Source organism: Megalops cyprinoides, chromosome 5 (assembly GCF_013368585.1).
Source record: "Megalops cyprinoides isolate fMegCyp1 chromosome 5, fMegCyp1.pri, whole genome shotgun sequence".
Lineage (NCBI taxonomy): Eukaryota > Metazoa > Chordata > Actinopteri > Elopiformes > Megalopidae > Megalops > Megalops cyprinoides.
The window spans coordinates 12,151,318-12,284,482 of NC_050587.1; the positions used below are offsets into that span (position 1 = coordinate 12,151,318).

A 133,165-nucleotide genomic window follows, 5' to 3' on the forward strand; every position below is an offset into this window, starting at 1 on the left:
GTATTCATTCTGAGATCAATAAAATAACAAACTCAGAACAATGTTAAAGCACATTGCAACACTTTTGAAGATGTTTAGAAACTTGAAGAGTAGAGTAATTAAATAGCACTGATATTTTTCCCCTGGACCTCATCTGTGCTATTAATTTTCTCAATATATTTGTAAAAAAATACATGCTGTGTACAGCTGTTTTCCTCCAGGTCAAGGCGTCGCCCAGGCTCTAACTACATTGTATTCAGGTAGAAGATTGATAGGTGCACAGACAAACCATATCATATAGGTCAAGTCATATAGCATTATGTTGTTGTATCACTGTAATGAGGTCAGGGAACATGTGCTGATATAGTACAGAACCTCCTAGTGTTAAGGCAAAGTCTCTCTAACAAGATCCAGTGAGATAAAGTTGGTAGCAGTACAAGTGACTTGTCTCTAATGAGAATGGTTAATTTAGTTGGCATAAGAATCCATGGGGAATGGTGGTCAAGAAACCACCCTAGCATGTGATTAAGTTGTGCAGCCCAATTATAAAGTTCCAAAAAGGTTTAACAAGTTCCCCTTCAGCAAAAGACTTACAAGAGCAAGTACACAAGGGCCTTGCGAGTGGCTCAAACTGTTAAAGCACTTGCTGCTGCAAGGACATGGTTGACCTCTATGGCCCAGGTTAGATCACATCCGTGTCATCAGCCAACGATGACTGGGGCCCATAGCAACAGAACTAATTGGCTAGTTCCACCTGTCTTTGAGACAGTTTCAATGATGGTAGCTATCTGTCTCAAAGACTTGTGGCTCTGGCTAGCACAAGCTAGCAGCCCAAAGGGAGGAGCCAGGAGCCTGATTGCCAACACAGAAAATATTGCATTAATTATTGAGTTCACTATTGCTAAGCTTAGCTAGTTACATTATCTTTTGCCTTATATAGTTAACTAGTCACTCAACTGAACCAATGTCTTTGTAGCGAAGGGCGAGAGCAGTCACCCCACCCGGCCTCAAACCCAGGTCTACGGGGTACCAACCATGCGACTTTGGTAATAGGTGACAACTGTTACAATCAGCTAATCACTGCCCATCACTTCTTTTGGTTAGACTAGCACCCAATCACTGATCTTCTGTTAATAACTAGCTAGGTAGCTAAAAATATAATACTTAGCTGTGTTGATCAGGCTATGGATGTACAGAAATGTATACTGCTTTCCTATCTTAAGCAAAGAACTGTGAGTCCCTTTAAGTAGTCGCCATTAGTTAGCTAACGAGCTAATTAGCTTGTACTATTGGCTTGGTATTAACTTCTCCAGTTAGCTATGTCCAGCTGAGCAGGAGCAGTGTATTTCATTTTATGCAGGCGAATATGATGTGAGCGGACCAAATCAAACCAGGACACAGGGCTTTTACTATATGGGAATTTAAATCCCTCTTTTCAGATAAACATTAATTGAGCATGTTCCTCAGCTCTCCATCCTAGTGGGCCACCAAATAGCAAGCACATTCTGTTATTTTGTTCTGAAAAAAAGTCACATACTGGTACAGTATAATTCTGAAAAACAGTGTTTCAGAAGGTAGTGTAATGATACAGTGTAACTTCAATTTCTCTATCATTTCAGTTTTACCTGTGGTCACTTATAAACCATGGATACATAGTAAGGTAAAGAGGCAGAGGTTATTTAATATGGGCAGGACATTAATTTTAATGACATTAATCCTGACAAACAAATGAGCAGAGTGATCCATTTATGGAATTGACTTGCTTTAGCATGGTGTATAAATGCCATCAAACATATTGCATAACAAAGGGGTAATAAAATACGATAAGTATTAAACATTCTAACAGTGATCTAGCATGTGATCATTTTATAACAGAGATAAGTTCTTCAAATATAGTGGTGGGTTGAGTTTCAAAGATAAGCATTAGATATGGTAGAGTTTATGTTTGCAACTCAATAGGCCACTGTATTCCTTTAATGGGAGAAAGAGTAATAAATATGTCACTTTGATAGTTTAGACAACAATTATTGTGTGTGCCTCATCTTTTTTTCTGGATGTGAACAGTAATTATTAGGTTGGGTTAATGTAAAAGCATCAGTATAGAAACCATTACAGATCCTGCTTTTCAGCCAGATGGGATTTGTGTAGACAGTGTAAATGGAAGGAAACAGAAGCGATGTTAATGACCCTCTCCAACAGGGTGTTGTGTGATGACAGCTTCATTGTATCCTTGGTGCAATTATGCAGGACAGAACTCAAATCAGACCAAAAAACTGATGTATAAATCAAATACAAACTGAGAGGATAATACGGTTGATAATGCGTGGGGTCTGAATGCCGCACAGACAGATTCACTGTAAACATTTTCCTCTTTGTCCCCATAGATATGCAAATAAATCTTAATCATTAGGTATAGCTAAATACTTTTGCATATAATACAAATGCAATTTTTTGGAGCTCAACTGATGTTGAAACCATCAGCTAGAGCAGTGTTTCCCACCTCCTTCTCTGCATAAGTGTGGATCCATGGAAATGTGCATACTAGTCCTTCAGTGCCCTTTCCCCAATACAAAGCTGGTTGTATTATAGTTTGGGTGGCTAACACATACAAAAATGGATTTAGTCTGTATTTAACCAGCAGTGCTACACGCATTCAGAACAGTGAATGTGAATGTATGGTATAACACAGTGAAGGTGTACCTAGCTAGATCAATACTAGTGAGGTTCCTTTCTAAACAGCAACACCCTTTGTTTTTCCTTTGCTGTTGGAGGATTTTTATTCCTAATATTATAAAATAATATATTATTAAAATATTATTTTATTATAAAATAACAAAATAATACTTTGTGAGAAAAACACAAAATTAAAGGCTGCAATGCTTGCTATCAACCAGGAGCTAAAAACAAAATGACTCAACTGTGGTGGAAGGTAAGTCATCATATCAAGAGAGCAGTCTAGTTATGAAAACTCAGCCTAGCTCTACTGAGGGTAGATCTCCAGCTGGGAAGGACCATCTGTATGCAGACAAGCCCTTTAACCTGCATACAGACTAGGCTGAGGACTGTTAACGCTCAACATCCTCTGGGAAGCTGCCAGAGACAACAGCAGAGACAGTACCACCAGGAGGAAAAAGGATTGACAGACTGCTTCCAGCTGAAGCATATTTATATGACACCCAGTCCACTTGGGGCTCTATTGACACTGTAGGGCCAAAGAGACACAACAGAATGAATGACCAAAAGGGCAGGCAGGTGAGGTTTCAAGTACTGGTGGTAGCAGCCTTTCTAGTTGCCACTCAGACAAGGGCTGCTAACTGACAACCACTGAATTGCAGTAATCTGGATCTTGCCTGTATAGTCCAAGTGCCTGGGCTGGGAGACTAGCACCGCCTATAATGATGTCTGTCAAAAGGACCATTTCTGATGTCTTTCTGGTGGGGGATAAATATGCTAAGCCTTCCACCTACAGTATTATATAAGCAACAGTGCCCAGCCAAGACTGCAAGGCTTTAGCCTTGAAGGTACTGCTCACCCAGTTATCTATGGCATGCAGGGGTCACATTTATGAGGACAAGGGTGTGCTATAGATTGTATAAAGGAACCCCAGCAGCTACAGTCATGTAATGCAAAGGGGAGGTGAAGTAACAGATGACAGCACTCAACTATATGGAAGTAGTAGCTCCTCTCAGTTTATCTCAACAATTATTACCTATTAATTTTTTTTTTTTTTTTAATTTTGTTATTATTGCTGGTTGTTAATTGGTAGCCACCTAGGATGGGGTTATAAGGTCTCAGTTCTGAGCCAAGGAGCCAGGCAGCTATGAGGTACACACGTGAGGTTAAGTGGCCTCAAGCAACATTCAGCCTTATGGACAAAGAGGCTCTTGTAAGTTTCTTTTTGTTGCAGTTCAGTTCCAGTGGTGCAGGAAGGCGCTGTAGAGTCTGCATACTGAGCTGAGGAGCTTTACAGCTATGGGGTACACAATGGGGGGTGCAGGCGCCCACAGCACCATTCAGCCGTATGGACAAAGAGGCTCCTGCTGGCTGAGTTCTGACAAGAACAAAATGACAAATGAGCAACACACGCTTTCGCGTACAGACACAGAGCAGGCAGCAGTGAAGCTGGTGAAGGAAAAGCTAGTCAGCTAATGAGCTAGCTCTTGTTACACTTTATTCAATAAACACCGATGAACAAAAGACCACAGAATAACTCCTAGTAAGGATGTCCACAAGTTCGCTAAATATAGCAATAAGCTAGGTAACTAACAAGCCTTAAATCCTTTCATTAAGATCTGTATTTGTTAGGAAGGGTTCTCATTTAATTTTTACCCAATTAGTATATATGAGGCAGCTCAGCAAAAGAGAGATACCAAAAGATATTTTGTCTGTGATATTCTTGTGCACAGTGACAATGTTAAAGTGTTATTGGTTTGGAAAAACAAGCAGACAAATATAGATAGACCTCATGCCACAAGTAGGAGGCAAGAGAGGATGTCACTGGTATTCAGTGGATTTTAAATACCCTCTGTGATGTCCTATTAGACTCTTCAGGGGGATGGTCAATTTCATTTCCCATCCTAGCAATAATCTTCAGATGGGAATCTGATTTCATGGCATGGTGTGCTGACTGAAATGAAGCTGAACATCACCCTGTCATTACAAAATATCACCCATCATACATCCTGTATGATGTATGATCTAACATCTAACTAATGATGGTATGAAATGATTAGGCCTTAACAAAACAACATACAGTAAAGAAACCAAACAAGTCAGTGGATCAAATCTGGATTTAAAAAGCCACACTGAGTGAGTTTGTGATTAAACTTGAAAAAAACTGAAAAGGCAACCCCAGTCTGACTGAGGCAGACACAATGGATGCACAGATTTCAGTGAGTACACTGTGATACTGTGAGTGCATTAGGAGTCAGCTTAATAAAAATACACACGTGCTTTTGTAGAAAACGCTTAATACTAATGATGTTTTAACATTAGAACCTTGCTGTCAGATCATTTGTGGGTTGGCCACTATGTTAATGTTACCTGTTGGAAAACTAAATATTCGTGCTTTAGATTTGTTGTAACCCAATAGTAATATTCTTTTTGGAATAATATTTCAATATACAATAAAAGGCATGTATTAATTAGACTTGCACCCGTAGAAATCATATACATGGATAAGGGATGTAGGGTTCAAGCCCAGAAAATTAAAGGCTAATTTTATGTCAAAGGAGTTTACTGTGAAATGCAGACCAAACTTAATTAGTTTCTCTTTTAATAGCAACAGTCAGTGTTGGGGGAGGGGCACAAAGTGACAGAAGAGAGCCATCAGAGTGGTATCAGTCACATACAGTTTGGGAGAAAGAGCCACAGAACCAGAGAGACACAGCGCATGGTGGAGAGAGGCACACAGAACCACAGAGAACGAGACACAGAACCAGGGAGACACAGCACATGGTGGAGAGAGGCACACAGAACCACAGAGAACGAGACACAGAACCAGGGAGAGAGCCGGGGAGAAAGCGGTAGGGACACAGAAACAAGGAGAGATTTAATTTTTTTTTTAATATTACTTTTAAGATGTTTATTTCAACGACTTTGTCTCCACAAAGAGCTTAGGAAAAAATGTTATTCACAAATTTTAAAATTTGGAGAGATGAGCGATAGAACCAGGGAGAGAGGCACACGAAATCAGAGAAAGAACCAGAAAGAAACACACAGAACCCGACAGAAACATAGAACCAGAGAGAGAAAGACACACATACACACACAGAACCAGGGAGAGAGAGACAGAAACAGGAAGAGAGACACATAAGTGATAAAGAGAAACTACATTTGTAAGGGTAAGTTTTATAAATTTTTTTGTGTAACTGATTGTTACTGAATGTTTGCGTTTGACTGTAGGCGTGCTGAGGAAACGATCAGGGAATGGCCCGCTTTTTGACCGTGCTGGAGATTTGGCGCTTTGGCCCACATCACCACCCTGTGACCCGGGCATGCACCGAAGAGCAACACAACGTGACTAACACAAGAGAGGAGACAACTGCGGACCAGGTGGACCCCGACGTTACAAATAAACCGCTGTCATCAGAGGCGTCCACTGCTCAGCCTTGGCCTGAATCAGCGGGCAATGAGCAGAATGCCATAACTCAGCTGGATAACTACAGCCTGCACAATGACAGCAGAGCAGATACCCTCTGCAGTACGGAAGAAAACATTTTGTCCTTTATGGATACTCAGAGGACAGAGGGCTGCATGACTGGCTCGCGTGACATTGTTTGGAGGTCAGAGGTGCACCAGATTAACCAAAAAGGTGAGGTGGCACAGTCGACAGCAAGTCTAAGCGGGCATGTCATTCCAAGCAGCTTAAATGACAGTTGCACTTCAACGCAAGCAGTCAACTTAATGCAGGCAGATGCAACAAGCAGTTGCTATGGTTCTCATGAGTTGTGGCTGCGTGCAGGCCACATGCCAGCAGGTGATGATGACGGTCCTATTATGGACAAACAGAACAAGCGCTCTGTCGTCACAAGCTTTGACGGTAATCGCAGAAGAAACACGAAGGTGTTAGATTACCCCTTGGTAACAGAGGCTGCCATTGGCCTGGTCATTGATGACTCACGGTTGAGGATGCCACCTGTTGAAGGATGGCCATACACAGACAGCTGGTCAAGTGCATACTCAGACGGAGTTCATATTGTTGCTCATAACCCAGATGAAGCTCCAGTCGTAGTAGTACCGGAATTGGCAGCCATGGCAATCAAAGGCCAAGAACTGGAGTCCCAGAAGAGTGAAGAAAACTCAGTTACAGCAGAAAATATGCGTTTAACCAAAGATGCCCAAGACCATGCCGGATTGGCAGCAGAAGGGGGAGGAGAGAAAGTCCAGACCCAGATAAAAATCCTGGTTGGCGCCTCAGACGATCAGTCGTCTCCCGACAGAGATAAGGAGCCAAGACATACTCCACTCACAGAGAACATTACTCCAGTGACCTCAGAGAACCAGAGACGTATGAGTGTTCATCACACTGTAGCTTCAGCAAATTTCTATGCTTCGGATATAACTGATGCCATGCCATCTGTAAGTGACAGAACTGCGGATATAATTTCTGTGAGGGACAATGTGTTTGCCGGAGAAAAGGACATGGATATTGACTGTCAAATAAAGGTTTCACAGGAGGAAGAGAAGGACAGAAACTCAGAATACCAAGATACATCTAAAGAACAGCAGGAACCTGAGGTGAGATCATAAATGTGTTGTATTACATACTCCACAGGTGTACAGAAAAGTCGGAATCAATCAGTAGATTAAAATAGATTTAGCTCAGTGTTATTGCATTTTCCTGTACATTAGTACAGGCTTTTGCTTGTTTCATACTCTCCTTCACTTGTAAGTCACTTTGGATAAAAGTGTCTGCCCAATGAATAAATGTAAATGTAATGAAAATGTACATAAGTAATATTTTAACACTTTGAAGTATCACAAAGTTGACAATTGTTCAATTGGGCAAATATTAGTAATTTGTGTCTATACAGTATGTATATTCAGTCATTCCCTTTTGATATGAATGACAGAGTAGTTCACTATGTTTTGATGTCACCAGTCAACTAGAGCTCTCAGGGTCTGGCTCAGAGCCCTGGGGGTGGAGCTATCTGCTCCTTTGATTACTCACACCGCCCAACAGACCGAGAGTGACAGCTACTGCTGCAAAGGAAATGTGAGGTTTTGAAAAACCGCAGATAAACAGAAATGCCAACTAAATATAGAATGCCCTGGATGATAATAGTAAGCATCCCCAAAGGGAGGAGGGGGCCAAGCACAGCTGAGCACTGTAATATGACACCCGGCACGCTGCACCCCAGTCCATACCCTGTGAACAGTCACATGAAGCTCAGTGGACAAAAGGCCAGCGAGTTGGGTATGATTGGTTCAATCCAAATGTCAATCAGAGTATGCTTGGGTGGCGTAGCCCAGGGCTTTCGCCTTTAATAGTGCTTATCTCTTCCCGAGCCCAAGTGTTTAGTCGACTCCTGCATCTAAACATGACGGTTTCTGAAGACATCCTAAAGGGTGTCAAAGAAAGGTACGTTCATAAAAAGAAAACTGAAATACAGAAAATGAGAAGAGGTGGAAAGAGATTATAGCTGACCTGTACTGGAATTCCATATGACTGGTCTAAACTGGTTTAGATATTGCACGATGTATGTCACGTGCACACAATGTATGTTCGTCTATTCTGTGAGGAAAATTTCCATCTTGTAAGTGAATTAGTTTAATGTTGAACAACTTATGACACTGGGTTTTTTCCATCGCAGTCAGAGACTAATGCACTTTGGGAGGTGACAGAAGACACCCTCTCTTCGCTTGACTTGGGGATTAAGAAAGGAGCGGAAAGGAGCAATGGGTCCTTGACGTTCTCAGGTTACCCCGGCCAGCCGTCAGCTGTGGAGGGCACACGCTGGGAGGAACTAGGAGACTCCATTGACAGACCCAGCGCAGTTCTTCAGAGAGTAGAGGAGACCGTCTACAGAGATGTGGCATGTGCCCCGCTTCACACAAGCCACCAAATACAAAGTTACTCTGAGGCTGAGGAGAAGGGATCTGGAGTGAGTCACGGGACCGAACACCTCCTTGTCAGTAACCAAGAGGAGAAAAATGAAAGCCCCAGTTTTATCATGCCTTTAGCTCCAATTTGCCAAAGAAGTTCTCACATTTGTGCAGACGTCACTTTGGAAAGGGACCAACAGTGTGGCAGGTTTTTAAACACTGCTCTGAATGGAATTTTTGATAGAACAAGGGAACTTTATTTGGAAAATCGAAAGGAAAAATTGTTTCATGGTGGAAAAGGAGACAAAGCATGCAGTGATTACCGACCAGATAACAGAGATGAAACGTTAACAGCTTGTTCTGGTCAAAGTCTCAATAAAAAGCGTGTAAAGTCTCCATTACCTGAGGATTCACAACATCCTTTGTCCCTTGACAATAAGAGGACCAAAGCCTCTTCCACGGTCAATAATGCAAGGAATGAACTTTCAAAGTTGACCATACTTACAGGTGACAACTTTGTGGTCAATGAGGAAGCTCACACAGCATATATCACACTGGACCTGGATGGTATTTCAAACATTGACACTCTACTTGCTGATGAGAATGGAAACCACAATGATTGTAAATCTTTAGAGGACGTCAAAAGCAAAAATACCTGTGAGGCTGAACAAAAAAAGAACATCAAGATGCCTCACAAAGCCTCAAAGACAGAGGGTAAAAAATCAGCAGGCCTTAAAACCATAGAGAAACCAGCTAGTCGCAAGGAGAAATCCAAACAGGCAGCTGCACAAGTGTCAAAAAAACAAGAGACACCACCTCCTGAATCACTTGACACGTGTGAGTCATCGACAGCAAAGGCAGGAGCCGATGTGTCTGTGACAGTCATTGAGACAATAGTGATAACAGAAAAAGCCACCAGTAAATCTCGTGGCAAGAAGAAGAAAAAACACTCCCAGCATGCACCTGGAAAAGCTGAGACTGAGACCCTGAAGGCAGAAGAGAGTTGTTCCCAACTGAAAACTCTGAAGGAGCAAACCGTTGCCTTTGACACAACACTTGTAACACAGAGTAGAAGTAAGAATGACAAGCCAACATCTCTTGCTTCCATAAAGGACTGTTTTCAAGCAGATAATAGGCAGGAACCATCAACTGTAAATTACTTAGCAGCAGTGTCCAAGGGAAAAGATACCTTAATAGAGGAAAAATGCACCTTTGCAGATAACACCCTGAGTGTCCCAGCTTCAACAGAAAGCACCTCTGTAGAAGCTGGCCTTGTGACCCAGCCAGATGAAAATATTTTAAAAGGTTGCTGTTTGTCAAAGGACAAGAATGGAGACCAAGCTCCAGAATGTAAGCCAAAGACAGAGGAGTATTCTTCCCTAATGAAAAATGATGAACATGCCATTCCAGAAGAGACGAGTCACAGGAAGGCCTACAGCGAAGTGGTCAAGCGGAAGACACGGATAGAAAAAGAAGGTAAAAGGGAATGTAAACACAAATATTAGTTTCCCTCATTTGTTGGTTGTGGTAAAAAAAAGGATGGCATTGTCTTGCACGTGTAACACTCCAGGAAACTCAATATAGCCACATGTGCTTGTGCCTTTTGCGTTTTCTGATTTAGTCCCCAGAGCGCTGCAGGACATCACGGCGGAGAAGCTTTCAGATGAGCCTGGGAGCATCAGCCTCTGCTGCCAGTTCAGCGCTGTCTCCGTGGATACCACTGTGGAATGGATGAAAGAAGGGGTCATTCTGGCACAAGCAAAGAGAAGGTACTTATTTATTTCAGCCACCGCCTCAGAAGACTGCCATTGTCATTTTTTTTGCGGTCATACAACAAAAGCACTTTCCCACCACTTGGCGGAGCTGCCTACTTAGTCTTGCTATGCCTGGATCTTGGCAGGCGTCATGCACGACAGCAGTGTGGTGGTGATTCAGCCATGACTTACAGTGGGGGCAACGTTCGATTTTTATGTAACGCTGTGATTCAGACATGCTATTGATTTTCTGTTACTTACATGACATCACATTTTTATGACTAGGTCTTTGGGAATACGTCCAACCATGACTGGTGTGTAACATGTACTCTATATATTTCTGCACTGTACACAGAGTATGATCTTTACTGCAATAGCGCAGTTGACAGCAGTTAAACTGTGACATCGATTATGATGATTCATTTAACTGTTGCGGTTCCGTTGTGCTTATTGGCATAGTGCTGTGATGGTCAGAGACAGAGATGTTCTCACTTTATGGACTAAGAAAGCTCTTGAACTTTACAGTACAGGTGATGAAAGCCCAGTTACCTTCACAATCCCCAAGGCATCCAGCAAAGACCTTGGAAGGTACCAGTGCTGTCTGAGCTACCCACATGGAACTGTGACGTCAGAGTTTCACCTGACCTCCGATGGTAAGCCTTTGCCAGCCAATTCACTCATTCAGTATAGAGCTTGATGCCCGGTGTGTCTAAATACCCTTTTCCTCTTCTCTTTCTCAGTGCTGAATGAATTCATCCCCAGTCAAAACCACACAGGTGAGCCGCAACACCCCCCTGGGAGGGTGGGATCTGGCTCGTTATTGAATGGGTGGCACACTCTGCTGGTCTGATCGAGACATCATTTGTTCTTTTTAATGTATTACTGCACAACTGATGTAGAAGAAGCTCTGTATTTGACACAACAAAGAAAAGTAGACTGAACAACAAGTAGGCAATTTATTCAGTGTCCAGAATCAATACTAAGACAGGGTGTTGTGTAATGATAGAGGACTGTCTGTGGTTGTGAACCAGATCTTGAGCTTGTTTTTTTTTCCACTGTCCCTCAGTGAGAGAGATTGAGGGGATGGGCGAGGATGTGAAGTGTGCCCCGCTGCTGTTCAGAGATGACTTCCTCAGTGAGCAGTACTTTGGGGAGAACCAGCCAGCCAGTATCATGACTGAGGAGGCCCACTTCGGCGAGGGCATGCACCGCCGGGCCTTTCGGACCAAGCTTGTCGAGGGCATGCAGTCCACTTTCACTCCGGGACACCCCTGCGTGCTCAAGGTGCACAACGCTGTCAGCCACGGAACCAAGAACAACGAGGAGCTCGTCCACAAGAACTACAACCTGGCTGTGGAGGTGAGGGCAGTCTGTGGAGATGGTGGAGCACAATAACTGTGCAGACCTCATCGTGCGTCTTGTGGTGCTGCAGGCACCAAATGCATGACCATTTTTTGAGTTAAATCCCTGAAAGGAACTGCCTTAAAAGTTTGAGCTAAATTTCCTCTGTGTGGTCACCTTACAAATGAGTACCTGCTAAGCGAATACAGATTGGGATTTAACTTCATTTGAGAGTTGCCTTGTGTTGGAGAACACACTTTTTCTAACAAAATGGTGGAATGTCGTTGTAGTAATGGAAAATGAGTGTGTATATTGATTTTCATTCTGCGTTGTGCTTCAGGAGTGCTATGTGCAGAACACTGCCAGGGAGTACATCAAGGCCTACACAATGGTGGCCAAGTCCACAGAGGCTTTTGGAGAGGTTCCAGAGTGAGTATGATATGACACTGCACCATTGGTGCTCAGTGTTAGCAGCGAGCTGATAAGTCCAGTTTTCCTAGGACAGGGCTTTGGATAACCTCTCTGTGTTCCCATGTGCCAGGATCATTCCCATCTTCCTTGTGCATCGTCCCTCCAATAATATCCCGTACGCCACGCTGGAGGAGGAGCTGATGGGCGACTTCGTCAAGTACTCTGTGAAGGACGGGAAGGAGATCAACCTGACGAGGAGAGACTCAGAGGCAGGGCAGAAGTGCTGCACCTTCCAGCACTGGGTCTATCACATGACTGAGGGCAACCTGCTGGTCACCGACATGCAAGGTATGTTGCACTCCACGTCTTCCTGACCACTAAAACCCATGAAATACAAGCAATCATGCATTTAAAGACACCAAACACACTATGTAAAAAGTGATGACAACACTTGTCTGTTGAAATATTTGTACATTCCATCAATGCAGTAATGCTGAGATATCCAGCTCAGTACATCTTTCATCTTCTGCTGGAAAACCGATGGATGAAGATCCAAAAATTCAGTATTGAAATTTATCTCAGTCATTTTTTTCAGTATGGTATACCATATCGGCGTAAAATATACAATGGTTTTGATTATGAATAAAGCCTCCCACCTTCTCAAAAAAGAGACTAAAAAAAGAAATATAATCTTTGAACACAATCTAGAAATAACCCATTTACTCTTAAAGTTAATGTTAAAAGCTGGCAGTTTTCCAATGATAGCCTACCTTTTCCTTTTCCCCTTATGTGGCCTAAGATGCAAAACTGGTGTGATTGCAGTTGTGTAATACTAATTTAGGTAGCATTGGTCAATACCATACCATAGTGCTGTCAGGTGCCTGTAAGTTTGTCAGTGGGAGATGCCACACTTACAAAAGCTATGCGACTTACATTAGCAGCCTGCTTCTCAATGGCCTATATGGATTTGCCAAGTTATTAAAGGCACATTTATCACTGTTAAGAAGCACACCTGGGTTTTTTTTAACTGATTGCAGAAATCTAATAGAAATCACCCACATAGTCCCTGCTGACCTAGTACTTCACCTTTGTGATGCAGTTGTTGGTGTCTGAATAATATTCCTTTCAGTTCCCTTTAGGTGTCATCTAGAATCATTTCAACAGTAATATTTGCTACAGACATGCTGTGTGTGTGTGTGTGTACTTGTGTCTATATATGTATGTATATATGTATGTATGTGCCAGGGTTTCCTCTAGGATTTTTTTCTTGCCGGTTTGGTGTTCAGAAAGAATATATTTTACCAAACAAATCTGAAACTTACCAGTCACATTTCAATAAAAGTCTATGTTACAAACACAAATATAATGTACACCTAGGTTGATGAAAGAATGAAAACGACCTCAAATCAGTTTAACTATTTAATGAACAGTAAAGATTAAGCAAAACGAACAGTGATGATTGTGCAAAACCTCAACATTAGCCGTTAAAATGTAGACTATTACGAAACATCTGTAACCTGTAACATCTGTAGCCTGTTTAAAAAAAGGCTACATTTATTCATTTGGCTTTTTATCCAAAGCAACTTACATAGGTTACAGTTCTTTACAATGTTATCCATTTATACAGCTGGATATTTACTGAGGCAACTGTGGGTTAAGTACCTTGCCCAAGGGTACAGCAGCGTCCCAGCGGGGATCGAACCGGCAACAAGTCCTGCTCCTTAACCACTATGCTACACTGCCAACTATAAATCATGTGTCCAATGTGTCTTTGCAGCTTGCGTCACTCTCTCCTCCTCCAGATGACTTCGCATCTTAATTTGATTCTGCAGAGAGAAGCCCCTCTCTGCTGGCATGCTTGACACGGGCAGAACACAGGCAATTTTAGCCAGTGTAGCCCAGTCGGGGTACAGCTCGCTGAACTCATAAATAAGCAATTGTTATAGCTAAATAAATAAATAGTCTTCGTTATACCTACGTTTTGTATGAGCATTGTTACTGAACATTTTGACCGGCGAGTTTTTAATTTATCTGTTTTTTTATAAATTTTACCAGGGACAAATTGGTAATTACCAGCTAAAGAAAACCCGGGTATGTGTGTATGTATGTATGTACATAGGCATTTGTGTGTCGTGTGGCTGCCATTTTGAGGGGATGTCAGGTTCACATCATTGTTTGAAAAGAAGAGGTACTACAGCACTCAAATCACACCAAGGATGAGATACTTTTTGCCTCTTTCTTTTTACCTGTTCTGAGTTTACTTCTTTTTCTTTGTAGGTGTGGGGATGAAGTTAACTGACGTGGGTATAGCAACTCCTAAAAAAGGGTGAGTTTATGGAAAAAAATCATTGAAAAGCCCTTGACATTTTGAAAAGGATGCTATTCACTGGCCATATAGATGGAATTCATGTACCATTTTCTGGTTCTGACTTTTTTTTCAGTTACAAGGGGTTCAAGGGAAACTGTGCCACCTCGTTTATTGACCAGTTCAAAGCCCTCCACCAGTGTAACAAATTCTGCGAGTTACTGGGCCTCACATCTCTCCAACCTGCCCAGCAGAAGCCCAAAAGGACAGGACCTGCTCCAAAGCCAAAGTCACAGCCCCAGACAAAGAAAAAGACATTCGCCTTCAACCTGAAGAGCAAATCCTGAGGAATGCTTTCCTTCAAACCTTGGGCATTATCAGCATAGAGTGTTCAACACAGACTGTGTCTGGGGGCAATGAAAGGATCTGCTTTTGTACCAGATAGCTGCATCTATATAATCCTGTTTCACTTAAGTATTTGCTGCACTGTACGTGAGATTAGCTTTCAGTTAGGAATAGATATTATCCTGAATTTCAGACGCAGAAAGTGAGGTGGTAGCTAACCATGTCAGTGCAGAGTCGTTGTTGACCTTTTCCTTGCTTTTTGTTGTTTGTGGGTTATCTTAATGGCAAAGAGCAATCTGATGGACCTGCTATCCATGACAATGAAGTACAGCCATTAAAGTGAGCTCTCCAGCCACACACACATGCACCAGATTTGCCAAATAATGGTACATTTTAGAGGTAATTTCTCTCAAGTTGGACAAATTTATATACATAATTGTATTGAGTAAAAATGGGCATTTACTTTTACACTTTGGAAAGTGCCACCTTTTAAAACTCATGCAACTAAGTGTATTTTCTTTCGGTGATCACATACAAGTTAAACATTACAAATTCAGCTGTTAAAATCCTCTCTGAAAATTTTTCATTGACATTGCTGTAATTTTTAGAGTAATGTAAGATAGGAAATAGAAATATTAACAATTAAGTAAAATTTTAAAAGCTTTCTGTTTTTTTTTTTACTTTAAGGGCAGCTAGAGGTTGCTACTATATGTGCCTTAAAGAAAATGACTAAGATGTACATACTCTGTTTTAAGGTTATACTTGGTTTACTATAATTAATCACTAATATTTGTCTGTGGTCTGAAGGTCAAAATGAGTGTGTCAGGTTGCCTCTTAACACTGGAGATTTCAGAGGCTTGTCTCCTGCAGATTTTTGGGAAATATTTTAAAGTCAAAGTGGATTTGGAAAATTGTTTGAAAAATAACATCAGCGGCCCCCAACCCCCACACATCCCAACCCCTTTGCGTGGAGAAAGCAGCCCAGTCCATGGCCGATGTTGAAACGTGGTGACGTTTCCCTCAATAACATAACACCGTGTCATTCTGAAGAGTGGCTTTGTGTTGGGAAACGCAGCTCTCTGGCTGCTGAAGGGACAGCTATGGGAGGGGGTCAACCCCTGGAACGTCTGCCTGGTTGACTTATTAAACCAGCTGTCTGTCTGCCTCGGCAGATATGCTCGGCCTGCAACCTCTGCAGCTTCCAGGAGCATTCAGACACGTTTGAGTTCTCGCCAAACTATTAATACCTTTCTCTCCCCATAAATTTGAACCTCAGCCTGATGTCATTCCCATACATGCACAGAGGGGTTGATAATGGCAAATTTGTCTTCACTGTACTTTTGTTTTCATAGTACTCTAAAACATCAATATTGTATTCTGTCATTTTGGAGAAAGCTTTCACCTGAATGTTCACTTTCTAATGAATACAGTGGTGATCAGCTGACTGCCAGACACATTGTAATACTGTTTTTTTTTGTTTTAGTGTCGGTTTACATTTGTTTTCATTTAACTTCCCTTGAAGGGGTGTAAAGCTGTAGTAAAGTTTAAATGCAGTTTTGCTGAAGACAGTGCATCACTGAGACATTGTCCAAACTGGTTTGTTAAAGCTGTGAACCTTCTTTATTTCTTCTATTTTCTAGATATCTAAAACTGTACTGAAACCAATGTGTTACTTTTAAGTTGATACTGTGAGAATAAAACAAGGGGATTTTTTTGTTTCTTGAGTCGGTGCTTCATCAAATACAGCACAGAGACCATTAGAGAGTGACCTTTTAAGCTGCCGGGTCAGGAAATTTGAGATCGCCCAACGTCCCAGTTTCCCTGTTGACTTGAATGATCACTGCACCTCATGTGATGTGCTATTCAGCTGGCACAATATGAGACTACTGGGTCACGTATTTTCATTTTTGAAATTCACAGGTGCCCTTTCAGTGCACGCCCCCCTCACAGACTCACCTTGTGTGTCCTTCTGGTAAATGGGTCACCGCTACTGCTTATGATGACAGTATACTTTGAGCTCATTGTTGCTATTTAGCGGCCTACCTTTCAGTCTGAGGTTCAGACAGCAGATTAATTAACATGGGCTGTGTAATGTTATGTTATGCCATGATTTTAATTTCAGTTAAATTTCATGTTAAAAACAAAAAGTTGAATTGCATTTATTTTTCTTAGAATGGCCTTAATTTGCAGCACAGGATACAATATTAACATCCCAACCAGGCTTGGCACCAGGAGAAAATACAGAGGGGTGCAACTGCAATCCACAGGTGTGCACAAAAAGTTAGGAGAGAAATGGGGGTACACTGAGGTCCATCCGGGGGTGCACTCTTAATGCACCCTTAACACCTCCATAGTGCCAGGTCTGCTCCCAATGTAACAAAAAAAAAAGATAAGGAGTCAACAAAAATGGTGGCATCTGGCAATGATGGTTTTGAGGCAGTGAGGGATCCATATATAGGGGCTAAAAGAGGGGCACAGGATATGTTTTGATTAGGTTAGTGTGGACAGATTGCAGTAATTAAGGTGAACAGCAGAGGTCCACTCTGCACTGTGACTCTCCATGTCGCGGGGGGTCCTGGGGCTGGATGATGCTTCTCACCATAGCTATTTAGTGTGATAATGGCGTTTGATAACATTGGACACAAACACCATTGTCACACTCCACAGCTCTGGAGGAGAGGGGGCAGGATGACTGCAGTGAGTGGAGAGGAGAGGGAGAGAAAGAAAGAGATTAGATACAGGGTCATTCACCCTCACGCATTCTCCTAGTCCACTGTCTGTGTAAAGTAATGCAAACAGCACCAGCTTTGGCCTAGACTTCTCTACTCGTTTGTGTCACTGCAATATCCGCACATCATGGAGCTGTATCATTTGTTAGGTCATTATTTGCATTTAAAGTGCTGTTAGCACTATTGTCAGCATTGCTTAGGGTAATAATTAGCATTTCCAGCTTGCTTAGGCCTATACTGTACAGTTGCATTTGGGAAAAATACCACTACAGACTGTCCCTAGACCCAAATCAACAGCAACAGCATTGTGGTCATTTCAAATTAAACGCATTATTTTCAGGGATAAGTGAACACAATGACCCCTTTCAATATCTTATCAGTGACAAATGGAAACCCACAGCTTCAGAGCAAACAGCAGCGCCACTTCTCTGATCACATGGCCAAATGCGCCGGTCGCTCTGGATATCACCTGCTCTTTCTCATTGCTGTTCGATCAGCACGTCGGCACCGCACCACGCAGCCCGGTTATCTGCCTGCGGAGAGATTGCAGGCCGGTTGCACCAGCCACGCCGCTGCAGCGTGTCGCTGAACCTTGATTGGTGGCAGACATGAGGAAATCTGCAGCTGTTCTGTTCTACCGGCACGTCTCGTCTGGCGTACCTGAGCGGCCTTGGGAATAATTCCACAGCACGCCCAACGCCTCTCACACCCTCTGACTTGCATATGCTGTGTTTAACGCAGCTGCCAAAACTGTTCGTTGTTCAAGGTGTTCATGCATCAAAACACCTTTGGGCATAGTTATTTTCTCCCCAAAGGGTTTGTGAGGGTATTGATCTATGTGCTTCCTTCAGAACGTGACACAGTTTTTAGTAATAGAGTGCATATTTGGGAAATCTCAATAAGTTAAGATATTTTAGCGAACCAGAAATAAAAGTGTGAGTCATGCAAATTTATACTGTGGGTAATCACAATAACAGTCCGGTTTGAATATGCGCGCACACACACATTAATGATACTGAACATGCCTGTTAATGAATCTATCTTCTTATTGCTTTGCAGTTTTTGAATTTATGTTGCTGAACTTGTATCCAGGACTATTATTAATGCAAAACGCAAGCAAATCCATAAGAATTATCCAAACATAGACTCAGATCACTCTGTCAGGAAGCACAACTAATAATTCTTACAGTCAAGAGTGGAGATCACTGTCATAAAGAGAAGGTTAACTCACCACAGTGGTCTGATGGTCTGAGGTCCACCACAATGCTGCAGTCATAGTGGACACATGACGTTGCCCTCAGCCACACACACACACACACACACGTATGCACTATAGCCACCACAGCTGCACTGAGAAACAAGTCCAGTTTGCGCTCAAGAGTTCATGCAGGGCATTGGATGGTCACCTTCTGGACAGGCTACTTTCTCTTCCCCTCCATTTATGTAGCTCTGGGGGATAAGACAAACACTTAATTCCCTTTGGTGATAAGCTCCCGGAAAGTATCGATCGGCCCTGACAAGGAGGGGCCAGCGATGTGCAGCACTGGAATGGCAGAAATGCACACAGCTTTCTTTTGGACTCAATATCTTTTGTTTTCAGACACTATAAGCAACATGTTTTCATCACAATGTCATTTAATTTGGTGTTGACACCTTGCCTCCCACTTTAAGGCTGTTTGAGTCTAAAAAGTCTGGTGTCCACTCCCAAAAAATGTATGGCCTCTTCACAGTGACCCACCATTCACTATAACATGACATTCGTAATTGGAGGACACAGAACACAGGGAAAACCAGCAGCAGGATCAGCTGTCATATTTGAATTGCAAAAATTTTGTGAATATTTTGCTTACTTTGCTGTGTTCCACATGCAGGATATTACAAAATATCTTCAGTCATTCTTCATGGTCCGAATCGCCATACTGGCTCTGGAAATGTTTCTGAGTGGCACATGACACTCCAGATGACATGTCATGGGAACACCTCTGTTTGGTCAAAACAGTCATTCCCTAAGGACCTCCAACCTGTCTGCATTTTCATATTTTCCGTGACATATTTACACAATAAAAATTTTATTCTGGTAATTTTATTCTTTATTCAAAATCATCTGTACCAGTAGCAATGACTAACGATGCTAACCACCAACATAACATAGCAAGACACATCACCTGTTCTTGCCATTGACATACCTTGGTGGCATTGCTTCCATTCTTACATTGGAGGCTTGAACTGAGTTCTAACCTTCATTTGTATGGAGGGTAATGACAAAAGTTCTTCATTGTCAAAGATCAGTGTGGCAAAACACAGACATGTTACTGCTAGTATATAATCCACATAGGTTTTCACAGCAATTTGACCCTTGTCAAAATATATTCTATCATGATTTCATGTCCATCAGATTTCTGGGAACATCTTATCTCCCACCAAGAATCTGTGCAAATAGATTCTATTATGGCAGATAAAAAATAGAACAAACACACCTTGGATAGGAGATAAGGATATCATATTGCTGTTTTTGAATGGAATCACTGGTTCAGATTGAGAATTTAGAGCTTTAGGTTCTAAGATGATTCACTCAAACTCTTAGAAAGTTTTCAGTTCCACCATTCACTGACATCTTTTACAGTAAGACATGCCTTTGGAGCAGGAATCGTCAGAGGTTTATTCAGGTCAGTGTTGTTGATTCCATGCCAAGGGGCTTTCATTTTACTCAATGGGTTCATGATGGTGAGAGTTCAGTGTGCTACCCCAGAGAGACGGTTTCACTCACGCTTACCATGCATTTCAGTCCAAAAAAAAAACACAACTGACTGCATATACAATCAATAACTAATAAGCGACCAGGAATAAACATACTCGTTGGGGCTTAATATATGGCAGTGACATGGCCACAGTGGGTGAACACACATTAAGCACTCTTATCAGAATCAAAGTCATTGTGTAACGCTTTATTCCAAGGGGTTTGCATGAGCCTGTATGGGAGAATTTTGGCTCTCGGCTTGTTTGTGATTGGGAAGGGGTGGATTTGATAAAGTGTCCCAGGACAGCAGGGTGCTTTTATTTGCTCGTCCTTGGAACTGATAACTCTCAGATTGCCTGTGTGAATGAACTGGGTTCCTTTCACCGCACACGTGCACAAGCGCTTTCACCATTTTGAGAGATGCGCAGAGAGAGCAACTCCGCTGAGGAAATCCTCATCCCATATTACATGTTAAAGTTACGAAGGCATTTGCATGTGCAGGTAAAAAAAAACAAAAAAGATGGTGATTCTGCAACTTTACCCAGTAGACTGAATTCACTCCTTAGTTTCAGGAATTTATCAGGAATTATCAGTTTCAGGAATTTATCAGGAATTATAACCATTGAACCCTAAATCCCTACTAAAGAAAAGCATCAAAAGTAAATGCATATCAAAAAAGTAGTGGCCTTTTGTGATGGAAATTACTACCAAGAACACCTACTAAGAATGTTTTTATTTTGAGTGAGAACATGACAGAAAGTCCCTTCAATGTCCATGGAAGGCTGTTTCCTATCTTTTTCCATCTGTATGTGTTACAATCTCCAGGTGTAAAAAGCCCCCCAAAAAAGCATGCTTTCTAACCAGCAGAATTTTGACTTCATACATTTTTCTTTAGATTGAAAGGGTTACCTGTTGATCTGATTTCACTTACACGAATGTCCATCCATCCATCCCTGCTCTGAGAGTCAGCCCTATTAGCAGACCAATCTGTGTCCTTGCATGGTGATTCACATTCTACAGTATTAGAACAGACCCAACACTGGGGCTCTTCGTAGGCCCCTTTTTCCGTGTCTCTCTCGGTAACACTAAATCTGATTAGCTTGACGACCCCTCGAGGTCACGGCTCACCCTGCCCTCTCAGCGTGCAGCGCGGGGCCACACAGCACAGAGTTCACTGCAGCCATACTGCTTTGATGACAGCAGCAGCTGGGCTCAGGCATTAATCATATAAGTGCCTCAGAGGCGTTTCAGCCACTGCTGTGAAGTGGTGTGAATGGTGAAGACAGGCCGTAATGCATGTTTACCAAACGAATTAAGGCCTTTGAATAAAGAGACTTCTAAAGCTTCTTTCAGGGTACCTTTCAGATTTATTGTAATTGCAGTTTCAGTGAATGCAGTATTACAGAAAATAGGTATGGACAATGCTGTTCTTTTACTACACAGCAATGCAATTCAGCCTACAACACGGTCAGTAAAAAGATCTTGTAGTAAAGCAGATTATGTAATTATACATATGGAACAGATTTTGGTATGGCAACGCTATATAACAGCAACACTATAGAACTTCCAGGATGTGACCGCAGTCACCATAAATGAACAATTATAACAGGAAAGCCATAAAGTTGCAGCAGCATGACTTGTATCAAGTGAGAGTGCATATTTTCCATCACATTTCCATTTATTACCCTCAATAATAATAGTGAAAAGTGTTCTTTGCGGAGATGCAGCTGTTCTGTGTTATATTAAAATATTAATTTCCTCTATAGTTCTCTGTATTTATGTCAGAGACTAGTTTATCTTTAACACAACCCTGCAGTGTGTGCCGTGGTCTTCAAAGAGGATGTCTTGGCCAAGATTCGCTCTGATATGGTTGACAGAGAACAAACAGGAAACACTCACATCTGACAGCTGAAATCCGTCTGCAAAGATCAAAAAAATTCTGCATACTGTCGGGCAAATGTCAAATAACTGCAGCATACATTGTGAAGGTATAAACATATTACAGTTCAGTAATATGGACAGCATCATTGATTCAAAACAAAAGATATGGAGTACTAACAAACTTTACGCCTACTATTAACTATTATTAGCATTTTCATAATGCTACAAGAATAGCTATGAAATGTAAAATATAACAACTTTTAAAATGTGAATGCAATTCAACAAAATTCTACTGGGCTACAGTGAGGAAAGTCAGAAACAAAGATTAGACAAAGTAAAAGTAACACACAATCGATTGATGCACTCCAATCCAGCCAGGCAAATTTCGTTTGAATCATTTCATCAGATTCAGTTAATTGGATTAGATTGATTAGATTAGATTTAGCTAATATAAGATCATATTCAATTCAATGTTTTAATGATAATTAATTTGTTCTTCTCAGCAAATGGTATATGAGGTTGTATCTTCACTGTCTGTATGAAAACTAAGACCAAAAACATGGTAACAGCTAAACTGTAAACTCTTCTCCACATGTTGATGCTGAAGCCTCTTCAGAGTATGCATAGGTACCAGCTTCTGCTGCAAGTGGTTCAGATTCAGAGTCTCATATTGGCCTAAGCTAAGCAAATAAAATCAAGTCATCTTAGTTTCTTGTCCATCTGGTCAATTTTGCCCATCCCCTAGTGCATAGTACCTGTGACTGATTGGTCTTGGCCCCATTAATAATTATAAAGGCAAGCATTTGTCTGTGAACAATGGTAAGTACCAGTATTATCACTTGTTACAATGGTCAGTGACATAATGATGATCTTATTGTCACAATACCTGACCGCTTGCAGAGCACAAGGAAAACAAATACAATTAAAATAATCATAACGATGAAGTGTGAGCAGAAAAGCAGCAATACACTCCTCCAAACAGCAGTTAAGAGTCCCTGTTTTAATACGTGGCATTTATCTGGCTATCCTACAGTATTTGTGTAATCTTAAATTTGCATATGTGGCAACAATAACCACGACACAAAAAGACCCCCCCTGTAAGATAGTCAACTGCTGTTATTCGATGCACGTCCCAATGGTATATGGCGTTTGAAGTTGTCTTTTACTTGCAAATACAGTAAAAGTGTCATTCGCAAGGACAGTTCAACCAAAATGAGAAGCTGCAAATTTATTCATTTTAGTACTGACTGGTTCGAAAGCAGATTCATTCTGATTAGCCACACGTGCTTCTGTCATTTATTTTTCCATGTGGATTTGGACATACAGTGTGTCAGTATTTTTAAAATGATCTTTTGTAAACAACACTTCCAAAGAGAAATCAAGATGACAAAATGCTGCTGGAGCACGATCAGATTATATGTACCGGGTGTTCACTTAGAACCAAGATGACTCAGATTACACAAGAAGTTCACAAGACTCCCATATCAATTCTCCCATTCCATTGTCAGTTTCTTCACTTCATTTGATTTAATACAACTTTTCATTTTAGGAGAGTAGCTACAACACATCGTGGCAGAATTAAAGAATTCAAGGCACATCGTGGTAGTTCTAATAAACTGGTTAAATGCTTCAATGCATATGAAATCACTTGTCAGTGTTTACCTGGAAGTCACTCTCAACAGGGGTTAAGGAATGTAGTCTTGGGTAATATTTTTTTCATCATCATCATCCAATTCCCCAATCTTGTCCAAATTAAAGATGCAGGCTCTAGGACCAGTGACGAACATAAAAGCCAAGTGACCATTGATTAGTTTGCTTTTGACCATCTCTTTATTTTACACCATGCGCTCTTTGATTGTTAGTGTTTTATGAAAGTTACCTGGCAGAACCACTAGGAATTGAAGGCATCTACTGTAGCTTTCTAAACAGAAGGTCTAAACAGAACACAGACAAAATCCCTCTACACACCTTGTATTGATATGTGCTATCCCAACTGCCAGACAGCATGACCAGCTGCCAGAGGTGGGATATCAGTCACAAAACAATACACAATGTGCGAACAAGGATTGACATCCATTTGGCACAATGATAAAACCATCAGGCATATGGAGTTCAATATTTCAGTTTAATCTGACCCCAGTTATATTAAACAGCGAGGTCTTGCCGAGCAGTGGAATTAAACAAAGTGATCTTTCCCTGTTAATAAAAAAGGAACACCCCCTAAAAAAAAAAAAATAGTAGAGAATCCCACAGATTTCTTCAGCCGTGACTGCCGCAGCCATTCAGTGTGAAGCAGGACACAGATACAGGGAGAGGGAAGTGAGGAACACCAGTCCGGAGTCGCGGCTCCACAACTGTGAGTTTATACATTAGCAGCAGCCAGATTTACAGACAATAGATATTGCACCGGGTAAACGAGTGCTCTCAGAGGAAAAAAAAAAAAAAAAAAAAACAATCACATTCAAGTTAATAATGGGGACGAACGACAGGCGACATGACCTTGATGTGATTTGTAAAGTGCCCATTTGGTTTATTGTTGTTAGGAAGGAAAAAAAAAAGGCGAAAAAATAAAGAGAAACGGATCCGTTCCCGTAAAAATCTGCTGCTAAAACAGTGACAATCACAGCTTTCTTACATACAGCTTCATTTTCACGTGTCGTTCATTAATACTTCTGTTAGATGTAGTACATACATAACCAAAGAAATTCAAACGTTTTAAGAAATTAATTTACAGCATTACGAACAGATATAAGTATAATAATATTTATATAATGTATGTCACGTCAAAACCCTCCCACAAATGTATATTTGCTCTCCTTATTTTTCTTGTTTTTTTTTAACTAAAGGAAAATATCCTTTTAATTACTGCCGTGTGTTATTGTAAGCCTTTTCAGATACAAAATTCATGTTCATGCTGTTTTCATAGCACTTCAATAACCGTGTTATTCAATTTCAACAGAAAGATATGCATTTTTATTTTCCGCTGGCCAGATTTTAGCCTTAGGATACACAAAAAAAACGTCTAAAATAGAGGACATGTTACTGGTACAAATACAGTTTGTGCTGCATAACTTGAATAATAATAAAAAATATCTAAAAATGATTATGAACATCCTGTTCCTTCTGGACTTGCAAAACAAGATTTAAAAAAATCCTTGTGGAAAAAAAAACTACACCAGTGGAGATGCCTTATTCTATGAGAAGGAACGATTTGTATTGTGAGGATGAAGTTGGTAATCTCATCAGTGATTTGCTATCATTGCTAAGGTAACTGGGTGGTGTCATACAATACCTGTAAAAGTGATTGATTATAATCTCGCTCATTGCAGTTAATAAAGAATGCAAAATAGTTTCAAGGCCATGCCTTCAACAGCACAGTATAAATAAAGGAGTTACTGAAATGCATCAGGGGTTCCTTATAAGTCATGGCATTGCTGATAAAAACAGGGTATTGTACTCTGTACTCCTTTTGTCTCCCAGGAACACAGAGAGAAAAGGGCATAGAAGACATTGTTCACTGACTTAAGTCACTATACAGCTGTCCTCAAGTCCACAGCTACCGGTATGTGTACATACGCATGCGTACATAAACATATCTGTGGTTGCTGTGGCTCGAGGCGAAATGGCAGCTTGTTGTTCCGTGTGTCGGCCGGCTTTAGTCAACGCCCTCGAAGCCTTGGGCGTTCTCCACAGCCATGAGCAGCTTCTCGCGGAGGTCATCAAAGGACTCGTAGGTGGGCAGGTCCAGCCGATTGAAGCTGCATGATGGAAAAACGGCAAACATCGCACTGAATAACAGCAGTGGTGCGTCCACTCGAGGGAGCATGTGACACGTGAATTACACAGAACAAGAGGATCTTGGGATGGGGGTGCTTGTGTGGTGGTGGAGAGGAGTATCTCTTTAAAAACCTGAATCAAGTGTCTTGCATTCCTTGTGCACAAAACAAGCTTCAGTTCCTTAGCACTGAGCCAAATTTAGTTTCACAAAACTGCTATCTGAATAATCCTGCTAATTAGCCATACAGAAGCAATTTGGGGTTTTGATGGTGTATTTCAAACAGCTGGACTAACAAGCCAACAAACTATTAAAATTAATACAAACAAACAAAAACAAACATTTCTATTAAAATGGAATATACCGCTGGCTCTCCAAAGTGCCTACATACCACGTGTGAGCTCGAGGGAGCTTGTCTGGCGTTCCCCACTGTTCAATGGTAAACAACTGTGGCCCATTGGATCCTAGGAGACACAATGGTCAGCCAGCACAAAAACGGCATCTCTGACATTATACAATCCCATAGAAACTGTGTCAAACCCCACACAGAAACAGGTTAAACAAAGAACTGACAGAACACTCCTAATCTGTAAAGACTACTGCTTAATTGCCAGTATGAACTACAAACAGTTTACTTGGGTTTAAATTTACATACATTTATTTTACATTTTGATAGAGATGGTGAGTTGGTTCTTCACATTCATTACGAATGCTTTGGGGAAGGTCAGACTACTGTCCAAACCACCCTAGGATCAGGGTTTCCATGGATACATCACCAGTATTTCAAGGGTGTGTGGGAGGGACGGTGGTTTGGCACATCAAACAAAGGCTTCTAAGTTTGACTTCAACAGCGAAACAAGATCATTTCAAGCCCCAATATGTTTTTGAATTAAGCACCTGCTGCTCCGTGCTTGGAAGCTGAATATAATGTGATATTTGAAACACGCCTAAAGAATAAAGATATATATTTGTTGGGGGGCTTCCTTCTCACCATACAGCTCAGCGAAGCCATTCATGGGCACCCGTGACGTCCCTGTGACGAACTGGAGCAGCCGAATTCGCTTCTCTGCGTCCATCAGCAGCACAGCCTGGAAGTACACAAACACACACACACACACACACACACACACACAGTGGTGGAACACACGTTATTCTTCTAACAACCTCACAACAGAGAATATTAAGAAAAAATCTGGCTCAGTTTCTGAACCGTCTTTCACAAAAAGACTCTGGACATTGGAGACTCTGCTCAAGGCCCAGCAGAGAGCTATGCACTGATTGGACTGGACAGTCCAGCTAATTGATTGGATACCACCATAATTACAGTCAATATCTCTTTTCAGAGGTAAAAATTTTCCATAGAGCAACAAGGCAGAGTAACTTGTGTGCAGGGGATAAAAATGCGGAGAATGCTGCAGTTTCGCTGACCAGTGGAGCTTGTTTGAGCCTGCTCTGTGTATCTGCAAATCTGACCCCATGTGATGAAAGTTAGCCTGGCTCCAGACAGCTGATAACCAGAGCCAGCGATACCTCTACACCTCTTTCATCAGAGTAAACACGCTCGTTACATCAAACAGACTTTGATCTCCAACCAACTACTCTACAAAGTGTACCAAAGAGGCTAAAACTGAGATTATTATAAGTCTAATAAATATTTGCCTTGTCAAGAAAAAAAATTCTATAGAATAACATGACAATGTGAGAAGATAATTTTATTTTGAGCATGCGTACAATTTATAGAGGACTTATTGAACATTATAGTCTTAGAGAACATTACATTAGTATAATACTAGTTTTCAAGGTTACCTATTCCAGGTAATGAATTTAACAGTATTATGAATAAAGACAGGTCTGTGATAGAGGTAAAAATGAAAATATACAAAGACACTCGACTAGGGAACAGAAAAAACATCTTCCTCCTGTGCTAAAAAGCTTATGAGACAAATACCCTGCCAAAATTGCTTTAGAGCAGAACAAGATTCAGAGCAGTGAATCTACACTGTGGTGAGCGTTTGCCTTCTATCTTTTTCAATGTAAAGATTAGATGAGAAGAACTCCCACTCGACTTAAACATCTGGTCTACGTGTCGCTGAAGGATGAACTCCCTTCACATCTACACCTATAGATTTCAGGAATGGAAATTATGCTCGAAATGCATGGCAGTTTGAGCCATCCCAGCTCTTACTAGAAGTAGGCAAGTACACCTCCAACAGGAGTCTCCCACTCAGAACACTTACCCACTTCTCCTAAATCCTGGAACAGCCCTAACTGCTATGCACTGGGGGTGCCCTCGCTATCCCTGGATCTGTCTCCTTGACCGCGTTTACCTACACATCACCCTTTCCATGTTGTCTTTTTCCAAACATGCAACTGACCCTGGAAAGGCCCCAGCAGCTACAGTAGGGTTATCCGCCCCTCACCTCGACCCATGGGTCCACCTATTGACAGTCATGTGAATGGATACACTTATGTTCTATTGTGCGGGAAGTCTCACTGGATAAGAGCATCTGCTAAATGACTTTTAATGATTGTAATGTAAACAAATGTAATGTAATATCTGATATGAGGAGGAGAATGGAAATTGCTCTATTTCCTATGCTAGTAGTCAAATCACTTGTGTTTTTTCCATATAAACCATGTATTCTACTTGTGCAATGTTGTTAGTTATCAGACTGATATAAGCATTTTTTGGAATTAATATGCCATCATTAATATATCTTTCATGAGAATGGCTAGGTAGCATAGATATGTCTGAAAAATGGTTACAGTAGGTAAACGTTTTATACTTGCCTAACAAATATAAAAAATGAACAATGGTGTAGAAATTGAATTAGCTGTGGAAATAGGCTTATATGCCACTGAGGAGGGTAAGGGAGGAGGTGATCCTGAAATAAACGGCACCCTCCATTATCACAGTTTACCTTTTGGTTGTGCACAGATGTGTGCTTGGCACAATTGGACAAAATAGCACTCTTCAACCAACTCTGTGAACAGGATGACTGGCAAAGGTCGTTACCATACAAGAAGCAACATATAAAAGTGGAAATAAACAGATTCAGAAGTAAGTCACGCAAAATCAAAAATGAGGACCAAATAATCATTAGATAAACAGATAAATAATTGAATAAACCTGAAAATCTGAAAATAAATCATTTATGGATTTCTGTCAATGTTCACTGATTTATTTATGCCAACATAGAAATAAATGTGGACTAAAAACTAAAATAACTAAAATTAAAAACAAAAAGTACAATAAACATTAAAATAAACAATACATTTTACCAATGAATTATGCATTTCTGTTGACATTGAATTAAGTCTGTCAGATTGTTATTATTATTAGTGATGTAATTATTATTATTAATAATAATAATGACAACACGTTGTCGTTATTTTATATGTGGAGTTTATACCTCCAGATGTTCTACAATTCAATATCTTATAGGCATATATAATTCAATATCTTAGGGCTATATAACAGTGTAAAAACAATGAAACAGAATGACAAATTCAGTTCAAAACTGATTGCTGCTGTCATGTTGCCAGAGTGCAAGCTGCTTATCCAATTCATTCAGAGTCCTGTGGCCTTTATGGGCCTCATTTAAAACACTTCCTTCTGCACTATTTTCAGAGAGCATCCCTTAGCACTCAATAATACTTCAGAAATTCCTCTGTGAGGAATTCCTCTGAAGAAAGAGGTGAGGCCCCTGCAAGGCCACTCAAAAAAGAACATGGTACCACAGTTCTTCAAACGCTCCTGGTGACCCTGTTCATCCTGCTAAATGTTGGGTTGAGTGCCAAGACAGTACTGGCCGCGCCGCGCAGGCTTACCTTCCAGAACCACTGGATGACTGGGTGGTTGGGGCAGTAGCCGTTCTTGTAGACGGTGTGCTGTCTCCAGTCGTTCACGTCCACGTCACCCAGACCGCACATCAGCAGCTGAGGATGACAAGCGGTGATGTTCCCAGTTAAAAATGCGTCACAGCTGCAGCCAAATCCATATTACGCAAATGGCGTGCGGCATATTTCTAATCAGATGCTTTAGATCATTACAGGCTTTCAATAATTGCCACATCAATTATCATGCCACATCCTCCCAGAAACACTATGAGTAATCAAATTATCTATGACTCCTGTGTGGGTGGTCAAAGGCTTGCCTCGGCTTTCCACAGAAGTTATACTTTATATCTGGACAGGTGAATCTGTAGTCTAAACGGAGAAAAGCCAAAGACAATGATAAATGTTGCATTACCATTTAGACTACCTACCATATAATTCTTTCCTCTCAGGAGACTGAAATTTGAGAGTTTGTGTTTTATCTACCTAAGCCTTAGATTACAACTGGAATGCGAAGGTTAAACCAAACCAGGGCCATTAATTAAGTGATTGTTCTGTGACAACACTCCTGTTTAAACAGAAACCAACCACCAGCAGGTCTTTTAAAAATATATATCATAAATTCCATTGTACTTCATATGGAAAAAAAGTTCAGTGAGTATCAAGCATATGTACTTTACTACTAATTTGCAGTAACAGTAAATGGTACAAAACTTCAGCATATACATTACTTTCTGGTAAACAAACTACAATGAAACCAACTCACTGTATTCCCTCAGTGCACAACACAATGTGCTGAAAGCAAAAAAATACTAAAAAAAACTTCCATGTGAAGTTTACAATACCTCCAGCTCGTTTTCATCAAATATCTTAATCAAGTCGATGAGAATGAGTTCAGTGAAACCCTGCAAACGCAAAGAGCAGAATAATGTTACATTATTGTCAATAATGACAATACACTTGAATTAAGATCTACGAGGTGCTGTGTACCAGACATAATGAGACCAAAACTAAGTAATCTACCATACGAGAAAAATCAAAATTGCTTCATCTGTTTTACTTTATGGATGTCATTTGGTGATACCAACACTGGTCAAGACACAGGATCTTCATCCTTGGCAAAAGCCTAATGTGCTTCTGCCACCAAGTGGCCACAGTTATAATAGCATTGTTTTACAAAGCGGCCTCCTACCTCCAAAAAGGCATTCATTTGCTTCTGGACCCTGTTGACAAACCTCCACTGGATGACAAGGCTGTGGGGTGAAGCCAGAGTCAGTGAGCATTTTTAACAAGATGTCCATACCTCAAACTCCAGTTTCAGAAAGAGAATTCATTTTCAGATTTTTGAAACAGTTCGAGTCGTTTAACTCACTGGAGTTTACTGCTGTAAAGTAACAGCTTTAGAAGTAGTTACAAACATAAACATATTTTCACATTCAAACACACCAGAAAAGCTGTTGTTTTTTTCAACAGATAAAATGTAATGAGATTTTAAACAACCTAGTTTAATAAATTCTTTACTTACTCTATGTATTCCTTTTTGTTCTCATTTGTGACAATCATTTCTGAGCCACTGGGTTTCAGATCCACCTGATATGTCTGTGGGAAATAAATAAAACTATTACTCCCATGCTGACACTTGCAAACACATACAGTCCACTAACACTGACCCATACGCAAGCATACACACTTCAACTGTTTCATAAGCAAAGCTACAGCGTGACCAGTCTAAAGTACGGTATGTATACTTCGAAACAACCCTTTGTTTTACTAAACTGACAAGGTTAAGACAAAATTGTCACTGATTTTAAAAAAGGTCTAATCTGCAGTCATGGATGCGCAATGACAAACAGTATACAAGTTGTCTGAACAGTAATCCGTGAAACTCTCAGTTGGCAATACCGATTAACAATACGGTTTAAGATTATGTGTGTAGCATCATTCATGTACATGGTTTGGACTGTACCCAACTCAACTTGCAGTGATCAAAGTGAAACTGTAAAATGGTCATCAAATAAACAAATATATAATAAAAATAATATTTGAAACTGATTTTTTCCCATGATCTCATGAAATATACTTATTTAACATTTAAATTAAATACTTTATGTTTGTGGTTTCCTCATTAACTAACCTATTTATTCAGATCTTTTTTGTTGCCTGATACATTAATGCTCAATTTAATCATGGGAATTATATACACACGTGTGTGTGTTTGTGGGTGGGTATTTGCGTGCAAGAGTCAGTAAAGTCATGAGACGTGTGTGTGTTTGTGTGAGAGGGGGGCAGCCATTCTCCGCACCTGGCCAAAGTTGTCCTCATCGATACAGAAGCGCAAGTCCAGGTCAGTGGGGTCATTCTCCAAAATCCACTTCAAGGAGTTGTAGTATTCACTGTCCTATAGAGAAGGACAGAGGAGGAAAAGAGTCCCAAATCAGAAATCACAGCTATCCTTATGGGTTTAGGTCTGCCTTACCTTTAATAAAAGAGCTTGAAAAAAACCTTAGCTAAGCATGCTAAAGGAAGTACTGTATGCATTGTATTTATAAAAAAGCGTTCCCAGAACTGAGAAAATTCCTACAAAAGGAGTCCTTGAATCCACCTTTTGACAATTGCAATTGCACACACACAACTGTGTGAGTACTCACCACAGACTCCATGTCCTTCAGTGTGATCTGTTTACCCAGCATCATCTTGTAGAACGGTCTGATGAAGAAGCCTGACAACATAAGACAGTACAGTAAAACCACAATGAGGTCTGCACTCAGGAAAGGGGAATGTCTGAAGATATACTAAAATAACATGGGACAGCTAGACAAGGACAGAAATAATTTACATGACAAATGCAAAACTATAAATTACCGATGTCTGAGATGGTATAACTGAGCTGTGTGAAGAAATAGAGAAGCTCAGAGCATGAGCCCTGTGCCTTAGAAGGCCCTGGGTCTTAGAAGTCATTTTTAGGGGTTTAACTATGTTAGTGGTTGATCCAGGAAAAGCAGAATGAGGAAATCGACTTTGCTTTGATGCTAACAGTTACGCAGATCAGGGACACCTGTGTCGAAACAGGCCTGCCAAGGTATATTTAAGCCTTCATGCTCTGGCGTGAAGGTAGCCGGTGGGCGGGGTCAGCAGCATACCATCCAACAGCTTCCCATGAAACACGGCCATCCCTGCCACCCGTCCAATAAACTTGAAGTAGGAGAGATGGTCTTCGTTACACAGCCCCGAGTTGGGGTTGATCTGAAGGGTGTAATTATCTCTACAGAGAAAAAAGAGAAGAGAGCACAGTTAGAGATGTCTCACATGAAGAGTGGGGCAGTGAGTATGTTTTCATACACGTAGTTGGTGTGTGGTGTTCTTAATGCTTTGTTTTTAATGCTTCCATTAAGTTTAGATTTGATCTCCTGCCACATGGTAAGATTTTGTCAGAGTGGCTGCAACCCATTTTAAGTACATGTCCATGCAAAGTTCTAGCACTGATTAGGACACTGGATATGTGACCACAGCAAAGGTTGTGGAGGAACCCAACCATGGCCTTAAGCAGGGTGCTTTGCCATGATCGGTTTTCAAATGTAAAACACATCCTAAGCAAATCCATAGCTGCACAGAGGGCCAGGAGAACCTGTATGCGCTATTCGTAGAAAGTCCTAAAAACCACATTCCTTTGTTTGTCTCAGAAATGTTCCCACCCTCCAAAGAAAAAAAAAATATCCTTTTCCACTTCAGGCCACTCGAAAAATTTCCATTAACGTTTGAAGCTGTACATGTTCCTCATTTTAAAGGCCCTGAAAAGCCACCGCTATCCAGGAAGCCACAATGAATGAGAGGAAGAGTGCTCACAAGCGCATTTATCTGAAAACAGATTAGCATTTACTTTCAATACTGGCAGAGCGGTAACCTGAGTCATGCAACACGATCTCCCATGACGGAGGAAGAATGCAAATGCAAAGTTAACGAGTGTGGGTATTCGGGCGTTGGCAGCGAAGGCCCGAACAATGAGGTGTGCTTTGCTTTGCCGCTAACAAATGCAACAGAAGGTGAAGTTCCTGTTGTCACACGGGACCCGCTGTCTTCAGGACAGGGAAGGCCGACCTGAGGACACGTCTGACACGGCCTGCACTGAACAAGCAGCCAGCGCCCCTGGCCCCAAACAGAGAGAACATCGTCAAACCGCTGCTAAAGACACTGTTCGTTGTAGACCCACTTTTTGCACTCCTGCACTTGCACAGTACTGCCCGGTGAGGTGACAGGGAATCCCTATGTATGCAATGCTGTTCTCCCCGCAGAGTCTAATGAATTCAGACAGCCGGAAAGACAGATGTTTATTTGGTGCCTGTGGAATATGATACTTATGCGCTATATATAAGCAACATGGACCGCCCTCAGATCAACTGCAGAACTGAACTGCTAATTCACTCGGCCGTCTACGCTTGCATGTGACAACGTGTTCTGTATTAGTTGACTGACTTAAAGTGCTGTGTTACTACTGTTCTCTCACTCCGAACAAGTTCATGCCAGTCTTGGTGAGAATCTTGGGTGAAAACCATCCCGTAATGTCAGGTAATGACACCTGGCCAGTGAAAGACATCCCAAATTTGAGGAAAGGACTGTAAATATATCAAACGGTGATTTGGTAAGGCTAACAAGCCAATAATCAGGTCATGGCAGGGGTCCAATCTAACTAGAGCTGGGAAACACTGTTTCTAACATGAGAATGTGTGGAACAAACTAATACACTGTCTTGTCATGTGCCCGGATACACAAATGCTTTTTTGGACAACTGACGAGTTATCATTCATCTGTAAGTTCCAACAGCACCACCTTATGTTTACCTGAGGGAGCCCACATCGGTATCAGTGCTTTCCAGCCCCTTGTTTGCTTCATAGGGGATATTCGTCCCACTGTCACATCTGCACTTCATATTGACAGGAGCGGTAGACGTGGGATTGGATGGTATTATTATGGGCGTGGCTGACTAAAAGGACCTGTTTGTTTTGTTTTTGGAAGGACCACCTCAATGCAGAGAATGCGGAAGCGGTTGTACACAAGAAGAGGATAAATGAGTGAACGAGCCTCTCGCTCATTTAGAAGCTCCTTTCTATCAGGGAATCTGAGAAGATGAGAGTCATTGCAGTTGTGGAGGCTGATTTTCGAATGAGAAGGTTGCAGAACGTCATCTATTCACAAATGATTCATTTTCCACATTCAACACCATCTCCAGAGAGCAACCGTCAGTAGATCAGACAGCCCCCACACATCTGAGATGAGCTCATCGTATTACGAAAATCAGAGGGCAGAATGCAGTTCCCGCCATGCCCCATGACATTACATTATCGTCATTTAGCATACGCTCTTATCCAGGGTGACTTACATGGGTTACGGTTATACATGTTACCCATTTATACAGCTGGATATTTACTGAGGCAGCTCTGGGTTAAGTACCACACCTGAGTGTACAGCAACAGAGCCCCAGTGGGGAACTGAACCAGCAACCTTTTGGTTATGAGCACTGCTCCTTACCACTGTTACACTGCCACCCCCTCTACTCACGTGGCGGAGTACTCGAAGAGGCCGTAGTAAGGGTTGAACATCTCCTTGGACAGCAGGAAGAACCACTCGCGGGCAACACCGCCGTAGTCCAGCCCCTTTTCCGACTCGAACTCGATCCAGAGCCGCGCCTTCAGTGTGTCGGGCCTCTTCAGGGACATGATGCGGCGGTACGACTCCTCGAAGATGTTGTTCCGGTGCAGCTTCATCTCGAACCGGTTGGGGATGTCCGCCTGGGAACAGGGTTTTTTGCGTTAGGCTTCAGGTGAGGCCTATGGTCCTTTCAGACGGGTCTGTGAAGTGGAGGGTGGCCACAGCCCATCTCTGAAGGCATAGGACACCCTCAGTCTATTCTGGCATGGACCTCAAAGATGCTAAGCTCTCACTAGCTTTCCCTGGTCGTTTTCTCAGGGTCAGGGCTGGAAAAAATGGGAATTTGTGCTGCTGAGTCAAAACGCGGTATCATTTCCTTACCGGTTTCTTTAACTTTTTCCTGAAGTAGTCATATTTCTGTTTAAACTCTCGGGAATACGGCACAGCCTGTAGGAAAAACAAAGACAATGGTTGACACAGCCTGTGATAGCACTGGGTCTGAAGAATGATGGGGCCTCAGAAAGTGGAGCAGGCGGTGGAAAGCACTCACAGGCCCAGTGATGGCCGGGCTCTGCAGCCGGGGGTCCTCCCACTGCGTGTTTTTAGTGTCTGGAAGAGAAATGACCGACATTACTTTCTCAAAGGCACCACCGCCCAATCAGGGCTCAGGAGAACACTGTGTATGCTGGCCTTCGTCAACGCTGAGCCTGACTCATTGCATCTGACTGATGCGCTCGCTGAACCCTGACCCGAATGTGTCATCTCTGGTCGGACTGCAAGTCCTTCCCGATTGGAATACAATGGGTAGAGTGTTCGGGTTTACAGTGGCGTAGTACGGGCTGGCCTTACAACAGTGGAGCCAACCCTTAGAGAGAGTGGTGGTGACTGAGAGGGACAGAGAAGAGAGGGGGCAGGCTGGCTCTTACTGTGGTCGATGTAGAAGGTCCTGCCGTCCGCGTGCACACGCTCCTCCCAGCCGGGCTAAAGCCGCAAAGACAGAAAGAAAAGAAAGAGCTGGCTGTGTGACTGCCGCTGGAGAGACAGAACAAGGACACGACCGACAAAAAGCCACCGACACGTTCACAATCCGACAACGGGCAGGTTAGTCCAGGCCACAGTGCGTCTCAACGCCCCACCCACACCACACCGAGACGGGACAGAGGGAGAGGGTGCGGCGTGACCGGTGACACTCTGTGAGAGGCGCCGTGGGTATGGGGGGGGTGGGGGGAAGGGGGTGTGGCGGGTGGGTGGGGGGCGGTCACTCCACTCACATGCAGCACACAGCAAGTCGCGTTCACTGAAACGGTAGACCCGCCCCTCGGAGGGGAGGGGCAAACACAGGGCCCGCCTCTCATCGCAGCAACAGGCTCCTAACGCGCCAACAGACACAAAAACCCGACGGCCACAGGACACTGTGTGTGGGGAGGGGCCGGGCGGGGCTCTGATGGAGGACAGGGGGAGGGAGATGGGACGGGGCGTAGACACAATAGAGGGCAGCGATGGGACGAAATCCATGCCAGTTATGAGAGTGCAGCCTGCAGGCAGTCGGACAGGCAGAAGGGGGGACAAAGGAGGCCGCGCTTGCGTTCGGCACCAACCTCCTCTAGCAGGTGCTGCCAGAAGCCCCAGCACACAAGCCATCCCCGCGCCATGGAGAGACCAGGAAGAAACAGTACAAAACAACGACAGAAAAACACCACTGGCCTGTGAGACATCACTATGCCTCAGGTTCAAAAAAGAACAATTAAATCTTACACATTTGCGTTGTCTGTCTGTATTTGTGTTCATTTTAGTAGTCTTACATTAAGGCTTTAACCACATGATGTTAATTTACATATTGGATAATTTAGGAGCAATATCAGTGTAACTGTGGAGTTTTACCTTAAGAGGCGTATGTGTGTGGAAAATCATAATGGGTGTTACTGAGTGAAAATAACATAGCCAATTATAACTTTTACACATTTGAAACAATCATGAGGAAAAAAAAAACATTACTTCCTTAAAGTGAAACATAATCTGGCAATAACAAATGAAAAATACCGACGTGAAAGGGTTAGTGCATCGCTCTTGTCCGGTATTCACTGCCATCGACAGGGGTGTAAAGCAGTTAGCCGCTCTCATAACTGTATGGCATCAGCTTCCCTCGGGGGTTTGCTGTTCTCACCACACTTCCAGCACATGCTGCAGGGGGCATTATAATGGCGTTTCAGTACCACCCATCCACACGGGGCTGCGCAGAACGACTAGGGCTCCCAAGCTGGTGTACAGACTTAATGTATGTTCCATTTCCAGCCCATTACTGCAAACTACAGTACGCCCTAATACGAAATGCAATTACACATAGGCTTCCTTTAAGCCCTAACCACGGGATTCCACTTCACAAGCAGCCGAATGCGTTTTAATTTCACGCTCGAATCCTGCTGCAAGTTAGGCTTGCAGTGCAAAACTGGCCAACCGGACGGTCCCCAGGCCGGATCACAGCTTGGTATATCCAAGGCCAAAGCAGGGCTGGTGATGCACCGCTCAGACGTGGCACAATGAAGACAAGGAAACAGGAAAATGAAACAGGAGAGCAACTGCCCATTGCCAAAGTGCGTTGATATTGAGCTGGCACTGTTTGGACCACAAGGCTGAGTCATGTTGCTTAGATGAGAGCCAGGCGTTCTCAGCCATTTCTGCTCTGTGCTGTTCCGTTTCTGCAGTCACCTGTGTGCGGCTGTGTGACACACCGAGCCACACACAGCTCAGTGAAAAACACACTCTGCAACGGACAGCTGCTCTCCTATTTTAACTTAGATTTTTTTCACTGTCACAGCTTCCCACTTGTGAAGGACCTGGCAAACAGAGCGCAAATGGGTTTGGGCTGAGAGGTCTGATTCTGCCGTTTTTTTAAGCGGTCCGAACGTTATACAAATACACACAGCTGCCACGCCTTTGTCTCTGCATCTGTAGTGCCCTGCATCACAGTCCTTTCATTTTTTTTTCCCTGAGTTGTTCATCTGAGAGCCTCTCAGTCTAACAAGATAAGGTTTTTTTCCCCCCGCTCCTGCTACGGTTAGCGCGTAAACTCTCAGGAAGATACGAATCTCTACCCGAGCCCCTACTGTTCCCCCCCCACCCCCCCCACCCCTTGAGCAGCCGGCGATTGTGCTCGGAACATTCACCTCGTGCCCCCCCCCCCCCCCCCCCCCCCCGCATACTCACAGGAAGAGGGCCCAGATCACCGGGGTCCAGGGCGGCCTTTGTCCTCATGTGGACCGGATACTTCAAGCGCGGGTCTTCCTGCAAAAGAGCGACCCGGCGTGAAAAAAAAAAGGAGCGGCGCCGTCTCCCGGGCACGGCAGCGCACAGCTGGAAACTTCCACGCTCGCTCGGCGTACACAATGGCCTTCGCCCCGCCATCCCACAATGCACGGAGTATCAAGGCCAGGTGCCCCACTGAGAGACACACAATGCGAACTGTGCGCCTCGATAATAGCTGTCCGTTTGCCCGCAGAAGTGAAGGGGCTTGATGTGACACGTTACGTAAGGTCAACAAGAAAAGTTTATGCAAATTGCACCTAGTGCAAGCCCAGTGCCTTTTAAAAGATTCACCCTCATTCAGGATGCCATTTTGCAAAGTATGCCAGTAGCATTGCAAATGTGGTGCTTTTAGTCACAGTAAGGTGTCAACTAGAATATTAGCATATTAAACAAATTAAGTTTACAGCAAAGTTGTCACACAAAAGACCATCCTTACAAACATGCACTCTAAAGATTACTAATACTCCACTAGAACATAATTGCTCTGAACCTCACACTGTCAAATTAACTCAACAAAATATACACCTTAGGGGACATTTTTGTGCTTTAGACTGGCAGACTGGGGCTGGCACATGCACTCAAGGAAAGAGCCCTTATCTCTCCTTTAACCTTGGTGTGCATTGATATCTGAACAAAGGTCAAATTCCACTGGCCCATAGTGTGCAAGTAGGCAATTTGAGCCTTTCCATTCAGACAGTGGGAATTCTGTCAACTTGCAACTATCATAAGGGAATGTATATCACAGAGCAGATATATACAGCAACTGAATGATGGTTTTCTCTGCCCTGTTTGTGACTCATGTCAAGTAATCTGCCCTGTAATACAAGACTGATCACAGCTGCAGTTATTCCAAAACACATTGAAGTGCTTGCATTCAAATATCCAAAGCTGCATTACATTTCTATAGTTTCCATTATTTACAGTCTTCTAAAGTTTTCATTGCGTACAGTCTTCAATTGATCACTGTAATTTACTGGTCAAATAGACCCTTGCATACATGGACAAGCCTTACTTTTTATGTAGGAAAGACATACCTTACATTATAGTTAGGTTAAGGTAAGATAGAGAGGTCCAAAACATTTTTGCCTGTTATAATTTCATTAACAGTGTTCTGTACAAGAGAAACAATCACCATGCCAAACGGCGGGGCAAGAAATTGTGTGCTCTGGTGCAATATGGCCAGTATGTTGCAACTCCACTTGTCACCACCAGATGTCACACTTAGCTTCTTAACTGATATATGTGATGCAGCGCAACTTTGGCTGTAACTCATCGTCAGCGATGATGTTAGCTTACCCCACCTAATACTGGGCAAGGCCAAAAGCATACCAGCAGAGGTACAGCACAGCTGCCTACCTGAGGCTAAACGGGCTGGGAAATGTTTGGCAGACACAAGTTAGGAAAAGCAATAAAAGGTGAGGAAGGCAGCAGGATTCAACATAAACAAGCCAGGAAAAATGGAATACAGCTACAAGCCTTTTATGAAAACAAAAGAGAACCTTTCGTTCTGGAAGTGGTAACACTGGCTGTTTGAAATGTTTCTGTATCACGCCACCACAAACACAGCACAAATTACAAGTTACTTTATGCAATAAGGCATGGACTTCTAATTCCTGCTCATCTTTCCACATACTCACTAATTAACACGATTTGAATTCCAGTTATTCAGGTGGCTCACTTTTATGATTGAATTTTCTTGTGTTTAAAACACAACTTGATTACGAACTCCATACAGTTCATACCTTTATAATTGTACCATGAATCCTTAAATATAAACATGTAAAGATTAAATTCCAGGTTCTCCGCATGTATACATGTCAAGGTTTACTTGCATGTTTGTAGTACGTGATAGCATTATATTTGGAATAACAAAGTCCTTTAATTGTATGATTCGTTTTGCACTTGCATGTCAATCCAGGCACACATTTGTGATCTCAGCCCTATGTTTAGCACTGGTGCTTATTCATGCGTGGCTAGTGATGTCCTGTTTGTGTTTATCAGACGCACTGCGTAAGTTGCTCTGGATAAGAGCATCTGCCAAATAACAGTAATGTAATGTAATGTAATGTACAGGTATTCCTTGAGGAGAGCTTACGGCATGAGAAAGCAGAAATATGAACCTCTGCTGTAAGTGTAGCTAGATGAGGTGAGTGGGAAAAATGGCTCACCCACTCAGTTCAACACAAGCGCAAAACTTTGCAAAATGAGAGCCGCCATTCAGGTGGCAAGTCATTTTCCCTTCTTACCCATAGCAATAAACATTGGGCAAAGGACTGTAACCTCTGCTGTTCTGCACGATGTAGAACGTGACCTTTTTACGCTTCCTCTCGGAGGAGCTGTGTATGACCTCCCAGCCCACTGCAAGCCTCTCTTCTGACCTTAATCTCTAATTAATGTTACCGATGGGTAAAAAAAAGGGCTGGTGGTGACACAAGCCGAGACTGTCCCTGTGGGCTACGCAGGCCTGGAACAACGGGAGCGGCCTGTCCTGTTGGCTCACCCAGGTGGTCGTCCTGGAGTTGTGGTCGATGAAGAAGGGCCGCCCGTTGGGCGCTATCCTCATCTCCCAGCCGGGTGGCAGGAAGCTCTGAGTGGTCTTGTGCTGGGACTTGGGTGAGCTGTAGGGCGAGGGCTGGGGCGACTGCGGGTTCGAGAAGGTGTCCTTCACCGCCCGGCGCACCTGGATGTTGTTGGCCCCCTGCACGGGAAGAGAGGAACGCAAAGGAACAGCTCAAGTGGACATGGAGAGCACACCTCACTACAATCACGTTACGCAGTCCTCCTGAGGGTTTTAGCCATAATCAATCAGTCTCTCGTTTCACTCAATACCCATCAAGGTTGACTGATCTGTGATCCCATGCTAATATATTCATCAGCAGCTAAATGAACACAAGTTAACTGTGAATGTATTGCATGAAAAACGCTCAACATTTTTCATCATTCTTTTACACAAGAATTTCATGTTCAGACTTCATAACCTGTTAAGCTTCCCAGAGTACAATCTTTAACAAACTCCTTTACCTCCACTACTTTATACACATAATCTTACTATAAATACTTACTTAAACACATGTACTTCTTAGTTCAAAGACAGACAATTTTTTTATTCAAACTTAAATTGCAATTATGAGTCACATCACAGAGGACTTGACCTTAGCCCGGGCCTCCTCGTTCTTGAGTGAACGCTCACCGCTTCGTTCAAAATCTTTAATTAAACTTGCGCAGAGGCGGGATCTCTTGGCAACGGCAGCCCCACACGGCTCTGATCAGTTAGGCAGACCAAGGACACCCAGCACAGAATACCGGAGTTAACCCTTTCCTCCGATATGTATTTAACAACTCCAGTTTTCTTCAGTGCATTTACTTTTCTGCTCTTTTTACATACAACCCTGGAGTGAAAGACTGCAATGAACGGCTGCAAACGCACACACCACTTAGGCGTATGTGTCAGCAACATGTCCGCATTACTTCAGTGAAATGCTTACTGAATTTACACCGTTCATACATCACACAAACTGAGTATGGTTTTGAAGGTAAGTTGTGTAGACTGCATACTTCCTTACATGTAGTACATGTGGTTACATTTTTTTAGATGGTGTGGTATTTTGTTTTGAAAAACAGCTTGAAACACCGCATGAGAAGCACTGAACGAATAGTTTATCACTATTACTGACACACAAGGTGCATTTGTCATTCCACAAACACCTGAAAGGGGGTCCGGCATGGCATATCTTGACACATCAGACAGATCATCGGAGAGCAAGATATTCAGATAACGGACGAGGAAAAAAAAAAGAATTGAGTCAAAGTTTGGGCAAAAGCTCACTGCAAACACGTCGGCGGTGACAGTGACAAACCCTCGAGTCGCTCTGGAGACCGATAAAGAATGCGGTATCTGTAGGACGCTGCATTCTCGACATTCTGACATTCCTCATGATCACAGAGCGCTTTCAGAGGCACCTTAACAGGGAAGTGCGGTGCCTCATGATAGCCTCGATGGAGCGGTGCAGGGCGGAGGGGCGTGTGTGTGTGTGTGTGTGTGTGTGTGAGCTCCGTTTACATGGAGACAGCATGTGGCCTGCTTTCCCACTGCTGCACTGGAGAACGCCTTCATTACATGTTATGTCTCACGGGGGGAAGGGGGGGGCGGGGTTTACGGTAATAAGCACTTATTACTCCAACACTAACAATCACTCCTACACCAGCGCAGCAAGACATTAGCAGTGCAAGGCTGGTTAATTTCGCCAGCTTTCGGGATGCTGCAGGCCTTCATTTCCTCACAGTGTTTGCTTGCTAACACAGGGCAAAAACGCTAGCCCTTGTTAAAACGGGTTTCAGGGTTAAGCAGAGCACAAAGATACACCAAAACAGAATGTACAATGCAGTGAAGGGACCTTCTGAAGCAAATCACATCAGACAAGGAAAGAAAAATCAACCGAAAGAAAAAGGAAGAGGTGAAACGACAGCAGCAGTGTGGCTGTAGAAAGTCCTGACCCCGAAATGCCGCACACACAAAGTTCAGCACTAAGATACGTCAGCACAAGCCATGGTGAAATTGGACAGGACCCTCAAATGCCTGGGGGGGGGTGGGGGGCAGGTTTCTGTGCCATCAGCTGAAGCATCCACCCCACACCACACAAAAAAAAAAAACCAGATGGCGATGAGTGCACCTCACCTGATAGGAGCGACAGCTGCCGAGCTCCCTCCATCAGGGTGATGCAAGACATTGGCATCAGCCTCGGGGTAACTCTAAACGCATGACCCCGAGGACTGGTACACTCCAGGGAAAAGAAATACTCACCGTTCTTAAAGACGACAACAACAACGAACTCCCGGTTCTTTAGGAAACAAATGCAGCATTTCAGATCAAGAGAGGTGGGGGAGGACAGAAGATCTGAGAACAGAATCATCATTTCCACTCTGTGTGGGCTCTCTCCACCACTGATAACACTCACGAGGCATTGACAGCTAATCAAAACAGCAAGAGGACGGCAAGAGGAGGAGCAGACTTGGCAATTTGTGTAGTTGCTCTGTTGAAATATTGGGATCCTTTGGGATATTTGGCTCGCAACCCTTGGGAGATCTCGCTCCTGGTCTCTTGATTTAATGTTCAAGACTGTCAACAGACTAAAGAAAAATAAGAGGTGTGAAAACCCCTAATTGGTTAAACGCTTATCATAAGTAACAACCACATACAACATGGCAACAAATGCCAAATTTTGGAGGGTCACAAATATCAACCACATGGCTTTTTAATTCAACTGAATGCCTGCAGATGGATTCCACCTTTGTAGGTGCTTGGTATCTACATATGTTTACACATTAAGCATTCATTTTGCCAGCAGACACCAGCAATTTTACAGTGTTTCTACCGCCGGTATGTCTATGATAGTACTTTGACCTCTATCAGCATGTGACCCGTAAACAGCGTGACAGAATCCTGGCTGCCCGGGACGCGTTCTTGGTGGTACTCATCAAGTGCGCTTCAACCCATTCTTCACTGATTTGGCCAATAAGAAGTCAGCTTTCCCCCTGCCAGGCAAAGCTTTACTGTTTTACACACAGGCACTAGGATTAAAGGTAAACTCCATCTCTGCAGCTGAAAACAACTCTGAATTGGCCGATTACCCATGTAAGGTTTTTCTGAGGTAATAAAACAGGAAGTAATATACCTCCAGTGTGGGGAAAAAACAAAGCACATATATATATATAATATAAAAATACAGCATTTGCAGTATCCTGAGATAATGTGTTATCAAGTTATTGCTCTTGAAAAGAGCCAAGCAAGGTCACAAGGGACATGGGATGCCAGAAGTCAGGATAATCTCACTGTTATGTGTGATATTAGGTAATACCAAATTCCTGATTCCAAATCCACTGTTGAGAGACATTAAAGGGAATACAACGGTCAAATGCTTAGGCCTCTGCATACCCAAATACAGTTTCCATTTTGCAATACAATCTCACCTTCTGATCAGCCTGATAAACACAGACCAAGACAAGGTAATATCACTGCAACTTCTGGAACTTTTCCCAGGACTGTAAACAAAAGTATGCATGGCAAGCTGGGAATAACGTACTGTAGCAAGCTAGTTACCGGCCTACAAAGTAGACCAATGATACACTACAATGTTGACCAATCATCGCAGCCCTAATTAATAAAATTATTTTTAAAGTGGAGAAGACGACAGGGCCTTTGAAGAACCCCTTATATGGATGAATACAGAGGAAATCAACTGTTTAGCATCTTGATCATCACACCACACCGCTGAACAAATGTGCACTCATCAGCTCATCTCCCACATATTAAATCTGATAGCAAACGCCTCATGTGCCCTGTGCTCTCTGCAAAGGAAGCGGCCTTATCATCTGCAGAGGTGCCTTTAAAATGCAGTCATTAGGAGGTGGGGGGGGAGGGAAGGTGAAGAAGAGAGAGGAGGAAAAAGAAGAGGTGAAAAATGAGATTAACAGTATCATGCCGGTAGGTGACGGGTGACAGAGGAGCGGTGAATGTCAGAAGAGGTGCGGAATGGCTCGCCCTGGAGGAGAGAAGAGAGCGAGGGAGCAGAGCTGAATATTAGAATGGGAGGAAAGAGGTGCCGGGGAGGGGAGGGGCTGGGCCGGGTTACTGAAAGGGGGGGGGGAGGGCACTCTCACCTCCATGGGGGTCGACAGGGTGACGGTGGGGGAGCTGAGGCTACGGGGCCGGCGGAGCTGGGGCTCGCCCAGGTGGCTGTTGGCGGTTCCTGTGGAGGCAGAGGCGGAGGCGGAGGCGGAGACAGAGGCGGAGCCCGAGGCTGAGGCGGAGGCGGAGGCGGAGGCGGAGCCCGAGGCGCCAGCAGAGGTGCTGGCCCCGTCTTCCGTGTGCTGTTTCAGGGGAGGGGGGGGAAGAGAGCCTTTAGAGCGAAGCAGGATCAGATTAAGCCATCAGTCTGCCGTGGGAGAAGGCCTGCTGGATGATGGGAAGGTCAATGAGACGTGGAGGTCACCTGAACGTGACAGGGGCAGCCTCAACCTAGCACCTCTCTCCAGAGGGCCACTTCACTTATAATTACCTTTCTTATTCATTTGGCAGATGCTTTTATCCAAAGCAACTTACAAGTGAGGCAGAGTGCAACACAAGCAAGTTTCAATAGTTGGCCAGACAAGGTATAAGTTAGCTGGTAGGGATTTTATAATTAACCTTCTACATGTGGATCCATATCACGTGTAATAAACAGAGTAGAGGTTTGGAAACACCGTCATTTTATTGGCCAAATGCATTTACTCTCACGGAACAGGCATTAGAATCCACGCAGGCAGTCTGTATATGTAATTCATTGACCTTCCCTTGATGAATGCAAAAATAAAAACCATTTTGTGAGTCGAGGAGTTAAATGAGGAGCAGCTGGGTAGAAGAAGGAAAAGCAAGGAAAAAAAATAAAAAACCCTGGTGAAAGGATGGCAGCGTGAGTTGAGAAAACAAGCGGGTGGCGGGAGCTGAGCCGCCACACGTCATCTGCAGCGCGTGAAGGCTCAGACGCGTCTTAGCGACAGCGGAGGTGATGAGATGAGGAAGACAGGGGTGGGGCGACGCCGCGGAGCAGGGTCGGGGAGGAGGGCGTCCTTTGACGGAGGGGTACCTGCAGGATGGGGCGCGTCCAGGTGGTGCTGCGGTTGTTGTGGTTGACGTAGTAAGTGCGGCCCTTGGCGTCCTTCCTCTCCTCCCATCCCGGCGGCAGGCCGGGGGTGGTGTAGGCGTACGACGCCGACGGAGACTGGGCCGAGCGAGACAGCGGAGAGAAGCTCGAGTTAGATCCCCTGCTTTGAGGACCGGGGACGGCCCAGAGCGCGGGCTTTCAGCCTCACAGGAAGCCGAGGCAAATCCCTGCAGATGCGCTCCGTAATAACAGTGTCCTTACCCTACAAAGAGAAGCAGCTCCCGGAATCCTGACCGCTGGCAATCACTTTAGCAGGAAACTGTGGTGTATCGATTTTTGTTTTTTTAGAAAAGTAAAGTGCTTTCCAAACAGACACAAATATCAAATGGGTCATTTCATGTGACGGTACAATAATCTAGCCAAGACTAGAATGTTTTTTTTTCCCCCCTAACTTTGAGCTGGGTGATTTAGGAAGACCATTTTGTGGAGGGTGAAGTCAGACAGTTTAACATATAGTGCCCTGTAACAACTGAGATAATCTCTAAACTTTGATGGGACATCAGTCATACAGAATTATACAAAACAGGCCGACCCAACTCAACATTTTTGTGTTATGGCTGGCTTTATCATTTATCAAATATAAATGCACAACATCTTCTGCCCAAAGTTAAAAGAAATTCTAAACCTGGTTGCAGCACTTGACATGAAATGACCTTCATTCAGATAAGTTGGAAAAGCACTGCTGAGAGCCATAGTTTGCGCAAGTTTTAATGGTGTAAACGCATAATGGAAATAATTGAGGTATTTCAAATTTCTATTTCCTTTCTACACTGAGTCAAAAGCTTACAGCATCCCTACATGCCCTCTTAATAGTGTATTAAGGAGCTTTAATAGTCTCATATATGTCTGAAAATCTCATATGTCCCAATTAAGTGAACTAAGTGAGCCTCAACTTCGTCTTCAACGGAGAAATAAAAACCGCCACTGAGTGTTCACTCCTCTCAAAATGCCATTAAACAGCAACAGAAACCATAGCATTAACGTAGACCATTATCAAATGTCACAAAAACCGCCACAGTCATCAAAGAGCTATTCCAGCACCTTCAGTGTGATGGCGTCAGGAGGAGCTTTCTCACACATGACAAGTGACAGATATTGATTGGCAGGATGGACACAGTTCACACATTTAACACTAGATGTGCAAACAAGGCACGGCATATAGACCCTTTCCCGTGCTGGACAGAAAGACAAATGATACACCCTTACTAAAAGGTCTTCCATTGATTCCCTCTGTGCATTATGGGAACACAGAAGACTTAAAAATATGAGGAAATGCAACTGAGAAACAGGAAGAAAGGAAATGAAACACCGCACGAATGTTTGTGAGGGACAACTATGAGCTTTGATGACTAATTACAGTGCACTGCAACAAACCACAGAACATCAATGTCAAAACTAAAAACAGTTGCGCCGTCCAATCACATATACACATACACGCAAACACGATGCTTATGGAAAAAAAAGCTGTTCTAATTTGCTGTGTTTGTTTTTGTGGCTTATCCTCCGGCACTGGGGGGGAAATAAATTAGCAGACTGAAGTGGGGATACACTGAGAACTCAACGAGTTTAACGAGGACAGAGACGCTAAATCTTGTTTGTCATTCTTAGCAGGACCGCTAAGCTGAGCCGCGGGAGAACGCGGAAGGAGACAAATATGCAGCTCTGGTTATAACCAGTAATCACTTCTGTAAGTTGTCACAGGCAGTGTGCTCAGCTCAAGAGAAATAACGGGCCCTTGTTTCGTGATTACTGGTCCCCCACTGTTACTTTCAGATAAACACAGCACCTGTTTCCTGAAACTGCTCTGATGGGATCAGGTCACTTGACTCGCCCCAAAAACCCTTAAGGGAGGGGGGGGGGGGGTACATCAACTCCATTAACATACCAGCATGAGCGGGGAGTAAGAGGTGCATCACTAAGAGGTTTCCCATGTAGCTTTCCCGAGCTAGCAAACCCCACCCCGGGTCTAAATTAGTATGTCAGCATGTGAGACAAAGAACAAAAAAAAGTTTTTTGAGGGAGATGTGCGGAGTACACTGATGTGTATGGAGGAACATTACCATGGGCTCTTCAACGCCTGTGACAGTTTGAGCTCTCGTTCTTCTCGTCTGGGTGCTCTGCTGGCAGACAATAACTTTAGAGTGAGGCACGAGGATGTGGGGGAGGGGGGAAGGGGTGGGCCCAGCTCCCCGGGCCTGTGTCCCGGGGAGGGAGGGTGGGCGGGCGGCGGTGGAAGGACAGGGTTCGAGTGAGGGATTTAGAGAGAAGTGAGGTATGGGGAGAGAGGAGCGCTCTGGTGATTAGGAGGAATCTGAGAGGAAGTGACTGCGCAAAGCGGCTGCTGGCACGCATGGGAGCGGAAGATAACGGAGCGGAGAGGCCCGGACACCAGAGATTGGGCCGATTGTGGAGCGAGGGTATGGAAAAGCCTTGATTGTTTCCCTTCGAGATGACTGCCATACAAAAAGCGACTGTGATCATGTCGGCGCGTCGGGATGATTTGGAGGTTTCATGAAGCAGAGAATCAAAGAGTTATTCTGATATGCTGGCGTGCCACAAATTGCCTCCGAAAATAAGAACCAAACAGAGCCTTTATTGTGAGGCTTGAAAATGCAGATCACTATCTCAAAGGCCCAACAAATTTCATTGTAAAAATGCAGAGCACCATGAAAGCAAATACGGATATATGGATACCAAGCATAAGATGGATAAATTTGCCTGAGGGACAATGAATCTTTATCTGAGGAAAAATGTGGCACACCCTGCACTTGCCATTGCTTTGTTTAATCAGCCCTTCATGTTTCCCACAGACACAGACAGAAGTACATATGTCAGCTGCTGTCAGTCAGGTAAGGTAATATCTACCACCACTAATCAATCTTTGCTCAGTAATGCACTTGCACTACACACAGTCTCAGATAAAACTAAAACCTGCTTATTACTCAGCGTTTCAAGTCCCTGTGCAGTAAATAAGTAGGCTAAATAAATGAAACCCTGTTTTTCCCCCTTTTTCCCCATCCAAAAATATTTTTCCATATTTTTAGTAATTGCCTAGTTCTATAAAAACTACTTGAAAATTTTAGTTTTCAACATTTAGAGTATTTTCCTGTCACCAATTCACACAAAATCCCTGCTACTCTTTAGCATTAATTTTTAGATATCAACTTTCAGTTCAAAAATGGCAGAGGTTGCACACTATACCAACATGACAGTATTCCGGCACATTTAAGGTGTTTTCTTGTCACCAATTTATACAAAATCACTGCAACAATACTTGCAACAGAGGGTAGTCAAGTTGAACACACTTACACACTCGCTAGGCTACTCATAATGGAGAATGGAGTATCACCAACGATTTTCTGTCAGATTGGGAGAATGATATTTTTGCATGCTGTGGTATTTTTATGCCTTTATCTTATGAACTGAGTGATAAAGATGTGCATATACTTTTGTTGAAATTCACACAACAATATTCAACAAAACCTAAATAAGAACCTGTATCTGAATATTGTTTCTTCTTCCTTGGAAAAGACAAACAGGGTTTTGTTTTGGTCTAAAGTACAAAGGAAATAAAGACATTTAATCTATATTAAATTCGACTACAGCTACACACAAGGCTCACAGTAGCAGAAAAACTAGCAGCCGGTTCAAAGATAAGCGAACGTTCATGCGTGACATGATAATTGTGACAATGTAACGTTAACTCTCTATTTCACTCTGATCATGACATGTGCACCTGGCAAAGAGACACAACACAATAAGCATAATGAAGCATTAACGTGTAAAAATATAAACCTACATTCACAGAAATAAACTGGTAAATCTCAGGAAAGCTCTTGTTTCAAAGTGCCTGCCTTTAAGCCATCACACACAGCCAGTTTGCTATGTGTTAGGCAAGCTCCAGGAGCTGACACTTCAGCTCTCAGGGTGAGCTGAGAATGCCTGCTTGCTTGTTGCATAATATCTACTGGTTCTCATTCCTCCATGGGGGCCCTGTCACTCTGGCTTACTCTCACTGAGAAGGAGAAGGAGCTTTGGAAAAACGCCTCAGATAGAGGAGGCACAGCGTGGCTGACACCGTTTAGCATGCCTCCCCTGTTAGTGCGACCTAGAGCGGAGCTGCTCCGCTCCCCTCCCAGGAAACCGGTCAAGCGCTGATGAGGACTGATACACTTTTAAAAAAAAAGAAAGAAAAGTTCCTAAAAAATTCCCAGAATGCCTTGGGGGCTGGTCGGGAGTTTCTTAAGGAAATGGACCCCAAGTGAAGCTGAGGTCCAGGTAAACCTCAAGGAAGCAACAAAACCAAATAAGTGCTCTCCACTAACGGCCTGCCTTCCTGACATCACTATCATTCACAGTCCATGACATTACATTCAGACTACAATAAAGAGGGCTCAGCTCTTTACCGCACTGTGGGCTTTACTGCGCCGGTGCTGAATATAGGTGCAGCTGTTACAGCAAATCAAAGAGACAGAGCCACAGTAAGGAAACCCTCCTACAGACGGATGGCCATTTAACGATTTCAGGTACAACGTGTAACAGGAACGTTTTTCTTGAAGGTCTGCATGACTGGTCATTATACTGACCGAGCAGTGTAAGTGTAACAACAAATGTATGTGTTTATGCAAGCTGATGCACAAGAAGCAGGAATGTCCCCGCTGTAAACCTGGTCACACGGCTGCCTCTGTAATGCCTACTGCAACAAATCATTCAAGTCATTCTAGCCGGCATCTGCCAGCGCATTTGGCATCAGGCACCGCCGGCCCCGCCGAACCCGCCTGATGAACCCGACCCGCCGGAAAGCACTGAAAACACCGGTCCCGCACAGGCTGGCGGGCTAGAACCAATCACCGCATGCGAAAGGGGGGGTGGTGAGGAGGCCAGGCGGATGCGAGGCGGAGGTGAGGCGCGGTGCGGCGGAGGACACAAAGCCACAGGCGTGATGTGCGGAAGGAGGAAGAGGAGGGAGGAAGGGGGACGGAGGGGGGGGGGGGTCGGTGTTGCCGTACCGCTGGGGGAGGGGGCTGCGCCTGGTCGCTGACCCCGTCTGTCATGCTGGACGAGCGGAGCCTGGAGGACAGCTGGCTCTGCTGGGATGGGGACAGGAGAGGAGACGCGTGTGAGAGATCTCCTTTGGGTCCCCGTGCACTCCACTGCTGTGCTGCTCCGCACACTCACAGACAGCCCTTTGCATCACCTGGGTATGATTAACGCTCCTTCCCACTAACAAGGAGTGACTCACACCAGACACAAACACAGCGGCCTCAACAAAGTGGTTTGTTCACACTGACCAGGTAATGTGGTGTTTCTTCTTACTGCATTAGTCAACAAACATGCCAACTCACTAAAACTGCTGCCTGTAATAATGCTTTATATTTTACAAACCTGTTTCTTTTGGAGGGGAACAGTAGGCCTTGCTAACATGAGCTATAATCAGTGCTACTTTCACTCCTAGTTGTGATCACTGCCTACTTACCTAGCTATCTAATTACTGCAGTATCCTAACCATAAATGTTAAATGTTCTATAAAATAGCATCCATGAAATTTCTATTATATACATATTATGCACTTGTCAATAATTTTTCCATTTGGAGATCTGCATGACACAAAATTTCATCGTGTCTGCCATACAGCAAGGAATTACATTATTGATTGGTTTAAAGCAAGTGCGGTTCTAAACCTTGGGGAGAGAAGTCAGACTATTTCTACTTCTGCGTTTTGCTGACTCAGAAGGTGCGAGCTGATGTGTTTTTAGCAGTCGTATGTCTATGTCAATCAGCCCTTATCCAACAGCATGCTGTAGTAAAAGCAGCCGGGGGAGGTCAGGGGTGCAGGATGGGGCTCTTACCACAGCAGAGCCGTGGCCGAGGGTCTCCCCGTTGGCGTCGGGGGCGAGGGACAGGCGCAGGTTGATCTCCTCAGAGAACTCCTGTGGGCTGGACTGCGGGGCGGGCGTGGGCGACGCGGAGGCCGACAGGGACTGGTGCAGGGGTTCGGCCGCCAGGTTGGACTCCTCCTCGGAGATCGGCTCCCAGGACTGCGGGGTCAGAGGAGGGTCACGGTTCAGCTCAGGGACGCGCACACGGGCACAGCTACACCAATCACATCTCTCTGTTTCCCTCTCTGTATCGCCCCCGCCCTGTCTGCCCTGAACGTGGCCCTGCTCGACCTCAGTCACCGCAGCGACCACACACCTGACTCATTCGTTACGTATTCTAGCCTTAATTACGCACTCTGAAAAGACTCCACAGCGATTATTTGGCGGGACTAAATTTAGAGGACAATAAAAGTGCTTCTCGTCTGGTGCGAAGCAAGCGCATCAAAACAAAGACTACAAAGCCTGCTGTACCTTCGATAAGGACAAGAACTCACAACATCCAACGAGAACACCACACAACACCACAATTGTCATTTACGTGTGAACCCCACACAAACAAAGGCATGCTCACAGTGAACAAATACACGCACAGTGCACACACACACGCAAACGTTATCTGTCTTCTTCAGCACAACTGTTAAGTGCTGCAGAGGACAGATAAAGTTCGCGGTTGGTCATTCCCCATAAATATATATGTTAAGAGTATTAACTGCAGCCGGACCCTGGGGTCGAAGGTCACGCTTACGTCGTCCAGGTCCCGCGGCTCGATATGCTCATTCTCCAGGTCCTCGCTGATGTGCCTCCGTGAGCGGAAGACCCGGTGGGCCTCCTGGTTGATCTGCCGTATGTGATTGTCGTTCTCCGTCTCCGAAGCCACATCCCTGTAACATAGAGGGACAGTCTCACTGCCACTGTGCCACGCGCGCACCTTTCTCACGCTTTCCAGCTTTAAAGAGGAGCTGCCGAATAACGATGTACAACTTCATTCCCACTACATGATGTCTGTAAATGGACAAAACAAATCCACTGAGTGAGGTCCCTATTTGAAAAATGAGCCCCCCCCCCCCAATTTAACTGTTCATGAGGATAAATATTCCCAAACGTTACTGGGGGGAAAAGAAACATTTTACCATATCTTTGTTAAAAATAAACATTTATTAGGTGGCAGCAACTTCCAGAGAAAAGCTGGGACTCTCAGCTTTCGTTCGGAGAAACGACTTGGCCCTCAAGGTGCAAAAAGCCTCAGAGAGCGGTTACTCTAAAAGTAGCACTGTTTACCCCTGCGAGCAGCATTAATTCAAACAAGCACGGCCGCCAAAGCCCTGCTCATTGTTCAGCCAGCGCCGAGAGGCGCAGCCGCGTCCACGCCGCCGCAGAGGCCTCGCCCGGTCCCGCGTACGTGTGGGCACGCGTTCGCCAGCTGCCCGCTTCCGTTTTTCAACATCATTTTTATATAGCCCCCTTTCAAGAGCGGGACTCGGCTAACCGTGCCGTATTACGTTTCAGCACTGTTCAAGGTTTCCCCAGCCTCTCTGAACATCAGGCTGCCGCAGAGCGGCTTTCTTTTATGCCGCCAAGTCGGAAAAATAGTTTAACGGCCTCGCTCTGCCTTCGCTGCGGGATGTTAAAAAAAGGAACGCCGAAACTGCAGAAGCGAGAGCCGTGTGCAACCAGATTACCGTCGTTCCTTATTAGTTACCGGGCGCACGTTTAGTGAACCCAGAAAAAAACACTGCAAACTGTCAAGACGACGGGCCTTCAGCAACCGCGGAACTGTCAGCGTACAATACGCTGTTGTGCGGGTGCCAGTGTTTATGAAACGTATAAAACAGGAGATTAATCACTCTGGGGAACTTTGGTGTTCGCACACTGAACAAAAGAGTGCATGGAATCTTGGCCTGCTCATTCTTACTTGATGCAGTGCTTCCTTCATCGGCTTAAGTTGTTGATCCAAAGTGCGAGTTCAGGGTTCACTTTGAGGCTGGTGCATTTCTGGTCATTCAACAGCGTAAAAAATGCATGTTCTACGCTTTTTCGGGCCTGGTATGCATACTGTTAATAGGTTACCACTAACTAGGTAATAAAACAAATCATTTTAAGTGTGATCTAAATGCATGTCCTTGCAGCTTCCTTCTACGAACAAAATACTTGTGGAAGTCAAGTGTGCTCTTACTGCTGTTGATGATTTGCATACATATCTCCTCCATCAATTTTTCAAGAAAACTTTGACAGCAACAGATTGCCACATCCTCTAACCCCTCTCCTCAGGGGCTGCAACACCTATTTCATGTCACAATCCCATGGCAGGCCTGGTGTCTTTCTCTTAATGTCTCAAAAGTGGACGTGGCTCGATTAAAATGAAAATTCTCAAAAACATGAACACAAATCCCCTACATTCACCATAACTTGAACACGAGCTTTAAGCCGACACAGAGCCCGTGTATAACAAACCCTGCCAGTTAGAGAAGAGACCGTTTCTGATAAATCCATCACTGTGCGCCCTTTGCTCGTCCTCTGACAGGCTGGCCTCGGCAGCGTTTGGTGGGCATTTGAGGACTCACACAATGCTGGGCCTCTTCCACTGCGTGGTGCGGTTGTTGTGGTTGACATAGTAGGTTCGGCCCAGGTTGTCCACCTTCTCCTCCCACCCAGGGGGCAGAGGGGGAAGGAGCTGCTGCTGGCGCTGGGACCCAGAGTCGGCCGCATCCGCCACCTCCCAACCCTGCCCAACGAGAGAGAGAAAAAAAAAAAAAAACACTTCAGTTTAGGAGAAATCATCCCTGTGGTTTAACATAGTAGCATGTCATAGCGTCACAGGGGCCGAGGGGGCCAAAGGTTTTCAGAAAAGCAATATGTCGCAACGTTTTCTCCTGGAAGCTTTTATATTTTAGACACAAGCTATCCAAATGTCTAGCCACCTCACCTGTCTGCAATTGACTCTGGCCACAGCTCCAGCCACAAACAGACACACACACACACAGACACACAGACACACACCCACACAACCAACTTTCCGTAAGATCTTATTTCTCAAAATGAGGCAAAGCGAGTGAATTGCCTTTCCAGAAAAAAGGCAGACAGCTTTTCCAGAGGTGCCTGCTGGAATAGTGCTCACCTCTGCCTCCTCCCTCGTCTCGCTGTTCTCCTCTTCTTGCCCACCGTTTTTGGGTAAATAGGCCATTTTTAGCCGGAGATAACCCTTCACCCGGGACTTGTGACTGAGAGAGGGGAGAGGACAAACAAAAAATGCTCCTTATACAAATCCATGCAAAATGTACGGCTAATGCAGTCACATTATTTCTCCAGTTTACAAATGAAATAACTCTTCCAAGCAGTCTGGAATGTCCTGGCAGAAAAAGCTACAAACATTACTTCAAAAAGAATACAAAGGCCCGTTGTCCTTTCAACCCTTATATTATCAAATAGAAATAGAATATATCCATATATATAGAATAAATATATTCAAATTGGAGAGAGGGAGACAAAGAAATGAGACAGATCAATAAATCAACAGATGGGTAGATAGACAGAGAGACAGACTCACAGAGCAGCTGATAGATAGACAGAAAGACAGACAGACTGATAGACTGACAGAAAGATAGACAGACAGATAGATAGGCAGACATAAATAGACAAGGTAAAAACAAAATAGTACACGTCCTGTTAGACTGTAATCTGATAATGTAATCTGTAATCTGATAGATTACTTTTGTTTCAAATACTTTGGTTTTAAACAATCCCACTGACCTTCGAGGACGGAGCAGAAAATCCTTGAAAGTATACGGCCGTTCCATTGTGGGATCTTCTGTCTAAAAAAAAGAAAGTAAAATCACAACCCAAACAGAGACGAGGAGGCATTCAAATCTCCCCCAATCCAATCACGCCGCAAAACACAGCACAACAATGGCAAACCACTGGATGACATTATGCCAACTCTGTTCCATATTAATAGCCTACAGGTTATATATTCATGGGCAAAGGGACTGGCCATTACTTATCGGTCGAATCAAAGCCCTGGGTACAGTGGATACGGAACATCTGGCAAAGGAATGAACACACTGAGAAATAATGGGAGCTTTTGAGACACTATGGGGGTTGAAATATGAATATTTGAACAGGAGCGCTACATAAATATGAATGGCCACATTTGCCAGTGAGAATATACATATTTACATAAATGTAGATGGGCTGGCTTCACGACAAGATGGTAAAAATTAAGGGTTCAGCAATTGGAAGACTTACAAAGAAAGCAAATACACTGTTTAAGAATCAATCATCTGGGTCAACGTGCACCAAAAGCAGCACTGGAGTATAAAATTCAGAGTTTGGCTTACTAAAGTGATTTAAAAGTCAATTATGAAACTTAAGAAAAACTTTGCTGGGGCTCCTGATTGACTCAGGCAGTAACAGTGCTTGTTTAAAACCGCAGGCTAAGCCCTATGGCCCGGGTTTGAAACCGCTTGCGTCATTTGCCAGCAATGACCAGGTAGTGACCCACATCAGTGGAACAAAGTGGCTTTACCCTGGGAAAAAAAACCCCTCACCAAAAAATGACATACAGCACTGAGGCACATGCTCATATAGCACCCGGCTGAATATGCAGTTATTATTATTAGTACGAATAATAATAAAAACATATAACTCAAATAGAGAAGCCACACACTCTAATGTCAGGAACAGTCTGGTTTTAGCTACATCTCCACATGCGCGCCAACGCTGCCGTGTCCTTTTCCCTGTCAGCTGCAGGGATAGCCCTTTAAGTCGGGCCCTCCTGTTTACATTCCTGGCAGACTTCTTTCCACTCCTAACAGGGATCGAGTCTCCCGTGTTTGCTACTTAATTGCAACAACAGGTTCTTCCGCGTGACAAAGGCTCTCCCCTCGAGCCCGAGGCTGAGGCAGAGCAGAGCACGCGTGAGGCAGAGTAACGCTCAACCTGGTCAGGAATCTCTTTCCGATCGAACCTCGCACATGGAAAATGTCCACTCACCGGCAAATGGTTAAGAGGAACGTCGACCTGCCCCAGGAAGTCATCTCTGGTCTGCAAAAGAAAAGATGGCGGTGAAACTCAAACCTCTGGCTGCAGGATACTGAAACGCCTCAGTTCCAACAATGCTTAAAGGAAAAAGCCCAGACAAAACGGTATGACACTGGTGTGCGTCCCTGCTGTTAGAATGAGTGTGTGCAGCAGATTTAGCTGGCCAGAGAAGGGGGACCGCTGAACCCACAGGCTTCATTTTACAGAGAAAGGGGAAAAACCCACGACCCAGAGGAAAACAGCACACACACGAGAGCGACAGGTTGCGGGGGGGGTCAGGGGAGAGTGGGGGAGAATCCGAGGTGCGTTAAATCACATGAGCAGCCAATCATTCATCCACCGCCCTGCCCCCATTTTCACCCTGTGATTGACAGGTGATCACACCAGTCCAGTGTATGCATTACCTGTCCCAGGTGGAAAAGCCCATTCTTGGTGCGATCGTGGGCAATGTAGGCCTGTGTGTGGAACACAACTGGTTTAGACAACAAGGAGCAGCAGCGTGGGCCTGGACCAGACCAGCCCTGGGCCGTCCTGGTCTGGTCTGACGGACTAACCCTCGAATTCATTCGCCAAGGCATCCTCAGGGGGTATAAAAAACCCTTCTAGTGCTGTATTACAACAAAGTGACTTTTCCCACAAGAGCCCTCTGCACACCACCAGTACTCTAATGGCCACAAACACTGGGGCTAATGTGAACCAGAGAGAACTGGAGGCATTCAGGTTCTAGCTCTCCATCAAAGGGGTGGACTGGCAAACAAATTAGGTACAAATTCTGTTCAGGAGAAGTCTACACTACAATCTACACTCTTTATGTCAGATCTTCCAATAAACCATTCAGCAAGAGGACTGACATGACCTCAGCACACCAGTGGGTCCACTTTCCATGATACCCATATATTACTGCAAAGGTGAGAAGTTCTACACCTGAAAAATTGCTAGTCTTTACTAAGGTTATTTGGATTATTTTTTTACACTATTCTAGGACTAACAAATAGATGTGGATATTTGTAATTGCATGTATTTTTTTGCAGTCCCCAACATTTGCCAATAGTTGTACAGGGTTCTAATGTAAAGCAGCATCTCACTAACCCACATGCATGAAAAAGTGTGCTTGCTATAATTCTCCTGTTTTTGGGATTTTGGCAGACAAATAAAAAATGGCCAAAGGTTCAAAGGATTCATAATTATGTGTGGCGTGTTTGCATGTTGAGAAATGTAGTTTAATATGGAAAGTATGTCACGTATCTCAATGGCAACTCAACTGACATGAAACCAAGTAATATTATCACACGTTTTTATGCACCTAAGGGATACATTCCATGGCAATAGATTACAATAACAATGTCATATATGAAAATGTCTTCTTGGCTTTACTGAATCACTTTATTGTAATATAGCAGCAGGGTAGTGTAATATAGCAGCAGATCTAGGATGGGTTCTTTGTTTGGTTTATCAATGAATAACAATTTCCTTGAGGATGGCCTAGCGGTTTTCAAATCCAGTGGGAAAGTTGAAGATATTGCTCCAATTTCATTTCTATTGTTGTTTTTCAGATGATACGGGCTCAGGCCCAGGTATTGAAAAATGTATAATAGTGACTGTTAAGATACTTGAAATAGCAATATTACTTCAAAATCAATAACACAAACCACACTCTCCAAATTCAAGTACGATGATACTTTTTACAATGGAAAGAACACAAAAGGTAGCATTTTGGAGTATAGGAAACTCCCCTGTAAACTCCCCTCGTCCCCTCAGCCCGCTCGTTCTGGGAATATGATGAGAATTAAACAGGCCTGCGTTTCAGTACCCCGCACCGCATTGCATCCCCACAGCAGTTTCCGCGCGATGACCGCGAGCGCCCTACGCCGACGCGCCCGACGCACGTGCAACGCATGCAAACACAAACGCGGCTCCTGAGCGGCATCCGGCGCGGCCTCGGCTGCAGGGCCCCCCAACAAGAAGCTCTTCAAATTCCCCCCGTGAATATTCATGAGCATCGCCTCTATTCCGCGAGCCTCGTGACCCGAGCGGCCAGTCCCACACTGACGAGCTGACAGACTGTGAAGAGGGAAAACAACCAGCCACTGCTGTGAGGCAAAAAAAGGAGGGGGGGGGGGGGGCCTTTACATCACAGGGTCTTTAAGTTAAAGACCAACTTGGCACAACATGACCAGGGGTATAAAAAAGGGCCAAACTATGAGTAAGATCACCTTTAGACTCAACTTTGTGCCAGGAGGTCCCGAACTTCCTCTAGACATTCTGTAACTATGAACCTCTAGGCAATGAAGCACAGGGTGGATAGTACACTCCTGCTAACAGCAATGACATTCATTGTTGGAAGGTTAACAATGAGTCACTGACTCTGTTACACAGTGTAGTGTAGTGCCACATTAATTGTGCCACTTCCAGCTCATCAGTTGGAATGTATTACTGAAAAAAGACCTTGAAAGAACATAACCCCTGTGAGTAACTGAAGAACATATTTTTTTTTCAATTCTCTACCCTGTTTGTACCCCTCAGAAAAGGCTAAATCTCTCCTTACATAAGGGTGATGTTTAATAGGCCTCTTACGTAAGGGTCTGAATGGGTCAGGAGTTGGTGATGAACTCACAAAGGTCACTCTTTCTTTGGCACAGAGGGAGCCGGAGCCTTATCGCCACAAATACCACCACTCTTGGTTTGTATACCTGAGTACCAGGCCAAGAGCCAGATGCAACTCAGGTATGCATGCTGACACGGGTGCGTATCTTGACACCTGTGTGGGAACGAAACGTTTTCACTCCTATTCTCAGGTTCTGTCTTCATAATGTGGATTTAACGAGATGGCTACCAGTTTGGTGAAATAGTTGCCGAGTCATTGCGTGGTCACAGCAGAACACTGAGCTGCCCCTCCCCCTCGGCCAACTCAGAGGAAAGACAGAGAGAAGGGAAGAAAAGAGAGATGGAGAGATGGGGAGAGAGAGGGAGACGACCGGACGCATGCAGCGATAAAAAGGGGTGGGGTCTGTTTTCTCTGTCCGAGCCGCAGGGAAAATGCATACAGTAATAGCCGCGTTCGGAGCCTTAAGTGGGCAGGGTAAGATTACAATGCCATGTAACCTCAAGACCACCAGCCCGCCTCGAAAAAAGCTCCCACAACAATCCTGCACGCACATTCCCAGACCCAAAAATAAGCCGGAGCCCCCCAGCAAATATAGCCGCGGGCTCTTTATGAATGGCAACTGCACTTACTCTGAACTAGGCCACAACCGGGGCATATTTTTGTTCCCCTCAACCCGCCACACACAGAGACCTTTTTTTAAAGCAAGGCTGTTGCTAGAAGGCACCAGAGAGAGAGAGAGAGAGAGAGAGAGAGAGAGAGACGTTTGAAAGGGCTTTGAGAATATTTCCCTGCTTAAGTACATGCGCTCACTGGCTCTGATTTACACAACTGCAACCCTACTGTCAGTCTTCACAGTTTGAAGAAAAACAGGCTGAGTGCTTTGCATGAATGTCTGTCTTCTCAAGATCAGCACTGTTTTGTTTAACCCCACTTAAAGATTATGTTACATCTTTGGTCCTGCATATAGATCTCTGGATCTCTGTCGCTAGGTGACACTGAACGGACAGTCTTTCTCTTATAGTCCCAACCTGGAGAGACAAACATTTATAGCTCAAATCTATTTTGATTGGACCTTGTCCTGGAGACTAATTTACAGAACACCTCTCGCACAGTCTATAAAAGTACAGAAAACGGCATTGAATTAGCATTCTAAACAATTAACTTTAACTTTGCTGAGTGCTAAAATTCAAAGTACATCACTCCTAAACTAGCATTCAAGATAAGTATCAACCAGTCTCCACATCACAAATTACGGTTTAGGAAACCATTTCTTAAATTATCCCTTCAAACACTGAACCCTAGATTCGATTAAAGCCGCTATGGTACCAAGCTGCACACACACAAAATGGCAACATAAGTTCAGCCACAGCAGTAAGCACTTTTCATGTAACATGATAAATACGAGCAATGTAATTTTAGTTGGGTTCCGATGACAAAACTACAGGGCAGCACTTTGAGGCAGCCTTAAAGGAGAAGTCACCACTTTAAATCGTGCTGCAACTGTCGTCACAAACAATGTTTCTGTCTGTGCTGTTTACTTGCGTATGCGCCATGGTGGGTTTTTAGGAACGTGTTATTAATGTCAAACGAGGGCTCAGTGTAATAATTTGTCATTACTGGATGCAAGTCAAATCGGGTAATTATTTACACCCTCAATAATTCATGTGGCCTGCTTCAGAAAAAAAATGGGAGAAAAACAAATTGGTTATGGATTTTCAATCTGCAGGCTGTCATGTGCTGGAAGCTTGACAGCAAGTGGCCGATTAAAAGCAGTGCAATACGTGCTCGACCATGATGTTCGTGTTTTTTTCCGCGTACAGGCGGCAAATTCATCTGATGCTTTCACTTGTTTTCTAAAGCTGAATTTTCAGGAAAAATCTGATTCCAAGAAGGAGGCACAGTGACTGCAAACATCACAAAAGGACATAATATTCCTAGAATAACATATAATTTAATGACATTCAACGCAAATAAGTAAATGGTACAACAGCAACAAACCGGAGAGTTTAACTAGAGCAACAGATTGGAATTTAACTTGTATTGTTTATAAGACAAACTCAGCATGCTAAATTGCAGTAGAATGTTCTTGCAACCCCTTCACAACAGTGTAGTCAATGGGCTTGGAAAATCTCAATTTATTCCAGCGTCTTCTGATATTCACCTTTAAAGAAATCCCGAAGGCAGCGATTGACACTATTTTAGCGCTGAGAGAAAAAGCATAACACCTTTGGATATCGCTTTTCCAGTACACTGCTCTGGCAAAGTGGTGATGCTTTAGACAGTGCGGAAGATTTATCATTTGCAAAGTAGACCAGGAGGGAGAAACAATATTTCCATATTCTATTCACCAGTTTTGTAGGGCTGTAAATACAGATTACTCTAGTGTTCACCCTAACTTGAAACAGAATGAAAAAAAATCTCTCTCATAGAACTTTACACCTTCAGGTACCCGTTGTGCTGGACTACGGACTACCTGTTATAAAATGTTATAAAGTGTGAATTTTCTGCAATCACATTTCTTGTAGAATGATTCACTACATTGGCTACACTACATGTATATGCAAGAAAAAACAAAGCAAAATTGTCACATCTTTTTTCTTCTTTTTGTGAATCAATGCCAGTGCATGAGTGTTTATACACACTAAGTGCTCAGTCCTCAGTACTTACAATGAGAAAGATATGGCTTTGCCACCCACTACGAAGTGCTACAACTTGCATGCAATGGTTTTGTAAAACAATCAATAAAAAATCAATCAAATGACCCACCGTCTTAACTAAACACAGCAAGTATTTAGGCTGATTCATACCCAAGCATCTTAGACCTTGCTTCCTGTCTGACTACTGGCATGGGCTGTTATGTCCATGTAAGCTGACCGTGCACATACCACTAGCTTTCAAAGCGCCAATGTGCTCCAGTGGGAATGTAAGCAGCTAATCAACAACTGGGCTACTCATTAAAACTACACCAGTACTATAACTAGGATTTATTTAGCTACAGAAAAGGGTTTCACACAAGAGCTGCATGATAACCCAAAGGGTGTACAATAGTGCTTATTGGGATGATGGGGACTGAAGTGGTTGAACATGACAGAGTGTTATCATATGACAATGTGAACAGACTGTTAACTAGTTGTCAACTACCCAGCTCTGTCACCTTTTGGTTTCATGCTATAATTATTTTGGTTTGTATCAATGCCTCATTGCATTGTAAAACAGAAGTGCTAATTTGCCACATTACTTCTTAACTGCATTTATTTTGATCCTAACCTTAGAGGAAATTAAAAAAATATATTTCGTTTCTTACTCTCCCCAGTTTCCCCTTAAAATATTCAACTATCCACTGACTATATATGCGTTTAGTTATTAAGATTTTATGCTGTTTCCAACACATGAGAAAACTGTCCTTCAGCTGTCTCAGCAAGTTTATAAGGACTGTCAGTAGATTCACGTTGTGAACCTGATGAATGTTACATGAAGTTATAGACTGAAATACATATTTAAAACTAAATTACCTTGTGTAGTCCGTCTACTTATAGGAGGCTGAAAATGATTACTACTTGGACCCATTCAACAGACTTTATGGACATTTTTAACCTGCTAAATTGTGATAGCCATTTTTATGCAATGAACATTTAAACTGGTTGTAGATATTCCCTCGCCATTAAAAGCGGCAGCGCAGTTACACACATGCATGCATCTGAGTGAACATCCAAGTAATCCTGAGGGGCAACCTAATATCCATTTTAGGGCCATGTAAATTTTAACTGAACACCAGGCAGGACGACCAAAAAAAGAGATTCAGCACAGGCTTCTGTATTTTACATTATATCTCCTGCTTGAGCCAAACTGTTGCATCCTGTATCAAAACTATTCGCTACAGCCTTTCAAAATACTGACATCCGATAGGCTGTTAAACTTTTCTTTTACGATTTTGAAGGTAGTGAAAGCTTAGATCTTAATCCCCATCTGCTCGGCTGCTGTGAGTGACTCATACTGACCCCCCAGCCAAAGGAAACTCGCAGCCTTCAAAAAGCAACAACAAACAACATCTGAAAAGGCACTAAATGAAACGTTTGTCCATCCTTCCACCTAGTGAAGGACGGCCGGCAAGACGCTACCAGAGTTATAGATAAAGCTGCTGCTCCGATTGATGATCTGCCTGATGGCTTGTGGAGGTGGCCGCTGAATGAAAATCCATCTATGTATGTAAAAGTTCAAATGCCTGTGGTGTTGAACTAGGCTCGCTCATACCACCAGCTTCTCGGCATGCTTATTCCCCAGAACGCGGTGGTTCTACCCCCCCCCCAGGACTAGCCGCTCCTGTTTAAGCGTCAGGTCCCCCTGGTGTTTTTACCCAATGCTTAATTATAAAACCGTTTAATTATTAAACTGGGTAGCCACAGGAGTACAGCAGAAAAAAGACATATATGTGGCTTTTGCTCAACCGCCTTAGAAACCTGAGACTGGTAGCAGTTTTGACTGTAAGATTCCCGAAAGCACATGATGTGCATCATAACCGCTGTGAAAGGAGGTGCCGCTGTTGGAGTCGCGTGACCGCGCGGGTGTTCCTCTAATTACCTGCGGGGTAATGACGGCTGGCCGGCGTCCCGCATCCTGCGGGGACGCCGGCCTGGGATCTCCTCCACGTGTGAAGTAGATCTTAAAGTGAGGCTGCCTTTTGCTCTGCTCCTGCCTGATTTTGAAAGTGCAGCCTTGCGCGGCGTCCTCCGTGCTGGCGCTCTGGCCTTCCACGTCCAGGGGCTCGGAATCGGGTGCCTGGGAGTCCCGGGGCCCGGGGCTGCAGCGCGCGGGGGCCCGGTGGGCCTGCACCGGCTGTGAGGCGCTCCTCTCCAGCCGGATCCGGGGGTAGCGCACCACCCGCTCCCCCTTGGTGCCCGTGACGGCCGGGTCTTCGCCCTCCCTCTGGGCCGCACCGGGGTACCTCGCTTGGTCCTGCTGGAGCTGCACCACGAACCTCTGTGCCCCGTCGGAGTTCTGCCGCACGGACCAGCCCCGGGGCCCGTTCTGCCCGTCGGAGTGGCCGTAGGAGCGGATCATGAACTGCTGGACGTCGGCGCCATCAGCAGGGCCCCTCTGGATGCAGAAGCTGCCGATGTTGATCCCGGGCGGACCGCCGTTCGCCGCTCCCGAGTAGCCGTGTTCGTTTTGCTCCTGCTGGGGCTTCATACAGAAAACCCGGTACTTGTTAAAGGCAGGTTCTGAGGGGTGATGCTGGATCAGAGCGGGGTTCCCCGAGGGCTCCTTCCTGCTCCGGTAAACATCGGGAGGCAGAGAGTGCTTCCTGCAGGGCTCGGTGTAGGGGGGGGCGGGCCCCAGGGGGTCGTCAGAGGGGCATTCCGGGGAGACCCCCTCCTCACCGGGGCCGACGGCGGTGCGCTGCAGGGAGATCTGCATGGAGGAGCTCTTGGTGGGCCGCGGCTCCACCTGGTTGAGGAGCTGCGGGATGAACATGGAGGAGCTGCGCTTCAGCGCAGAGCCCTCACCAGGCTGGGCCCGCGGCGGCGGCTCCGAGAACGGGGGCGGGCCCCCGCAGCGCGGCGGCATGTGGAATGTCATCGCGACGTCGTCTTCGGCCGCCCCGTCCAGCTCCTCGATCTCGGGGGCCGTGTTGCTGCGCCCCGAGCCAAAGTACAGCCGCAGCCGGTGAGACATTTTCAAGTCTCTCTCACTCTCTCTCTCTGCCTCTCCCCCAACTCTCTGTCGGACTGATCCCGTTTCTCTCTTTCTCCCTCCTTCCCTCTACCCCTCTCTCTCTTTCACTCTCTCTCTTTCCCTCTCCCTCCCTCAGCGAACGGAGCGAAGGAGAGAGGAACTTGCACCACAATAACAAGAGAGGCACTGCCAGGGAGCTGAAAACTCTGAGCTGCAAACTCGGCAGCGAGAGAGGGACAGAGCAGGAGGGAGCCGGAGAGACGGAGGGGAGGGAAAAAGGGATCCCATCTGCCAAGCCGTGAGCACTGCAGACCGATAGCGACAGACAGCAGAAATAGCCCAAGTGACAAGCAGCATTCCAGGCATGGCTGGATAAGGGCACCCGGCGCTCCTGCACACCGAGGTGAGGGTAGGGTGGCGGCGGTCATGTGACGCACCACCGAGCGAGCGAGCGAGCAAGAGAGAGAGAGAGACACAGAGTGAGCCTCTCTCTCTCTCTCTCTCCCTCTCGCTCTCTCTCTCTTTCTCTCCCCTCCCGTTTTAAAACGGAGCCAGCCCGAAACGGCACCCTCTCAGCTGCTCCTTATCCATCAGGAGGACGAGGCCCCCCGTGGGAGGGAGGGGGCTCGCCGCGCTGAGTCAGGCGGCACGAACTCGACGGGGCTGTAAATCTCCGCGCACGTCCTACGCGTTTGGTGGGGGGGGTGTGGGGGGGGGTCAGGGACGCCGCTACCCAAGACGCCTGTCCCAGCCGCCACCTTTCACACACCGCCACCCGAAGGTGGCAGAGGGGACTTTGACGACACCTGCTTCAGCACTGCTCCTCAAGATTTTAAAACCAGGGGAATTTCCACTTCCTTCTTACTCTGATTTACAAGAATCTTGTGTCAGTAAAAAAAAGAAAAAAACACTAAACCTGGAGCCAACCAGTTGAATATACAATCCACTTGGCAGGATAAAAAGAATGAAAATGGGCGGCTTACAAGCTGCAGTCACTTTATAGCCATCTGCACTTTAGGGTATGATTACTTCCACTCACTGAACACAAAGGAAAGTAAAAACAAAGGGAACAAATGTAATAAAAACGTGATCCACAAAAGCTGCTCAGCACAGAGCACAGTGAAATGAAAATTAATACTGCGCCCCCGTCCGCAAACTTGGGAATCGGGATTGCTGAGCACTGTGTACGCTGCATGCGCTTCCAGCCAGAGGAACTTCTGATGCCACACTGAGTGAATTAACAAAGCCCGCAATAATGTGGCCTTTGAGAGGCTCCGGTCATAGTGGCCGCTTTGTTCTGGTGGCTTTAGCAGCTGAGCCTGCGCCCCTCGAGTGTCAGACTATCTCCACAAAATAGAAAGGAGCGGGGCGATGACAGCCGAGCGTCTTATGGTGCGGCTAGATTTGTTTGGGAAAAAAAATCTCTCCCCAAAATCGAAAGAATGCGCCTGATCTTTGGGGGGTAGAACGCTAAAAGCGGGTTTTGTTTTTCTGGAGCGTGCGAATGCTTGGCGGATGACTCCCAACCGTGGGCCCCGGACCTAAAAGGGAGGCGTGGCATGAAAGCGTCGGGACCCGGTTTGCCGTTCCGCGTTGCGGGAACGTTTCGGGAACATTTCGCGCCGGGGAGACTCTGCACCTGCGCACAGTGCCGCTCTGCAGGTGTGAGCAGCCGGCGTGGTGCGTCATCTTTCCCACGATGCACCGATTCGACACGCATGGGCCCTGGCGTCGAAATCGCAGCCCGTGTTTAACTCGAAGCCCTTTTCAGATATTAATGCCGACTTATGGTACTTCCCTTTGAAGGAGTGCAGAAAGGATTTGACTCTTCAGCTCCTAAGTAAAGCCTGTGTTACTCCTATTACCTCTGAATATCACTATAGGCTGTTACAGCAGATGAGGTTCACTTGCTGTGTGACAGGACTATTCATTGCTCTGGGTTATGCAGGGTAATGTGTTCCAAAAGCCAAAACAAATGTTAAAAGAGGAAAATGAATGTAAAATGAAGAAAAGTAGTGTCAAACTGGGAAATTAAATGTCAAACAGGCAAGGATTCTGGGTGCTAATAACTCTCCCATATAATAGCTAGAAATTATTCAGGAGCTGGAAAAAAGTGAAATTCAGATATTGTACAGATGTGAAATGACTACATTTATAAATTTCTATGATCTTTCAAAGCTATCAGAGAATACCAGATGCTTTTGTAGATACCTTAAAAAATAAAATCTTCACCGATGAGGTTCTGCATAATGTCAAAGCTTCTATCTCTGTATGATCAGCTAGTTGGATAGAAGCTATTGATCTGTAATAAATATGCGCCTCATTTCCCTTTGCTCAGCCAACTCATTGTGGCACAACAGAAATAATATCCACACAGAGTATGATCTGACTGTTAACAATCACTTGCTGGTGTGTTTTAATTGGCTGATGAGCTCTGGATTGATTAATGAAAACACGGATGGGTGCAGTTTCTACCCCTGGTGAAATGGAGAGATAAGGCAGGCACTCCTCATCCTGCCAGACCTCACACCCATGCCATTTTTTACATTACACTCACTTTTTAAGTTCTTTTTATTCACGACGTTAACTGCTTTTCAAATGTTTGATTTCTGTCATAATTCCTCTATGCTATGTTTAACATATTACACAATTCTATGGTGTTCTCCCTGCATCTGTAAACAGTTGCTAGACCAATTTACTAAGGCTACCTTGTTAATATTCAATAATGTGTATGAATTATTATGCTTCCAGCTCCACTTGCAGTACGCATCGCAACACTACCAGTAAATGTACATTCTATATATACATTTATATTACTGTCATTTAACACATGCTCTTATCCAGAGTGCCTTAGAGCTGCTTATTTTCTGAGGCAATTTGGGTTAAGTGCCTTGCTTGAGGCTACAACAGCAGTGCCCCAGCAGGGAATCAAACCAACAACCTTCCGATTACAAGCCCTGTTCCTCACCACTGCACCACCCTGCCCACTTTACGTAAATGTGTATGTTAATGTACGTGCTGTACTGAGACACAGCGATTCCTCCTTGAGTCCGTCCAAGTAAAACAAACAAAAGAATGGTATTATTATACATTGACATATATTATGGCATATATGATGATTATGTTTCACACATGCAAGGCTATTATTATAAGCACACATTCAGATATTACACATGGAGCTGAGCATGAAGCATGAGTTCATAGCGAAGTATGAACTGCCATGGGTAAAACTGCCATGTCTGGCCAGACAGTCAGAACCAGTCAGAACTAACAATCCCAGTGATAAAGGACAGCACGTTTTCTTGCTAAGGGAATAAACAGGAATCACACTCAAATTGCTTGCTCCACAGATGCAGGGTGGGAAAGTCTCTCGGCATACCTACAACGACACAATGACAGACTGACGTGCCATGGCTACTCCAGCAGTTACACCAACAGCATTTTGAGAGCCAGCTGAAGGCCTCCCTGACTGCTCTGTAGGGCAGCGTGTCTGACTCTTTACGATCGTGACGGAATATCCCCAACCTGTCCCAGCATGCACTGCCATCTTAATAACTCATGCCGAGAGTGTTCACTTCAAAACACGGTGACTGTGTACTTCAACAAAAGCACCTCTCTCTGTCAGACAGCCCCTCGCCACAAAGTGTCACAGCGGCTGATCAGATAACACTGCAGAGGGAACGCAGGTGAGGGAGAAACGGCCAAGAAAAACAGCGGGGTGCTGTGTTTGTGTTGAGGATTCCAAATCATTCATTACGATTACAGCGATGCTTTTCAGGAAACAGGAGTCGCCAGTTTCAGTAATGTCAGTGAATGCTCACATCTGAACAGACCGTGTAAAATTTGAAGAACTATATGCAAAAAAAAAAACATTTTATAACTAGAGAACATCTTGTGAACAGGGTCAAAAGCTCTCATTCTCGTACTGGCACAGTGAACTGGACCATTTTGAACTCTTTTTCGGTTTGCCAATGTGGGAATCCCTTGAAGCATCTTTTGCACAAAAGGGACTGAATAGAAATATCCTTTGCAAATCCATGTGATTAAATCTTTGTGAGAGAGTACAATAAAAGAGTGACAATCTCATTTACCATGGTCTACTGCCTAAATACCCCCCAGTGATACGCTTCCCTTTCTCGTTTAACTGTTCCCACCGCAGCTTCGGGAACACTGCTTAAACCCTCCCTCTGCCTCAGTACTCTGTGTTACGCTAGTAATGGCATTAGTACTGTTGTTGTACCATGCAGATAATGTACATGCCGTTACGCCAAACATCTTTGCATCACGGCTGTGAAGATGAGAGGCCATTTTATCGGTGGGAAGGGGAAAGCAATGGGAGTGGTGACAGCAACGAATCACCTCATAACTCCAACTCCATCCAAGCATAAAGAGAATAGAGGACAATTGTCCCTTCCAAGTGTGTGCCAGCAAACACTGTCAATTGTGTTCCGTGGACAAACAGATCTGTCATTCAGTTACTGCCTTTCTCAGAACAATGTAGACAGCATATTAAAAAGATGTATTAGTGTACAGCACATAATACATTGGAATGTTATGCATACATTTGAACAGTAATGTGCCTTCTGAACAAAGACATTTAGAAAGCCATGAGTTTTCGTATTAAGATCACCAAGCAATGAATACTGCAATAAGTCATTTCTGGAGTAATCTACACAATAAATAGTAATTGGATTTGAGGGATAAGACAGAATCTGGGTCATGTTAATGAATTAATCTTTTAGCAACTTCAGTTTCAATTTTAAAAGAAAAACAAGCAGGATTATTGAAGTTGTAAGAGTAATCATTATTACTGTATGTCTGAACTTTATAACATTTATATAGATGGTTCTGAGTTGATGGACACCTCTTCTATTGGATAAACCAAACTGTCTACAGTCTACCTTTTGCAGTGTATACAAACCAGTGTGAAAAACAAAAGTATCATTTTGGTGTGCCATTAAGATGTTAAATCACAGTAACTTCATACCAATAAGCTGATTTCATTATTTAACAAGACAATCAACGTCGCATATGCAAGAAAACCCGGATATATTTTCAAGCAATGGGAGTAGTGTATTTCAGAGCATGCTTGATTAATAATAAACAGTAGAGCCACCACTGATTTTACATAAAAATAAATCAAGTGAAATATGTAAATCACATGTTGTGCTCAAAGGACGAGGGCATCTCAGCTTTAGCTTCCAGGCTTCAGTGAAACAAAACTTTTGTGTTCGTTCAAATCTAATCAAAACCCATATGCGGATCCTTACCAGTCTGTTTTCATCAAAGACCTCAAAGAGCAGTCTGTGATTCTGTGGACAAACCTGCAAGCAGAGGACAGTGAGACAGACAGCATTTATTTTCACCTGCGCAGTGGAGACCTCCCTAATTGACTGTGTTCATTTTCAAACACACAAACATGTGTGCACAGCCAGCAGCCACCCTTAAGCACTGTCGTTTTATGCTGACAAACTAATTACATGTGACTACACAACAATTACAGTGCCAGTAATCAAACAATACATGCATATGCACATGTTGACATTCATTCCTTATTCTTGTATAACTAACTTCAACATGTTTAACTTCATACATATTTATGTGTAGGCCAGTTCTTGGGCTTTGCAGTTCATGGTGTGTTTTTGATGCTGCTGCTGCACTGAAAATGGAAATGGCTTCACAATAACTCACAAGCTTCTAAAAACTGAACTGCTCTGCTAGGTATCAGACTCAGACTGTAAGTGCTAACATTGCATGAAAGTGCAACCGTCTTCTCCTCCAAAAATAGCCGGAATAAATCACATGTGTGAGAATAGGCCAATAAACAGGGCAAGGCATTTTTGCGCCTGATTAAACTGGTAGGGAGGGGGAATGCCATTTAATAGTTTCTTGCTCTCCCAGTAGTAGGTGACAGTGTTGGAAAGGAACGGCGTGACTGAGGAAGTCTGTCTTACTTGACCATTAAATCCTGTTGGAATCATTAAGGGGAAAGATTTTACATCAACAGATGTAAATGCAGAACCAAAGAGGTATGCAAAGGTTGGAGTCCAGTGTGCAGAAACTGTGATCCACAATAAACCAGTACTCACAGAAACTTCAACCTCTGTGCACTTAGACTAAAAAAAAATACATTTTTAAGGAAACAAAATAACCTAAGTAAATCAAGACAAAAAGACATAATCAATCAAGACATAAACCAATTATCAACACTGGTCCTTTTATGGAATTCTGCACTAGTTGTACATAATCTCTTGAGAATTTAAATTACAATCAATTTCTCCTGTGTAACTTAGCTTATTTAAAATTTTCCGCAAGTTATTTCAAAAAGGAACACCTCTTGTAAGATGATGCTAGTCTGCAAGCAACCTAGTTAGATATTCCTTGGCATCTATCATCACTCATATGTAAAATGCAAACATTACATTCACCAAGCCTAGTTAGCATATGCTACAGCCAGCAAGTGATCTTATCCGTTGTACAGGATATGTCTGAAATTAGGGGGGATTGGCAAAGTGGATGAAATTGCCATATGAAAAACAGAAAAAAGCATCCCCGGCTAAAGGATACATTCCACATTTTACCAAAATGTGCATTTCTCACCCATTCCTGACATATGAAATGCACCACTCCCATTCAATTACCAGATAAACAATCCACAGTTTAATCTGTATAAAATCAATGCTATTTGTGAGCTAGATGTAAATGTTTAACATATGGGTTCAACCACAACGCTTTGACAGGCAGTTCACATATGATAATGTCACAGTAAAGGGAGGTTAAACATTGTTTTTAACATTTAACATAGAAACCTATGGGCACAGTGAGTGTTTTTCAGGGAAAAGGTGGCAATAAAAGGGACAAGTGAGGAAATATTAACCAGATTCATTTGCACTCTCAAATCATTTAAAAACAGTGGTCGCAACCACATTAATAACGTCTGGCTCATTTTACGCTTCAAAGGTGTTCACTCATTTTTGTCATGCCATCATGCTAAAAGAAGTTTCCGCGTACTTTCATAAATAATTTGTTGAATTGGTTTTAGTGTAAGTATCATCACACTGAGCTTTGACTATATTTCACACAGAAGAGCAAGCAAAAGCATGTGTACTCACTCTGAAATAGAACTCCTCGTTCCATTTTGGATTCAGAGTCTGAAAGAAAAGATGATTTGTTGTTAATTGAGAGAGGATGCATTAATTTACAGTGTCATGACATATTCTAAACTTCAAACCTCACAAAGGAACAGAAAACGTTTTAAAAAAACATTGTCTTTGGCCTAAACTGATCTAGAAGAGGCCATCAGATATACTTTTAGACATTTCCTCTTCCTTTCCCATATAGAGCACTCACGCACACAACACACACACACACACACACACACACACACACACACACACACACACACATTTATATCAGTCTGAGAACTATGTGTCAGAATGCACTTAAATACTATGGGTTATTAAAGCAAGAGCACACCACAATGTAAATGAATAACTCCTTTTACTAGCCAGTCTACTTATTAGCAGAAACTTTCAATGTGTGAGGTCCCCCCCTTCTTCATCTATAGCTAACACAATAATACTCCTCCGATGTGTCACAGTCTGAGATGTCGGGTGGCAGTGTAGCATAGTTGTTAAGGAGCAGGACTCGTAACCGAAAGGTTGCCGGTTCGATCCCCGCTGGGACACTGCTGCTGTACCCTTAGGCAAGGTACTTAACCCCCAACTGCCTCAGTAAATATCCAGCTGTATAAATGGATAAAATTGTAAAACAACTGTAACCTATGTAAGTCGCTTTGGATAAAAGCGTCTGCCAAATGAATAAATGTAAATGTAAATGTCTGTGAAAGAGCTGAGTGAACTGTTATCCAGTCTGCTCAGTGCTGCCACCTGTCTGCACCACCCTTTCATCACAGTTAATGTATCAAATGTTCAACTGTATCAATCCTTCATCCGGACAGGGCAGAAGTGTAGAGAGGAAAAACAGATGGAAAGAGGATGAATGGCAATCTCTGGATCACTGAGCAGGGACTTCTCAGTGACTCAGCACAGCAGCTGCAAGGACTGGAAGTCAGGAGACTGACACCGGCAGCCACCATGACTGACACGAGTCCCTGGAGACACTGACAATGTTCTGAGGTGTCCGGATCTACAGACAAGGTGACCAGCTGTAGTCCATGCCAAGTCTACAGCCTCAGTCTGTTCCACCTATGTGTTGTGAATAGCCTGTTACTCTAAAAATCTTTTTTTTTTTTACTTGTACCTGAAAACAACATCAAATACGAGTAGATCTTTATCATTATGAGGGATTCAACAGACTGTATACAAAAACACTTTACAGTAAACACTACGACTTGCCACAAGGCACAGAGCTTACCTACGAGCTTGTCTTCCACGACACTAATGTGGGAATGACATGCTTCACTGAATGGGAATAATGCTCTTCAGTGCTGTGCGGCAGCTGATGGTGTCAGATGCGTGTAAAGCATCAGGCACTAACTGCGCGGTATGCCTGCCTATTTAACCATCATCACCGTGGGAGCAAACTGGGACAGAAAGGGGGCCTTTGAAAATTGAGTGAAATTCTGAATACAATCTGTAGTTAGTGAAAGGATTTGTGACACACACATTTACAGTCTAGTTTTTTTTTTTTTTTACTGTTATCCTTCATTTGGACTAATATGATCATACTAAGTCATTATAATTGCATTAGCTTGGCCTGACATGTTTTTGAACACATAACCAGGGTGTACATATAAAAGGAGCATGTGAATTCAGTGGGATGACATTGTATTAGCACAATACATTTATGATGCAAATAATCAATGATAATAAGGAATGATAATTTTAAATGCCCATTATTTTAGCCATAAACAACAAAGTTACACATTACATACAAGGTATGCGCATACATATTATGTACATTTGAATTCTTTTTATACCAGCACAAAGTAGCACTTGGGCAAGACAAGTAGACAAATATGTACGTGCACAGACAGTCAGCAGCCAGTGGCCTACATAATGGAACCACCCAGTAGAAAATCCAGAGGGAAGTTGAGCCTGGGACCAAACAGCTTTATGCAGGTAACCATGTTATGCTTTTGAGCCAACTGCACTTGACAAAAGTATGCCATCATTTGTTGTCATTTGTTGTCATGTACGCTTTTAAGATGGGATGGGTGCTCCCACGCAGCTCACTAACACTTGCCCTGGGCACATTCTGAGCTCTATGGCCAGTGCTAAATCCCAGAATCCCAGCCGCATCATCGGCCGATGATGAATCCACCGCAGCGGAACACGCTGGATCCGTTCCTCCGGGGACAGGCGTGGGTAGGCCGGCCAGGGCTTCCCCAGCTTACTTCTCAGGAATGACGGGAACACCGCAGTTTTCAGGTTACTTGGCTGACGTCAGTGAGGTAGCGCCTATGCCGCACTCGGTACCGCTTTACCGCCACTGCACTGTATTATCTGTGTGAGGAAAACAGCAGCGTGCTGCATGCAGGGGGACTGCATTCACCTCGCTTCAGTGCCCCTGCAGCCGTGCGCACACAGGCTGCCGCACTGAGACACAGCTAAAGCACATCTGCTGCTTCCAAACCAAAGGGGACACGTGATGGAATGAAATACAAAATTAGCTATATGCATACAGAGCAGTCTGAATTACCACCAAATAAGGCCTAACTAAATAGGCAGCTAACATGTAATTACCATTAGCAATATGCAACCAGCAAAGAAAATCATCTAAAAACAGGTTTGAGGGTTTTCTCCACCATTTTACAGCACTGAATATTCCCATGTCAATTGTTCAATTTTATTTTCTGATTTCAGTTGCTGAAAATCAAATGCAATGGATGCAAAATCATGGATGCAAAAATGCAAAATCATATTGTTTTTACTGAGACTGCACCTATTTCCACATAGTGGCTCGCAGAAAATATAAATACATATTTACTTGAAATATTTTCAACTGTAATATAATTTCATCGTGAAGTATTCCTGATGTATTCATTACATGTTTAATGTGTGTCTTTTTCTCCACCTTCCATGCAGGTATGAGGCATTTGTGTGAATGTGTTTGTTTTAAATGAAGATTATATTCAATAGTATGGATGTTGGTTGATTTTGCCCCAATATCAGTAATTAACGTTTTATGTACATACTCAAACATTCCCTCTGCATTAATAAATACGGTTATTACTTTCAAAGGTCATGCGACTAGCGGAGCAATTCAAAGCATATTTTCACAAATGAGGCCAGGAAACAATCTCAGTTGTCCCGGCAGTTATACATTTACTTTTCTGTTGCACAACAAAATATTTAATATTCTGTTGCTAACTAGCCATATGTGTTTATTCTCAGAGAGGGCCTCTGTGCCTTGTAGCATGAAACATAGCCGTTGGCCACAGGCAGTGTATCAGACGGCTGTATTCATCTTGCATTTGTTTTATGTAAGGACCCACTTGCACTTGCAAGCAAACAATGATGCATATATTGTACATACTGTACGGTAGTTAGTTTGGTTGCAAGTGTTCTCATGTTAGCTACAGAACATTTTAGTTTATTTTGGTATTAAATCACATTTCAAGAACTTAGTTTTTGGTGCTGAGTTTCGGCATGTTCCTTATAAACATCTTGGATTTATTTAAGATTCAGATTCTGTTCTCTTCTTTTAGCATTACATGTACCCCTTAAATGGAATATGATACCACTTTCATGGTTTGTTTTGTTATTTTTGTGCATAGTCTATTTTATACCATGGTATACCAAGGTAAATATCACAGACACATATAGGCTGCAAGTGTCTCTAGGGCACTAAAGATTATCCCTTTCCTATGAAATGGCTCCCCCTTGTGAAGGTGGCTTCCCTCATGTTGACACTTGGCAGTAGTTCTGCTTCCAAGTGAGAGGGGAATGCTAGAATTAACACTGGCGATGGTTTCCCTATTATGCACTGTTAAATAATACAGAGCAAGGCCAGCAGCACAGGTAAACAACCTGGTTATGGTGAGCGGCGTGGCAGAAGAGGATGACTCAGCTCAGAAGACCTTACCTTCTTAATGGTTTTCGTCTGGACTAAGGCAAGTTCTCTGTTTTCATCTGCAACGTAGAGGGAGAGCTTGACGTAGGGATCACTGCAAACAAAACAAAAACACCGAATCAAAATGTGAAAGTTAGCAGAGAGCAGCCCGAGAAAAGGCCCAATAACCGCACAGCGTTGCCACGCCCACCCTCGCTGACTTATGCTGACATTGTACGCCTCTGACGCTGTGCGCCTTTCAAGTGTCTGCAAATGACAAGGCGGGTCCGGTCTCATTAAGAAAAAAAGTGAGTAATGCTTGCAGAGAGCTCTTCATCCGGAGGAGGTACTCCACCACCCAGGTAGGTCAGGCCTTCCAGTGTGACTGCTGACTTCATTTACGATAACATCGAGTGGCTGACAGTGCAGTGCTGTCTGTCACCATACACAAAAAAAACTCTCTCTCACATCACAGACATGAAATCCAGCCTAGGAAATGGATATCACAGAAAAAGTGCTTACTGTAGTATATTGTCCCAGATACTGACAAAGGGCTGCATTGCCTACTGAGGAAAACAATGGCTAAAAATAGAAGAGCAAGTCAAGAGTAAACCCTTTGTTCTTTAAATATAGCGGACTCATTTATTTATAAGACATGCATAGTCCTCCTAAGACCTGTTTTTTTTTTTTTTTTTACCCTGCACAGAATCTCTCTCTCCCCCCTCAAGAATGGCTGGTGCCCTCATCTTAATCATCCTGGGGAAAAGGAGAAGCTGAAGATGGCTGCTCTCCAGCTTTAATGACTAATTAAGCTCTCCAAGATTCCTGCTGTCTCTAATTGGATGTTTATACTGGGGATTTAATTTTCTTGACTAAACAAACATAATGGTATACTGTATTTGAATTGTAGAGCTGGGCTATTCAGAGAGAGACAGTCACAGACTACACATATGCATACAAAGTACACACACACTGCGTACTTTGTTCACATATTCAAATACACTGTGAAATGGGAAAGTGAAAAAAACACCAGAGGTGCAATGTGAAATTGCATTTCAGACTGCTTCTTGCAGTGAATAGGTCATTGCTAACAACACTGTAAAATGTTTTCCTCAGAATACCATTACAAATACTGTTGCATGTTAGTTCAAAGTAAAGTCTTTTTCATTCACAATCCTTCAGCCTCCAATCATCCAATCATGAGCCTAACCTAGCTTGAGGCTTGAAAAATCCTCTGCTGACATTGCTTATTTGCATATTTTTTTCATTTTGATTATATAGATTATGTTAGTATGATGGCAGGTACTCAATGTACCAGGTACACCAAGTTATAGATTGGTGGCTCATACCCCATACCTGTAAAACACCAAGTAAGGCCCTTTAGGGAGAACAGAAATAACCACAACAAAGTCTGTGACCTACTTCTGTTCATCTAACATCATTTGAACACACTGACTGCTGATACAATTTCACACAGTCACACAACAAATCTCCAAACTTGGACCATTTTGTACTTAATTCCTCAACCTTCTTTCTGCTTCTTATCCAACTTAATTTTCTTTCTGCATCACTGCAAATCCTTCAGAGCCCCTAATTACACTGCTCAAAATTGGTCACTCCTGTGTTGATCCAATAGTAACACCGGTACATAACAACAGTAAACCAATGTCGGCACATTCTGCTCTTAGTAACTGTTCATGAATAAGAATGAAAACTTTACACTAAACGGTTTGAGATGAGGATTGCAGGTGGACCAACTGATTTTAGACGGGCACACAGTACACAGAGGTACTATAAATGTTTCCAAGTGTGCAAACAATAAGGATATACATATGTGATGCTGTTTCAGACAAACACACGTTAAAAAACGCTGGCCTCCATCTTTGTTGTGCACAGAAGCTAATCAGCTAGCTAACAAAATCAAAGAGCGATATTTGTTGTTAATGTATAAAATCTCAGCAAAAATTATGATGAAATGCCTGAGATATCCAATGTTGAATTTTGGCAGTTTACACTGAGAGCTGGTTCAAAGTCAGTTGGTACCAACACACTATAATAATGTATATTGGGTAGATTGCTTTGGCATAGTGCTTGATCAGGTAGCTAGCTTCATTTTAATTCATAATGAGTAATTCTGAAGGCAAACGTCTTCGAGATAATTTGTTATTTATCAGTTTGTACACCGAAAGAACATATATGGGAGTCATCACAGGCATCAGAGGCATCTCTCTTTTGTCCCCAGTCTAGAAAACCATAGCTCATTCAGATTTATTACCCAGCCAGCACTTCTTACGACAGTCACCACTGAGGAAACAAGGTTACCAAATCCTCATCAAACTCTGCTATTTTGCACTAAATTACTAGCGAGAATCACCTCAGATACCCCTGGAGCTCTGCTGTTGCTAGGGAGACAGGCCTCTCAGTTATAAGAGTCCTTGACTGTGGGGCATATGCGGAGTGAAGAGGGACAAACCAAACAGCAATAAAATAGAGGAATAACAAGAAGGACAGCTCAAATCTACCCTATTTATCTCAGGAATAATGCACCCCTCCAACCTTGATAAGTATCACATACTGGGCCCATATGATTTGTGTGGATTTTTTAGGATTTCCAGCTTAGTCACTATAATGTCCAGCTGGGCTATGACATCAGTATGGAAGCTATGTTGCAATGATAATTTTTTGTCATCGGTACTTACACTCTGAACATCCTCAACAAGCAGAACTTCTGATCAACAGCTCCAGCTCTCTGTGGGAAGCTCAGGGTACTAACCAAAAAGTGTTTCTGCTGTGCAAGGTCCATGTCACATGAAATTTCCAATTTAAGGTAAACACACAACTTAAACAATACCACATTTTTTTTGGGAAGTCCCATTATCCTCTGTTTTTGTGACATTACCCTTGAAACATCTGAAAGTGTGGTGTGCTGTGCTATTCAGAGAGCTCTGAGCAAGATGAAAGTTATGGTCACACTCCCACAACAGTCTGTTCAACTATACAGAATTGTTCTGCATTCCTTGTGGTTTTGAGATGTCGAAATCTTGATTGGTGAACCACTTCTGCATTAATGCCAGTATTTAGTATTTGGTACCAGTTACTATAGTGTTCTGTGAGGAATTGAAATGTATTCAGGTGTCTGTATTCAGGTCTGACAGTTTCCGTATTGTTGCTTATTGGCGTTATTACATACACTTGCATACCATTTCTCTGTATTTTGCTCTGGATAATAACTGAAAATGACTAAATGTGACACAATGCACAGTCCTCCTCGAAGAATGAAAACAATAGCCAAAGGCTACCAACAAAATACCCAACAGCATGGGCATCTTTACTTGGCCAGCAAGCTGGACCATCTATAAGCATCTTCACGAGAGATCAACACTGTTATATCTGTATTTTAAGTAATAGATGTAGCCTCAGAAGTACTACTGATTATATCAATACATTGACAGGCACTTAACGTGCATATTTTCTTAAGACTTGTACCTAGTTAGCAAGCCACAAAAGAGCATTTGGGTACCAAACATTTTTGGTAATGAATTACTTATTTTCTATCAAACATGAAGATTAATGGTAAACAGAACTTATAAAGAAAACTGTGGCCAAGAGACGTGACTTTCTTCAGAACCATGCTGGTTTCTAATATGAGTGGATTTTGTTCAACATTCCTTTAAGGTAAGATCTGGTTCTTCCTCATTCTGCTGTACAACATGTTGTGCACTGCAGAAAGAATGGTTCTGTGTAATAGTTAGTGCTGTGGATCAAGCTAGCTTATGCCATGTTTTCTTGAGAAGCATGCCGGCATGATATGGGAATTGCTTTACCTGTCAGAGAACAGCATAGCGATTCAGGCAATAACATTTTGGAATATAAACCCCCCTTTGTTGTGTGGAAATTTTATTCAAGAGTGGACAATTCTGATATAACATCATTAACCCTACTCACACTGGACCAACTTTTCAGATGTCCTGAAGTACTGCATCTGACACTCTGACCTCCTCATCCTCATCTGGATAAACTCACCCACATCTGGGTGTCCCCTCAGCAAAGAGCGACTTTCAGTGCGACTTTCATCAGCCAAGAGAACAGCGATGGCTCTACAAGGACACTCTATGCAAACTGGGCCATGGATTTGCCTGAAGGTTAGTAGTACTAAACACTCTACTTTCACCAGCTTGCAGGAATTTAAAAAAACACTGAAAACGGATGTTATACAGAAAATCCTCACAATTTGCAGAAAATGAGGTGCTGCGGGTACATTGGAGGGTTAACTCCAGCTAGTAATAAACGGCCAGTGTGACCAGTATGGAGGATAAGTTGACATTTTTCCCCCACACTGACGCTCTTCAGCTGAACAAAGTTATTTCTTAACTACTGTCGCCCAGGTTGTGTAAAAAATGGATGAGTCAAAGTTTACATGCTGGGCCTAAACACATGAGTGAAGAGTCAACAGAAACGACGGCTGTTATTACGTTACATAAGTGGTGCACAACATCATCAGCTATGCATCAGCTACGAGGGGAAAAAGCACGAAGAAGCCTTCTACACCATGCCCAAAGTACCACTCCACCCCAAATACTCATAACTATGCCCAACATTTTTGGCCCCTCATCACCCTACCACACTGGACAACGCCTTGGCACAGCCAGGCCGAAAAATCCCAGAACGACACCGACCCCATGTTTTTGGAGAGGGCCGACATTAAGCAATCGTTTAATAAGCATGGTTACACTACAGTTACACCTCTCCCTCCAGTTTGACAATTGACTGGACAGCATATTAAAACCAGGGAACCAAGTCACCCAAAGACTTTTTTTTGTTTTGTTTTGTTTTGGTTTTTACAAGAAAGAACACCCTCTAAACCTAACAGGCTGAAATATGGCAAATTTAATATCCATCGTAAACATCAGTAGCACACACGCATCAACCTTCATGTTCTTCCCCTGCTCAACTCTGACGTCTGCCAAGATCTCAGCACTGCTGGTCTTCAGGCCCAAATAGTGGACCTCTCCAAATTCCCAAGAGGCCCCTTCATTTAAAGTGTGGAAAGCAAATACAAGTCTGAACAGGACCATCAATACAGAAATGACATTACTGCCCCTCAGCCGCTTATTTTAATAGCTGTTAACCACATGCTGCAGGCCCGTCCTGTCAAGCGCCCGGCAGCGTTCTGTTGGAATGAAGTGTGATATATTGATTTGAGATGACCTGTATTGCACAAAACTCACCCAAAACTCAATACGCGACCTGCGTGAGAAGGCAATTTACAGCCAGAATACTGACGAAACAAACACAGAGGTCCACTTCTCTGAGGAAAGAGGAAATGAAAACTCTCAGTTTCTGGTGGAAAAAAAAAAGTGTAAAAGGACAAACTGCTGGAAAGTTTCCATATCAACCGCGTCATAACTCAAAAAGGCTGTATGGCAGTTCTGACAGGGCATGATTATGCGTCATCCCATGCCAAGTGTACGAGGTTGGTGGCCCGTCTGTCTTAGATTTCGCAAAAAAAAATCACTTGGCATGAAATGACCGTTATGCAATAACCCCTGTTTTAGTCTTCCACTTCGGTGAGCAATGAGGGGCTTCTTGCCCATTGCAGATTTTGTACACATCATCATTGTTTTCGGACCAGAGGAAGATCATGCAGAGGAGCTAAACATGTTGATCTATGGCTATATTAGGCACCAATTTTCACCTGTGGCAAAAGCCACTCTAATAGCCTATCACCGCGTAGCATTTCAAAAGTAGAGCTGTCGAGCTTTGTTACATTCTCCCCATTTATGCTTGACATAAAACCTTACAAATCCAGCATGTTTCTCTTACCACCATTTCAGATACGTATATCATCACTTACTAACAATGTTTCCCCGTTGTTACAAACAGTGATTGCTGATTGGGCAAAAGAGTAACTGACCAAAGGATCATCGACCATTCTCAGTCATACGACTTAGCCCTCTTTTACTAAGGACTAGCTGCTGACCTTTACCACATGAAGGGCCACGATAATACTGACTGTCATTTAGATAATTAGAATGTTAAAGTTAAAGCAGGAGCTCGGGATCCTGAGCTGGCTGACCACGTCATTTACATGAACTGCGATATCAACAGCCCGGAGCTTGATGGCAAGATTACCAATCACAGGCTGTAGCTCCAGCTACAGACACAGCAATGGTTTAGAGTGAGTTCACCTGGGACGTGAACAGGTTATCTGCTTTGGATTTACATATTCAAATCCCTACTTAACATTCTCTCCTCTCACTAGGTTTGAGATCATAGAGTGCAGTGGGACACAAAGAGCCCCATTCGATTATTTGAATATATGATCTTGTAAAGCATACATCTGAATATTAACTAAATCAGAATGTACATCCCTAGAAACCAGCCCAAAGTGAGCACAGCTTAGAAGCATCAAGTACTCAATTGAATAACACAGACTAAGCAACAGTTTATAGAATGTACCACCTCATTAACTTGCATTTTCACCTGTGAAACAGGAATGGGCTGAAATTTGTGTATCAGTTTTGCATCACCACTTCCATTCCAGTAGTTCTCTCTCTGTCCCCTTTAATCACATGAGAATGGAAGACCATTTTCCATCATATGAGCTCAGGGTTTACGTCTTCTCTCACTGTAACAGACAGTCATGGTATATACTCTATAAGACATTCTTCAAATCTGCTTTAAAAGCAACAAAACTTTCCCAAAGGAAATAAACCCTTCCTGACTTAAAAGAGGATGTTTCCATAGCCCTTCGGCAGTGGCCAGCCTTTAGTTCTTGACTTTGAGAACCTTTTCTTTTTCATATGTGCTACTTCCCAGAATTTAAGGGTGCCTTTCCTGTGCATATTCTTCTTGACCTCTAGTTTATTCCCTTATCTTGCTGCTTTTCAGCTCCTTTGCTTTCCTTCTGTCCTATCCAGTTCGATCATGTGTGCTCCATTGTTACCACCTTCCTGTGTTGACACCCAAAATTACAAGAAAGTAAAACATAAACGGACATTCTGAGGTAATGCATCCCCTTTGTCAGCACACCAAAGATCATATATGGAAAAAGATTCTTGATTCAACTCTATTTTGCATAGCACAGGGCTTTCATTTGCAGGTCTTTCATTATTGCTGTATCTTCGCCATTGCTGGCGTCCCTGCTCATGCCATCTGACGCCCTGAATTCGTCGGCAGCCCTGCAGCCAGACCGGTTTTCCCTATCCCCACCTACCTTCAGGGGCCCCTCTCTTCTTCCTCCACTAGCTACCAGCTGCAGCCTGTTGCTTTTTTTGCCAGTTTTTGCTGGCCAGGCCCTGGACCACACTATCCTCACTTACTTATACACTTGTCCTACAAGCTGGCACACTCCTTGCACTCCTCTATTGCTGGTCACCTGCACATTCCTCTCCTCTGAGGCTCTGAGACAAGTGCCCACTCGCTCTCATCCCTGCCCTCCTAATCGGGACAGTGTTTCAGATGGCATACACTGATTCATGCAGCTCTCGCCTGCCTTCATCTGCCAGTTGGGGAAGAGACCTGAGGCAGTACTGATAATTGTTGTTTTTTTTTGTTTTTTTTCCATTGTGCTGATAGCAAACAGCCAGTAATTTTGGGAGTTGGTACACTTCCAGATGGCTACGTGTTGCCATATCCAGTTGTATCCTACAGACTTATTTTGTTTTTTTTGGCACATATTCTTGCCATTTATAGTCTGCTCTGTATTTCCTAAATAAGAGCACTTACCAAACAAATTGCTGAGTGATTAAATTTAGGAACAAAATTACAATCGAATAACTTTTATATTAACATTCAGACCTTAAGATAATGGAAAAAGGAAAACAATATACCGAGCACTATGAAGTTCTTTTATATGCCACCAACACCGTGTCAAAATCCATGGCAATAAATAGAGGATTAGCATGTTTGCCTGTTCTGCAGACAGCTAAATAAGAATTTCAGCCAGTGATTTTGACTGGCTTTCCCCTATGTCTAAAAAAACTACTAGAAGGTTCTGCACTTTTAGTCGTGAATCTAGAAGCCAGCCCAGCGCACTTTAAGAGAGGAAAAGGGCTTGCCAACAGTTTTGTTCAAAGCTGAAAGCCACGAGGACTGGGCATCCAGCCTACGGCTCGTAAGAACTGGGTGTTAGATGAAGTGCTAACTGCTGGTGGCTGCAGAATTAGACAAGACAATTAGAGCGAAGGGCCCCGTTCTGCAGCAGGAGGCCTGGGCAGTGCGCACGGCAGAGCCCGGTGGAGCTCACGCAAACCCACGTCACTGCGCAGAAAGCGGCTTCACGCTAAGCGCTCTCCCCGCAGCGTGGGCAGCGAGCACGCAGCGTCCGTGCGCAGCTCCCTCTGTGTGCTTTTGGCCGTGCCCAGGGGACGCCAGCAGGCTGCCAGGATGTGGACGGAGGCATCTTGGCGGGTTAGCGTAGCGCACGCAGGGCAGCGCGCAGTGTGATCTGATGGAGGCAGGCAGCCTTACGTAACCGAGGCAGATTTACTCCCTCGGCTTGGAGGGCGGGGGAGGCAGCGTTTCAGCGCTGGGTGCCGCAGTGACAAAAATCCTCGGGGCATGACGGGTGTTGGGGAGTAGTAACGTAGGGCTAAACGTTTTTCCCTTCACCAGCAGGAGAGCATTCAATCCAGACTCGTAGCTCTCTGGAAAACAAGGAGGTTGATAAAAGTCTGTGAAACTACAGCTACCATGAAGCATCTGACACGGCCTGGCTCGTGAACAGCCTAAAACCCTGCCTTATGATATTGCACCTCAATTTCACCTGCAATGAACACTTTTATTGTTAACATGGGCTCAGTTAAAACTGCTCAAAGTGGCATTTGGTGAACATTTAAGCCACTCTAAATTACAGCACACAGACAATGCATTCTGCATTTACACTGCAGCTACAGAGCACACGGTCTAGGTAAGCCTAACTGTTTGTTGTCATGGCAAAGTGGTTCATAGACTCATAAAAACTGAGTTAGTAAGCCATAAAGGTGCAGTCTGCTCAGGGGAAATTACGCTACAGATGAACGCTTAAAATTTATGGTAGGTCCTAAATTCCTAAAAATGCAAGATCAAGCAAACATGGCTGGCCTCGCTTTCTTACAGAGCGGTTAGGGTTGAGACAGAAACAAACGAGCAAGGTCTTTTCTGTCCTGCACTATCAGAGAGATTTCTTCATTTCTCTGAATGTTGAGTCACTGCACACTTTTAACACATATCACATGACTGCTGAGAAATAAAGGGCAGGACGTCTTTCTTTCCAATCCCTAAGTGGAGGAAAACCTGAGCTTTTTATAAGGACAATACTACACAAAGCAACCATCACAGCTCATGTTAGCCGATACAGCATTTTCTACTATAAAGGGTAGTTAAACAAATTAAGCACGCTTAAGGCACTGCCCTACTTAAGCGAAATTCTGTCAGAAGCTGATGCTCGCCCCCAAGGAGGACTTCTGGGGACTGTCCCTCCCGGAGAAGCAGTGTGTGTAAAGCGAAACGAGGCGGGGGAGGGTCTGGTTCCACCTCTTCTCATGACTGCAGACCGCACCATGGGCGGCGGCTCTCCTATTTTTAGCACGCCGTTCCTATTATCATGCATGCAATCTGTCAACATAGATCTTCACAAGAACAAAATCAAGGCACCATTCCGGAGAAACGCCTGTACAAGTCAATGTGTTTCAGTGTTACCTTTTTGGCAAATTCCCTACATTTCAGAGGAATGTTAGGAGAAAACTTCCATAGCGGTAAGATGAAACTGAATCTCCTCCTCCCCACTGTGTCCATAACTGGGCAAAGCAATAATGTAACACCAATTTATAGTGTCTTGCTGTTATGTTTTCTAAACTGGAGTGGAATGTTTTTTTTTTTAGTAATGTGTATATATAATAGAAGGTGAAAAAAGCTAAATGTAGTCCATTGCAAATGGTTATTTTTGAAGGTTAGAGCACAGCCTCTCAAAGATTAAGCTTCTGAGGAACCTCAGAAATAAAGACACATAAGAAATCAAGGCAAATTTACACTGTAAGCGCATGAGCATGCACTGTAATCCTGTGTATGCTCACAGTTCCCTTATATCTTTCAGTCAGTAATAAAATGATATTTTCAACACATGCCAGTAAAACATCCAGTCTTTAGGTACATGTAAGTATAACCCTTCACGGAGAAGAAAATATAAATTAGAAGATTATAAATCTTTACAGGTGAAAACAATGTAGCTTAGTTCAACAGTATTTTTCAGTATCCTTAGTATAAGTATCTTTTTTCCAAGAATATTCTGGGTATATGTGAATAAAAATCGTTAAACTGTTCTCAACGAGAGACATTAGCTATCTGTTTAAAATAACTTGATAGTTAGCTATAACACAGACTTAGCTAGTCGGCTGTTCATCTAGATGACTATGATATACTTAGCTAGTTGACTAAGTTATAAAGAGGAACTGGCTGTAATAGCACATTAAACCCATGACTTTTTGCAAGTGACAAACTTCACCACAAACTTAGCATCGCTATCTTGCAAGCTAAACTGATCATCTGTTAGCTCATGTGTAGCTTGCGATATCTCCGCTGTGATTTGTACTTCATAATTGCTAAGGAAAGGTAATAGAATTCCATCTCTTCTTGTGCTCACTGTATGTGCCTCCCCTCACCCACCCCACCAATCAGACACTGTGCTGCTGACGCCACTCCATGGACCTGATCAGAAAAATCCACTGTCGAGTTTCAGAAGTAAAACAAATGAACTAAAAACTATTTAAAAGAAACCAGCATACACATTCACAGGGTAGTTATGTTCATTAAGTATGACTGTACCATTGTAATTTGATTAATTTATTCATTTATATCTGGTCATTGTTTTAAATAAATCTGTATCAACTGGTGGTGCAGACCACAGACCACACTTCCAAAACAACTGTTTTAGATACATCATGTTAGCTAAATGAATAGAGCATTTGGCTTGACGATAAAGAGGAAAACTATGCAAGCTTTCACATAACAGCAGAAACACTCCTTTTTTGTCTTCACGGGACATTCATTATACAGTGAGAAATACCAGTGAGAAAAGCAAAAACCATTTCATCACTGTCAGATTGAAACAGTCCCTCTAGAGTTAAAGTTCAACCTCCAAGATAGCAGTCGGGTAACAAGGCTGTTAATTGTTAAGCCTTTTTAGTTTCATAGAAAACAGGCATTGTTGAAAGGTTGGTATTATTATGTTTTCCCTTGGAACATTTGGCACCAGGTCCTGAAGTTTTAATAAGAGCAAACAGCAGTTCACTTTGTGAAGTACAGGTCTCTAATCAGTAATAAATGGCTGGGTCAAAGTTTTGCTTACTCATAGTTTCCAACAACAGCAGTTTCCAAACTGTGGGTCAGAAACCAATGGTGGCTCACAAAAATGATCACTGGGGTTTGCGAGATGCGTATTAAAAATACATATTACATACCTCTGTACTAATCAAATAAATTAATGAGTCGAGGTTCATGCATGAGCTCGTAAACATACGTTCCATAAAATATTTGTGAGAGCAGACGGCAGGGCGAAACGCTGTCACGCTGGAAGTCGAGAATGCAGCCGTCACTCTCAGAGGCGCGTGGGAGACGCGGGGTATTGTGTCTGGTGGAGCTGGTCTTCTGCAAGAGACAAAGCCTTGACAGACCCACCCTCTCCCTGAGGGCGGGGGCTCCGGCTGCGGCTTGCAGCTGCACACGGCCTCTTGCAGGGCCTCCCCTCTCCCGCCCGCCCATCCTCCCGTGTCGGTCCGCACACAGGCTAACGCTGTCCTGCCTTACGCGTGGTGGGACCGGCGAGCGCATCTGTCTGAACACGCCCCTGTGCAGCCTGTGCACTGTGGAGGCTACAGCAGAAACGCTGCAGTATAACATTCAGCTACCACCAACGCGCTACAACAAGCCTGATGAGCAGACCATACAGCTGCAAACATATTCTGAGTGCTGGGATGGTAGCGAATTTAAACCAATTTATACCAAACATAATGAATGTGCACCATTATTATAACAAAAAAAATTGAGCTGTGAGTGAATGACAGCCTGGAATCCAGCTACTTCAGAGATTAGTCCAGCAATGTGCATCAGAGTCTAACTTATGTATGGAAGGAGCCTGCGGTCTGTAAAACAAAGTATGAGCTAAGAATAAGCAAAGGCAAATTAAGTCAAGGACCTAAACAGCAGGCCGAGCGTGGAAATATTATTCCAAGCTGTGTGTGGAACTGAGGCTAAGAAAATTTTCTCTGTGAAATGTCATGCGGGTACCCTTGGTGTGCCTCTCGTGATTTGCAACGTCCTTGTCCATTTCTGAACTCAGCAGGTTACTATGGCCAAATGATAATAACAGCACTAAAAGCACTGTTAGTCATGAATAGAACACTCTGTACTCAAAGAATGCAATCTGATAGCTTTGCAAGATACCGTTCTTTGTTTGGTCCAGGTTTTACAATTTCAATTAGAGGAGGAATAGACCAAAAAGGCACCTGGGTGGGTTTCACTGAGAGGAAAACCATGGAACTGTGTTCAGCTGGATGTAACAAGCATTTCCCACTTGCCATTACAAGACAAATTTAGTTGGCCGGGGCTTGGTGTGTCCAGATAAATAACTGAGCCAGGGGCTCATTTTTGCCTACGGACTTTTTTCCCAAAGAAAAAAAACACAGTTCAGGCTTGAATTCAATTATAAGTTAAGCTAATAATACCTTACAACTAATAAACACAGTAGTGGTGTCTTATTAACACTTACGTAAGTGTTATTTCAGTAGGTCAGAACCACAATAACAGACTCATACGACCTTGTAGGCAAATTCATGACATTAATTAAAGTTAAAAAAAACATGAGCTCAGTTTAAGACTGAATTAGGTAATTTTCAACCACAGTGTAATGGTCAGTTCATCCAAAAAAAAAAAAAAAAAAAAAAAAAATTAATTCTGAAGACTGAAGATTTTAATTAGGATTCACAGAGCTGAAAAGTTAATTAAATTTGAAAATTGACTATCATGAAAGACTACCATGAAAAAAATCCAGAGCTACTTGTGTGTAATTACATCAGAGAGGTTACACAACCGACTGCAAAATAAGTGTTGGCACTCAATCAGATGATACGCTAATCAAAGATGCTTTACTCAAATTCAGATGGGAAGGCAAGCTTCAAGACAGGGAAGAAGCCTTCATCAATTTAGTCACTGCTAGACGCATCTCGACTAGAAGTCATACTGTGGTTTTGTACCAAAACCAACTGGGCACCACCCTGTGCCCAGCTCTCCCACCCTTCCCCCTGCCCCACCCGCCCCAGCCCCCCTCCCTCACCTGGCTCCGATGATGTCTTTCTTTGCCAGATCGATGCCTGCAATAACCTTGACGCGAAGAACTCGGGAATCATCCTGAAATGCAAAGAGAAGAAGCATCCAATTAAAAGCTTTTCAGATTCAACAAATCTTCCTTCAGACAAAAAAATCTGCACTGTTCGCATTATTTGACCAAGTACCTAAAAAAAAAGAGAAGAGACAAGGTGTGTTCGAAGAGGAAGCGTTCACATTTATTGCACAAGCTGCTGAAGTGTGCTGAGTTTTCACAATCTTACAGGGCTTGGCAGAGGAGATAAGAGGCATACTGCAGCAATAGGCTACTTATTTTTTCCCATAGGACACAAGGAAGCAAATTTCAATGACCTGTGAATTTGTCTGTAACTGACTTCTCCCTAAAGAGATCACTGTCAATTCATATTACACTCAACCCAGATAAAATATACCATGGGCACCTTGGGATTGGTAATAATTAAAGTTCCAGGATTGCATCACAAAAAATAATATTCTTTTTTTTCTGTATGAAGTTCAGCAATATAAATTAGAACCATCCCATAATTTTCTACTCGCTTCTGTCCAGGAAACACTTTTAGCTGGTTGGTAGTTATTGTTATTGACTTAAAGATTGTCTCCCCAATATGTTATCTGACAGGACTGAAATCCTCTTGATAACAGCCAAGAGGAGTTCAGAATAAACGTGCTTTGAAACACATAGGTTATATGACAAGATCAAAGTATTTTACAAGGATATTACCATGAGCAAGCTGTAGTTATATAAACACAGAAAGTGAATGTAAAGGTAAATAATGTAAAGGTTGAAATAGCATTGTGATCTCAACAAAACTGTCAAAATTGTCTCCTGAGACACAAATCACTAGCCTATTAAGTGATGTTAAACAGAAAATTTGACTAGCGCTGAATTTATGGGCAGGTTTTCAAATAGTTAAATAAGTTCATACACTACCCCATGCAATTATAACTGATGTGACAGGAGATCATTGTGCATCTTATGATAGTTTAAATGCCATTTGATTGGTTTGATAATCAAAATAAAAAAGATCAGACGTCACACTCATTGTAAAGAACCTTGGAACATTAAGGACTCTAAGAACATTTCTGTGAGACAGGAAGACTTTTACTACCAACATAACTAACGCAGCCTCCGTACAAAATAAGCAAACAAATCTGTAATGGAACGTAAGAATTGTAGCACCTACACTTCACACATACACTTATATAGCTTATGCAAACATACTGGGTATTTCTTACAATTTGTCAATGCCAAAGTTTCACCCAGAGGCCGTAAAAAAATCAAGAAATACGACCAAGCCATTTGAAGAGTGGATTTGGTCCACCGGTTGCGCTCTAGGCAGCCTTTGATACATGTTCAGTAAAAATACACTGTAAACATAATGCCTAGTCCAAAAAAGATTAACATTAATCATTCTCTGTGGAGCTTTTTTGCACAAACTGGAACACTTTGGTGATGACAGACTGTGTTTTATGATGTAATTTAATTTAAACTTGGGTTTGGTTGTTTACTGGAGATATCAAAACCAAGGATAAATCTCTGGTTGGGACATACTACCTTTATTTACAGAAGTGCAGTGAGGGCCATCACCCTGATCTGAGTTTGATGTCAATCACTGCCCTTGAGTTTAATTTTCAAAGTCTTGACTTCTTCAGAGAATTTAAAACTATTTAAAGCCTGATACAGATATTAAACCATGCATCATGTGTGTCAGACACTCATTATTTTCCAGAAAACAAGCTGAGGTACCTCATACAAAAAGGAAGCCACATTTTCATGACCTACATTTTCACAGACAAGACGAGAGAAAAGCTACACAACACATGCAGTGGCCTATCATAGTTAGCCGGATTTTCAAATATCTACTATCGAATGTGTTTCCATTTCATAACAGCACAGTTACTTTAAAGACTACCTCAGAGATTACACAACCCAATCGTTGATGTTATCTGCGTTCCCTGGGGCTGAAGTACAACAACAGTGACCAAATATAGAGACTTTTCTACCATTCAGTCTTTTCCAAATCTGCAAAGTAGGGGACTTGCTCAAAGTTGAATCTGCAAAGCTAACTTTACTTTCCACTGACAAGCACACAAGTATCAGTTCTCAGGCCTGGTCTGTACTGTATGCTTATAAGCTTTAAAACGTCTCCTCCCTCGCTCTCTAAGAGTCGGGGTGTGCTGCTCACATTCCACTTGTGAACGGCAGACCCCAGACCGAGTTGTTTTCATTTCATATCTGCCAAGGGCTGGCCAAGCTAAATTAACCTTGCAGAGGATTTCACCAAAATTAGGATAAGTAACATGAGATGACATCTCCTTTTAGCACTTCTGCTGGAGATGAATTTAACGCTGAATGTCACAGCCATTTTAAAGCTGAGCTGGTGTTTTGATACAAAACTTCAATGAGGGGGAGGCCCAGAAAAGTGACCTATGCGAGTGTCTTCACACCCACCTGCAATTTAAGATTAATTTAAGATTGCTCATAGCCTACACGGTGAATGAAGGGCAAAAAAAAAATGCATAACATCATGGTCCCTAATTCCCCTTCCATTGCTGTTGAGTCTTGTATTACAAGTCAAGTAATCCCATCTCAATTCCCTGCATTCTCCAACAATGGGACTTACAGTGACATAACACAACCTGACGTTCCCTTTATTATGATTTACACTGAATGTTTTGGTTGTACTTAATGAGCTGGCACATATTCTTGTCTGAAGTGTCTTTTCAAAGTCATGCAAACACTCAAGCGTGGAGGATCACTGATTGGATTTTCATTGTAAATTACTGGAGACTGGGAAATTTTACAATTAAGAATTAAAAAATAAAGACCGAACTGACTATGATTCAACATGACCAAGCAAGATATATTCCAGGACTTCTCCTGGAACTAGTTCTGTCCTGATAGAACAGCAATTTACAATCATGTTATCAATGGCAATAATTCCTTTAACAGTAACTACAACCAAGTTAATAAAATATTTAATGAATTTGTATCCAAGGAAACATGTGTGTACCAAATTTAATATTTGATTAGGAATGACCCCACAAGTAACTAGCCACCTCAAAGCAAGGCAGCAAATTCAGCAGCCAAATGTTTTTAGTAATATTTTAGTAATCTTTTTTTCTTCTAATCTAATAAAATGTATTAGGTCTGACAGCATGCCTAACATTTATCTCTCTTTCCCCCTCAGCTCCAAACTTCATAACATGCCTGGTGGTTGGCATTACAGATGCCAAAAGAGTTGCAGATTACAGGCGCTGAAGAGACGCTCACGTTTTTATATGTCAAGCAGGTGCTTTCACACAAGCAAACACTTCAATTAAGAACACCTGCAGTAAAGCACTCATTTTATCAAACATTCAACAGAGCATGTGAGTGTTCTAAAGTATGCCTCCCAAAGTATGCTTTTTTTTTTTTTTTTTTTACTGACTGACCACCTGCTGTACTTTTCATGCCAATGGTAAGAAACTGCGATTAAGTCCCTATTAACAAAAGACTGTCAGGGAAGAGGACTGAATGGAATAGCTCATACTTCGATCAAAAGTTCAAAAGTCTCAAAAGAAACCCTCAGTTAGGCACAAATAACAAAATTACTACTTCAAATAGCCAGATATCAGTTTGTTTTTTTGTTTTTTTTAATTGTGCCTCAGGTACTAACTTAACAGGAAGAATGTATGACTGAAGTTGAGTTCCCACAGATCCACCTTACCAAGATGGAGGCATTTCCACTGTAAATCGACACCATCGGTCAGTTTATTGTCCAGCCTCAGATATGACATTTGCTTAGCCAGAGTCCAGGCAAATCAGGCAGAGCTAGACATTTTTGTCATGCGTAAAACACTCAAGACAGAGCCACGTAGCACGGTCTTGTTTACCTGTCATCAGAGGTTGCTACAAAAACAAACATTTTAACTGCATGTAATGGTCATCACCATCCGCTGCGACTGTTCTGTTAGCGGGCCACCACACACATTATGCATCTGTGTCACCAGGTCACTCCCGCACACCGCTGGGGTATTTCACAATCGTCCGTCACTTCGGTGACTCTCTGTGAGGACACGCCGGCTGCACCCACCGTACGCCACCATCGATCAGCAGTGTCACTCATGTCACCGGCCCCGGGGTCCATTCACTCACACACCCAGGTATTTAGCAATAACAACCCTGACACGCGTGTATTCATTATCTTGGATTAGCTGAGGGATCCATCATCACTGCCACTACATCATTCCTCTGCACAATGACAACAGTCGACTGCTTGGACTTATGTAATTGAGTCATTATGTGGCATGATGAAAATGTGTTACCACTAACACTTATAAGTATGGGTCCAGTGCTTATTAACAGTACTGGAAGCAAAGATTTTCCCATTCTTGTTGGTGTCATTTCAGCATAAAACCAGGTGTGATGAAGCAACATCATACAACCTCTTATCATAAGACAAGCACAACCTTTATGTGCTATCAGCTTACTAAATTTAACTTTACAAACAGTGGAAGATCTGAGTAACAAAAACCTGATAAAAACAGCATGGCTAAAATAATAAGCTGGGAATGTCATGGCCCTCCAACCTCAGTCCCACACAATCGTAACGTCAGATACTCCAAATTACCCTGATAACAGCTGCATAATACACCATCTGATCAGTTAATGTTATTTTTTTAACAAGGTCAAGCAAGTTACATTAGCCTAACATGACCAACATATATCAATGGTAATCAGAAAATTTCCATATGCGCTTTCCTCGTTATCGTCATCGAAGTGCAGTTCTTTACTGTAGTGTTTAAAGTAGCAGGTGTCTCACTGAGAGAGAGCACTGCATATACAGCCTGAAAACAGCACAGTTTGCACGTGACATGGCTTTGGATTTCGTTAAAGCACAGTGCACCAGTCTGCAATGTGAATGTGGTTTGATTTGGAGGACCAATCTGTTTCGAATGTGACTGGAATTTAGGTCTGGCAGCTGCCACAGACTGTCATGACCAACTGATGTGTTTTCTAATAAAGAAATTGCTCAAATAAAATACGTAAACAAAAAGTTAGTTACAACAGTTACAGTTATCTTAACTCTAAACTGAAGAATCCTTTCATACAGTTTGTTTCTGACACACTATTTAAGATAATGCAGAATATATAAAAGCATGTTTGACATATGTATCATTTAAAATAAAAATTATTTGCCCTATTCTCTCTGCTATTCTTCCAAACACACCACATACATACTACATATATGCACACCAGTAACACTAAAAGCAATGTTTCAGCCAACTCCTTGGTGTTCAGTGAGGATCCGGCTGAAATGGCAGTTTAGTATGCTTGCGTGGTTTGGCATCCCCTCTTGGTTCTTAACCCAGAACCAAGACTCTAAAAATAAATCTTGCAATTAACATACATATACCTATCAATCGATGTATATCGATCTGTTTGTTAAAGGGACGCATGCGTGAGAATGAATTCATCCAGGTAAGGAGGGCTTCAATGGGATGTAATGGGAAAGGGCATTATCAGGACATGGTAAGGCTGATGTAAGGTTAGATCAACCACTAATTCAGAGCCAATAAACATAACCAAATTATTTGCTCTTCCGGCATGAACAAACATCATTACCTAGATTACAGCTAAGAAGATTCACCAGGATTAAGGGTATTCAATGGCTGCTTAAAGACAGAAAAGTCAAGACTCAAGATTTATTTTTAGAGTCTTGGTTCTGGGTTAAGAACCAAGAGGGGATGCCAAACCAGGAAAGCATACTAAACTGCCATTTCAGCCGGATCCTCACCGAACACCAAGAAGATGGCTGACACAAGCAATCCAGCCCATTCCCTCTGGTGGAGGGCCAGACAATCTTCGCATACCTAGCAAACATAAATAGTTACATTTTATACACTACTCCTGGGTAGTAAACATTTCCACGAGAACAAAGTCATTTTATGTTTGCTTGAGAGACACAGTCAATGCAGAGCCCATGGTACACAAAGTTACACATTTCAAGATGTCTTAACTAGGATAGTCAACAAACAAGCAAACTTCTGATGAAACTGGCTTTGCCACTTTCTTTACTTTGGTATTCATTAAATCAAATGTAAAAAGATGATTCACTTATTGTTCCTGAACAATGAATTATTCACAGGAATAGTTGTGGAGCTAAAACCTGTGGTTCCAACAGGGTCCGAAATTAGCACTGGCTAACGCGGGTTCTCTTCGGCAGTTTACAGTTGCAGGGTCACAAGCCACTCTGCTGGGTGCTTTTTTTGCATAAAGAAATACATAAAGATATTACAGCCTACTACATTAGTCAAAGAACCCTTGTAAAATGCAAGACATCCAAATAAACACCCTTTTCAGTCCTGTTCCCATTTTGTAATTTTTTTTCTTTACTGTAGGCAAAGCCAATGGCAGGACCTCCCTGTCAATTTCCACTGGCAAAATTCAGGGAGCTTCAGTTTGATTTGACAACTAACTAGCTAGTTCTAGTCTGACAGCTAGTTAGCTAGCCTTTACCATGTCTGTCACGTCTCTTATTTCGATAGCTGCCTCTACTATCGATTTAAAAATGTGGAGGCACATTCCAGCCGTCAAGCCCCTAGGAAAAACACACCTGATGAGGAGTAACATGACAAGGACAGCAAATGAAGACAGCTGTGTAGATGTACTAAGTGTGTCAGAAGAAGCATTCAGATAATGTCTGGCTAGTTAGTAACTAACTAGAAAAAGTAGTGACCTTCCATTACAATCCATCTCTCATTACAACTAACATTTGTTCATACATATCTTCCTCAATGGACAGTTGTTGTCATGCCTGTAATTGCTCCACAGTGACATGCAATAAAACTTAATGCAATGCATTGAAATATAATTGTTGAAAACACATTTATTTTCTTGATAATAACATCCAAAGCCTCATTCAGCATTCAAATGTTACACAACATGAAAAGAAAGGCTTTTGAAAGAAATCCTTACACAACAATTAAGCCTACCTTGTTGAATTTCTAATGAGGTCAATACTCAATACTTTGCACATGACATTCCACCATGTAGAACAGTCTGTGTGTGCACGCTTGCACCATAATGTCTACATGAAACTGGATACAAGAATCCCTCACTTAGAAAGCAGTTTTAAAGGCTTTTATTTTATGCCCCGTACTTATGTTTCGAATGAAAATACAATTTTCTGTCTGCAAAAATACAGTAGTTTGCAGTCACACCAGTCAAAAAAGGCATGCTGATGCTACTCTGATGTATGAACAGTCATTGGACAGCAAGATATTTAGGTCGGCCATCCAACATTGACACGAACGAATGCAATTATCAAAATGTAAATGTAAAGGTCTTTGGTGAGAATTCAGGCCTCACTTGTAAGTCGTGTTGTATAAACGTGTCTGCCAAATGAATAAATGTAAATGTAAATGTAATTTTATGATCCACCATTTTGTGACAAACACTATCCATGCTATCTGAATAACCACTGGTGATGTACCTACAAGTTTCAGACATACCACTAGGCTCTTGTTTATAATTAACACTGAGGGTAGTGTCAGTCCACAAACACAGCACTGTGCTGGAAAGTATTTCACAGTAAATTGCTAGCTATCTAGTTGTTGCTTACACCTGATCATGATTTAGTCAAAGGTGGAATATTGAACCATTTTTGTTCTGAACTAGACAGTTTGTTACTACTTCTATGGACTGTCTTAAGTCTCAAAATTATACAGCTAATTACTCATGCCAGCCTGCTAATCACTAGTTAGCAATTAGTTTCACTGGCAAATTAGCAAGCAAGCCAGCTGAAGCTGCCTTGAAGTCTGTGAACAAGCATAGTCCTGTTCTTTTTTGACAACTGAAATGTGGAACTGCTCAATGTCCAGTAAAAAGAAATGCTGAACATTTTCTGTCAAGGATTTTACATATAAATGTTGTCATCTAAGCACTAATTTTAGAACAGGAATAAGAACTGGTATAATGACGAAATCTACTATAGTTTACAGTGACTAAAGTGCTGAAAGTAAGTACACTTCAAGAGTTGTTTTTGACATCAATTTAATCCTGGTATCTTAGCAAAAAACTTAAAAGCAAGGCTGACATTTCTGCTTACTTTTTAAAATTATAGGAACAAACACTCCCAACAAAACACACTGCCACAAATACAGGTACAGAGGTATACAAAGAGGTTTAAGATTTAAGGTTTGTGATATAGTCCGTCAGGTGATACACAGAAAATTGGGAAGGAACAAAAAACAGCAACGCAGAAGGCACCCACATAGCAAAATGATCACAATCTTTCTTCAGGATTTCCAGGTCAGCAGAGCACAAGCTCTCCCACAATAGTGAAAAAGAAAGTAGCAGTAGGAATGACAAAGTTACATAAAGTTAACTGTTACCTTTACAAAGTTTCCTCAACCTGATAAAACGAAAATTACCTTGCAGGAAAGGAAAGAGCTGAGGATGGGTTGTGTCAGTCTGATTAAAAAAAACAACGCCATCTCTGTACAGGCAACTGTGACAGGCCAAGCTGGCCTCACTGTTCCATTTACAGGTCACAAACTCCTCCACTCCTATGCAAAGAATGCATAATTGCACCCTTTTATCTAATCATTGGGAAGGCTCTGCATAGCTGCCGGTTTCTCTGGTTACGGGATTTGGACGCAGACCGTGAGATTTTGCTGTGAAGATTCTTCCTTCCATTTACATCAGTCCCAATGGCCTAAATATTGCATCTCTGACATGAATAAATAAGTCACTCAATACATTTACGGTTCAGCTGTCTCCTATTTGCAAAACAAAATGTTTGTGAAAGTGACATCAAACTTAGATTGAGATTATGAAAAAACAAAATTAGATACATAATTGCATACTCTTGCTGATGTTATGATAGGGAGCAGTGTAGAATTGTTGGTGGATTGGGAAGAACTAATTTTACTTTGAATGGACTACAGCCAGACTTTACGTTTGAAGTTTTATAGCATACTCCCTTCTACCTGAATAATGCATTCGCAGTCTGAATTTTATATTTAGAGTACAACCTCAGAAGGACCTGGGAGGATTAAAGCATAAAAAGGGCTTGAAAAGGGTCTCAAAGACAGTTAGTGTTTACTGGGATAAGGGTGATGGTCACTAACATCCTGAACCTTAATACTTGAAGGTACTGGTAAAAATGCTTTTCACGTCAACAACATTTGGTTTAACATAATGAAATGTATTAACTGTTCATTGTAAGTAGCATAACATGTTCCATGAGCATACTGGCTGCAACACAATCTCTAAAGCTAGTGTATGAACCAAGTATTTTGTGTAAAATGCCATGCCAGCAGACCACAGGTAGAACAGGTAGCTGCCACTGAGGTAACCTAGTTTACCAGGTGCATTTATATATACACCCCATGACATCCAAACTCATTTCCAAGAGAGCTAGCAGGTATGAGCCCCTCTGCAAGAATAAAATCGCGAATTTCTCATACGTCAGGTGTTTTTATAAAGAAGCAAAGAATCACGTGACCTTGATCCGAAGCAATTCCTACAAGGCAGCGTTCCATATAAATAAAGTCAGGGATGCACAGCTGGAAATCAAGGCTAGCTCTGTCGCTGTGATCGATAGTTCGCCAGCTACAAATGCATCAGTGTCTCTCAGTGATGCTGTGATTGATAATTTGGATAATTAGGTAGCTAAAAAGTAATCTGTGTACAGTACATTTAATTTATGTGTATGGAATACCATTAACAAAATTTTCTTTACTACACCAAAACCTTCTAAAGTTCACAACAGTAAAACATAGTGTGCATAGAAATGTTACTCTCACAGCCTCTTGTAAAAATAGATAAATGAATAAATAATAAATTCAGAAAGTCTTGCACAAAAACTCTTGCACGCACAGAGACTTGGCCAGAGGAGTCAGTGGGGGGCAGCTAAAGCCTCCTTCACTTAACTTCAGATTCTTTTTCTTTGTTTGCAAATTTTGCAAATATTTGCTATCGCCTATACCTTCGCAAGTATGACATCACAGAACTCATCTGGGGTTCCCACAGACAGAAGTAATCAGACACAGGCTCTGTTAAGGAGAAGACAATGACAGTTATGTGGTGTTTGGTAAACTTCATGGTGTTCCCAGCCAATATTAAGGTGATGTCATCAAACAACAGCACAGAGGACTGCACCAAAGACAAGCAAGTGGATAAAAATGCCACTGACACAGCCAATGGGCAAAATGAATACGAGGAATTCCTATATCCAACAAAAGTGGAATACATACTAACCCAATTCAAACGATACAAGAGAAAAACTTTCTTCTTTCTCCATGCTAATTTCATATGGTCTGAAACATCATTGCCACAGTCTCATGTAAAAGAAGATTCAGGCAGATTAGGATAAAAATTCTTGCATGTAGATTCAGCCAAGGGCATCAGTGAAAACAGCAAAAGCCTCCTTCACTTTCCTATCATTAGGGACACCCTTTAAAATGACAACAACTTCTGCAGTTCATTCCAGGGTTAAGGGTACAGTGGAAAGAACAAGAAGGCCATTTTTGAGACTGCCACTGACACAGAAGCAAGCCGCTTCCGATAAGAAGAACAGTTCAGTCACTGAGAATAAAGCAGTCTTGTCTGACGACTGGAAAACATGCCTTAACAAGTGACCCTATAGAACAGAATGGTAATTTGTAAATCATAAGTGATGGGTTTCACAAGGACTCATGTTCAGTGCAATTATTATAATACTACACAGGCTATATTTATGTGAAAGAGCATTATGTGATACAGTATTTGACACCTAACTAGAAATTACATGAAGACATTCTAATTGTTGGGAAGGTATTAAAACTTTTAGTGTCAAGACACTGATAAGATAAAAAGTATGCCTATCCATCCAAGGAATATTATAGTCAACAACGGCATTTGCACATTTCTCTCATTTATTTATTTACTGATTTTACCTCAGGGAACACCACAGCCATTTCATCCCTATCACGGAAGAATACCATCATCGGCTCCCAATTATCATTAGCACTACACTGTAAAAATCCTTTATAGGTTAGTAGGTTATAACAAATATCTCCACTTGGAAGCACTTCTATTTTTACACATTATATGGGCCACCTCAGAGTCTTTCCCGTGAACTATCAAGTGAAGACCAAAATAATTATAGGGTAATTTTAAATATACACTAATACTTGGATCCCTACCATATAGTCTGATGATTATGCACACTGAAAAGCACAGCACCTGTATCACATTAAAGAAATCTCCATTTCCTTCCCCAAGAACATAGTGCTGTCGTGTGAGCATATGACATTCTACCACTTCAATGTATGGACAGAGGTCATGATTTTGGGGTCAGTTTCAAAATGTAACTTTTCTTTTATCCAGCAAGAACAAGAATAATAGATTGTCTTAATTTTGCATTCTAACAGACTGAGAAAGTATTATATACACAGCTGTTGCAATGACTTAATGGTTGGAAGCTAATAATCTGAACTGGAAACAAAGTATATCAACATGCATTACTAAAACAGTGAAAAGACAGAGGCCTTTCAGATACATTTGACCTGTTCTGTCCAATGGAGGGAATTGATGCTGCAAGTGTAGACAAATGACAGCCTCCCCTCAGCATACAAACACAGAAGCTATCAAATGCAAGTCTGGAAGCAAGAGAGGTCCTGTGTCAGTGAACACAGGTCTGAAAGCTCTCCCTAGCCAGCGAACAAAGGGACTCCCTCATTACAGACGAGAGAAATCCTGGAGCAACATACTGAGAGTGGGACAGTGCCCAAACAACAATCTTCTGACAAAATATGGAGTTCAGTAAGTGTACTATTAATACACTTAATAAACCTACACTTAATTGGCACAGTACACTCATACAATACATACAATACTTTAACTATTAATGCCGACTGTAGAGGTCATAACAAAAAGAAACATACCATACAACTGTTATCCTCACTACTCAACTAGCTTGCAGCAAGCCCAAAAACCCAATTTGGAATGGCCAATTCCCCGAATTTTTGGAATGCCCAATTTGTCATCCATGTTCGGTCCCATTGCACAACCCCCACTGTCAATCCGGGAGAGCGTGGACAAGCACATGCCCTCCTCTGAGACATGTGATGTCAGCCGCTGCTTCTTTTCGCACTGCAGTCCACAAGCTAAGCTAGCACAGATATGAGTCGGAGGAAGACATTTCATATGCAGCTTTGGCACGTGGACCACAGGCGCCCGATCGACCAGCAGGGGTCGCTGTCGCTAATGGGACTGAAGCCACTGCCGACATACCCACCCCATCCCTGGCAGAACAAAGCCAATGTTCTGCCTGTGAGCTCCCGGTCACTGTCGGCTAGTGACACGGTCGGGATCGAGCCCGGGCCGTAGCATTCAGTCTACACTCGGAACAAGTGCTTTTACCGACTGAGCCACTCGGGAGCCCCCTAATGTGAAGTATTTTTAATTTATAGTTACTTATAAAATGACAACATGACTTCAGTTAAACTGAGTCTGAGCTGTGTCATTTGCCAACAATGTTGTACTCTTGGATAAAGGCATTTCCCCCCAAACCCGTCCTGGGCCTGGGGCTGCATGCACGTGTGCAGATATGGAGGAGGCATTTGACTGAGTAACGCCAGAGGCGTACATGTTGCTCTAGTCAGACACCCACTGACCAAGCAGGTCCTGTTTCAATATAATTGAGTTAAACATAGCTAAATCTGTCTCTGTGCATGAGTGATGAATGAGTACCCTGATATCGTCTGACGCCCAGTGATAAGTCAAGTTTTTTCCAGGGATCATATGAGCCTTGAAACTACGCAATATTTCTTCAGCTGAAACTGAGCATCAGTTTCATTCCATTCTGTCTCCAGTCTCTAGAGTGCACGTGATGCTAGCCATTCAATATCCAGCAGTTACCGAGAGGCTACAGCACTGATAAAGAATTATATAAATTCAAATTCCACAAAGAAAGGTGCACCAAAGAGCTGACTTCCATCAACAGCATTTGGAGTCAGTGTGCATATGTGTGAACAAGAACAATTAACCACAACAACATGTGCAGAAAGAGTGAGTGGTGAAGCAATGAATTCCAAGCTTTGCCTCATGGTTACAAGAAGCAGACTATGAATGCACAGGATTTGACATTAGTTTGAATTGTAAAACAACAGACGACTTTTTCAGCATGGACACCTACATCATTAACATAAGAAAAGCATCAAATTTTGATTTTTTTTCTCAAAAACACTAAACGCTAAAAATGAAAACGGGAAAACACGGTGAGAAGATGGGAAATGGAACTTACCATTACAAAAAAAAAAAACAAACAAACAAAACAGAGCTTTGCCTTTTTAAGTAGTGGTACAAACCAGCTCGACTGAGTGCTGTGCTCACTGTCTGCATTGCCACAATCTGCCTGTTAATCATATACAGTGAAAAGCATAACAATTGCTGAACTAGCTCTAACCTTTCCCCCCCCAAAAAACCACAGCGCCCACTGTCAGTAACTTCACACATTTGTCACCAGCAGAACATAGCTTAGACTTTAGGCAAACAACTTAACACCCTAATTAGAAAAAAAAAATCTTACTCTTCTACTTTCCACAAAGTGATCCACTTTTTGCATTGGCTTCATTTGCATGACTTTACAATGTTCAGCTGAGAGGCAGTTCAGGAGGTCTGAAGCTGTTGTTTGGCCAGAACAAACTGCACATGCTGACATGACTTACAAACGGAACAGCGTGCAGAGTCAACCTGCACAGTCAGGGGTTCGAGAGATACCCACAGTAAATTTACATGGTTGTGTCACCTTACGTTCGATGAGCACACAAGCATGTCAGGACTGTGAGCAAACACTAACAGCTCTGCTCGGACACATTCACTATTTGTTCTCAGATTCCCTTAATGCATGCCCTACACAAAATTGACAATTACATACGCATTCATCTTCATAGGTCACTTGCTCAGTGGCATGGCTATGAGGGCAGAAACCACTAAGTACTGACATGCTTTTATAACCATTACCAGACCCACTCTGTGACAGCAGCATTAAAATTTAATTTCTAAACATTTTGCAAAGAGTTCCCACCATTTTAGGATCTGAAGCAATATTTCCACCAGCCTCTATCATATTACACCATATCAGCCTCAACATGCTAGGCTTACAATTCTTTTATCAAAACTGTAGCTACGCTAGAATAATTCTTGCAATCTAAAAGTCAACTGTCCCTCACCCTGCCTACATCCTTGTCAGTATAAATGATGTCTGAAGCGCAGAAGATGACAGAATGAAAAGGACTGTCAGTCAGCTGCAGTGCTTATATGTGCACAAAAAGAAGTGCAGCACACAAGTACAAACACAGGTATCTGTAAAAAGTACAAAGTTTGATCCATGCTTTCTTGATACAAATAAGGCATGAATCAAAAAGGTAAAATCAGCATGTGGGCATTTGTACATCACTTGAAGTTTAAACTGTACTGCACATGATTTTAAAATCAACCTCCCATGTTTTAATCAGTGTGACATGCTACGATGTAAAATGCTTGTCATTGTGGTTTTTTGCATGTATGTCCTGTACTGTATGTCATGGTCAAGGTGCTACGCAAATTTCCCTACACCAATTAATAAAGTACATATTACCCATATACCACAATACTACCAGCAGCATTGATTTCATAGAAATTTGACATATGATTTTAAGAACATCACAGAACATCACACCTATAAAGTTTTGAAACATAGTTCAATAGTGAAAGTACTGACTGTGTGTCATTGCCTGAAATGACACCCCTTAACCCATCATGCTATCTATCATGTTTCTAAGATTGACTCACTATCTAATTTTCTGCTCTAATACAAACATATTGAAATATTAATACTCATTAGTATTTGAAAATTAAAATAAGTGTCCCATAAACATAGGGGCTAATGTGCCTGGGTAAAAGAAGAACTTCAGTAGGACTGCGTCTGCATCTGTATATCATAGTTAAGGTACAAAGTCCTAAAGGAGGCCTGAGTAGGCAAAAAGTGGGAAAAGATAACTCGCTCTGATCAATTCAGTTCAGCCATTCATATTTCAAAAACAGAACCACACACAGAAAACTGGTGGTTACCTCAAAAGCAGAAATGTGCCAGTTGTAAAGAATATGTGAAAATTTTCAGAATCATTCCATAATAATTTCAAGGAGACACAGTACAAATCTGACATTCCACACAACTCTCGCTAATCAGAACAACAAAAGCTATCTTAGATTGGTTATGCTGGATGTTATGCGAGTAGCTAACTGTATATGAATATAGCAATGAAGTACTGCTAACAGGTTAAGAGGGTGTAGGCCATTTCTTATTTGAGTGTGTATTATACATTTCAGCATAAACCAAAATAACTTACGGCCACTGAAGATAAACGCAAAATGGCTGGTTGTTTCACTGATCGTTTCAACTGAACGGCATGACACAATATAGTTATATAATAATATATGCTGTTACTATAAACGAAGGACAATGCCCACTGCAAAATACTTATGGTGACCTTTCTGACCTTCAAGGGAATACACCTGACCTGTCACCCAGACCTTAAATAACACAGAATGTCATTTTAATTTGATGTTTGAAAGTGATAATCCAAAGATTTCAGTTTCTTTGAAAACAACAACTATCTTTGTCTCATTGTTTCTTTCAGCACACAATTAAGAGTGTGGCACTACACAAATCTTACTGAAATGTAAACATTATTCTCTGTAACTCTGTAATACTAGCGCACATACAGTATTTTCACAAATCATGGAAGCATGAGTAGTTGACCGCCTGCACTTACTCATCGAACAAACTGAAAATGTTGTACTCTGTCATGTCTAAATCAAAGGAAATTAATTCCCACCTTCGGAAACTATCCATTTGACACAACCCCCGGCCTAGCCAGTATACTACACTGCATGCACACAACTCAGTACTCACTCATATCAAGACTTCATACAGTCTTTATGGTATACTATATTGTACACCAGAATAGAAGGACCCAAGGCGTGTAAACTCTTTCAACACATGGGCTACACTGACCCTTGTTTGTGTAAGCAGATAAAGGAAATTAACTGAGACTTCCAATGTTAAGCATTCACCCCACCCCTCTGAAGAGGATACAGTTGGTTCAGACATGAGGAGAGAACCGAGGGTGGTTGAGGATATGCGGGAACACTTGGAATCCTGTTTACCTCTGGATTCAACATAATTAGTTTCAAAATATATCAAAGACAACAGCCCTGATGAATATTAATCTCATTAGCTAGAGAGCCCTCTTTAGCCATGGCAGTTAGCCAGTCCTGCAGCAGATAAAAACGTCTGATGTCATTAACTAAAAGAATTTACGTGGAATTGTTATTGACGTCTTTCTCGATCCATGTCGGTATCCATTCTTAAGTTCTTATTGCCTAATGTATTTGCTAGCCAAGAGAGCACTCTGTGATGTAAGTGAAACATCCCACAAAGTACCTACTCATCACAGGCTGAAGTGAGTGATGAAGCGTTTTCTCTTTAAAACATGATTCATCTTCAGCAAACAGCACTGCTCTACCATTTCTTTACACCAAATCCTTATTGATATTACAAAGTAGGTAACATACTAAAAGGGCGTACAGTATGATCTGCAAATTGAAGAGAGTGTGACACATGCATTTAGGATTCATGGACAACACAGTTGGTGAACTGGTATTATTGGGATACTACTTTGCATCCCTGTCGTGCATATCATTCATTTTAAAAGGTTTACTACACGTAAAACAATAAAATATCCATACAGCTTGCAGTTCCCGTGGGGCTGGAGGGTCCTTCGTCTGTTTCTCCATCCCCACCCCGGCTGCAGCTGACCCAACACCATATATTGTTGATACAATAGACGGAGAGGGAAAAAATCTTTCGTGCAGTAGATGTTACAGCGCAGTACAATGTACGAACCATGACCGCACAACCCATCGAGGTCCACTGGCCCAAGATAAAGGGAACGGCAATGTGTGTCAGCCGGAAAGTATTTCGACTTCACACAATAAATACAGAGCACACTATGGGAGAGACGCGTTAGCTAACGGGACAGTATATTCGACATGTCTCTTGAGACGTTTAGACACACGACGGAGAATCTGGCCAAAAAAAAGAAAAAATGAGTATTTGCAAGCACAAATATGAGTCGAATCTGTCATGAAGAACTGGCTTTGGTTAGTGAATAACAAACAACGCATCGATAAGTATATTTCAGTTCAGTTATTGTTTCATTCCACATCCACATTTAGACCCCATGAAACAGCATTTGCAGTTATATATATCACACAATACATCATTATGTTGTAGCCTCTTCGATTAGATGGGTGGTTAGCTAGCTTCCTGACTCTAGTCGCCAGCTAGCTAGTCAGCCAGTCCGCCAGCCACCCAAGAATAACGACACACATTTCTGATGAAGGCTACTCTCAAATCCCTTAGGCATAAGCCATAAACAAGTTTCGTCCGAAGATGTGACTGTCTCAAGAAGAGATTTAAAATATCAAACAAGACATCTACTGCACTGTATGCTGTTATACCATATGTTAAAACATGTTTATCTAATATCCGTGGGTAAAATACCGTGCTGCGCCGGGACGACGAAAAATAAGAAAAATGCACATTTACACCCTGGCTAGCTGGCTTGCTAGCAGTGGCCTCCAAGTGTGACAGTTCTGTAAAACACGTCAGGTAGCTAGCGAGCTAGCTAGATGAGTTTTAATAAATGGCACTAGATATCCACACATCACAGAATAACTTGACATCAATCACTTACTTCATCTTCAGAAAGTCCGTAAATGGGTTCGAAATTCGTAGCCATATAGCCAAATTAAATTTACACACGAAAAAAACTAGCCGCTTAGCCAGCTAGCTAGAACAATAGCTAAGTGCCCCCCTCCTCCTCCTCCTCAATGAACGTGTACGTTTCACAGCCAAATAAAAAAATTCCTTTCTTCGGACGGGTTAACGTAGTTCCTGTAATCCTCTCTGGAAGTGGCAGCTGTATCTGGCTAGCAAGATCACCCCAGACCCCTTAACACTATTTCGCGTTTAGGTAGCGTCGCTATCCCTTCCAATTAGCTTCACGGTTCCTAGTGATCCGATTCTTTTATCCAAGCAACACTGTATCAGATCCACTTCCTCCCAGCCAAACAGCCACGATCCTGAGTGAAAACTAATTAAACCAACCACAAGGTTTCCGTAAATTCCGAGAGCGCAAACTGGCCAATAAAATGTGCGCGAAGGCGTACTGCACGCTAACACTTTCCAGGCTGCCGAGGGACCTGCAGTTTCCTGAATGTTGCGCGGCTTTGGCACTAAGCCGTGTGATTCTTCTTTGATGCTGCAGCGTCCTCTTCAGTAGCTAGCGATGAAGATGCACTTTTTTGTGTGTTCACACCCAAAACCAGTGGCAGTTCGTAACTGACAAACCGCTCAACGAGAATATATCAAAAACAAATTTAGTTGGTGTGCTAAATGCGTGACAGTATTTTCTAAGAGGTTCCTGGACGTGAATCTAATTGGACCGATCAGCTGTAGAGCTATCCTGACATGAAACTGATTCCAGATGAATGACAGATTCGCGCTTAAGACATTAGTTTTGATTTAGTTGTCATAAACAGCTGTGCTTTCTTGAAAAGAATGTGTGACAATTTGTCACACATTCCTTAAGTCAGGGTCACAGTGCCGCTCAGGCTTGCCCTCAACTTCGGACCCAGTTTGCTGCATTTCTTTATATGCTGTCAGACGAAGGACATAAATATTTTTTTTTTTCAAACGTTATTTTCGCGTAAAAGGAAACAGAGATAGTGAACACCTATTATTGCTGTGATATAATTTTTGACAAGAAGTACTCCCGACTTGCCTTCTTAACGTTTTCACATTTGTAAATTTCATGGAAATATATAACGGTTTTTTTCTCTCATTGTGACAAGTAGGTAAATAAAACGAATTAGAGATATGTAGATGTATTACATATTGTAACAACAGATGATGCTTAGCAGCTGAAGAAAACAGGCTGTCCGTAAATTGGCTTAATGGGTTTTAGGTATGCCTTGCCAACTTCTTACTCCTCAGCTGTCATACTGGCCATTTTAATTCTTGATCAGTGTCATACTGGAAGTTTAATTCGAAATAGGTATCAGGTCATTATGGTCCCTTAAGGGTGTGTCAGCATGTAAACCTACCATGTATTCAACATGATGAGATGTGGTTTACCAAAGAGCCGTTGTAACAGTATGGAAATTAATTTGGTTCAATGGAACAAATAAAGTTGGGAACGCATCGTCATAGTACTGTGAATAAGAGTGTCTGCTCAGTGACTTACATGATAGTCATTAATGTAAGGTAATATAGAAGTGCATTGGTAAAGTGTAAGGAAGTCATTCTTTCCCACTAGACGCTGGGCACAATTCTAACAGTACGACAGTAAGCAAGTTCAAATTCCAAGCTGATGTGAATTGATGAATACCAAAAAAAATGGGACGGCCTAGATTTGATGTAGCTGGAATTGTTTATTTATTTATTTGTTTATTTATTTCATACCTGGCTGGTCATCAGTGAGAAATATGTTCGAATAAATGACTAGGTTGGCATAAATGGCTACTTACCACACATGGTTTGTGATGTAGCCAGGTAAATATTTATCTCATTCCAACTCACCCTGATGACAATAAATAGAAGTGAATAGAACAAACATGAAATGTTCTCAAGTTAATGATTTTTTTAATAATCACAAAAGTCTGCTCATAGGAACTAGATTATGCAACCATAAATTAATCAATTGTTTTTTCTTTTCTTGTTCAGATCATCTTAATTACATACTTTATTCCATGATGCTTAGTGTACTGTGAGTTGGGTGTAACCATCAATTGAAAATGTTATGGACACTGATGCATGACATGTTAGATACATTCTTTTTCGGGGGTTTTTGTACTTGTCTGCCATTTACCAGTGGTGCACCAGGACTTATGAGATGAAACGGGCCCTAGGTACAATGAGGGTTGGAAGTAAAGAGCTCTGGGGAAGCATTTTTAATCCGTCAGTCTTCCGTCAACAGTGGAAGGGGTGTGGTGTCAGGAAATGCTGGGGTCAGAGCCTCGGTGCTGGTGAGATAACAGGTCCACGACATGTTTGCTGAAAAAGACACATAACAGGCCTCAGGACATGCATCTTAGTATTCATAATAGGGGGACCACTTGAGGAAAAATAACTAGATTGCAAAATTATTTTAAGAACAGCGGTGATGGTTTAATGAGGGTAGTAATCAACTGTTATATCACCTCTGGCTGGAACCCATTCAAGAGGGAAATTCAAAGGCGAGCCATTTTCAAAGGTGGTCCACGTCCAAAGCCTCCACTGACACTAATTGACCTAATTGACTAACTGACCTCATCTTTAATCTCCTTAATACAGGATTAGTTGATTAGTTTTCCTAACATCTCATGTGAATTTTCCAATAAAGAAACTTTCCTGCTAGGCTTTGCTCCCTCTATTTGTATTTTTTGTTTGCCTTTTCTCTTTTGTGAGTGGCTCTGGCCAGCTTCTCTATAGATGCCCTTACACCAGATCTTTTAATATATCATTTTACTTGCCGTTTCACATCCTGGGGTCTTTGTCCTGTGATTTATGAGTATTCAATGCACATCTGTTTTGAAGCTGAACAGCTGAACAGAAATCTCCACTTGTGGAAAGCAATGTGAAAAAATATATCAAATATCAGCATTATATTGGGAGGAATAGAGAATAGAATGCAATAGAAGGGAAAATTCACAACCTGGAAGTTTTGTGCCTGTCCTGTCACTACCTTGCATGGCCAACCCTGACGCATAAAGTTTTCTCAAACTAAACAGTGCAGTGTCTGTCAGATTTAAAACTACACATTGCAGTGGCCATGCTTTTGCTTTGGACTTACTTCTCAAGGATTCAAGGCACACTTACTTTGAGAAGGCACGAAAGCAATAGAGACTTAAAATTTCCTTTAGTTATGGTGATTAAGGCTTTCTAAAGTTGTTCACATTCCTTAAAGAAATGGCCTTTGGCCTGATTGAATCATTTAGAATTTTTCTCTTTATAACAGGTAAAACACCCTGGAGACATCAAAAACTAGTCCTACAGAAACTGATGTTTAGTACCTTCTGGGTACAGCTCCATGAAAAACACTAAACTGTAGCTACCACTAGAGGGCGGTAGCATGTTACATGACCATGAGGTGTGAAACATGACAGCGTGACCTACTCTATCTCATGAGAATAGATTTAATTTTGAAAGATGTAACAATAATGTTCATCATCTGCAGAATTCAATGCATCAACATGGACAACTTTGTACTGTGGTTGTTTAATTTTTCTGTTTATTAATGAATCCTGATTAGTTTTCATTGGACTAAGTGCTAATAATATCACTTGCCTCAAATCCATTTGATTTAATGATTTGAACAAGTCTTTAAAAATGCTATGATATATATAAAGTATAAACTGTGGTGCCTGTAAGTATTATTAAAAATACTTCAGAAGACTTCTTGAGGGTTTTTCAATATCTATATCAATGAAAAGCCATTAATGCTCATATTTAACTCACAAGCTCTGAAACCAGTGGAATAAAGTGCAGTAAGAGTAAAGACTGTCCTGCTTGTCGTATTTCTACCTGAATGGCAACTTTACAGCTATCAATCATCCGAATTATTACTGAAATGCTACAGAAGGGAAAAGGGATCACAGGCCATAGTTACCTCAATGATGCAAATCGGCCAAAAGGACAGGATAGCACCCCACGCAGCAAAAAATTCAAACTCACTCTTTCTGAGTCAATGCAAGAATGCAGGTGCTAGCTGCCTACGTACCTTCATTCCTGGGTTTGCTAAACTACACAGCTAGCATATCCACATTCATAAGAACTGTATTCTTAACCAAAGAGCTCTAATTCCTTTGTTAAGAGCACTAACAATTCCACATAACAAATTCCATTTTTGATTCCATAGCATGCATCTGGTCCCATTAAAATAGTTTAATAGCAACATGCTTCTACACTGATAAAATACACTGCAAATAGATATTACATTTAAGTGCATGAAGCTATCTGGCCCCAGCTGCAGTCCTTGAATGAATTCTACATCAGTTAATTGCATAACTGAGGACATCTGTCAATGCTCAATACATGTGAATATTTTTGTACTTGTACTTACTCTGTTAGAGTGCTGCTATTATTAGGTGTGCATACACATATATACATGTATATACATACATATAAAATTATATATATGTGTATATGTGTGGATATAATAGCAGCACTCTCATAGTGCTAGGTACAACTATAAAATAATTAATAAAAACAAGACACTCCATGCATATTATGTTATGTCAGATTCAGGCCTATGCAATTATAAGGAGACAGGGCAGGGCACCTTGTATAGATAGTACTGAGATGGAGGTTCATTCCATTCTTTCTTTTTTGTTCCAATATCCTCTGGGGTCAGGCCTCTGTGTCTTACCCCTCAGGGTTTCCACCTCTTCACAGCCCTCAAAGTAAAGGGTGCTTATGTCCTTGTATTGCTGTGTCTTCCAATGTTCTTAAATGAATAAATAAAATTTGTTTTTTTGTTGTGAAAAATCTACAAGAAGTGACCAAAACTAAAATTGCCGTTCTCTCAGTGACTTGCATTATACCATTTATTTAGTGAGAAAACTGACACAGTATACATTAAACGAACTGAGTCAAAACCCTCTTTGACTTAAAATTGTGTAGGTGTGTTTTACTGTAATTTCTTGGGCAGCTGTTGACATATCTCACCTGTTTCTGCTAGGAGAAATGTAGTTGACTGTGCACTTTAATAACAGGTTTGTAGATAACAGTGAACACGTCATTCCAAACTTTGGCAGCAAAGTACTTTATTCATCTTGAACATATAATTTCAATATATATCAAAATGAATACTGTATCAAAAAGGAGTGTTATAGTAATTGTAAAATATTGCCAGGTGTTACCTGTGATGAGTGGATCAGATGTTGCATACTGTATTTATTCCATTCGCTTGTCATTTCTTACTGTATTCTAATTTTTACCTACACTTTTAATATTAAGTATTGTAGTAGGTGAGCAGCTCTCTACTATCAAGATATTTATCTTGTTGTTTCTCAATCAAACAGTTAAAAAGCTGCAAAATTTTACTCATAAGAAAGAGAGGAAATGTTCTCCAAGACAATAATGTGTCGTATGTTTTCACAAAATATTAATCATGTTTATTGCATGGATCTTGTTCTCCTTCATACAGAGTCCTGTACCACACATTATATTTTAAGTTAACTCATTTTCCTGGTTTTGCTTCTTCAATATTCACTTCCTGTACATAATTACAAGAAAATAATCATATTTCCAGAAAACGTAGACTCCTGTAACTTTGTAGTTTTCCCTTCACTGGCATATGTTATACTGACACCATGTTTATGAAGTTCTACTACTTCTTGTTTTTATTCTAAATGTCCAGGTATATGTTGGAGTTTAAGACTTCTTCCATCTTAAGAGGAGCTCCAGGACCGATGGATGTAAAACCGCCACAAAACATAATAGACCCCCTCATCGTACTAAAATAAATAAATAAATCGTACTTCTCAGTGGACATGGATTTATCCTCAATGTAAGCTTTACAGCAACCATAATGTTGAAGAGCAAAAAGTTTCATTTTGATTTAATTTGCCCAATAGACATGCTTCCAGTTGTCATTCAAAATTTAGCCTGGAAAATTCAAGGTACCTCTCCTTTCCTTCGGATGAGGCCTCCTCCTTGCAGCCTGTGCCACATTCATGAAAGTTATGAAATGGCATCAAATGACAATTTTTGGCACTTTTATTCTGAAGGCACAACTTTTACCCTGAAAACATTTACTTACTCTACTGCCAGGAGATCTGCTTACTGCCCAGCACTTTACTGAATTTACTGTTGTATCCTGAACCACTTATGTCACAGCCTGTGATGACAAGATACACTAAATGCTCTACCTAGCAGGCTTGCTGCTGTACAACTAGCCTTATATTGTAATAATGGGCACTACAGTGGAAAGTGGTAGATTCAGCTTTGTGTGAATTCTTTTACAGCCACCTCCCAACTTGCAGAGGTCAACGGTCATCAGCCTGCAATTTCCAGAGAGTTCTTTGACCTCAGCCATGATGATGCATGTCACTCATAAATTTCTACTGTGTGTTATCTCCTTTTATGCCCCCAGGAAACACAATGCCTTCAGAGACCTCTAATAGAGTTCCAGAAGCTTCAATGAACTTCCAAAAAAGCAGGACTTTGGTGTCAATTTGTTTTTGTTAGATTTTTTTTTTAAGATTACTTCAAGGTGTGAGCATATGCGACCCTTGTGTTTCCTGGAATAAAATGTATCAATGCTCTCTGCAAGAGTATAACACTTTGCCATTTTTAAAGCAGAAAAACATAAAACAAAATGTTTTTTCTTATATATCATGTTTTTGTTCATTTCCTTCAAGCACTACAAGCCAGTAAGAGCACTGTGCTCTGCTACCTCTGGTTGCGTCTGTGACCCGCAATACAAAGGCAGCATCTCTCAGACCCGCCTCTTCTCAGTACTTGCTCCACACTGGTGGAATGAGATTCCTGCTGACATTCGTACAACAGACTCCCTGGGTGTCCTCAAGAGAAAGCTGAGAACTCATCTCTTCAAGCTGTATCTCTAGCCTACCTTCCTCTCTATCTATCCTATCTATCCCTATTTTCTATTAAAAAGAACTCTACACTAGTTTAACACTTAACTCAGCACCTTACTGACCTCTTGCAGTACTTTTTGAGAACTACTCTTAGTATTGTGATGCACTTATTTGGAAGTCACTCTGGTAAGTGTGTCTGCTAAATGTAATATATGTAATGCTAGATGTAATGTAATTGTAATCATAATTAATACAGGCTACAGCATTGTACTTTATGAGTATGTCAACCACCAGAAGGTATTTCTCAATATTAAGTCTGTAAGCAAGCTACAGGGTCAAACAATTAAGTGGTATGTATAGACGCTACTAAAATTACAAAGCAGCTAGTTAACTAAGGAGAAACAGACAATTGCCCCTAGATGGGCTAGCTGTCCCGGAATGACAGCTAAGTCAAGTTTCATGCCTCCATTTCTCACATTGCAAATCAGACACGCAATGAGGTAATGTCCCAACAGAATGGTGGATGTAGAATTTACAGAGTAGGCTGCTTTTGCATTTGAACACATATGTCATGAACAGTGAGTGCATATACATCTGTTATATGATATATGATCACTCGAAAATAAAGGTATCATTTAAATAAATTGCACTGCTCCCATTGACTCTCTTTGTTCCATTAGATTATTATTATTATCTCAATGCACTCAAATATACATGATGAACTGAGTACTCAGAGGTCTTGTACAGGTCACAGAGTTCAGAGTTATGCATACTCTGTAGGTTCTGCGAGAACAGCAAAATCACTGTGCTTTTCTCAGGAGTGGGAATATCGTAACATGTGATTCGTCCGTCATTTACAAAGATATACCACACAATTTGCATGTTTTAAATCAATCCGAGGCCCAGATGGCTGCATTATATAACATTATTGCCTCCAAGTATGAGGGAGGGGGGTGGAGCTTTCGCTGACCTTCTGTGCCGTGATCCAATCCAACGGGAAATTTGCTGTATGATTTTCCTAGTTGGCAAAGGCAGGACGGGTTACTTCTACATGTGATGCGTTTCTGCGTCAGATGGAAGATGCAGCGTCCACCTGTGAGCCAGCAGGGGTGCTCCACAAAAACCACCTCCCAGTGGATTATGCTGCCGGATTACACTACGAGCGTTTGGTTTGATAAACAGGGATTTTTGCATTAACCGTATTACTCTGCATTCACTAATGGAAGTGCACGACCACTGCTTGTTTTAAAAGCAACTCGACTTCTGTATCTTTTGTGCTCAACGGGTGGCACTTTAGATGACTAATGCCACTTTGTGGATGACCTCAGCAGCTCACAACAGGGGGCAATCCTCCTTTTGTCCGCAGTGTCCTAACAGGAGGGAAGACAAGAAGGCGGACAGATATCGTGAAAGTTGGTGCGGTCCATGTGACGGGCAGCTGTTTGTGCGCTCTGTTGACAGAGAGTGAAACAGCTGGAGTAGGAGGCAGGAACTGATTCTGGAACGCGCTGATTACTCAATCTCTTAAGGCTTAGCCAATGTGAGGAAAAAACCTTTTTTTTCCTCCCATGAGAGAATATATATGTGCAAGAGCGCAGACCTCTCCAGGGCTTAAGAGACCCCTGTGAACCTGGACTGTGCTTGCCTTCTATGCAAGGCGTCAGTATTGCTGAAGTCTGTTTGTTGTGCTTTGTACGTATTACCCTCTGGTAGGGAGGCAGCTGTTCTACATAGCGAAATGAACACGAGGGATTATCTCACATTTGGAAACAGAAGCAACTGGATGAAAGCTTACTTGAATTTAGGGGGCCCACCCATTCAGCTGTCACAGACGCAGATTATACACTGCTACCCCCATGTTGCTTTGAAAGTAATAACGCTGAATTTTTTTGACGCTGCTAATAGTGTTTTGTCCAGTGTGCATCATGGTATATGCACTATATTTGAGTGGCTCTGACCATGGGTGTGCCAGATACAGACACAGGTATTTAAAGGGTTTAATTCATTCATTCATTCATTCATTCCATCAGTTTTTAGCCTTGCTTGCCAGCGATGTGTCAGGCCTACCTCACTCTGCTAGCGTTGTATACATCATTGAGCTGGAGAGCAACGCAAACAGACCTGAATTCACCTCAGCAGAACGGAGGGGCCATTTTGAAACAGAGTCACAGGTGCTTGCTGTTAAGGTACGGGCCTATTAATAGGGGAAACTTGGAAGAAAACAAATAAATCAAGACTGGCAGGTATGGAAATCACACAGTCCAAAATGCTAAAGCACTTCTTACAGTCCTTTGTTAGTGTTGTGGATGTTTGGAATTCCAAACTGAACTGGGCAATAGTTAGTATCTAGTAAAAGAATTCAGAACTCACCTCATTGAAGGTCACTTTTTTGAAATGTGTGTAGTGTAGAATAGTGATGGATACTGCTGAGGCGACAGTTACATTAGTGTTATTGTGGGAACTCCAACCCAACTCTATCCACCAATACAGTCAAAGCTAGTTGTAATTTTATCCAATCTATTTCATATGCTCCCTTTTTAAAAGGACAACAGAGTGATTATTCCAAGCTGTTATCATTTGTTGAGGCTTTCCGGGTCCCACAAAAGACAATATTCTTGCTGTGGAGTGAATGAATATAAGCAATGTACCATTCATACAGCCATGCTTGGCTGCTGGTCAAGTGTACCTCAGGTTTCTCTGACATAGCAGTGTCCTTACAGGCTGCTATTCCCTACAGACGATGTTCACTGCAAAAAAGAGACAGCAGATTATAGGTGAATGCTTTTTTTGAACTGTTACCCAGAGAAAAAAAAATGCAATACTATCCCAATGGACAGATACTGCCTCGTATGACGCTGTCACCTGTGTTTACCTGAAAAATTTCCACGTTATTTACAGTATGTCACGGAGGGAACCGTAACCACCTGGTGTGCCTTGCAATTGTTGCCAGTTTTAACTGAAAGCTCTCCGCTCAGGCATTCCCACAGCTGAGATCTGCAGTGACTCAGGGGTTTCTGGTGTCTCAAAACGTATTTCAGTGTTTCAGCAGGGGTGTCCATAGAGCATTCCAGCCCGAGACCCCAAGGCCCAGAGCTGGTACCTACAACCAAATGTCAACTTGCACTGCACTGTAACTTTACAAGTCAAATGTTTTTTAAAAATGCATCATTTAAGATAAGTCCATGAAAATGCAGGCAATGGCAACAATAATAAATCTTTGAAAATAATGTACAATGGATGTGACTGTGGAGGGTTTTTTTACAGAAATGGATAGTTTTTGTATGCAAATTACGGTTGAGCTTTACAAATATAACATTTATGAGGTTTATCTTTACATCTATCAATATCCAGTGAAATTGATTTGGTGGCCTCAGAAATGACTCCAGATTGGAGAAAGCTTTGTAGGAATAATTGTTGAGAAAAACGGCTTATAACCAGTCTGAACTCCATGTAAGGGTCACCATGTTCATTACTGTGTTTACAGCACATTACATAATTATTTCACTGTTAGAATTTATCTGTAAAGGAGGATCGATATGTTTCAAACATTGATTAGGCCGTTATAGAAAAATCTCTGTATAACTGTGAACAAGTGTAGTGCATAATAGTGACCATTGTTTGTTTGTTTTTGTGGTACAGGATTCATGTCACATGGCTACTGTCACATGTCACAGTAGTCATTGATAAAATGACAAATGGAGACACAAGCAGAAATAAGTACCTAAATATACCTTTCACTGTATGGCATGTTGGCTCCACAGTCAAAAGGGAACTCATTTTGCACTACTGCAGTGAGTATGTAAACAGGGTGTCTGTCTAGAGGATCAATCTCCTCTAACATATGGCAGGAAAACACAATCGAAAATAGCTATTTTACTGAACTACTGAACTGTTTTCTTGTAAAATACTCTTAAGAATGGGCCTTCACTAACTCTGTGATCTTTAAAAAAGTACACTTTTCAATCCTAAAGTAACATTTATTTCTGAGAGTAAAACTATTTAAAATCGGACATAGTTTTCAAACCAGACATTTTAATAAACGTCAACTTTCAATAGCACATTACCTAGAGTATGTGAAATATCACTGTAAAATACAGTGCACTCTGCTTATTAAAAGTAATTATATAAGAATCAACTGCATATATATCAAAAACACTGGGACTGTATCATTCTTTTAATGCTGCTTGCAAAAGTTTGTAAGAGTCAAGCAATCCACTTGAAAAAAAAAAAAACAATTCTCGGTCATCTACAACATGTAACACAATACTCAATCATATGCAAAGGTGCATATAGTAATTAAAGTCTTTAAATCTGAGTACATTGTACTTCTTTGTTGCTTCTTACCAAAGCATCTGCCTTACAAAGTATTTTGAGGTAAAAGGCTGTGAAGTTAATTTAAACGCCTGCATGCAATGTCTGCTGGATTGAGAGACATTTTCTATAGATGGCAAACACTGCATTCTTGAGTCTTATGATTGTCTTAAGACCTATGAAAAAAATGCATCTGAGAAACTGAGCATTCCAAAGTCTATGCTGTCTTCAGTTCTTATAAGTGGATTGTAACTGTATATTCCTTATGAGTTGGCATATTCACCTCCAAGACATTAATTTCCTTCAAACAAGAGGCCGACTTTCTGCACATCAGGTGTTGGTTATTGAAGCTGGCATGAGGCAGTGTAGGCTGTTATTAGGTGTGGGTCCAGAGATGAACATTATGTATGGATTCTGCCAACTGTCCGGTGCAGAAGGTCAAGCTTGGATATATCGTGCCCTTTGTAAACACAGATCGGTTACATTAATTAGTTTTACTCTAAAATTAGCCCGACATATGTTCCTGGGGTTCAATTTACTCGAGAGGGGAAATCTATAACTGTGTCCAGGGATCGTTATCCTTATCTATTTCGCAGCTATATGCAAAATAAAAATGATCCAGTCAGTGGTCCCAGCTGTGACAAAGTTAGAGAATAGAGCCACAAAGTGTTGGCTGTTAACAGAAGTGGTAGCATCCCTCACTGACTGGCTGCTAATTTTGTAGGTCAGAGTTTGAGCCAATTCAACTTCAAGTCAGTCAACTTGAGAAATTAATTGAAATTCAATTCATCCACTGAAAAATCTTCATAGTAAATGTTGGACAATTTTCAATTCATGAGCTGAATTTCAGTTCATTTCCTTGAAATGACTGAATTGAAACTGAACTGACCTCAGCTCTGCTGTAGGTAGATTTGAACATTTCTACCAAAACATATTGGTACCAATATATCAAAACCACAAGTTATGATGTGAGCTGAATCATTTCAAGCAAAGTTTACACACAGATGAAGTACCAGTTCTTCCCTGCACCATAATATACCAATAGACTCTGGGTTCTGGTCCAAATAATGCCCCTAGGGTAACCCCAGTTTATGTGATTTCATGTATCTATTAGATCTTTAAGACCACACACCAGCGAAGAGTACTCTCTCTCTGCATGCCCAGTCAAAGTGATGTTGGACAGTTCTCACAATATGGGTAAATGGGTCCTGGAACGCAGACAAAACTGTGATTGTAATGGGCACTTCATGAATAAATCATTTCTGAATTCATTTCTCAAATTATGTGTAATTGTTTGTGTTCAAAGTATGCCATTAGTGTGGCAAACAAGGAAATAATATGTGTCACCCTGCCTCAACTCCAGGTCCCCTCACGGGGCTCCATCTCATCTCCCGGTCTCCACTCTTCTGCTCGATATCAGATCACTGAGATCTCCTACAGGTTTCCATACCATTACTGCAGATGATGCAAAAACATTTCTTATCCTTCTTCACATACACAGGGCTCAGCATGCATCTCAAAATGCCTCTCCCTCAGTTAAAACCCCTTAAGTAAGAAGCACATGACTACTTCTCGCATGCATGCACACACAAACTTCATGCTCAGCTTTTGCTTACTGTTTTAGTGTTTACTGTTTTAGTGTCTGCTTACAAGAATTTAAATAGATTTAAACATATAAGGACTAATAACCAATTCTATTCCAATAGTGCACTGCATCATGTTGTTATTGTTTCCCATTTCTTTCCTTCATGAAAATCATTTTAAATTCACCCGATAATCTCTTGTTTGTAGTTGATAGGCATGACCTTATAAAAGTGATTAAAAGTAGAATTAAAATATTGTATCCTGTCATTCAGTTACTGCTGTCAGTCATAATTATGGATTGTAATTCGGCCTATGTACTACAACTGCAAATCTGAAGAGGTACAGGAGGTTTTGCAGTCTGTGAAGAGATTGAGTGAAGTGAGATTTTCCTCCTGCCTGCCATTCCTTGATTCCTGCGTCCTCTGCTGTAGGAAGAAAAGGCATTTATGTATTTGATAGATTGTGGCAGGAAGAAAGAACAGACACACACATGCACACACACACACACACATATCATAAATTATATTTTTATACTCACACGGCACATGTGCAGCGTGTTTTTGCCTTTAATGATCCAATCAAGGTCAGCCCTCAGTCAAACACGCAGCACCACCTCATTGAATCTTTATCAATGCAGAACCTCAGAAGCTCTCTCCTGGAACCCTGAGCACAGGGTATCCTTGACAGAGCTCCCAGGTTTTCCCACCTCTGCTATTTATGGTCACCTTGAAAATCTTCACGTTTCTCATCACCCACTCCACACAGCTCCTGTTCCAGGCTAGTGCTGTGCAGCTAGAACTACTGCAGCTGCCCTCTGACGATTCTCCCTGCAAACGCAGCCTGACTCATTGATAATTCTACAGACTCATCTTCCCTCTCCCCTTCTCTCTCCCCTTGTCAACATCAAATTATAGGTATTTAGCATGCGCTCTTATCCAGAGCGACTTACATAGGTTACAGTTTTTATATGTTACCAGTTTATACAGCTGGATATCTACTTGGGGTAATTCTGGGTTTAGCACCTTGCCCAAAGGTACAACAGCGGTGATCCAGTAGGGAATCAAACCAGCAACCTTTTAGTTACAAGTCCTGCTCCTTTACCCCATTGCTACACTGTCGCCCCTATCATCCTAACCTCTGTCCCCTGCATACCAAATGGCAGCCATCTTCCACATACTAGCTGGCTGTTCTTTCAATACCACTGCCCGAGATATGTAGCTCTCACCGCCCACTAATAATGATTCGTTTAAGCATAAATCTATATTGAAGTGATGTGTCATCAGTCAATGCAAATTTGCAATTTGAAATAATGAAGCTTCAAAGAAAGTAAGCAATGTAGGGCTTTCTTGGGTGAACCAGGTAAACAAATTCAACAGAAACATGTAGTACCATCTTTACAAACTCTGAGCCATTGCAGGACGCACTTGACCATGTTCAATGTGAATTAAAAAAATGTCAATATTGATCTGCTGTAAAATTTTATTGACTGGGGAGTGTAGGCCTCTCTTGACTTGAAAACAAATTGAAGCATACATACATATGAGCAATATTTTTCATCCTCATTACAGGTAATTAATTGATCAACTCCTTTTTGCTATAAACATTTTCTATTCTGAAATTAAATAAAATGTGCATTGCTTCACAATTTTTTTTTTTCAGTTATAGCTACATTTATGAGCAGGGTCTAAGGCACATATGCCAGTGTTTCAGACATGAAAGTCCTGCTATATGTCTAAACAATAAATGCCCACACTTTCCACACTTTCTTCTTTTTCATCTCCTACTTCTTCTCTGTCTTAATTTTCTCCATTACATCATCATAAACACCTCAATGCTCCTCCACTTAAACAAACCGCAGCTCACGTAATCGCATATCCTTTTCAGATGTAACATCCAGAAACAGCAGCCACTTACACAACAAAACCCCTATTGCAACAACACAAATGGGCCCGGAACTTATGTTTGAGGACAGGCTGCAATTTTGTATGCATTGCATGCAGCTTTGAGGCACAAGAGCAGTGGTGTACTCGCCATTGGGCATACCGGGACAAATCCCAGTCAAAAATGTCAAAATTTTGACAAACAAATTAGAGAAAAAAGGAAGCAGGCATTAGAGGCACAGGCTCTCCCCCCCAGCGGATAAATCCAGGGCTGAATTTCTTTCCCAGTACACCCCTGCACAAGAACATACCGTGACAAGAAGGGTTTTGGTGTGAGGCAACAAGCTTACTCGGAGCTGAGATTTGAACCTTAGTCTCTCTCTCCCTCTCACACAGCAAAGCAACATTATCACATCACCAAAACACCAGGCCTTATAGCAGAAGTGAAAATGTCCTTCTGCAAAGTGGTTTCTAGTGGCATCACCACTGATGGGCACCCTGCCTGACAGGCATAATCATTACAATATAGCAGTCTCACTATTATCTGAAATATGCCCACAATCTCTGTAATGTGACAACAGGGTGTCTTGTAGCCAGGCCAACATTAGAAAATGCTTGATTCCAGCACTCAGGAGCAGATGATGGGGAACGGGAAAGGACTTACCAGGAATAGGTACCACAGAGAAACTTAAGCAAATACATTGTCTTCTCCTTATTAATCTAATGTTAAGCATGTTTGCATGGAACAAACAAATAAAAATTGCTACCAAAACATCTGACAAAATTTCTAAAAGAAAAATGAATGAATCCCTGCCCAGGTATTGAATTATCATTTATATGAAATAAGGATGTTCCACTTCATACACTTGTCTGCAGCATTTAATTTTTTGGAGGGAAAGATTTAAAACACAATGGCAAGTTACATGCAAATATTGAGGAAACATGGGGTAGAATAGCTTCGAAATACTAGTTTGATTTGTGTCAGGAAATGTTTCCAATATTGTCAATTGCAGCATGACTTAGTTTTGGCATCAATAATATATCCAAGACCCACCCAGTCAATTTATTTGTGCAAAAGGAAGTATTAGATTAAAAATGGAGCAGATGCTCATCGTACAAGTGCTGCAACAAGTGTTTCCCAAGTGCTGTGCACAATAGCATGGAATCAAAATAAAATAAAAATAGAACAGAGCCACTTACTTCTATAATGTTCCAGGTAGCATTTTATTGCATTGAAACAACAACAGTCTTTGTTGAAACATCACAATGCGGCATGAGATTGACATGTTATGATTGAGTTCTGACAAAATGTGATGAAGTGAGACAGAGGTTAATATGTATTAAATGACTTTTCTTGTATGGCTAAATTCGACATAAAGGTGGTTTAGAAGCTGTATAATCATTCATGGATCAATACCCTTTCTCTATTTTACCCAGCACCTCAATAATCAGAGACAAAGGGAACCTGGCTCTTGCAATGAATTAATTTCTATTCAAGAATGATTGTTTTCTTCAGATTAAAGGCATCACTATTGGCAGCACTATTATCCATAATCCTGCCACCTAAGAAATATCAAGGTTTGAGAATTTGTCTGTAGCCTACTTAACGTTGCAGAGAAACCTTGTTTTTCACACGCCCCAATGTGATGATGCTACATTGATGTTTATGCTACAAATGCTACTCTTCACAATCTGATCATTGGCGGGAAAACAGGATATGCAGTGACATCTCAAGTGCGACTACCAAAACACAACATATACAAGGAGCCTTAAGACTCACATGAGAGAGTACCAAAGCAAACTTAGAACTGGAGATTAAAAAAAACAGTGACTGCTTATTCAACAACATTAGACACATCATTAATGCATTCAAGTATGATCTCAACAATCTCAAGAAGGGGTCACAAAGAGGTTCCTACAGTGTCAAGACACATTCACCACAAGGACTGTATGAGGAATCCGATATCAAACCGTTCCTCTAAAGTATAGCAATGTCTAAACCCACATATTGGTCATGCATACGTCCTATTTTGAAGTTGAAATGTCTCATAATGATTTTGTTTTCTACAGTTTTAAATTCAGTGCTTAAACTTGTCTATTTCAGTCAAGCTTGAATAATTCAGATGTACTTGAATGAATCCAACCGAAGAACTGCCTTATGATTTGGTGTGATAATCAGGTGATATACCTAATATAGATAACTGGTGAAAAATGTGTCAAGAAGTGTCAAATACTGCTGATGGTGCTGCAAGATAGTACTTCTTAATGTTTATGATTTCTTTGTTCCTACTTATCCACAAGTAATTGAAGACTTGTGTCCAAAATGCAGGACATTCTATTCTCTCTCACACACACACTCCTGCCTCTCTCTCCAATAAAAATAGGTTGTTATGGAAACGCCATGTTGCACTAAGATCATTTGCCATCCCGTCTTGTTGAGCTTTACAATCTTTTCTGCATGCTCGGGGGCATTCTATCTGATAATGCAATGCAATGGTTCCCTGTACACAATTTGGAAAAACAGAATACATTGCAGCAGTGGTCTCTGAGAAGAACAGAGGGGTGATCTTATGATCACAGCCGTCATATGTATTTTAGGCTGGTAGCATAAGCAAAATTAAAAAATTAAGAAGTTCTTCATTGGAATGTGGACAAGCAAAGAAAATCAGTAATGTAATCATACAGAACGATTTTATTAGCCAAGCAAAAGGGTCCTTCTGCATTGCTAATGCATTGCTTTTTCCTGGAATTGGAATTGTTATGTACTTTACATTCAATTGAACCTCAGTTTTGACTGAAATGTTACCTCGAGCATATTCTGATGACTGTTTGCAATTCTATGAGGACTAGACTCCCTCAAGCCATATAATGTTTAATAAATCACTTCTACGTATATTTTTTATGAACAAAAAAGCTTGGATATATATGTGTTTAAGTGTTACTTCCAGACCTTATTTCTATATACTTTGACATTTTTTGGGTTCAGAATTAACGTTCAAGGAGAGATGTATAATGTGACCTTTCTAAACATCTCAATATATGTTTTGAGTTGGGATACAAGGCCATTCATGGCATTCAAGATCCTCTTCAAGACTGAACTGGTGTCAAAAATGTTTGTTGCCATTAGGTAGACTTTTAAAAATCTGCAGGCACTCTTCAGTGATTTTCAAGATTTCCAACACTGCATAGCCTCCACAGGTGCTCCAAAGGTATATACACTACTATGTATAGTACTGTATAGTACCACTGCCAGGAAATGGCTTGTGTAGCTTAAGACACTCCAAGTTATTCACATCATCCAATCACCCATTTAGCCCTCATTTCAATTTCAACACAATGTCGTCCTTCCTTTTTTGAGAGCTTCTCTTTCTTTAGTTCCCTAAATTTATTTCCCACATGTGGGACCTTTTTAGCACATCTCAACAATACAGCAATGTCAGAGAACCAAAAGATAATGCACTCATTTTTCATGATTTGTTCTCACTGCTTGCTGTTTCAGTAATAGCAATACAGAGCCATCAACACAATGGGAAATGCTTCCCTCCAGAAGGTGACCTGCCTTTGGAGCATTCCCGAGTATTACCTTTCAAGCAACGCAAAAACTGATCGAGTCAATGTTGCACTCCAGGTTCATGCACAACTTGCTTAACAAAACAAAACAAGCTGCACCAAGCTCTGGAGACCGCCAGAGGGGTATATGTGGAAGCACGCTGCCGGATTCTGCATGCACTGTATCACTATACCTGCAAGTGAAACACTAATGGTGACTAAACATTGTAATAGCTGCCTGATCATTTGATATAAAACTTGGCTAGGTGGGTTTTTGATGAGACTAAGCAATTTGAACTTTTGCTTCTCATCAAGGTCATTAATTGTTTTGGTTTTTTGGGTACGACAGAGTTGTCTGAATCGGTTGTGGCTGTGTCTGCGTTCTGTATTTTTCCACTGTTAGTGGGGACTTGCAATGATTGAGCAAGGAGTTCCGCCGTTGCCAGGTGATCAGTGAATTTTAATTGTTCTCAGGAGGAGGAAGCAGGCGCAGAGCTACAGCACAATATATAATGCAGATGTTGACATGTTGTACTTTTACTGTGGTAATCATTACAAAACATTTTGCAATGTTTGAGTTAGAACATGGTTTAATTGCCCATGTGTTTGAAAAACAAACAGAAGATGTTAAACTAAGCCACAATCATAATAAAATGAGGCCATATGTATTGCATGTCTGCACTGCAGAACAGATTTTTCAACATTGAGAGCCTAAGTGAGATTTACAGTTCTGACGTGCTTGGTGATCATAGAATGCCATGAACAGTGATTTCTTGACATGTTTAAAGCCTTGTGTTACTGGATCGTTTGGAAATGGGCTACCATAGAACTTTGATATACAAACTATAACCGCCTTATTCAATTTTAGTTTTATCAGGAGGGAGCAGTAAAATTTGTCATCATGTCACTAGGCTTGTATGCGGAGAGGCATTAAAAATGCAGTGATCGCCGCAAAAATGGTATGCCACAAAAATGATGTATAAAATGATTCATTAGAATACAGAGCAGCATAAATGGACTACACATAATGACAATGGCAATTATCACGCATTCATTTACTGAACCAACATCCATATCAAAGGAGGTGAATTACCAAAGTTCAACCACAGCGAAAGTTATTCAGCACAAAGCCGCTGTGCGTATGGTCAGCCCTGTTGCCTTTGTCCCGAATGTGCGTCTTACCCTACAGCAGCTAAGCTAGCCGCAGCAACATGCAGGTGCAGCGCCTCAGGATGCTGGAAGTGCCTAAATCAGATGGACTACCCTTTCACAGCGGTGGTGACGTGTGGGAGCCCTGGCCATTGCTGGTCAGGAGTCTATGTAAGAGAGAGCTATGCACATGTCTAAGCACATGTCTGTACTTAATATGGGATTCTAATTAACCACATTCCATAAAATGATATGAATGTAACCCCATGCATAGAGCCTCTAGCAGCATGGCTTTGGTATCAGTTCTGCAATTCATTACTAATTGAAGGTCATCTCTCACTATGAGTTTATATTCTGAACTGCTTGCTTCTTTCAATTGAGCATACCTGCACATACCCTTCACACTGGTTGGATATCTCTGGATTCCTTTTGTGTGATACCCCAGGGTATGTGTTGGCGCAGACCTCTTTTATTTCATAATTTAACGTGACTTCCTTTCAATTACAGTGGTTCCAAAAAACCAAATTTTCCAAATTTACAGATTGGATTGAATTTTACTCTTAAGAATGTAACTTTCTCTCACACAGTCACAAAATAGCTGTAACACTAGGCTAAGTGATTCTAGCCTGTTTCAATTAGAAGTGCATAGACAAACAAATTATTGGCTGGATTTCAAGGCTTAAACTAGTCTAGATCACACAACATCTGGTTATCAAGTGGCATTTGTCAAGATTTAGAAGAAGAAAAATACCATGTGTACCATGCATGTACCATTCCCTGAGTATGTACACCTATGACGTGGCATGGGGTATGGACTCATTCACTTCCATTGCTCACACAGATTGGGACACAGCCTTTGAGATTCACATCCAGCAGGGGCTTAGATGGTTGTCACCAAGAGTCGCAGCAGTCACCAGACCCAGCACCCTCATCACATGAGCTGGCAGAATGAGGTAGTGACCCACAGAAGGCATTAATCTTAAAGGGGGGGGGGGGGGGGGGCAGAAGCTCTGAAAATTCCTCTACCTGTGAAATCAACAGTTAACCCTTCACGCTCTGACGGCCACCCCCTCCAAGAGCTTAGTCCCCCCTTCTCTGTACCCCTTCACCGTGTGAAGACACTTATGTTTGGAATGTCTTTTTCTGAGCTTAGCTATTTCCCTCTCTGCATCATATTAGAGGGATAAAGGAATTCTCTCTCCATTTTCTGTGTGTGTTCAAGGGGTCATGAAACTAGAGGCGTGTTTCCACTGGAACGGGGCCAGGGTAGTTTTACAGGGCCGGGGCTGATGGCGCGTGTCTCCATTGGCCAAGGTCAGCCCACAACAAGAGTTTTCAGGAACCTTTACGGGGCTGAGGCAAGACCCTGCCTTGGGGTAGGTACTTCGCGCAGCCCCGAAAAAAGTGCTGAGTGGGGCGTGGTGTTGACTCAACCCTGATTGGATATGCTGTAGGCGGGCGATGACGTTAACACAAGACGTTGAGAAGCGCCATTATTAAATCTCACCAGAAGTGAGTAGCAGCGGTACAGTGGTTTTCAAACAAGAAAAAGTTTGTTTTTCGCGCCTACTCTGTGTTCATGTTATGCAGTGAAACTATCGCAAAACGATTACGTGGCAATCGAAACTGTCGAAGAATGATTATGTCAATACCAAAGGTCAGTGGGTCCTACCGGGGTCTTTACTCCCCTAATGGAGACACAACGGCTGAAAGGACCGAGGAGGGGGTCAGCCCTGTAAACGGCCCGGCCCCGTAAAACTACCCTGGCCCCATTCCAATGGAAACACGCATTAGGACAGTCCCCCATTTACATCTCCCCCATCTCACCTTCTATAGCATGACCACCAGTGATTGATTTGCACCGGATCCATGCTGGCTTTATCTGACAACGTATATAGACATTGACTTTCTCTATCATTGAGAGACTTTTGGAGATTTGTGCATTTTTTGAAGATCTCTTCTCCTTCTGTTGGGGTTGTTATGGGACCCAAGCCTCTCCTCCTGGTGAATGCTTTCCTGAACAAGACACTGGCCACTGGTGAACAAAATAGTTAAAATCCACATTTATGAAGCTTGCGACGGACCCCAAGTAAGACTGTGCTAACCTCTGTTTGGCATTGTAGCTTCAGTGAGGAATCAAGTTAGAGGCTATCCACAAACTTTAGTTTAGTGAAAGATCTCTGGTCAAAGCTAACCTCAGACTCTTGCCTCTCTGTCCAGCCAAGGATAACCACAAATATCAATATCTTCTCATAAATCCAACATATCAAGCGCTCTAATTTTCTCAAGAGGTGCAAATCATGTACAGATGAAGAGCCACCAAGGACACAAAGAGAACATTGTTTTTTCCCCCCAGTGGAATAGCATGAATTATTCATGTACTCTTAACACTCACTTACCAAATCCCATACCAACAAAGCCATTAATAAACAGTATTGAATATCATATCTCTATGCTCAGAATCTGTCTCAGAGAATTTAAAAGTGGCCAAAATCAGATCCCTCAAAAATAAAAATAAAAATAACCTTCTTTACCCAGATGACATTAGAGATTTTAGACCTATTTCAAATCTTCTGATATGAGAGAAAGCTATATTTCAGCAACTTTCTACTTTTTTAAATAAAGTGACTCATATGAAATTTACTAATTGGGATTTAGCACAGTGTAGTACAGGGACAGCACTTGCTACAATTATCAATAATCTTTTGTCATCAGATAGGGACTATGTTTCAATACCCGTGCTGCCGGACCTGATGCAACTGTAAATAGATTTTAAAACTCTGTTGTTGTTTGTGCTCCTCTGGTGCAGATTCTTAGGTGAGGGATCACCTGACTGTTCAGGTGAATATGAAGGTTGAATATGTCAGTTCACAAGACTCTGTGCGGTGGTCAGTACTTATAAATGTTACCATTTAGTAATGCCATTCACAAACATAGTGTGAAATTCCATTTCCATTGTCCCAACACTTCTGCCAGACCACGTCACTGCACTACCTCTTGTCACATAGAGTCTCTTCCTGGCAAAATGCAGAGGTGCGTCTGGTTTTTAACTGGCCGTACAGGGCCCACATTACACTTCTCTTTGTCTTGCTCCGCTGGCTCCCAGCTGACCGCATCAGGTACAAGGCCTTGTTGCTTGCGTTCAGAAAAGCCAACAAGGGTGCACCTACCTACCTGAACACTCTACTACAAGCGTATGTTCCCTCCCATTCCTGCTACCGAATGGTGTTTGGTGGTCCCATCACATCGCAGCACATAATCACTACCCAGAATTTTCTCTGCCATTGTCCCCCGATGGTGGAATGACCTTCCACACTTCAGCCTTTCTGCCAAATACCTCACTAATTTTAAGAAACATCTGAAGACACAGCTCTTCCACACTCACCTGTTCACCTGAATCACTATCACCTAAAGCAATTTCTTATGTCCTAAACTCTGTTTTCCTTTAAAAAAGTTATTTGTTTAATGCACTTGTGTCTCTACCAGTTAACTTGTACCTTGTCTGGCCAACTATTGAAACTTGGCCATGCAGCACTTTGAATAGTGTGACTCCATATATGACTTTCGCTTGTGTTGTACTCTGCCTCACTTGTAAGTCACTTTGGATAAAAGTGTCTGCCAAATGAACAAAGGTAATGTAAATGTAATGTAATGGCATGTTCACTCCTCTTGTTCACATCCCTTCTCCACCTTTATGCCCAGATGATGGAATGAGCTTTCCCAGACTATCATAACAGCAGAAACACTGTCGATTTTCTGGTGCAGACTGAAAATCCACATATTCAGCCAACACCTGGGTTCTTCAATCTCTGCCCTCTCCCCCTGTATAACACTACAATTAAAGATAGTAGTTGGAAAATGGACTGTGATTTAAGCATAGAAAATAAATAGCCTGGTGACACTTCAAACTTTTGCAGAGCTTGGAGGAAATCAAGGCAGTTACTGAATTTATAAATAACATTATGCACGGTTTTGGTACATTGGGTTAACACACTAATATAAAAAAATCTCTGATGCATGATGAAAACAACAACTAAATGAGTTTCCATGGTATTATGTATATTAATGCTTACCACATCAATTATTTTACTACCTACAGCATCAAAGGACTTAACACTACTAAAAATTCATAGTGTTTTCAGAAAGATGTGAAACAGCTATGGTCAGTCTAGAATGTCCTTAACTGAGGGTTGAGTTCAGTTATTACCAGGAAATACACCTATTGAAATGCACACAAATGCACATATTGTGCACATGTATATCGCACATATGAAAGCCACACATGGGACTGAAAACTTGGATTCATTAAACAAATCAAAAGTTACTTCAGTCCATGAACTGCTGGCTGCTGTACACTGGCTATCTTAACAGGAGGGAGAGAGAGAGAGAGAGAGAGAGAGAGAGAGAGAGAAAGAGAGAGAGAGAGAGTCATTATATATAGACCTGATGTGCATTACCAATTAATCACAGATTAAGTGATCAGACATCACTACACATATGTTTTGCTGTTGTGTCACACTGAGGGCATATTACAGTGATTACCAAACGCAACCAACAGGCAATGTCAGATTTCAGTCTCTTATTCACATTGCCAAAGATGTTTTCCCACAGTCCTTTTTAGCTGCTAAGTCAATAAAATAGTGCGTTTTGATGAATTTTCACTTTATACAACAATTTTTGTAATCGCCAATTGCACTGTAGGCTCTTCTGTGACAATACCCGCAGTTATGCAGGAGTGTTTATATGGGACAACTGCAATACCTCTGATACACTGCTATAGCAGAGCTGAAAGTAATAAGTAGCAGAGCAGTTTCAGCAGTGATGTCACTTCCCCGGACTTGGTTAGTTAGCATTGTTGCCCATGGAGCTAGGGGAAAATTGCCTTTAGTACAACTGATAAAAATACTGGTGATTAGAGTGAGTTGTGCACTGAGAACAGAGGGTTGGATCTCACTTACAGAGGGGCGCAACAAATGAACTACAAATTTGCGCTAAAATCCCACAGTGCACCAAAGTGACATGGGCACCAATTGGAGGATAAATGATACCCTGCTGACATCATTTGAGCAACTCACAAGCACCTAACAAATCACAGGGTGCCTGACAGAAATGAGATGAAGGTGGCCCTGGGTGAGCTACCCACACCTATCTCCAGTGGAAGCCAGCTTGTTCTGCTGATGGGGGCTCCTGGTCATTGCTGGTAAATGACAGAACTAGTTTTGAACAAGGGCCGTAGAGCTCAGCCTACACTGTAGACAAGTGTGCAACAAAAATACAACCTAATGACCAAAATTACCCACTGAATGGGTACAAATAATCTTTTTGTTTTCTTTTCTTTTGTTTTTTTTTTATAGTCATGTTGTAGATTTTTAAGGAAACAGTAAAACCACAGACACCATGTATTTACCTGTCATTGTCTCTATTTCCTCCTCTTCACAGTACAAGGTTTCACAGTATGAAACTTACACTTGATATTTTGATATTAAATATATAAAATACAATTACATATATAATAGAAAATAAATCATTATAAATAGAAAATAGAAAATAAATCATAATAATCAATAATAAAAACATTATTTCACAGTTAATTAATTAATGCACTAATACTGACTGCTCTAGATGAAAGTGAGAGGCATATCCGCGAGTCAACATTCCTGGATATTTTCCAGTGGGGCTTGCTAACTGAGCTTCATTAAATCACAGCTTAAAGAGTTTAAAGTCATACGCAGACAGAAAGGGTATCGGTTCTGTAGCTCGTCACATGAGGAAAATTTCAGCCAACCTTCAGCTCTCTCAATGGATAAAATGAAAGCAATCCTACAGATACCTGTGTCCCAAATGCAATTAAGTTGACAGAATGCGTTTGTCTTCAGTGACCCGATAATACCAAACAGCCACCGATTCCTCTGTGGGATAAGAAAATATATTTAAAGACAAAACACAGTTGTGTACATTTTGAGCGCGTGAATTTGGAAGAACTTTTCTATATGACCGAATAATAGGGGCATTCGTTTACATGTTAGTTTTCAACTCAGATGTATTACTTTTGTAAATGTAGTCTAAATTAAGTACAATCCTACCACTGACACCTGACTCATGACACACCACGCAAAAACGTCACAAGGGAGACAGCTCCTTTGGGTGTCAATAGGCCTATGCAATTCCAGTGAATTAAAAAAATTTGCAAAAGCAA

The 133,165-nt window shown here is 42.2% G+C and overlaps 2 protein-coding genes across 9 annotated transcripts in view; one reads left to right on the top strand and one right to left on the bottom strand.

The window, feature by feature from the left end:
• Window positions 1-16,383, top strand: part of alpk2 (alpha-kinase 2) — a 17,780-nt gene extending 1,397 nt beyond the window's left edge. Inside the window, exons 2-11 of the mRNA XM_036530108.1 lie at window positions 5,884-7,218; window positions 8,295-10,002; window positions 10,148-10,295; window positions 10,806-10,933; window positions 11,021-11,056; window positions 11,347-11,639; window positions 11,962-12,050; window positions 12,163-12,380; window positions 14,310-14,358; window positions 14,474-16,383. Of these exons, the coding sequence (XP_036386001.1) occupies window positions 5,908-7,218; window positions 8,295-10,002; window positions 10,148-10,295; window positions 10,806-10,933; window positions 11,021-11,056; window positions 11,347-11,639; window positions 11,962-12,050; window positions 12,163-12,380; window positions 14,310-14,358; window positions 14,474-14,684 (4,191 nt within the window). The 5' untranslated portion in view covers window positions 5,884-5,907 and the 3' untranslated portion in view covers window positions 14,685-16,383. The remainder of the gene's footprint in view (window positions 1-5,883; window positions 7,219-8,294; window positions 10,003-10,147; window positions 10,296-10,805; window positions 10,934-11,020; window positions 11,057-11,346; window positions 11,640-11,961; window positions 12,051-12,162; window positions 12,381-14,309; window positions 14,359-14,473) is intronic.
• Window positions 16,384-24,466: 8,083 nt separating this feature from the next.
• Window positions 24,467-107,976, bottom strand: nedd4l (NEDD4 like E3 ubiquitin protein ligase). Of its 8 annotated transcripts, XM_036529444.1 has the most exons (33): window positions 107,611-107,976; window positions 89,807-89,880; window positions 76,531-76,612; window positions 72,594-72,632; window positions 70,752-70,805; window positions 57,608-57,658; window positions 57,156-57,206; window positions 55,914-55,975; window positions 55,282-55,384; window positions 54,728-54,888; window positions 52,888-53,047; window positions 52,137-52,325; window positions 51,297-51,377; window positions 48,348-48,404; window positions 46,210-46,344; window positions 45,245-45,454; window positions 41,088-41,285; window positions 38,489-38,566; window positions 36,883-36,897; window positions 36,211-36,265; window positions 35,835-35,893; window positions 35,666-35,731; window positions 35,195-35,424; window positions 32,782-32,903; window positions 32,290-32,360; window positions 31,944-32,039; window positions 31,167-31,240; window positions 30,834-30,894; window positions 30,487-30,546; window positions 29,636-29,743; window positions 26,796-26,892; window positions 26,196-26,268; window positions 24,467-25,787 (listed from the first exon to the last, which is right to left on the bottom strand). In XM_036529444.1, the coding sequence occupies exons 1-33, from the start codon at window positions 107,653-107,655 to the stop codon at window positions 25,685-25,687; spliced, it is 3,120 nt and encodes a 1,039-aa protein (XP_036385337.1). In that variant the 5' UTR covers window positions 107,656-107,976; the 3' UTR covers window positions 24,467-25,684. The 8 variants fall into 8 exon arrangements, with proteins under 8 accessions (XP_036385337.1, XP_036385340.1, XP_036385339.1 ...); XM_036529447.1 differs by lacking the exon at window positions 57,608-57,658 and having other exon boundaries at window positions 52,912-53,047; XM_036529446.1 differs by lacking the exon at window positions 57,608-57,658.
• Between the last annotated feature and the right edge of the window lie 25,189 nt (window positions 107,977-133,165).

Bases quoted from the DNA above. Each gene is read 5' to 3' on its own strand.
- nedd4l (XM_036529444.1), bottom strand. From the start codon at position 107,655: ATGGCTACGAATTTCGAACCCATTTACGGACTTTCTGAAGATGAA. The intron at 41,286-45,244 runs GTGAGAGTGCCC...CTTCCCGTGCAG, and splicing joins CCCTGTCGACCCCCATGGAG to GGGGCCAACAACATCCAGGT. The intron at 26,893-29,635 runs GTAAGCCTGCGC...GTGTACTTCCAG, and splicing joins TCATCCAGTGGTTCTGGAAG to GCTGTGCTGCTGATGGACGC.